The following is a 124,849-nucleotide window of genomic DNA, read 5'->3' on the forward strand; positions in this document are numbered from 1 at the left end:
CTTTAACCAGAATTCTTTCCTAAAGAGTAAGCAGAAACCAGGTCTGGAAAACAAGAAACCACTGATACATTCCATTATTTCCCTTAATCAGTCATCTGAGGCCACCACAGGACTCCTCCAGCTTTACAGTTTTGACATGATAGCTCTTGAGTTTTATAATGTACCCCTTCCCAAAAACCGACCACCATTTCTGTACTGCAACTCATGGGGGATGTGCAGTAAAGGTTTTCGTGTCCTCTGCTTCACTTTTTGACATCAGAAGGCCAAAGCCTCCACTCTCATCATAGCACTGACATTTTTTTTCTATTCAATTCATGAAGAGACAAGAAGCTCAATTGCTCATGGGCATGGTTTCCCCTTTCATAAATATTCATGACTCCTCCTTTAGTTTATAGAATATGTATACTTAGTCAACTGCTCAGCATAAACTCCTGTTCCTTTTGCCCCTGCCTCGAAGTGCTAGAACTTGGATTCTTCCAGAGGCTATGCTTTCCAGCCTGTGTAGTAGCCAGCCTAGAGGCTGCAACCTTTTACGAGAAATAAAGTTCCCCATTCCATGTTTATGAAGTTCATGATTCTTCCACTGGCATATAATAATTTTTGCAGTTGATACTATGGGTTGCCCTGCCAGATCCCCTCTATCTGTCTATCTATCTTCCCACTGTTCCAAGTGACTTCTCAGGGATGCTGGAAAGGTTACTCCTCACCCTCTTCCTTAGAGGTGATCTATAGCCAGTGACTGACAGATTATATTGATGGGGATTACGAGCTGAATTGTGTTCACCCAAAATTCATACATTAAAGTCCTAACCACAAGGACCTCGGAATGTGACTGTTTGGAATAGCACCTTTAAACAGGTACTTAAGATGAGGCTGTTGGGGGGCCCAAATCCAATCTGTCTTGTGTCCTTCCAAGAAGAGGAAATTTGCACACAAAAAGAGCAATAAAGAGCATACAGACACAGAGGAAAGACCATGTGAAGGGTCAGAAAGCAGGTTGTCACCTGCAAGCCAGGGAGAGAGGTCTGATATAGGTTTTTTTCCTTATCGCCCTCAGAAAAAAACAACTGTACTAGAACCTTGATCTTGGATGTCCAGCCTCTAGAACTATGAGACAATAAATCTTTGTTACTGAAGCCACCCAGTCTGGTAATTTTGCTAAAACAGCCTGTATTAGTCTGGCTGGGTGCAGTGGCTCATGCCTATAATCCCAGCACTTTGGGAGGCTGAGGCGGGCAGATCATGATGTCAAGTGTTTGAGATCAGCCTGGCCAACACTGTAAAACCTCGTCTCTACTAAAAATATAAAAAATTAGCCGGGTGTGGTGACAAGCACCTGTAATCCCAGCTACTCAGAAGGCTGAAGAATTGCTTGAACCTGGGAGGCAGAGGTTGCAATGAGCCGAGATTTTGCCACTGCACCCCAGCCTGGGTGACAGTGAGAAAGGGGGGAGAGAGAGAGAGAGAGAGAGAGAGAGAGATCTAATACACCAGTCACTGTGTCAGAGATATTTTGCTACAGTGAGTATCAAAGAATTTCTTAGACTCTCTAAGAAAAGGCTCCAGTAAGCAGTGCCCCCGTGGGGACTCTGTGTGGGGGCTCCAACCCTACATTTTCCCTTTGCGCTGCCTTATTAAAGGTTCTCCATGAAGGTTCCACCCATGCAGCAGGCTTCTGCCTGGACACTTAGGCCTTTCCATATGTTCTATGAAATCTAGGCAGAGGCTCCTGAGCCTGAACTCTTGTATTCTATGCACCCATGGGCTTAACACCATAGCAAGCTGCCAAGGTTTATGGCTTGTAGCCACTGAAGCAGTAGCCCAAGCTGTACTAGGGCCCCTTTGAGATATGGCTGGAGCTGGAGCAGCTGGGATGTAGAGAGCAGTGTCTTGAGACTGCGCAGGATGGCTGAGCCCTGGGCCTTTCTCAGGAAACCATTTCCCCCCCCAAGACCTCTGTGCCTGTGATTGGAGGGGCTGGCGCAAAGGTCTCTGAAATATCTTTGAAGTCTTTTTTCCTTGTCTTGGATATTAGCACTTGGCTTTTTTTTACTTATGCAAATTTCTGCAACCTGCTTGAATTTCTCCCTTAAAAAGGGGGCTTTTCTTTTCAATCACTTGGCAAGGCTGCACAATGCAGCCAACCTCTTTGCTAATCCATAACAAAAGTGACCTTTACTTCAGTTGCCATTAAGTTTCCCATTTCCAAAATCAATGTGCAAAAATCACAAGCATTCCTATACACCAATAACAGACTTAAAGAGAGCCAAATCAAGAATGAACTGCCATTCACAATTGCTACGAAGAGAATAAAATACCTAAGAATACAACTAACAAAGAACGTAAAGGACCTCTTCAAGGAGAACTGCAAACCACTGCTAAACAAAATAAGAGAGGACACAAACAGATGGAGAAACATTCCATGTTCATGGTTAGGAAAAATCAATATCAGGAAAATGGCTGTATTGCCCAAAGTAATTTACAGATTCAATGCTATCCCTGTCAAGCTACCAATGACCTTCTTCACAGAACTGGAAAAATCCACCTTAAACTTCATATGGAACCAGAAGAGAGCCTACATGGCCAAGTCAATTCTACCCAAAAAGAACAAAGAGGGAGGCATCACACTACCGAACTTCAAACTATACTACAAGGCTACAGTAATCAAAACAGCATGGTACTGGTACCAAAACAGAGATATAGACCAATGGGACAGAACAGAGGCCTCAGAGGCAGCACAACATACCTACAATCTTCTGATCTTTGACAAACCTGACAAAAACAAGCAAAGGGGAAAGAATTTCCTGTTTCATAAATGGTGTTGGGAAAACTGGTTAGCCATGTGCAGAAAGCTGAAACAGGACCCCTTCCTGACACCTTACACTAAAATTAACTCCAGATTGATTAAAGACTTAAACATAAGACCTAATACCATAAAAATCCTAGAAGAAAATCTAGACAAAACCATTCAGGACATAGGTGTAGGCAAGGACTTCATGACCAAAACACCAAAAGCATTGGCAACAAAAGCCAAATTAGACAAATGGGTCCTAATCAAACTCCACAGCTTCTGCACGGCAAAAGAAACAGTCATTAGAGTGAATTGGCAACCAACAGAATGGAAAAAATTTTTTGCAGTCTACCCATTTGACAAAGGACTGATATCCGGAATTTACAAAGAACTAAAACAGATTTGCCAGAAAAAAACAAACAACCCATTCAAAAGTGGGCAAAGGATATGAACAGAAACTTTAAAAAAGAAGACATACATGAGGCCAACAAACATATGAAAAAATGCTCATCATCACTGGTCATTAGAGAAATGCAGATCGAAACCACATTGAGATACCAACTCACGCCAGTTAGAATGGCAATCATTAAAAAAATCTGGAGACAGATGCTGGAGAGGATGCAGAGAAATAGGAACACTTTTACACAGTTGGTGGGAGTGTAAATTAGTTCAACCATTGTGGAAGACAGTGTGATGATTCCTCAAGGACCTAGAAATAGAAATTCCATTTGACTCAGCAATCCCATTACTGGGTATATATCCAAAGGATTACGAATCATTCTACTCTAAGGACACATGCACACAAATGTTGCACTGTAGCACAGTTTACAATAGCAGAGACCTGGAACCAACCCAAATGTCCATTGATAGACTAGACAGGGAAAATGTGGCACATATACACCATAGAATATGATGTGTATGCAGCCATCAAAAACAATGAGTTCGTGTCCTTTGTAGGGGCATGGATGAATCTGGAGACCATCATTCTCAGCAAACTGACACAAGAACAGAAAATCAAATACTGCATGTTCTCACTCATAGGTAGGTGCTGAACAATGGGAACACATGGACACAGGGAGGGATGCATCACACACTAGGGTCTGTTGGGGGGAATTAGGAGAGGAACAGCAGGGGGGGTGGGGATCTGGGGAGAGATAGCATGGGGAAAAATGCCAGATACAGGCGATGGGGTGGAAGGCAGCGGATCACACTGCCATGTGTTTACCTATGTATCAATCTTGCATGTTCTTCATATGTACCCCAAATCTAAAATGCAATTTAAAAAAAAAGTTCCCCATTTCCATCTGGCACCTCATCAGGTTAGACTTCATTGTCCGTATTGCTATCAGCATTTTGGTCACAATCATTCAACAAGCCTCTGGGAAGTTCCAACATTTTCCTTATTGTTCTATCTTCTTCTGAACCCTCCACGCCCTTCCAACCCCTGCTGGTTTCTCAATGGCAATGCTGCTTCCACATTTCAGGTATCCTTATAGCAGTGCTCTGCTTCTTGGTACCAATATTCTGTATTTGTTTGTTCTTACACTGTTCTAAAGAAGTAACTGAGATTGGGCAATTTATAAAGAAAAGAGATTTAATTGACTCACAGTTCTGCTAGCTATACAAGAAGCATGGCAGCATCAGTCTCTGGCGAGGCCTCGGGGAACTTAGAATCATGGCAGAAGTCGAAGGGTAAGCAGACATGTCTTACATGACAAGAAAGGGAACAAGGGGCTGGGGGAGGTGCTGCACATTTTAAAATAGCCAGATCTCATGAGAACCCTATCACAAGAACAGTACTTGCAGAATGGTGCTAAACTATTAATAAGAAATGGCCCCCTTGATCTAGTCACCTCCCACCAGGACCCAACCCCAGCATTGGGGATTACATATCAACCTGAGATTTGGCCAGGACACAGATCCAAGTCATATCACAACCACATATAGCTAATACATTGGCAGAATAAATGTTGACCCCCTTGCCTCAAAGTGGACCAACTCTTTCTGCTCCCCATCCCCTTCCTACCTTCTTCCTCACTCCTCATCTCTTCAGCACATTCCCTTAACACATCAAGTACATTCAAATCCCCATCTCAGTTTCTGCATCTAGAAAACCAGACTTAATGTCTAAACTTAAAAAATATTTATTGTTTCAGAGGCCTATCAATTTGAAAGGTAAATGCTGAAGATGTAAATCAGATTGGATTGTAATGGCTACTATTGTCAATATAAAATTGAAAGTGTCCAGGAAATGAATGATTTATTTCAGAATAATAGCATTCTCTAACAGCTGTGCTGATATTCTCAGCACACCGGCACCTTGCAGTGATGCTAAAATATCACACATGTATATACCACTGGGATAGAAAGCACATTCAAATCTAGTATTTGAGTTGGCAAAATGACTCAGGAAAAACCTGGCATCCTTAAGCACATGTGGGGAGCAGATTTTTAAATACGCACATCAATCTAATTATGAAAAAGCAAGGAAAAATATTAATATCCTAGGCATATGCAGGAATTTCAATTATCTTTTGCAATATGTTATGATTTTGCATGTTGCAAAACATTGTTATTTTTATTCATTAGATCATGATGCATCTTGAGAAGCTTTAATTTCTGTGGACTTTTCAAAAGTTTTTCCTTTATTAGAATGCTTTAACATAAATAGAAACTTAAAAAGTACGTGCAGGACATGGGCTCAAGTGTGTGTATGTGAAAGAGGGAGAGAGATGGAAAGGAGCAAAAGGAGAAGGGGGACAAGGGAGAGAATTCCATAGATAGGTATACACATACACCCACACCCATTCTCACAGACACACACACACACACACACACACACACACACACACGTTTGTGAAAAATTTTAGGCTGGCCCAGGTGGCTCACACCTATAATTCTAGCACTTGGGAGATGGAGGCAAGATCACTTGAGGCCAGGAGTTCAAGGCCCACCTGGGCAACATAGTGAGACCCTGACTCTACAAAAAAAAAATAGATATTCATTTATATATTTTTTATTTATGAGGTGCTACAGTCTGCGATAAAATGGTACAGTATTAGAAGAGAGCAGGGTGTGACCTCTTAGGATCACTCAATCAGGAAATAAATTCTAGTTCAATCTTCACAGTATTATAAAATAGAAACTTAAAGCAATTATCAAGTAAGTCGATGAATTTCCAAGTAATTGCCCCAGTTCTCTACCTCCTCTGAGACTTAACTTATGTGTATCTAAGGCAAGGAACCATTGTAACTCTGTAATGTAAATTTCAGAGAAACAAGAAAGACCTATGACCCTAGATGAATATTATGCTCTCCTTTCTCTTTCTTTCTTATTCTCCTCAATTAATGTATCTCTATTTTTTATTCTCTTCCAAAGTTCATCTCCATAATCATAAAAACTCACATGCAAAACGATTGCAAAGCACTAAAGCAGTCCATTGCCAACAAGAATTGGATTATTTCCTACACTGCCCCCTACTGCCTGCCACATACAAGCACACCCTCACTCATTGCTTACCCCTTAGCTCTGAACTGAAAAATATGTTTGAAAATGCTCAAGGGATTGAATTCCTCATTATCCGTAATGTGATTATTACACATTGCATGCTTGCGTTAAAACATCTCATGTACCCCATAAATATATAAAACTTCCATGTATCCACAAAACTTTTTAAAAAATTAAAAAATAAGCTTGATATAAATCTGATCCCTAACACAATGGCTCTTAAACTTAGCTCTTGTTAGAATCACTTGGGGAAATTTTTGAAAGCTCTCATTCCCAAACCTCAGCCCTAGAAGCTCTAATTCCAAAAGTGTGGGAAAAATTTCCTAAAGTATAATAGATAAATAATAGAAAACTTTAATCAGGGATATGGCTTGGCTCTGTATCCCCACTCAAATTTCATGTTGAATTGTAATTCCAAATGTTGGTCGAGGTGGGGACCTGGTGAGAGGTGATTAAATCATGGGGGCAGATTTTCCCCTTGCTATTCTTGTGACAGTGAGTGTGTTCTCAAGAGATGTCGTTGTTTAAAAGTGTGTAACACTTCCCCCTTCACTCTCTTCCTTCTGCTCTAGCCAAGCAAAACATTCCTGTTTCCCCTTCGCCTTCTGCCATGATTGTAAGTTTCCTGAGGCCTCCCAGCCAAGCCTCCCTTCCTGTACAGCATATGGAACTGAGAGCCAATTAAACCCCTTTTCTCCATAAATTTCCCAGTCTCAGGTATGTCTTTATGCAGTATGAGAATGGACTTATACCATCAGTCTTGCTCTTTGACTTCACACAGGGATGCAAAATATTTTACTTGTATCTACTACAGCTTTCCCTTGACAAATACATAACAGACATCATTAATTGATCATGGTAATCTTTCACAATGATTTCACATAGTCTCACAGTCCTCATTACAGCACCATTGGTGTCTACCAGAAAGTGAAGTTTGCCTTAAATAAATAAATAAAACCTATTTGCTTTTTTAAAAAAAGAAACAGGCTGGATTAATTCAACTGCTGTAAGGATAGACAAAATTTATGAAGTGACAACATACCACACCATAGTTATTCCATCAGTGACTTGTAAATTTATTTTTTCTTACTATTATATGATACTTTAAATATGAAGAATGCCTTTTTCCCTCTAAAGAGGCCTATTGTATGTGTTGTCCAACAGATACCACATAGATTTCACCTTTGATAGACAACTATCTCATTAAATTTCATATAACTTTTAATCTTCATTAGAAGAAGCAAAGGAAGAGTTACTAAAACATGCAAACCTCCCCCCCATTTTTTCCTCATTCTGAAAACACATTAAACCATTGATGTTAAGAAGATTGTAATTTACAAAGCTTGAGTAAAGAATATTTCACTTTTACAAACAGTTTGGGAATGTTACAGTCTCAGGAACGGATAAGGTTTTTATTAAGAGCTTGTTCACACAGACTGTATAGAATGTGGAGTGAGGGCAAGTGTGATGATGGAAATACAGAGCCAGCAAGGTTAGTGCACCACAAATTGCATTTCTAAAAATTGGGTAGTAGAATATTAATAATCAGAGGGAGGTCTGATATTAAAATCTAATTGAAATTGAATTCAGACAGAAAACTTCATCTCCTATGCTTCTAACATGAGCTCCCAAAGGCAACATAGTTTTATGAGGCCAGAAATCTTCACTATGGGTTTTCTTTGATATTTGCCTTCACAGATAATTGAATCAAAATACTTTTGACACAAAGTAAGCATCTGGACCATGAATCCAGGGAGAGCTGTTATAAGGAAAAAAATAGGTGGGCATATGAAGAATATATTGCATAATTGTTTATGATTTTTTGAGGTATAGCGTGGATCTTAGCATTTATTTATGGCCTAATAGAGTAAGATAAGACTTCTCCAGGAAAAAAAGATGGAGGCTTCAGTCCCTGCATTTCAGTATGGGAGTGATTATTGGGCAGGAAATGGAAAAAATGAAAATAGACTTTACGTTATATTAAAACATGTGAGCTTGTTAAAATTGTGTGATTGCCTATTTTTTTTAGTCAGACTTGCCCTGACCATAGCTTAATTTCCATAGGTTGGAGGATCTCACATGGCTAATGAAATATCTGAAGGCTGTGCAAACCAGATTGGTTTTGTCTTCTTTTAAATTACCCTGAAGCCAAGGAACCATTGATATATTGAGGATATATTGATAATTGCAGATTTTGGGTTTTTGGCCTAAGCTTATATCTGGGTATTTGTCTTAGCTTCAATTTCAGTTGGTCTTTATGAATGTTGCCTGAAATAAGGGCTACATCAGAAGTAAATTGGTTGCTACTAATACTTTGCAATTATTCTTCTTATACGTAAATTTATATTTTAAAAATAAAGGAATCACATCCTCTAATTATTTTTTCACAAAGTAAATTTGTTATTGTTTTCCACTCTTTGATAAAAAACCGAAACCCAGCCTTCAGGCAGCACTTAAGTAACATGTGTAGTATCTATTTAAATTTCTTTTAAAAATCAGCCCAAGTTGTCATTTTTTTTGCTGTCAACCAGTTTTAACTGATAATTTTCATAATTATAGAACTCAGTCTTTCAGTTGTTGGAGGAGTATGCAAATAGTAGACCTCCCACTTCATCTCCCTAAATGCACTCTTATGGAACTGACATGTATAAATATTTGGGGAGAGAGTTATCCTTTTAAAACTCAAATCCAAATGTTATATTAACTAGAAAGACAACAGTAATATAGAATGGTCTTCCTCAAAATGAGATAAGCTCTTTATTTGAGACATGGGCTCTTCTCTTTCAACACAAGGTGAAATAAGCCTCTGACCTGCTTAATGATAAAATATCTTCCTTTGATTTTTAACATCAAGCTAGCTTTAAAAAGCCTTTTATATTTAATATGTTAATGGAAATTTATTCATGCAGAAATATGTTTGGTATTAGTGTGGTGCCAGTTACTTCTAGAAGCAATGAATTAGAGTTAAAATCGAATATACTAAAGAAGGTAATAGCATAGCAATTGCAGGTTTGGGGATTCCAAGCTCAGTTCTAGCATTTGTTTGTGTAGGAAACTGAGGTCTAGAAACCTCATATCCGACGTCTGTAAGCTGATGATAACAACAATACCCATCTCCAGGAATAATGATCAAAGTATTTGACAACCGATTGGGTATAAGCATAGAAAAATCGGAACAAACACTAATTTGATCAAAATAAATGTCAGCCAACAGTTGTCCCACTGAGAATCAACGGAGTATCGGCCATTTTATCTCCTCAGGTTGTTGGAACATGTAATGAGACCATAGTCTTAACTATATATGCTCACCATCCTCTAAGAAGGCTCCCAATGGTTTGTACATTGTACCAGTGTTGTTCTATGGGATCAATAAAATACCATGGAAAAAGGCCCAGCACAGTGGCTTACACCTGTAATCGCAGCACTTTGGTAGGCATGAAGTCAGGAGTTTGAGACCAGCCTGGTCAATATGGTGAAACCTGGTCTCTACTAAAAATGCAAAGAAATTGCCGGACATGGTGGTGCACGCCTGTTGTCTCAGCTACTCGGGAGACTGCGGCAGGAGAATCATTTGAACCCAGGAGGTGGAGGTTGAAGTGAACCAAGATCAAGCCAGTGCACTCCAGCAGAAAGAGGATATAAAATGATGCTTCATTTCTGAGGTGAAGTTACAAAAGTCCCTTCAGTTTCCACTGTGATTGGTATTTTGTTTTTTCTCTTCAGTCACTATTTCTGGAGGATGTCACGTAATAAGCAGCTCTGTGGAAAGGCCAATGTGGTAAGCAACTGAGGCCTCCTTCCAATAGCCCTATGAGTGATCTTAAAGGAAGATCCCTCAAATGTGGAAAACTTCCAATGACTGACAGCTTGACTGCAATCTCGTGAAAGGTTCCAAATCAGAACCACCCAGCAAAGTGGCTTCTGGATTTCTGACTAAGAATCTATGTGAGATAATAAATATTTGCTCTTTTAGGCTGCTGAGGTTTAAGATAATTTGTTATGCAGCAAAAGAGCATGAATTTACTACATAATTGGCATTATTACATAACAGAGAAAGAAAAACAAAATATTTTAGGGCAGAAAGGCATGTAGTCCTCTTAATACTGACATCTGAAAGAAAGAGAGATCTAAAGAGAAACATTATTTTGATGCAGTGGTGTTGAAAAAAATTATGGTATTCTGTTGTATAGCTTGTGCTACTCACAAGGGTGCCCAATCAGGATGTGAAAAGCAGGTGACAACCAAATCCATACTCTGGTCTCCAAGCTATGCCTGACTCAGAGTTGCATCTGCCCAGAAGCAGAAGTGCCTTTTTCTAACACACAAGCATTTAACCTTCCTGCCAGGTTGGGTACCTGTGGGGTTTTGTCTGCCTTGAGAAAGCATTTTTATTTCTTAGTAAGAACAAAGACACCATATGGGCCAGCAGTGGTTTCAAAGTTGGTAGGGGCTGGAGGATTTAAATCTTTTTGAAGGAGGTAGTTCTAGCTTCACATCCTGCCCACTTCATTTATTTTATGTATATCTTCTGATACATTTTATAACTTCAGTTTTCTCGCTAGTAAAATGAGAAATGAGAACAAAAATATCTGTATAATTGGATTATGGCAAGAACCACATGAGATAATTTTTGAAAAGCACCAAGCTCAGTTGGCTAAGTACATGGTAGATGATCAATACATACAGCTTTTCTATCTCCTTTGCATCTGTTTGAGTTTAGGCAGAATAAAAAGGCTGTTTATGGAAGAAACGGCAAGCTTGCCAAATGAGTCAAAACTCATAATGTTTCCTATTATAGCAATCACTAGGAGCAGAACCTAAAGAAAAAGCTCAGCAGAAACTCCTGAACTATGTACATGTCAGCATCACAGAAATGGGACAAATTGATTACATAGGTACTAGATAGGTTAATAGATAGGTCAATAGATAATAGATGATAGAAAAAATACATACAAAGTTTGTATTGAATATATATTAAATATGTATCTATGAGGCACTAACCAACATTGCTATATTCACCCTTGGAGCAGCTGTGTTGCTGTTGTACAGTAGTCTCAGCCCCTGCAGAACCAAGTTCATAATGTCCCTCTTGGAAATAATAGCACCAGCTCTTTAGAATCCCCTCCTCAGAAGTCTATGTGCAGACCTTGGCAGGATCCTCCTGTGAGCTGAAACACTAGACCAGCTAAGCAGAGTCCTGGCTCAGAACTTTGTGTGTTTGTTCTACAAGGCTCCTTTCCAAAGCTTCAAGGTTCTAATAATTCCAACCTATTCCCTCTGTTTTCCTAGCCCTAGGAGTATATGTTGCTTCTCACGCTTGTCATCTCTCTATGGTACCTTAATTTCCCCTTTTGCCTTTCTGGTTATCAAGTTAACAACTTTACACATAGTTAACAATTCTTCATATGAAATTCTCTCTGTTAATATAACTGGGTGTAATTTCTGTCTTTTGCTTGGTTCCTGACTGATCTAATGACCTAAGGGGCAGCTGTAATATCACAAGGGGCAATGGAGGGGGAAGTATCAGATATTTCAAACCAGAATATTTGTAGTTGAGTTAAAAGTGTTTTTGTAAAAGGAGAGTATTATGTAGATGGTTATTCTGTATTATAATTTATTGTGGTTCTTTTTCAAGAGACTGATTTAAAATAGTTAGACAAATACACACACCATTACTTGAGGCTTAAATTTTTTGTGACTTATTCATGCATCTCTTCATTTATTTCTGCTGCAATATCTCTACCAATTATACCACTTTCAGTTTCACATAGGGAAAATCTTCTATAGGCTACAAGGAAAATAGAAAAAGAGATATTATCGTTAACTTTTACTCCTCTAGCCAAAACACTGAATTTTTCTCTTTTTTTCCCAAGAAAATTCAGTTCCATCCTCTGAACAGTATGTAGCCTCATTCTATTTCATTTGTACTGACAAGTAGAATGTATACTAACTCCTGCCATCTTATTTCCTTTGGAGGTTCAACAAGTACCTAAAGGGCTTCATTTGAGAAGAGATGTACAGTAGAGAAAGGGAAGAAAAAAACTTATTAAAATATTTTTTAAAAACTATTCTTGCATGAGGCCACTGTTCGAATGGAGTTTCATTCAAATTTGAGGTTAATGATACCTTGACTGTCAATGTGAATAAATCAGATGATCTAGTGTCAATAATGTTTTGTTAACACATCTGAAAGTAGATTGAACACTGCACATTCTTTGGACACGTATGGTAATTAACCTAGTAGGAAAAATGTATTTCCCTGTCAAGAAACATAGACTTGTAAGAGTTTTGATTAGAAGCTAGTACAGTAGGCAGGAAACAAGTTTTAAAACTGGCATCATTATGCTCAAGGACTTAAACAGTGGTATTTTAAAACATTCTTTTAACAGAAAGAGACTTTCTTCCAATGAAAACTTATGTGATATCAAAATATCTGTGTTAAAAATAAAGATGGTGCTGTAGTAGATGTTTAGGCTAGTCCTGACACCTTGCTAAATGGCACTATTCTTCTTTACATTTCCTACTATTATTTACTCTCAATCTTGTATTAAGCAGGATCCCAGCAAAAAAAAAATATGGCATATTTATATTTGGTAATTTGAGTATAATGTAATACAGAAATTATTTGCAGAAGTATAGACAGTACATAAGGAAACCCAAAGATAGTACAGTACTCTCTCGCTAATAAGTCAGAAACCATCAGATAAACTGCCTTATTTCTAATATTTCTCTTCCCACATGCTCTTTTAAGTTTCATTTGATATTCTTCCATTGAAAGGTGATGTCTCTATTTCATTTCTTTGAATCCATGAGCATTTGTGATAACAGTAGAAAATGATGCTAAATAATCCATGGCTGTATCCTAAAAGTGAGGCAGATTTGATGCCTGGTTTTCTTTTGGAAGATTGTTGTTGGAACCCAGGCACTGTACTGTGAGGAAGTCCAAGCAGCCGTGGAGAAGCTCATGTGAAGAAAAACCTAGGCCCCCTGGCCCTCAGTCCAAATTGAACTCCAAACCGACAGTCAGCACTAACTCACCAGCCACATGAGGGAACCCTCCTGGAAATATATCCTTTAGCCTCAAGTTAATCTACTCCAGCTGAAGTGGTGAAAGGCAAACATAAGCCTTCTTGACCAAGCAAAAATTGCCAATTCTGTGGCACATAAATAATTGTAGTTCTAAGTTACTAAGTTTTGGGATAGTTTGCTTTGCAGCAATAACTAAAATGTTACTACCCTTGGCCTGAAAGAGAAAAGGGAGGGATTGGTTACTAAAACTCAGCAGGAAAAAGAGTTGTGTGCTATTAACTCCCTTTCCCAAGAAAGGAAACTGGGTGAATAAATACCCTAATCTCACTCTCCCTTCCTGATGGGCTCCTGCTGATTCTCTTATTGACTGAACCCAATGAGGGGCCAGAGGGTAAGAAAGTCCGTAGATATAATCCATTCAAGTTAGCCTCACAAAGCACAGAGTAGTATTTAAAAGGTGATCATAGATCTACAGGGCAAAAAGAAAAATATCTAACCCAAATTCCTTCCACTAATCCAGAGGACTCTGTGAAAAAAGTTTAAAACCCGACAACCTAGATAGAGCAAACCCAAGGAATAGATACTCTGCTGGAATTCAGCTGCTATTTAAAATTCTGCTGTAGATTATCCCATTTTTGTAAAGTTACATACAAGGATATATGCATCTATAGACATGTAGGTGGATCCACATATAAATATAAACATAAATATAAATTAATATGCAACAATGTCAACATGTTATTGTTTTTTTCTTTTGCTTTGACTGTTTTGTTTTCTACAACAAGCACATTATTTTTGTCATTTGCAAAGTTATTAAGCAAAGAATAAGCTTCAGTAGAACCAATAGATTATTTTAAATTTATGACTTTCTTCTTGACATCAGATACAATCCCTCCTAGGAGAGTGAAAGTGAGTAAAAATTTAGGCCATCAGTCCTTTACTGGGTAATGTAAATATATTTTAAAGACTTCGTTAAAGGCAAGCATTGAAGAGAGTACAAAAAAACGCTTTGAGGAAAATGGAAGGGGAGGTAAAGGTGAGTAGATACAATAAAATTACTGAAACAGGGACTAAAAGAGATAAGATACTGAGTCTACAGAAGATATTTGAATTTTCCAGTTCAGCTGATTAGCAGGACCACTGTTCGAAGAACATCACTGAGTAATAGCGGACGATCACGCAGCTTGACGTACATAGAGTTTGTTTGCCCACGTCTAACTCAATACTTCTCTTAGCTGCTTGTCTGCCTGATTCTCCAAGGTCCTCTGATGTTATCTTAAAAAAAAAATCCAAAACCTAAAGATCTAACAAAAAAGTAATTGTGCCAGTATACTGAACTCAAGGCCCATGCTTAAGCATCCTGTCTCTGAGAAACAGTAACCCTAATCTAAAATATTAACCTTCACTATTAGGTTACAGTTCAGCTCAATGCAGGTTGAATGGCCCCAAGTGTGTTTGAACTTTCAGCACATTAATTCTTCTATTGGACTGAGGCTTTCAAAGAGATAGAACTCATAGAACTCTGAGCTATATTTTGGATTGTTTGGAAGAATCCTATTAAACATTTCCTCCAAAGCCGTAATCCAGGCTTTCAAGAGTCAGCATGACATATAAATGAATTATTCATGCAAGACTCTGCAAGATGGGCAACTTTCCTGCCAAGAGATGCACAGCAAGGGGTGTTATAAAACCAAAATTGGTACGCGTAGAGGGGAACGGATGGAGATGATTTCAAAAGATGATCTCTTTGCTGCGGGGGGAATCCTCTAGACCTTTAAACCTTGCTTTCACAGCAGAGAGCTTTCTACGTCCTTTGATTCTTTCCTGCCATTCCTTGTTGTCATTCAGATGCCCAAGATGTTAAAACACAGTTCTCTCCTGAGCTGGTTTAATTAGAATAAGAAAGGAGTTATGAAATAGACCAATCAGTTCTTAAAGGACACATTCACATTTCATTGTAGGACTCTGGTTACTTCATTCTGTGCAGATAAAAGGGATTTGAATGGCAAAGTTATTGGAGTGGCGCGGAAGACTCTATCTTAAACAAGCAGGCAGCGCATGGCCACATGCCTTCCTTACAGCGCACAAACATGAAACTTAACTTCAGTGCTGACACATGGCAGCAGTACAATGACAATTGCCAGTCCGATGATTAAAGCCTTTGAGTTTTCCCCACATTTGCAGGATTTAATACTTTGTTGCAGCGCTGTGGATCTGTAAATGAATAAAGCCTATGTCACTGATGGTACATCCCGCTGAGCAGCAGTAAGTAAGCTCACCACAGAGATAAAAGAAGCCATACCCAAGTAAGCAGTCACAAGAATAAATACAAACTACAGATATTACTTATCTGGTCAGGTTGTACAATTTCCAGGCAAACAAATCATTCAGCACTGAATAGTCCCGATAATGACACTATGAATAATGCAGACTGTCAGCAGTGCAAGGGAGGCCATCATTAATGCAAAGCTGCTCCATGCCTCTGCAAATGTTCTTTTTATTTTAATTTATATCTTAGAGAATGTCAAATACACACCATTCACAATTAGACTGGAGAGCTTAACAGCCGTTTATTTTAATTCGGTCTCAATTAGGGATTATGGTGGCAACCCAATCTTCCCTTGTAGTAAAACACAAAGTGATAGTCTGCAGGTTATTAGCCCAAATTCTGACAATCTAAGAACTAGCAGCTGGAAAGTAATGAAAAATACATGTGAGTTTGAGGTCCCTGCTCTTTCCAAAATGCTCTTAAAGATTGTGTACATGATCTTTAGAGGGATACAAAAATGTTCTGCTACAGCGAGCTACTAAATATGTAAATACCTCTTTGGACTCTAAAAAATTCTCACACCCAAATCCTGTAACTTTGGTAGGATGCAGACTGCAAATGGACAATGAGAAGTGAAATGTTCTGGGCGATGGTTTCACTTTCTAGATGTGAAACCAGAATTATTTATTTGTGACTAGGGAGTCACTGATTTAGCATATACTGCTACTGAATTTCTCTCTGGGCATTGTTTACAGTTCTAAAGGAGTGGGATAACTTTTTCACAAAGAGAAACATCACTGGGACTAATCAACGGCTGGGGTATTCTTTTCAGGAAAAAGAATAATATTTTCATTCCACAAACCTATGTTCATGGAGATGTTTGGAAAACCCTCAAAACTTACTTCCATGCTTCTAAATTTAATTCCTGATCTCCCAGACTAGTAAAATAATTATGATTATGATACATTAAGAAGCACAAATCCCCTTATTCCAAATTTGATATTCTGCTTTTGAGTCGCCTTATGAGCATATGTGGTCCATAATATGTGTGTGTGATGTGTGTATGTGTGTGTGTGTGTGTGTGTATGTATACGTGTGTGTGTATGTATATGTGTGTGTATATGTGTGTGTGTGTGTGTGTGTGTGTGTGTGTGCATGTGTATGGTTTTACACTGTCTCCTAGGCTGAAGTGCGGTGGCACAGTCGTACCTCACTGCAGCCTTGAACTCCTGGGCTCAAACATTCCTCCAACCTCAGCTTTCCTAGTAGCTGGGACTACTGAACTACTGATGTGCCACTATGCTCAGTTAATTTAAAATTTTTTTTTCATAGAAATGAAGTCTCACTTTGTTGCCCAGGTTGGTCTCAAACTCCTGGTCTCAAACGATCCTCCCACCTCCCCTTTCCAAACTGCTGGGATTACAGGCATGAGCCACTGTGCCTGTTTTTAACATTTGTAAAATGTTATAAACAATAAAAAATTGATAATAAGGGCTTGACCACTTCCTAATTTCAAATACACAGATTTTTAAAATACAATGCATAATCTTTATTTAGGATCACTAAGATAAATACTTAATGTAAGCAGAAAAAATTTATTCCTCAGTTTAACTCAGTGAGTAGATATGACAATCCAGAAGTGACCTCCACATATTCTCAGGTAGGTTGTAAGTATCAGATATTAAAAATTTAGGTCAGATGACTTCTGAATGTCATTGGTAAAATATTAGATAATATGAGAAATAAGTAAAAACCACAATTAGATGCAGATACTTACATATTATTCAGTAAACTAAACTTTCTCGTTATGCTCTAAAATTTTTATTTTTCAAATCTTTATAAATTAGGCATAATCATTTATGAGACATTTGGTCTCTGATGTCTCAGGTGATTCATATTATAAATGCATGCCCAGAGTACATCAAGAAAAAAGATGCTGTCCTTAGCTCTTTTTGTATTTTGGTAAACTCTCTCTCATATTTGATCATGAAGTATTCATCTTTAATAACCTTAAAATTAAATATAGCCACAATTTTAGCATTTTAATATCTGATTTTTGCATAGGTCATGTCTGCAAATATAACACATTAGATTAAAAATAAATATGCGGCTGCTCCAGCCAGCTTGTTAATGTCTAACATATTTTTCATTGAACATAAAAGCAGGATTTCCAAGAAATATAGCCTTTGTGTTTCCAATTTGTTTTAGGCAAAATAATCTATATATAAGAAAAGTTGGTAAAAGAGACTCCAGAAAAATATTTGTGCATCACAAACTCTGAAATTGAATGTTATCATTTCGCTTTTATAGAGGTCCTCAACACAGATGAAAAATTTCAGTAAAAACAGTTATTGGTTGAAATAAGAATGTGTATCAAACCCGTTCACATGCTACCTGTCATTGTAACAATCAATATATAATACTACTGAACACATTTGCTTGAATATGAATTCTTCAGAGCAAGTATCAATAAATGCCTAGATAGATTTTGTCTTCTGCTTATTTTTAACAATATAAAATAATTGATAATATTATATAATTTCCTTCAAACTCATCCCCATAGTTGCTGTTAGTGTTAATAATAGAGTTAAGTTGGGTTCTCCTAGTGTCTAGAAGGCTTCCACTGGCAACTCTAGGTCTTATGTTCATTCTCTCAGGCAATCAGTGTCCCACTTGTTAAACAGAGCCACCAAGTGATAAATGCTTATGTTTATGTCTTCCAAAATTATTTATTTTAAAGAAGAGAGTAGCCAGCTGGTTGTGAAAATTAAGCTCTATATTAAGAAAAAACAATTTTTCTTAATTATATTAAGAAAAATAATAATGAATTTTTTAATTCATTCAAAGTATATTTAATACCTAAGATTATCTAAACATTGGTTTAGACTTAAGAGATACAAAATTAAGTAAAACAGTGCAGTGGTTCAAAGAGTTCACAGTCTATTTGTAAGATTAAATTAGTGCAAAGTAAAACTTAGAAAGGACAGGCATATTTGTTACATGGTAAGAGGTTCTGAAATGTCTTTCCAAAAAATGTGTTCTTGTATTCAATCTTGAAAAGAAAGACAGAGTCAAATAAAAAGTGAGAGCTGCAGTAGTCAAGCCAAAGAAAACACCTTTCCAGAGGAAACAGGACACATAATTGTACCATAACCTAGGAAATTTCCATCTTGACACAACCCTGTTTGGGGACCAAGGTTCATCAGTAGCCAGACAGTAGTACACAAAAAGTTAAATGTACTTTCTGAAACTTGAAAGGCTAGCTTTGAACTGAAGTCCTTCTTATCTAGCAAGTCATACACCTGAGGATGTTTTAGTTAACCTCAAATGTATCGTATTTCTAAGTTATAGTTTTATAATATAGTCTCAAAGAAATTTTAGTTAAATTAATATCAGGAAGATAAACACTATGAGTAAAATAATAACAAATAAAAACAGCAATGTTGTATATTTATAACATAGCCAATACACGCTTCATGCATTAATAGATTAAATCCTCACAGTACTCTTTTGATATATCATTGCCAATTTACAAATGAGAAAATCAAGCTTAGAAATTTAACTGAGGTATACTAGACTTCAGAAGGATGTATTTCTGACCCTTTAAGGGTGATGTCAGAGATTGTCAGCTAAGCCTTCCCACAGGACTTTTGCAATTAATAGAGAGTAGAGTTTTTCATAGGTTCTGACTTACTGCAGTAACTTTAACTCTTATTATTTCAAGTGATGGCTATTCAATGATTTCTAGGATTACAATATTTCTTTCTAAGATTGTGGTTTTTGCCATCTGGAATTCAGTATACTTATTTTGGATTTGAATGACCTTGTGGATACAAGAATTCACAAAGTAAGCTCAGAAACATGCATTGTATTTCTAGCACATTTCCATCATTTCTTCCAAAGCGTAACTTCAGGCAATGCTATCCAAAACTACTGCAAACTCACACACCATTGCACTGGTTATGTCAATAAAATAATTAGCCATACTACTCAGTTGTAATGGACTTAAAAAATACCTTTTTTTTTTTCTAGGCTCTAGTTGATTTTGTCTGTGTATACCATGTGTTTAGTTCTCTAATCTAGGAAGGTTATAAAATTAAAAATAAAACAATCTCATAGAGAAAGTTGAATTATTGAGCCATACTTTCGAATTGAGTTTTTGGTGAACACACAAAGCATTTGAGCTTTGCACTCATGTTTTCTATTGTTATTAGTGGCTCTCTAAGGAATTACAGCATCTCATAATTCAGACTTGTTTATTCCAATGTTAACAGCACAGAAAGCAAACATCTTTTTTATACTTAAAATATGTGTTTGCATATTAACAGTGTGGGAGATGATGTTTGTTCTTGTAGCTGGGGTAAAAATAGAAATGATTATTAGATGGATTTTGCTCATTCTAAAATAGTTATTGTGCGACAACTGTGCATACAATACAACTAGATACCATGGGAGCAGAAAGCTTGTACAACAGAAGTACTACATAACTGGAAGATAAGTACAATTGGCCAGGCGTGGTGTCTCATGCCTGTAGTCCCAACACTCTGAGAGGCTGAGGCTGGCAGATCACTTGAGGTCAGGAGTTTGAGATCAACCTGGCCAATGTGGTGAAACCCCGTCTCTACTGAAAGTACAAAAATTAGGCAGGCGTGTTAGTACACACCTGTAATCTCAGCTGCTTAAGAGCCTGAAGCTAGAGAACTGCTTGAAGCTGGGAGACAACCATTACAGTGAGCTGAGATTGTACCACTGCACTCCAGTCTGGGCAACAGAGTGGGGCTCTGTTTCATTAAAAAAAAAAAAAAAGCAGAAAAGAAAAGTACAATTGTCTCTTGCTGTCACCCAAGGGATTGATTGAAGGACTCTGCCATACCAAAATGCATAGATGCTCAAAACCCTTATATAAAATAGTCTACTGTTTGCATGTAACCTACAAACATTCTCTTTTATACTTTAAATCCTCTCTAGAATACTTATAATACCTAACACGATGTAAATGTAAAAATGGTTGTTATACTGTATTGTTTAAAAAAATCATGAAGAGGGAAAAGTTTATACATATTCAATACAATTGCAGCTATAATTTTTTAAAAAATATTTTCAATCTGTGATTGGTTGAATCTGTAGATATGAAAGCCACAAATATGGAGGATCAACTGTATATATATGCACATATGTCACTATTTTTTAAAAGAATAACAAAAGATGTCAAATAGCCTATAGACAAAATTATCAACATTTAATACAAATGGCATGATTGTTGAGATGATAAAAACTAGTACAGCTGTCAAATTAAGAAAGTAACATGGGTAATATCAGGGTGAACTTTTTGAATAATCAGCCTTGATTCAGGATTGTTTTTGTATTGAAGATCTATTGAGGACCAGCAGAAATTTACTTGTGCTAGCACAAGTTAATAATGAGAATTTTTCAAAGGATACGGGAGGAATCTCATGACCCGAGGGTGGAAATGCAGATGGCATCACATAGCATCAAACTAGGAACCAGAATGTCCAAGGAAAACACTCGTTCCCCATCCTCTATCTCTTGCTCTGCACTGCATGTGGTCTCTTTCCTACTTCCTACTTCCTGCTAAACACAGGCAACTTGGTGTAGCAGCCTAGGAGATGGACTCTCGAGTCAGCTCAACTGAGTCTAAAGCTCAGCTTCATCCCTTACTTGGTATCTTGTCCCTGGTAAATTATTTAATCACTATTCCTTCATCTTTCTCATTCCTTAATGAGGGTCATCATAAAGGCATCTACTTCACATGGTTGCTGTGAGCATATTCTCTGGAATTTTCCATACCAGGACTTTTCTGGAACACAAGTGTTGAGATATTAAGCAAAATGTGTTAGTATATAAGCAAATTAAGTGTGATATACAGTGGATTAACTAAGTATCTCAACTCCAAGCCTGCTTGGAACCTAATTTGGGACCAAGGTGGGTTTATAAAGGCACTCACTTTAGTAGCAATATTTAAATAGGCACTACCAGACCCCATAATCAAGATAAATACATTCATATTATATATATATACATATATATGTGTATATATGTATATGTATGTATTTAGATCAAATGAGTAAACTATGGCCTGTAGATAGGCTGGCTGTCTACTTTTGTAAGCTTTTATTGGAACCAGGGCCACATTAGGCTGAGGATAGGGAAGAAGGACTGTGAAGTATTGAATACTGTCTTAATTTAAACATTTAATGTTATATTCATCATGGACTTTTTAAAATTAAATTTGATTTTAATTAATAGTTCATTACATCTTTTATCTTGATTACTGAACCTTTTTCCAAAGCAAAAGCAAAGGGTTTTTGACAAAATAAAACTTGGCCAATTAAGGATTTTAAACCTAGTACGTTACATCCTGAAATATATCCATAATTAGTTTGGTAGCCAGGGCAGAGCCAGTCACAATTGGATGGGCCACATATGGTGCAGATGGTCTTATTCTAAATTGGAACTCATTTCCAATCTCCTTTTAAGCAGAGTGCAAGGCTTGAGCCTGATTTATCATGTAAGTGAAAAGGGTGAAGCTGATTCTAACTGGATTAGGATAAAATGACTCTGTAGCCAACTTCTATGTCAGAACCTCAAATTGGTAAGGCTGACTAATTCAGCAAAATCTGTAGAAGCATCTAGGCAAAAATGGAAGCAATTGAACAGAATTTCAAACAGGCACCCTCTCCCCATCCCAGTTTCCATTAAGATGTTCCCCTTTCTTCATTTGAACCACAATAGAACTTACACTACCATCTTTTAAGACTTGTCATAGTTTTGTCTTATAACTATTCATTGGAAGACCTGAGTCTGAGTCCCGACTCTGCCTTCTGTAGCTATGTCTTCTTGAAAAAGTCTCTAGCTTTAATTTCTCAAAGACAAAACATTAAAATGGTATCTGAAAATTTCATTATGCTATATTTGAAACTGAATGTAATTGCTAGTCTTGGAAAGAAAAAAAATGAATGTCAAAATGTTATATTAAACTCTTAAGGTAGCCTCATAGGTAATGGAAAATTTAAATCTCAACTCTTTTGAATAATTCCATAGGTCACAAATTATATTACTCAATACCAATTATAATACTATTACTAAAAGCTGACATTTATTCAGAATTTTGGGGACTGGTATTACTCAGTTATTTCCTCCAACAACTGAGGAAGGGACACTTTTATTATCCCAGTTTTAAAGTTGCAAGAACTATATCAGATTGAAGAGGAAAATAGAAAGAGAATTTAGTTAACAACTTCAATGAAATGGTTGATTTTTATATTGTTTTCTTAACATAATAAAATATTTCCTATTATCATAACAGGCTTCAAGTCACAAGTCCCCCACCTTGTAGCTGAGCTTTGTTGGGGTTCATAAATAGTGCGGTAAAGCCTGAATCAAGTCTGTTTGTCTCATAAAAAATACAAGAGGCTTTATGTCCCAAATGTCATGTACTAGGAATCTCCCTAAATATACAGACTATACACTTTGCCTACATTTTCTCCCGTTGTTCTCCCTATATTACCAGAACACTCTATTCCATGAAAACACTGAGATTGATTCTTTTCCTGAGCTGAACCGATTGTTCACTCTTTAAGTTATAAAAATAGCAGATGTCTCAAACCCTCCAGGCTTTCAAGATACCACATAATATGGTGTTAGCCTTGCAAAGTCTGGAATTAACCCATTAATCCACCCTAAGTTAACATAGATTTTTAAAATGTATAGTATTTAAAGAGGAAAAATCTCCAGTCTCTAACTACCAGACTCACTTAGAGTAGATAGATGAGGCAAGAATGCAAGATGTGAGAGAATGTTTTCCATAATAAAAGACCATAATGAGGAGAGCTATGGGAATCTAGAAAGACCCTCTGGTATTAAAAATAATACTACATCATGCTGGCTCCTGGCTAAAAGAGGTAAAAAGAGAAAAGATGGATTTAGAAAATACTCTTCCCTCTGTGAAAGCTTTCCCAATTCTGCCTCACAATTAGAGAGGAACCACAGCAGACATAGATTAAAGCAATGGCTTCTAAATAGAATTATAAGTCTAAATCATGTGGAAGATTTTATAATAACATGCTTATTTGAGCCACATCCCATATGCCGGTTCAACGGGTGAGGTGAGAGCCTAGAGTACTAGAGCTATGTTTGGATTTTTATATGGGGGAGCACGCAGATGCATGTGTGTCTGTCTGCGTGTGTGTGTGCATGTACATGCAGGTATAGAAAAGAAGCGTGTTAGGGAACAGGAGTATGGTCTCTGGAGCCAGATTGCCAGTGCAAGTTGCATATCCCATCGTAATCCCTTCAGGTGGCAATTTTCCTCCTCTGCAACAAGGAAATAATTACACTAGAGCTTACTTCATAGGATTGTGGTGAAGATTAAATGATTTCATAGCTTAGAAGACTGTCTCACACATAGGGAGCACTATATGTTTATTTCAATTCTGATAATAATGTAACAACAGTAATAATTAATAAGGTTGAATATGTATGCACACATGAGAGTGTTTAGATGTGCCCAAAACTGTGATATAAGCATTTATCACTTGAGGCTATTCGGAAAACCAGAAATCACTTCCTGAGGCAGGTCAGAGAATTTCAGGCTGCCATGCCATCATCAGAGTCATAGTGAAGCTGTCTCTTCGGAGCTGGGACTGTGTGAAAACAGCTATTCAGGGGCAGCAGGAACTTAGGTGATTATGGCTAGATCTGCCGTAAGAAGAAGAGGGAGAGGGTAAGCAGGCATACCAGCTTTCTCCATTCCCCCTGTCCTCCATTATAAGGCATGGACATGAAAACAATGGGACATTTGACCAGAACAATAAATGGAAGGGTTCTTTGCTTGAAAGTGAATCTGTGTAAATGGGTGTGGAAAGATGAATGTTGCACCCACGCATATAGACAGATATGCATCATGTGGAATTTGAAACGGCTCTACAGGCAACTCTGGTTTGGACACACTGAGAACTGCTGAGAAGAAGAAACCCGTGCACCTGGCATCTGCCCTGCTTGTGCATGAGTGTGTCCAGCCTGTTTGCCCAGATTGTAGGCATGGGCTGTTGTTGGAAGACTGCTTGGTATGGTTTTCTATTGATGAAACACAGCCATGCTCTTCATAATGACATTTCAGTCAATGACAGATGGCATATACAACAGTGTCCCCCTAAGATTATAATATCATATTATATTTTGACTGTACCTTTTCTGTGTTTAGATATGTTTAGAATACCAAAAATCTTATCATAGTGTTACAGTTGTCTTCAGTATTCAAGAAAGTAACATGCTGTGTAGGTTTGTAGCTGAGGAGCCATAGGCTATACCAGGTAGCCTAGGTGTGTAGGCAGCTATAACATCAACATTTGTTTATGTATACGCTGATGTTCGCACAATGACAAAAATCACCTTTCTCACAGTGAATCCCTATTGTGAAGTAACATATGACTGTAAAGTTTTCATTTTTTATGTTTTTCATTTTTAATTAATTGTTATTCTTGGGGGTGCAGAGAGGGTCTTAGTCTATCTCTCAGGCTGGAGTACGGTGGTGTGAACATGACTTACTAAAGCCTCGACCTCCTTGGTTGAAGTAATCCTCCAACCTCAGCCTCCCAAGTAACTAAGACTACAGGCACATGTCACCACACTCAGCTAATTTTTAAAATTTGATTATATTTTTATTTTTTTAATCTTATTTTATGTTTTGTAGTGATCGGGTCTTATTATGTTGCCCAGGCTGGTCTTGAACTCTTGGCCTCAAGCAATCCTCCTGCCTCAGCTTCTCAAAGTGCTAGGATTACAGACTTATCTGCCTGCCAAAGCAGAGATTATTCTTACACCAAGACCTCTATATCTTTACTAAAGAAAAAACCTCAAAATAAAGACTTTATTTTCTTATACTCAAAATTTCCAGAATAATTTCTGTTAGGAATCACAATCAAAGTTATGTAGCAAGGTAAGTAAGCTTTAGTGAATCCTCATTAGGGCCTCACTCGAGAGAAATATATGGCACTTGCAGTTTGAAAGAGAAAGTTCAAAATAAACAAGAAATAGATGGACTTGGAAACTGCTGAACATGTTTTTGAAGGAGGAAACTCCAAGTGTTGTCAGCTAAATGTGTTTCGTGACCTCACTGACCTTTCCATAAAAATATTGTTAAGGAATTATGTTACTTGCAAATTACTAAAGAGGGAAAACAGTATACATTGTAGCAATAACATTTTAAGTGTCTCTTATAAAGAAAACAAAAGTTCACATTTTAATTAGGACAGGTTAATGCGAAGTATGTTGTAAAAAACAAAACAAAGCAATTTTTAAATTATTTTCAGTGAAGAAAGGATGTACAAAAATGTCAGAATTGAAGAATTTGTCAGAGAGAAGATATATGAATACTTAACCTTTATTGGCACTGTCTTTTCATTACTTTCACTCTATCCTAAATTGTCTTGACCCATGGTATTAGCCTTTCTCGTTTCCCTTAAAGTATGTCCATACCTTGTTTTGACTCAATTTTGCTGATTTCAGCCTCCAAACAAAGTTCTTCCCATCTCTGTCTTCCTTCTGTGACTTACTCATCCATACTTTTATGTCCTTCCTAGTTGGCTTGCTTCTCTTATCGATTTCATATGTTTTCCTTTGTAGTATTCTCCTTTAGGCTTCATTTTTTCCCAAATATGGCACCTATTAGGTAATTGTGGTTTCAAGAAACAAAGGCTTGCTCAAGGAACCTAAAGAAGAAAGGGAAGTTTTGAAGGGACATTCAAATACAGGAACTTAGTATCTGGGCAGCCATTCTTATGAAGGGCAGGAAGGCAGGCAGCTCTGAGAACCAGTCACGCCTTTGCCTCTGCCATGAGATAGTACATGTCTGCCCTTCAGACATTTTGTCAATTTTTCCCCTTTTTTTGTCTTCCTCTTTTTATGACTTCTTCCACCACCCATTATTCTCTAAAATGGCAGCCCCAACACCTGCTTTTATATGACCTTCTAAATTCATAGTCAACTTTGCTCCAGGATTCTTATTCAAATACTCTGGAGAAAGAGGTCAGATGACAACCACTGTTCCAATTATCTGTGCCATAGAAGCAGGTTGTGCAGACTGCTGCCTCCTCAGAAAGGTTATGGGTGAGCATGGACAAGAATACACTGGATCATTTGCCTAGTACCCAGGCAAGTTTCCAAATCCTTCCTAATCTCTTTGGAACTCCCTTATAATGCAAATAAAGCTAGAGATCTTTGGTTCATTGTCATAAACCGTCTCTCCAAGCCTTCTCACTTTTCCTCAGAAAAGTGTATTTGTCATTACAGTATGGGGGCGGGGTGATTTTACACAAGGTTCATGCTATATTCAGCAGGTTTCAGCTACAAATTAAGAGAGATGTATTTTTCGTGGCTTCAGGAGCACAGCAGAATAAAATGCCTTTGGTTTTGAGCAAAACAAAAAAAAATAAGACAGGTTAAGAGGAGGGGAAAGAATCAGTATCATAGGAAAAAAGATTCTCTTTGTGTACATAAAAGAGGGAAGATTGAAAAGATGTGTGTGAGACTGTCTCCTTCTTCTGTAACAGGGTACTAGTTTCCCCATTTTCCTTCTCTCTGAGGGGTGCTAGAGAAGAGACAGCTATGAAGTGTGGGAGCTGCATTTTAGGAAAAAAGAAGGACCCTCAAATGCAATCAAGCTCCATTTTACTCATATTTTATGGGTGTGAACTGAAACCCAGGAAAAGGAATGTGACGGGCTCAAGCACTAATAATGGCAGACAACAAGACACTGAGGAACCACCCATGAGATCCTTATCCTGAAGTGACCCCTTTCTCTCTTGGGAAGTATGTGCCTTGGGAGGAAAGAAGGTGATCTTGCCACAACCCCACATTCTCACACAGAGGCTACTGCAGTGCTTCAGAAAGTCTTTAGACGTCTTGCAGTTGTCCCAGTCCACACCTCTTGCACATCAGAAGATGCTTGAGGCAGAGCAGTGCTGTGGTAGACTCATTGGATGATATTTAATTTTGATTTTTGTCTCTTTTATCTTGTAAGAAAGAAAATGAACTTTTCAAAATCCTGAAATTGAAGGCTATGGATAATTATTAAAGAAGAAGATAGAGGACAGACAGAACTAAATGTATAAAATGAAGGATTCATGAGGAACACCTGGAAGAGCATGCAACACTTTGAGAAGAAAGGTGACTGATATCAAGCAGACACATATACCTGGGCAATATCACTGAATCTCAAGCTGAGAATTCAAGTGAAGTTAGAAATAATGATTTTAGCTAAAGTGTTAAAATACCATTATAGTCTTTAGAATTTCATTCATTCAGCATAAATTTTGAGGAATTGATCTAAAGGTGAAGGTGATAAGAAATGTTAATGTTAATTAAGTCTTCTTGAGAGTGGCAGCTGAGTATGTCTAGATGCTTGTTATTTAAAGGACTTGCTTGCTTGCTGTATTTATTTATTTATTTATTTAAGACAAGTTCTGGCTGTATCACCCAGGCTGGAGTACAGCCTCACTGCAAGCTCTGCCTCCTAGGTGGAAATCATCCTCCCATGTCAGCCTCCTGAATAGGTGGGACTATGGATGCCCACCATTACACCTGACTATTTTTGTATTTTTTGAAGAGACTGAGTTTCACCATGTTGCCCAGACTGGTCTTGAACTAGTGAGCTCAAATGATCCTCCCTCCTTGGCCTCCCAAAGTACTGGGATTACAGGTGTAAGCCACAGTGCTTTTAAGTGCCAGGACTTAAAAAACTTGCTTTAAACCTCTCCCCTGAGTGAAGTGTTTATGAAAGCCATTCTTATTATATCTATGAAAACATTCATTCAGCGGACTTTATTGTTTGAATCAAGTTACAATAACTCAAGAAGCACAAACATCAGATGACAGGAAAATAACAGAAAATGGAAAACATATTTTTATACAGATATCAAAAGCTTTAAGTCACTGAATGCTGACAAATATCCCATCTGACATTTCTAATACTTGGTTACATAACACCGTGATTACTTTTAATTTGTTTCACATGTATAAGCCTTAATGTACTTTTTACTTGTTTAATTAAGTCCTTTTTACTTAATGTACTTTTTACTTGTTTCACATGTATAAGCCTTAGTGTACCAATTAGATATGAGTGAACAATTTCAAAGATGGGTTTTGGCAAAGCCCTCCGTGATAATAAGCAGACATTGGACATGATAATGGGCAGAAATATTTTAGGCTGCATGCTTTGTTTATGTACAATTACTAATCCAGAACTTTCATCTTCTGGAAAGAAGTCAAGTTTACAGCGCTTACAGGTGGAAGATGCTTTAGGGTTATTGACGACTTAATGCAGAGAAAAGTGAAATTTTTTCATTTTGTCTTGCTTTGATACTTGACTAATTAATTTGTCTTGCCTTAGAGTCCAGGCCAGAAAGGTGCTTTAAAGGAAGTTGAGACAGTGTGGCTTTAGTAACAGAATAGAAAAGTGATATACTGACTGTCAACTTGATTGGATAGAAGGATGCAAAGTATTGGTCCTGCCTGTCTGTGAGTGTGTTGCCAAAGGAAATTAACAGTTAAGTTAGTGAGTTGGGAAAGGGAAAGACCTGCCCTTAATCTGGGTGGACATAGTATAATCAGCTGCCAGTGCAGCTAGAATAAAAGTGGGCAGAAAAATGTGAAGAATGTGTGTGTATATATGTGTATATATGAATATATATGTATACATTCTTCACATACCTAATAAAGTGTATATATATATATATATATATATATATATATGTGAATGTGCGTGTGTGTGTGTGTGTATTTTATTAGGTGTGTTCCTCTAGAGAACTGTGTCTAATATAGATTTTGGTATCAGGAGTGGTTCTAGAGAAACAGAATATTAAGGATGGAGTTATTTTGTTGGTTTTGGGGTTTCTGGAGCTGGCAGAAGTTGACTGCTTAATATAATTAGACCCCAACATGCTAAGGAATCTACTTCTAATAATATGGAGAACACTGAGAGTTATGCAAAGTAAATGCACTTGACACTCCTGATTCATTGTTCATGAGAGGCAAGGAGTTTAGTAACTCTACACATAATACCTTTGACCATATGCGGAGAAACAAGGAACATAATGAAGCTGGTTGGTTGCTCCTAAGTTCAGTGGATAAAGTGGTGAAAGAAAATGATGAACTCAGGAATTCTATCTCCTGGCTTCAGAGGCAGATACTGAGCTTCAAATCTGCTATGATTGCCGTGAGTGAGAGTATTGCCTCCTGTAAAGAAAGAGCTGAAATTGTGGAAGAACAGACACAAGCTCTTATCATGCAAGTGGCTGACTTGCATCAAAAGGTGTATGCACAGCCTCACCAGGTGTCTACTGTTAAAGTGAGGGCACTGATTGCAAAAGAATGGGACCCTGCAACTTGGAATGGGGTTGCATGGGAGGACCCTGATGAAGCTGGGGACACTGCCAATTAACATTGATTTTGCCAGAAATAAAAAGTTTCCCCATCCCCAGTAGCAGCAGCATCCCCACTCATGGCCCATGCTGCCATGAACCTTTCTACCTTTGGCTGAGGAGATAAACCCTGTGCTGCCTGAGGCAACAGGGATGGCCTCCCCTGAGGCAGTTGCCAGGCAAAATAATGTTGGTTCTCCTCAGGATTCACCACCAACACCCCTGTTTGCTTCTAGACTTATAACTAGACTAAAGTCCCAGTAGACCCCTAGAGGTGGGGTTCATAGTGTGTTCCATGAAGAGGTACTTTACACTTAAAAAGAACTGCTTGAATTTACTAATTTATATAAAGAGAAGTCTGGAGAACGATCATGGAAATTGATATTAAGGATATGGGATAATGGTGGGAGAAACATAGAGTTGGATCAGGCTGAATTTATTGATTTGGGTTCACTAAATAGGGATTCTGAATTTCAGGTTTCAGCTCAGGGAGTTAAAAAAGGTTCTAATAGTTTATTTGCTTGGTTAGCTGAAATACAAATTAAAAGATGGCACACCATGAGTGAGTTGGAAATGCCCGATCTCCCTCGGTTTAATGCAGAGGAAGGGATCCAAAGGCTTAGGGAAATTGGGATGGTGAAGTGGATTAGTCCCTTTAGACCTAGTCATCCCACCTGTGAAGGTCCAGAGTTCAGATTTCTTTTGAAACATAAAAGATTGTGGCAGATCAGGCCACATTAATGGATCATTACAAGAGGTTATTTAAGAGAATGCCCTTGGGACAGAATAATTAACACTGGGCTTGAAATCAGGCTGAAAAATCTGCATTTCAGAGCAAATTTAAAATGTGAACAATGTGAGATGCCAGCTAAGCAGAAATGCCAACAATATCTGCAGCAATCATTCAGGTTCAAAGAGATCGTTCAAATGATCCAAGGTGAACAGGAGCTATAGGTAGCCAGTGAGCATATTTGTTTCACTTTGAGATGTTAATTTAATGACATCATTGACATTAAATTAAATTGTCATGAAACTTATCCAGGCATTAGGAGATTTACAAATGGGTAAGACATACTGTTCTCCTGCAAAGGGTTTGCATGCTGTACATTGTAGATGTTTCAATTATCTGTTGTATATCTAGCCATTCTAGAACTTAGTGGTTTTAAATCAACTGCCGTTTGTTACCTCACAGGTCCAAAATTTTGCCAGGCTTGATGGTGATGTATCATGTCTGCTGCACATGGATTTGATTTGAGTAATATATGCAGCTGAATTCAGCTGGAAGCTTGGCTGGGACTGGAACATCCAGGATGGTTCACTCACTCCCACGTGTGTCAGCTAGAGCAGCTGGAAGGCAGTGCTGGCTGTCCTCTCCCTCTTTCTTCTTTTTTCTCTCTCTCCCCATCTTTCTTTGTGTGTGTAATAATTCTCTAAGCCTTTACATGGCAGCTGGATCCCAAGAGGGTGCAAACTAAAACCTCTAGACCCCTTAAGACCTAGGCCAGGGAGTTTTAAAACACTACTAAGGGTACATTCTATGTGCCTAAGCAAGTTTGGGGATAAAGAGGAGAGTAAACAGACCTCACCACTTGATGGAAGGAGTATCTGGATATTCAGGGATAAGAAGACGTGTTGGTGGCCATTTTTGCAGGCAATCTACCATAACCTATAGATGTACTATGTAACAAAGGATGCATAATAGAAAACATAAGAGAAAAGATAAAATCAACCAAAAATAGCTAATATTTATTTAGCTGATAACTGTTTTGTTCCTAATGAAAAGTCTATATCAATGTGTGTCTTACTAAATCCTAGGTAATTAAAAATAATTCAGAAAAATAAATACAGGCTTTATAGATGAAGTTATGGTTGTTGTGGAAATAAAAAGGTAGAAATTAAAGGTAAGTAGACAGAGGAGAAGAAGGTAAGTTTATTACAAGCTGAGAGAAGAGCAGAACAGTGGCAAATTACAGTTAGTTCAGAAAGAAGCTTGGATGAAAGAGGTGTGTACGTATCTGTGTGGGTGTGTGTGTAAGGGATGAGGCATGAAGCCAAAAATATATCATGAAGTTGATCCTGCAAGGTGTGGCTGGGAAGACAGTATGGAAGCAGATGGCAAAATATATATATTACTGTTGAGAACATTCTGGCCAACAGGAATCTGAGATTTGGGCCGTCAGGATTATTCCTCAGATTTTCTAATTGTCTTGAAAGTTAAGCTCATGCTAGCATTCTCATCATTGTCTTGTCAACACCTAGGTTTAATTTAATTTACTAAATTAAAGAAGAAATATATCCAAATTTAACTCCATGTCCTTACAGGTATTCGTCAACACCACTGGTACCAGTGGCTGTGTGGAAGAGACCCCTGTCTTTCCCCATCAAAGCCTTTGCCCTTGATGGCCCACTCATCTTTGGCAGAAGTTCTGATCATAGAGACTAAGTCCTGGCATGCTTTGAGCACTGAGTGATTATTTGCTTATGAAACTATCTCCCTTCTGAGTCAGCACCATCTACAGCTGGTTGCGTCTCTCCTGCCAAATGAGATTACCTGAGGAGTGTATAATTAACCCTGTCATATCAAGGGAGAAACTTAGGTTGTCTAGATGCCTCATGTCAATGTTTGCCAGGGCAAAAACTACATGAACATCACTTTTCAGACAGTTAACCTTCAAATTCACAATTTAGAAACATTCCTGCAACACTCCGGGTGCCTGGTTGGTTAGACATCATTTGGGAAATCATTTATCCTTTGGAGATGTAAATAATTGGCAGGCCTCAGCTGTAGTGTTCTCATCAGGCATTAGAATGTTTGCCAGTAATCAAACGTATTGACTGTCAGCTGCTTTCCAGTATCATTCTTTTCTGTCTTACAGGATGACACTTTCTGGGTTGCAGTGAAATAAAGAAACAGCAACACGCATGCTTGCTTGAAGGAAGTGTGATGAGGCTTTCCTGATTTAGCAGGGACAATTCATGAACACGCTTTAGAAACAAGGGATTTTATTGGAATGCTATGAGGCAACAGTGCCTCCTAGTGGATATAGCTTTGCTCTAAAAATAATATGTTTTATTCCCCTATCTAGATGGCTCACCTCATGAGCAATTTTGAAAATCCCATTCTTAGTCTGTAGTTTCTGGTTTTGTGTGAAGCGATCAAATCCTCCTCTCAAAAATTAAAGCTATCATGTGAGATTCTCTTCTAGTAATTTGATTTTGTGGCACATAAGCCTCCGGTTTAAATAAATTCATTTTTTAAAAATCAGCTGGGTTTTTAGAATTGAAATATATGATAATACTTGGAAAAGTTGGAGAATATTATCTTGGTATGAAATAAAAGTGCTACTTTTCTTACTTAATATTTTTATAAAGCTCTGTGTAGGTTTGGAGAAGAGGAGGAGAGAAGAGAAAATTTGAAATGTGAAATTTATTAGTGGTTACACTTCATTCTTTCACATGAATATTTATGTATTCATTTCAAAAGTTTGTTGAAATTCTAAGAAGCTTAAATTTAACCACTATGTCTAAAATGATACCCTCAGCTACAAGTTATAGAAAACCCTAATTTATACCTCTCAAATAGTAGGCAATACATTATCCCACATAACAGAAGGTCTTGGGTAGGTGGTTCAAGGGTTGTTAAATTCTTTGGCTCAGTCATATCATGCATCCTCCTCAAATTCTTTGTGATTCTCACACCTTTCCCTTCATACCTTAAAGGTGGCTGCATCACATTGTCATAGAACAATGTCCGAAGACAGGGTGTGGCATGTCTCTGACTTGAGGGCAACTTGAGAAGCCCCTCCAGAATTTCCAGGTGACTCATTTGTCAGCATTATACCTGCTGCTTAGTCATTAGCAAAATAAATGACATTATGATGATTACCTTTATACTAATCAACATTTACCCAGCTGCAACTGGGGAAAGCTTCATGAAGCTATAGGTCCAATTACTCTAATGGTAATAAGAAAGAGAGAAGAAATAGCCACTGAAAAGGCAACCAAGAGCGACCACTACAAATATTTTTCTTTCTGCATCTATGATCACAGTTAAATTTTGCTGGATAACAAACCACTTCAAAACTTATAGCCTCAAAGGGCACCATTTGTTTATCCCCTAATTCTGTGTCCAGTCATTTGGTCTGGGCTCAGGTGGATTATTTTTCTGTGGATCTTGGCTATTCTGACACATGCATCTGTAATAATTTACCAGGTGATATGGGGGCTGTTTGATTTAGCAGAGGTCTTTAGAATCAATAATTTTGCTCTATTCCATAGGACCTTTTATTCTGAAGCGGGCTAGCTTGGACTTTTATACAAGGTGGTAGAAAGATCTACAGGACCACTTGAAAACAATCTCCAAATGTAAGTGCTTTTTAAAAACTTTGTTTGTATCATGTTTATCAGTGTCTCTTTGGCCAAATAAAGTCACATGTCCAATCCCGATTCCAAGGTTTTAAAATAAAATGGCATGCACTGTCACATTGCAAAGGGGTAAATGCAAGAGAGAAAGAATGAATGTCCAGTTTTAAAAATCCATCACATAGGGTTACCAGAAGTTGCTATGCTGAGCTGCTTTCTAAATTTTCTACAACATGTGAACAATGGCAAAAATTGAAAGAGTAATAATAGTTACATATTGCTTTTTATGTGCCATACATCATTCTAAATCCTGGCACATTAACTTAATGATTACATTCTCCTAAAATGTAAATATATAGTGGAAAGCATCATGATACAGTGGAAAGAATGTAAACTTTCATGTCAGAAAGACCTATGTTTAATTTTGGCACTTAGCATTTACTAACCATATATATATATATATATATATATATATATATATATATATATATGTATGTATATGTATAACCTTGGGAAAGCTATTTAGTTTCTCAACAAATAATAAAATAGGTATGTGTCAGTTTTGGTCTTCTAAGAAGCAGACACAAAAACAGAATTAAATATGCAAAATGTTTATGAAGAAAAACACCTGTTGGCCGGGAGTGGTGGCTCACTTCTGTAATCCCAGCACTTTGGAAGGCCGAGTCAGGCAGGTCATCTGAGGTCAGGACTGTTCGAGACTAGCCTGGCCAACATGCTGAAACCCTGCCTCTACCAAAAATACCAAAATCAGCTGGATATGGTGGCATGCACCCATAATACCAGCTACTAGGGAGGCTAAGGCAGGAGAATCACTTGAACCCAGGAGGCAGAGGTAGCAATGTGACAAGATCATACCACTGCATTCCAGCCTGGATGACAGAGCAAGATGAAAGGAAGAAGGGGAGGAAGGGAAGGGAAGGGGGAAGGGAAGGAGGAAGGGAAGGGAAGGGAGAAAGGAAGGAAGGAGAGAGGAAGGAAGAAAGGAGGGAAGGAGGAAGGGAGGGAAGGAAAGAAAAGCAAGAAAGCAAGAGAGAGGAAGGAAGGAAGGAGGGAGGGAGGGAAGGAAGGAAGGAGGGAAAAGAAAACGAAGAGAAAAAGAAAATAAAAGAAAGAAAAAGACACCTGTGAAAGATAAAGGGAGGTAGAACAAAAGTAAGTAGAAACTTCAGACTGCAATGGAGGTCTGGCATCTGTGAAAGAAGAAACAGAAGAATTATGTATGAAGAGCTTAGATCACAGTGCAATACTAAAAGAAAAAGTCTTACAGCTGATGGGGAATCCCTGAGCTAAACTTGTCCGTTGAAAGAACTCTGCAGAAGGCAGGAATCATCCAATTCCAGGGTCCCTGCTGGGCTTAGTCTGTGGCTGAGAGCCAGCAGCCATGTCTTGCAAGGAAAAGACGGGCTGATATGAACACAGGAGTGAATTCAAAGGGGGTAGCAACTAGAAGTTGTCAATCAGCAATGCTGCCTGCTGCTGGTTTTCTGGAAGGGCAATCTGAGCAGTGCATGTCCAGGGCTGCCACAGAGTATTACAATGCCACCCTTTGGTTTATCGTGTTTAATGAGGTAACATATAAAGAGTCAGCCATACTGCCTGATGTATAGCAGAAATTATATGATACTTTCATATTAACCGCTGGAAGTATCAATAGCCTCAAGTTCCAGTCCCCTCACTCAAAGATCAAGCTAAATGCTGAATGCAAAGTCCATGTTTAGTAAAATCTTATTATCCCACATTCACCAGCTATAAAGGAACATCTATTACACTGATCATCAAGCCCTACCTTATGTATGGGAACAATTCCCACTCTAGTCTGTGACTGGTATTCTTGATCCCATGTTGGTACATATGAAGCAGCCATGTCTATGTAAAACATCTCTATCATATTACAGTCTACTGACTGGGAGTGGGCAGCTAACCCAAGATGAGCTATTGAAATTTCTTCCCTGGAAACTGAAAGATGGAAAGTCAGTACAGTTGTTCTCCAGGTGGGTGGGCAAACAACAGAAAAACTCAGAAGCTACATTTCCAACATGTGGTCTTGCAAAAAGAATGTTCTTGTTACCAGGATTAAAAATGAGACAGATTCAAGGAAATAAACAGACATCAAAGGCAGAAAGAGTGTCCCTTTAGCATTTGATTCCTTCAGTTTAGGTTTCTAATGCATTCCTATCTTTTGTTTACATGATATATAATGAATATGTCATATTTCCCCCATTTTCTTTAAATTGGCTCAAGTGGGCTTGGTTATATAAAAGTGCCCTCACTGACATATCAATATATCTGGGATGTAGTCCAGTTGCAATTAAGCATCAAAATAGTTTCTTCTTTACTATGTTATTTGGAAATTACAACAAAAACAACTGAGAAATAATAAAAATGTAAAGAAGGTATCTCTGTAGAAATCCTATCTTTGAACAAATGAAAACTTCTAGACATGGTTTTGGTGACCTCACATTTAGAATAGGCATATTAAATATATAAATTTAAAGCACAATGAAAAAAATATTTAAACTCTAAGAAGAAAACAAATTGCTTGAAAGAGCTTACCAGCATGTGATTATAAATATGAATATAGGAATTTTAAATATTGAGGATTACTAAATAGAGAGAACTACTTTACAGGACTATTTGTTAGAGCTTAGAATTCTTGTATATTAAAAGACACTCACAGGGTATTAGTAAAAATTAGTTAGTTGAAAGTCTTTAAATAGATGGTGTATGATGGTTTCCCCATGGTTATGCAAAATTAATTTCATTCTGTACAAAACGCTCAGCCATATTACAATTTAAGTTTATAAATTCATAAATAACAGTACACGGGGCATCATAGGAACTGAGAAATTTCAGTAAACATATGAAAAGATGTTCAACTCATTAGAATAAGAGAAATGTATACTAAAGCATTAAATGAGAACATCAGGAAATTAAACAATCTCATAGTATTAAGTGTTGGCAAAAATACAGAGGAGGAGTAATCCATACTCTACCAGCGGAAATATAAATTCCTTCTATCTAATTTTCTTATATTAAGAAACATAGTTGTATATAGGAAAATTGGTCGTGTATTATATACCCTGATCCAATAATTCCAATTCTAGGTTTATAATTAGAATTACTCTTGTTCATGTGCACAATATGACATGCACAGTGTATTCATTGAAGCATCTTGTATAATAGCAAGAAAATCAAAACAAGATGAAAACCCATCAATAAGGGAATAGATGAGTCAGCTGTGATATATTGATAAAACTGGATCCTGTAGGTCAATTTTAAAAAATGAAGTACATCTATATAGAATTTACTAGATAGCAAAAAAATTAATATAATAACTCATTTGATTGGAGTAGGCTTCCCCTAGTATGAGACCAACTCTGTTAGTACTGGTTACGCAAGAAGCAGTCACCAAGAGAGAATAAAACATCCAAGGATTTTATAAGAGGAAATGTCCATACGAAGGGAAATTAAAAGGGAGTTGACAAAAACTGGGAAAGTCATCAGATTGTAATGCTAGTCTGACACTGTGCAGGAGGGAGAGAATTTTGAGTGGAAGATACTTATACTCCCTGCTTGTCTAAGGAAGATTCAAGAAAGTCAATGCGAAGTCCTTGAGACAAAATTCGCAGACATGTCTCAAGAGCAAGGCTGTTTTAGTGTCTTCTTAGCACTCATTAATTGGCAGGAAGCATCTGGTGACAGACTTGGCCTTGGCACAAACACCACAATGAATTTCAAAGTGCAGCACTTGAACCTCTTGGTCAATTACTCTCCTTGTAGGAGGAAATCTATGAGGCGCATTCTCATGACAGCTGCACTGTCATTAAAACAATCAACCAAACACAGACCATAATTTGTTCATTAAGAAATTTGTGTGAAATATTTTCAATTAAATATATTTTAAATGACCAGAAAGGATTCATACCAAAGTCTCACGAGTGATTTCTTCTAGAAATGGAGGCAAATGGGAATGGTAGAAAGACACAAAAGGAAGTCCAAATGTAGCTATAATGTTTCATTACTTTCAAGTCAAACAAGACAGAAATACAGCCAACTGTTACCGTGAGTCTATCCTGACTGGCACATATACTGATGTCTTATTATTTTTAAATAAATGATGATTGATGTATTATCATAAAAAGTTTAATCCATTTCAATTGGTATTTGTTGAATGAGAATAAATATCTACAACAAAAATGGGCCAAACATCTACCATTGTATAGTATCTCATAATGTGAACTAGGATAGTGGCATTTAATTCAGACCTGCATTATGAAATTTTGGCATTAGTGAATGCATGTAATTTTTTCTAATATGAATATAAATATATCACAAAATATAAACACTAAAACAGACAGGATTTGTCTCAGGGAACCTAGTTCCAAGCTATAACGTGTGATGTAATATTAATATGTAAACGTTCTTTACAAGACAGTTTAAATCCTTCCCAATTTTGTTGAACCACCCAGTACGTAATGCCTTCTCCGTTCCTCAGAAATCCCTACCACTAAAATCTATGCATCTTTGTTTGGTTTCTATTGATAAATTACTGAAGAGAGCCTTCAAACGTTAGAAATTGGTGATAACGTTTGAGAATGAAATCATTATCCTCAGAGCCAGTTAGTTAGGTCTTTAAGAGAGTAGTTCTGAAGAAATCCTGCAGATCATGAATAAGTTAGACTAATTTAGTGCATGCAGCTTCTCCTGTTTAGCAATAGAATTGTGAGAAACCAGTTCATTGCTTATACTGTAGTTCCTGTGAACTGGAGTCTATTCTAAGCCAATCATTTTAATTTTCTCTGATACTTAAAGAAGACTTCACACTAGAAAAGAAAGCTGGAAAGCCAACAATTAAATCGCTTGAAGAATACGTAAAACTTACAATAGGCCTTGTATATTCACTAGAGATTTGTTCTAGAATCCCTCATAAATACCAGCAATACATGGAAGCTCAAGTCACTTACATAAAATGGAATAAAAAAGTGGGCCCTCAGTTATCCACAGGTTCACATTATTTTCTGCATGTTCACCTGCTCCCTGCACATTGATCCCCCTCCATGTGAATATGGCAACATCTTTGGGTCACAGATCACTCCTGATTTATCTAATGCAACTTTTGGAACCCAATTTCTACTGTCAACAACTGATTAAAGAGTAAATATATGGTCTAATTCTGGCCAATGAAATAGAAAAAAAAGACTGTTGGAGGGCTTGTGTATAATGCTTTCTCACCCACATAAAGGAACACATGCAAAACCCCACATCTCTTCCTGCCTTTTAATGGTTTTCTCCTTGGAAGTAATGTCTGAAACTTCTGCAATCATCTTGCTACTTGCCTGAGGATGAACCCAAAATCGGAAAGAGGATAGATGCAAGGAATGACCACCTCTTAGGAGAAAAAAGTTGGTGCAACATACATGGAATATGCCCTTTATATTCACTTGGATAAGGGCATAATCTTATTATAATGTATCCATTTATTGCTCAAGACACTTGAAGGGTGGTTTTTCAACTACTTGAAAAATAATATCGTGAGATCTTTGAGTGTTGTTTTCATTCACTTTGTGTTTTGTTCTGTTTTGTTTTAACATGGGATATGGCTTATTTGCCAGGATAAAATATAAGGTTAATTATAGATTTTTCACTGCTTCATTGTAGAACATATTAAAAATCCAGATTTTAGCCTTTTGCACCTTCCTTGTTTTTGCTGTTCTTTGGTTATGTCACTCTCCACTGGTAATATTTTCTGACACTGACTTTAGCAAAGAGTTGAAATTTGACCCACCTAGTTTAGCAGTTTCTATGCCCCTCTAATGAGCTTTTATATAAAGGTAGAACTGTAGTATTGATGTTTACAATTTAGTAACTTGGCTAAAAAGCAGTCAAAATCATGTGTTCATCATAGATCTACAATATTATGACTTAGACAAATATTTGTAAATAGGCTTTGCAGTAAAGGCCAAGAAAACTAACTCTAAGATAATCCAATATTCATAATACCTCTTTGTGTTCATGGTCCAACCATGAGACATGTTTTGCAATCTGTGAAATGGGCATTTCAACAATATAACTTAAATGAAAATAACTGCCAAAAGATCGCTAAAATGTATCAATTAAAACTTCAAGAGCCTTAAAGATGCTCTATTTAAAACGTTAATCCAATTATGAACTGTTTTTTATTTTCTCAATTGTTCAGTGTCTAGTAATCACTGTAAAACTGAAGCTATCTCATTCTGGTTTGCCTAAAAAAGATTGGGGGTGCAGGAGAGAGGCACACATGGTTGACACAGGTAAAGTGTTTTCTACTCCCACAAACAGTTTCTAGTGGCAAGAGACTATTAAGACAAATTAATACAAACACATGTTGATGTCTCTTGAGGAAAGTGTGTCACAAGCCACAGGCCATTTCCTCTGGGTACTGTTGACTCATAAATCAAAATCGCAATTCCAACTTCAAGATGTTTATCAGTTTCATGACCCACAATGTTCAGTGTTTCTTCATTAAAGCATTTTATTTCATTTCTCTTTAATGCACAGTACGTCTCTTCTCTCATGTAGAAACTACTCTTCCTGGCTCTTTCATTGAAAAAGATGTATTCTTTGAAGATTCCCCAAGAGGAAAGATCCAAATGTAAGTGGTTTATTCTCTTGTGTGATATTGATTGGCTGAACGTAACTTAATAAGATCCATCAAATTGAGTAGCCAGTCAGCAGAGGAACAAGAGCATTTAAAAATTTTTCAATGTGTGGTTCTCCAATAAGGATTATTCACAGGACACAAAACTGTGCAATACTATAAGATTTCCAATGTATGATAGCTTTAAACACTAATATTTAATATTTGTATTCATTAGACTCATCCCCTCGGCCCCCAGACAAATGACTACTGTTGGCAATACGTAATGCTATGATTTACATAGAAAAGGGTAAGTTCTTATAACCCAGAACTTAAAGTTTAATTTTTTAAAAAAAGACAATCTTACTCAAACTCATGAAAAGAACAGAAAAAAGGGGAAAAAATAAAAAGAAAAATCCAAAACTCTGTTTCAAGTGATGCTGATGTCAATAGAAAGAAATGTGATCTCAAGGATGAGTCAAAAGTGGCCTGAGGTATGCCCTCTGCACCAACCTCCTTTAAGTCATGTTGCTGATAAGTTGCCATCTGTGCCATTTCTAAGAGTAAGTTGCATTTGTTTCCAAACCTATTTATTACAATTGAATGTTAAACTTTAAACTTTCTTCTATTCATTGAGAAACTGAAGTTATGTGTATATTCCAGGAAACAAGTCATAAAAGGCATTTGGCTTAAATTGTAGCTTTAGGTATATGAAAATTTTAAACAATTAGAGAAAACAATCATAAAAATGTAAAAAGGAGTTTACTTCAGTAAGGAAACAAAGACTTAAATGAATTTTGCTTCTGTAAGGAAATAAGAAATCTTAGATGATGCAACATGAGTACTTATTAATGATGAAAGAGCAATAAGAAACTTCAGTCTGTAGACCCACCTTTAATTAATCAAAAGTATTGGCTTTGCATTAAATGATTAAATAGTAAAAAGAACATTTCTATTCTATTTACAGTGTTGATGTGTATCTACTATATGCTACCACATGTTACATAACATTTTTACATGATTGGTCAAATACCAGTGGCGATTTTATCAGATTTGGTTTCTAACTTATATTTTACCAACCAGCTCTAAGGGACAAAAAAAATCTATATATTAAATTATACTTTATTAAGAATGAAAATATTCACAACATTCTCATAGCTTCCCTTCAAGGGATTGTTTTTAAATCTTTTTCCTTTATGTCTCCAAATTTCAATTTTCTTATCTGTGAAGTAGATATAACAATAACACCTATATCAGAAATTTAGTACAAGAATTAAATGAGATAATGTTATAAAATACCACTCTGTCTGGGACTTAAGTGCTCAATGCATTTCATAATATCTACCACACAGCACTTTTCAGAACTCATCAACAAGCCTCAAAATTTACAGTCCCCAGGTCACCACTGGAAACAGTAACTTTCAGACCAGAAATTAAATAGAGAAAAAAATGTAGCTGGGCCTGCAGCCAACCATCTGGTTGCAAGGCCTAGCCAGACCTTTTTCTGTGCAAGCTGACGTCATCTCTTGTTTGAGGTGCTCAGCATCCATAAGGACAGTGTTTGACGCTGCTGGCCCACAGCCATGGGGAACATGAGCAGCGGACAGCCACAGAGTGGCCATTGTCAAGTGGCCTGGCCCATCTGGGCCTGGAAGCACACATCCTCCTATTGGCAGTTGGCTCTAATGGTTATGGGGGTGTAGAGGTGAGGCTGCACTTGTCAACCTTTTAAGTTCATTTACAGTATTTTTAAAGCAGAATGCGTATCTTTTAACTTATGTCCTCTTCCACTTGGAGTCTTTATCTAACTCCTAGTCAAATCCTGAATAGCTGCTCAATAAATGGCTGCTGAATATTAACTTCAGTTGATTGTTATATGTCCCCTTTAGATCTAAAAGTCTATGACATTATGGTACCATAAATGAATTCTGTCCACAAAGACAGTCATCTGGCAGCAAGAGGAACTCAAAATTATTTGTCCCAAAACAAATGAAACTGGTAGTGCTACAGTATAAATAATGGAAAAAATACACAAGTGATAACAAACATTTATCAAGTCCTTTACTATGTACCAGGAACCTTGCATGCATTCTTATTTTTCTTCACAATAACTATGTGAGTTTAATATTAATATTATTTTCATCTAATTTAAGTGTTTAAGTCATGTGTCCAGCAGCCCTATTCATAAGGAAGCAGAAGAGAAGAGCTATTTGGTTACCACTAGCAGTTTTTGTCATAAGACAGCAACAAGCTATAAAGAAAGCAAATTGAGGTATTTGTTAGTGAGGCTGAAGCAGCAATTTTATGTTGAGTTGTAGAGGAGAGCATTTCTAATTATGTGATATTTAGGTAGATACCCGCATGAGAAGAAGCCAATGATATTAGTTATCTAATCTGAGTAATAAATCTGAGTTTGGCCTCAATAAGTTTAAGCTAAAACTTAGAAGGTTAAAACAACACATGTATATATTATCTCAATGTTTGTGTGGATCTGAAATCCAGGCATGATTTATCTGTGTTCTCTGTTTCATGGTCTATGACAGGCTAGAATCAAGACATTGGCAAGGCTGCAATCTCATCTCCAGGATCAACTGAGGAAGGATCTACTTCCAAGCTCACGTTCCATAGCTAGTATGGTATGCAGTTTTTAAAGCAGTCATGAAAATAACAGGATATGAAGCCTTCTTTAAAAACCACATACCGCACCAGCTATAGAAATAGATGCATTAAAATCATTCCAAGCAGAGGGACAAACTAGTACAAAGACTTTAATCTGGTTGCTATCTTGGCATATTTGAAAGAGAAGGAAGGTATGTGTGGCTGGAGTGTAGGGAGGGGAGTGGAATGAAATGAAGACATATTAGTGGGTGGATGCGAAATCATGCAGAAGTTTTAGGACAGAATAAAGAGCATAGAGAGCATAGGTGTTAATATGCTATAGATACTTTGGAAAACTTTGAATGGGAAAGCAATATGGTACAGTTAATATTTTTTAATGTTCACTTGGGGCTATTGTGTGAGATAAGCCTAGATGGTTCAAATGATATTGTTAGTGGATAAGAGGAAGACCATCAGCATGTGGTATTCTGGAAGGCAAGAAAAGAAAATAATTTTTACCATGGTGAATGCTCCTGAGAAGTCAAGCCAGAGACTGAGAACTAACCATTGAATTTAGAAACATGAATGGTATTAGCGCTATTAGAAGCAATTTTAGAGCAGTAGTGGGAATTGAAGAATAGCTGTCATGGGGAAAAGATAAAATTGAAAAAGTAAATACAGTATAGACAGTTAAATTAAGAAGTTTTCTTATGATAGTAAGTAAAGTTGGAAACCAAAGAATGTGTAGTGGCATCAGTGAAGCTTAACTAGGTTATGCTGAAATAACAAATAATCCTGACACTCAGTAGTTTAGAACAACAAACATTTATTTACCTACCAAGCTACAAATTTAATAAAGTTTTGCTAGTACTTTGTTTATCATTGTCACTTAGTGACCTAGGTTAATGAAGGCTCCATCTCAGCACATGCTTCTAGGATCATTTGGCACGAGGCAGAGAATGTGGAAGGTCACCATTGTCTTGTAAAGTGTTTGCCAGAAATGATTGGCCAAAGCAAGTTCTACAGCCATATCTCAGTTCAAAAAACCTGAAGAGTTCATTCCTACCATGTGTTTGCAAGAAGGAAACACTTGAAATCACAGAAGGAAGGATTTAGAAACATTAAGAACTTCTAGCATTAAATGTATACTTCAGAAACTCCAAGAGAAGACTACTGCACATAGAGAGAAAGATATTTCTGATACAGAGTTAAGGAGAATTTCAAAGACGATAGAGGATGGGTCTCCAACGTCAAATTAAGAAAATTTTCTTAATTTAATATGAGTAGAGATTGTTGGTCTATTGCAACTATTGTAACAGGCAAGAATGCAGAATGTTTCAAGAATTTAGTATATGACAGCACATCATGGTGCTGACCTTCAAAATGATTTAATTTTATCTATATCCACTGATAAAATATTTAAGCTATATTGTTACTTGAAAAAAAGCCACAAAAACACTTACAAAATAAAATACATAGAGAATATGGGGGTTATTTATGTAAATAGCCACTCAACACACACACACACACACACACACACACACACACACACACGCACACACACGCATGCCTATATACATTTTTCCTACTCAGTACACATGTAAACGTGTACCATCGTAGGAAAAAAAAATCTGATGCCTACTCATTAATATGGCAGTAAATATTGCTATTTTTGTAGAATAGATTGGAACTGAGAGTGGAAGGAAATGAGAAGGACTTTTTTTAAAATATAGAGACAGGTCTTGCCATGTTGCTTAGGCTGGTCTCAAACTCCAGGGTTCAGGTGATCTCGCCTCGGCCTCCCTAAGTCCTAGAATTACAGACATGAGACACTAAGCCTGGCCCAAGAATGTTTGTAGGTGTTTTTTTTTTGTCTTTTTTGTAATGAGATAATACTCGTGTTATTTACATAATTTTAAAGATTGTAATTAACTTAGTTTAATTCAGTTATCTTCTAAATGTAAACTCCTTAAAATTTAATTAATAGCAGGACTTACTAAAATCCCATGGAGGAAATTGAGGAATATGTCTGATTCTTCTCCAGGTCCTTACTCAGCCTTCCAGGGAAGACAAGGAGAAATTATGCATATTTTACAAACATATATTTTACATGATGCATCTCGTCTCTGGACCATCAAGAAAACTGGAAATGTTTATTTTTTCTTCATTTAAAAGTGAATAAATAAACATCTCATTTTAATTTTTTTCAATTTCTGTGATGTTCAATGTAGTTCATAAATGTTGCCAGTTAAAAAAGTATATTAACTTGCTTTTTATATTTAAAAGATTTTTTTTTTTGAGATGGGGTTTTACTCCTGTTACCCAAGCTGTGGTGCAATGGCATGATCTCAGCTCACTGCAACCTGCATCTCCTGGGCTCAAGCGATTCTCCTGCCTCAGCCTCCCAAGTAGCTGGGACCACAGGCACATGCCACTGTACCCGGCTATTTTTGTTTTTTGTTTTGTTTTGTTTTGTAGAGATGGGGTTTCACCATGTTGCCCAGGGCAATCTCAAACTCCTAAGCTCAAATGATCTTCTCACCTTGCCTCCCAAAGTGCTGGGATTATAGGTGTGAGCTACCACTCCCTGCCTAAAAACTGTTTTAGGAACATATGCAAATCAATTAAAGATTCCATTTGGATTTTTTTTTTTATAGTGCAAACAAGGACACCCAGGTGGACCCATGCTAACCTGGCGCATGAATATTTCTTGACCGGTAGAGCCAACCTCTGGATACGTGGATACTTGTTCCAAGACCCAACCTTGAGAAGGACAACAACTTTGCTTTGAAATATTTTGTTATCCAGTCACTGAAACACTTGAATTTCTTTTTTAAAAAAATCATATTCTGTGTTATTTTAAAGTGACACTTAGAAACCACTGCTGAAAATATTTATTATTAGATATATACTTCAGAAATGCCAACTCACATATTTATCATCCAGTGGTTGAATGTACCCTTGGAGAGATGTATGCATTCAAAAAGCAGATGTTGCTATGTAGAAGAGATGATTCTGTACAACAGGAATATTTTTATCTATCATGAAGAGAAAATTGTGACTAAAATTGACCTAAATTCCTAAACAAATAGGAAGTTACTTCCTTGCATGACAAGAAGTCTACAAGACAGTATTTGCTGGGTTGTTTCAGTTCCAAATGACAATAACTGGCATGTCTATGATTATTTTTTATTTTCCCTGTTTGTCACAAGATGGCTGCAGCAGCTTCAACCATCACAGTCTCCATTGCCTTCAAAGGCATCTGGCAGGAGAATGGTTCAGAGCAGAGGATTTCTTCTTAAGCTTCCTCTTCAATAAGTGAAGGGATCCCAGAAGCCAACCAATTTGTATCTCCTTACACACCAAAGGAAAGAACTGGGTAACGATCTTAGTATTAGAAAAGGGATTTGCCTTCCCATCCCACATCAGTACCCAACATGAGGGTCCCTCTCCCCAGTAGGGAAAAGAGGTCCCAATGACTTTGGGAGAAATAATGACCAGAGTGTGCATCCATGATCTTAACAGTAAGTCCTAGCGGTAATAAACACTTATACCTGACCAGACATTGCTCTAAGCCTTTTATATCTATTACCTTTTGTACTTCTCAAAATAGGTAAATGAGATAGGTACTGTTATTAGCCCCACTTTGCAGATGTGAATATTTAGGAAAGGGGAGAGTGAGGAACTTTGTGCAGCAAGTATAAGTGTCCTGAGCCTGGATTTGAATACTGTCCTCAGAGTTCCTAACCACTGTGCTGAACTGTCTTTTCAGATAAAAGCAAATTGATGGCGACAAAATAGTACACCTGACAAAGTCTCCTACACTTAAACAATCTGCTGTGGTAAAACTGGGAGGTATGTCTTGCACAAATCTTTCAGATCTCACTCAAAAATGCATCACTCAATTGTAAATGAAAGTTAAGATGCAAATAAATAAATAAATAAATATGGAGAATTGAGTAAGATTAGTTTTACTCATTTAAAAAAGCATTAAAATGAACTCAAAATGGCCAAAGAGGTAAGGAAGAAGGAAGAACTAACTTGAAAGAAATCTAAGTAGACTACAGGTAGTGAAGAACAGATATAATTTGGGGGCTTAGTAATTTTAGGTTAGAGTAGCTTTATTTTCCTTCTCATCGAACCAGAGACACAAAGATAAGTTTGAGATAGAGACTCATCAGAGTGAAGGATCAGGGAACCCGGAGGAAATGACTCACATTCTTCCTGCTTTAGTGTCTGACAAAGAAGGCATTGGGATTCTGTCCCTGGTGAGCTACAAGGAGAAATCAAACATAATATCCCAATCAAATTTCCCCCAACCCTAACTGAAGTTAACTAACACAAAGGGACATAAATGATATCTTAGCAGACATCCTATCATTTTAAAGACCGCCTCTAACCGTCTCATCCACATCACAAATAAGAACGACTGTTAAAAAGTCAAACAAACAAACAAAAAAACTTGACCTTTCCTAGCCAAATTGAAGCAAAGTAAATTGAACACATGTACTTCATAATATATACTGAAAACTAGTGTTTAAAATTTTATTGTAATGCAAATATGTTTTCACTTTTAAGTATCACTTTAAAGGGATGATTTTATTTTAGATAATATTTTTTAGATAATTTCTATTCCTTTCATGTACAGAAATAGATCAAAAAAGCAAATTTATTCCTTTCTCATCAACCCACAGCCAAGTATTTGAGAGCCCCAAAGCAGTAAACTCTTTATGCACGTCTAATATGCTCTATTCCCAATATTAAAATAAAAACATAGTTATGCTCTTGTTGGTTTTTAATAAACATCTTGCTTATTTACAATTTCCCTGCAATCAATGGCTTTAATTTCCATCAGTGCATTGATCTTGACTTACCAGTATGAGCATTTTTCTATCACTGTAGACTACCTTTTATTTCCCCTTAGAAGTCGTTCTAGCATTTCCAAACTACAAAAAGCTGATGTTGTTTTATTGAAATCGATAGTACTGAACTGGGGTCAACAAACTTTTCCTATAAAGGGCTAGATAATAAATATTTAGTGTTTTACAGGCCATACCCTCTGTCGCAAGTATGCAATAATGTAAGGGTAAAAACAGTCAAGACAATATGTAAACGATTATAGCTGTGCAACAATAAAACTCTAAAAAACAGAGGGGATGGACTTGGCCTGTGGCTGTAGTTTACAGGTCCCTGATAAAAATAAAAAATAAAAAATAAAAATAAAAAACAACTGTACCTCTGAAAACACTAGAAGACTTAAATATGCATGAATGCCTACTCTATTTTCATAGCAATTTAAACAGAATTATAAATTTATGGTCAGATATGTGACGGAAAGTGTCAGCTGATGTTATGCATGCATATCATTTTGTAAATTTAAATTAAATTCTTAGTTTGCTTTATTTTTAGGAAATTGTTGATGACTGGTGGGAAATATAGAGAAATTTATAATTGCTAGCTTTAGCTGGGAAATTATGTGTCAATGCACATAGAAACAATACTGGAATTCCAAAACCCTATAATAGCATTTTGAAATTCATATATCTTAGCACTCCTTCCTCTTCTCAGCTACTCCTCCCACTGTAATAGTTTCCTCACTTGTCTTTCTTCTTTTTTTAATGTTCCTGTCTCCCAAGCAGTGAACATAGTGCCTAATAGATAGTTTTTCAACCTTTGCTCACCCCTTCCCTCCCCACTTTTGGAGGTGTTCATTGTTCTCATCTTTGTGTTCCCAATATTTTGTGTACCCAATGTTTAGCTCTCATCTATAAGAGAGAATGTGCAGTATTTGGTTTTCTGTTTTTGCATTAATTTGCTTAGGATAATGGCCTCTAGCTGCACCCATGTTGCTGTAAAATACTTGGTTTTATTATATTTTATGTCTGAGTAGTACACTATAGTTTATGTGTACCACATTTTCTTTATCCAGTCTGCCATTGTTAAGCACCTGGGTTGATTCCATGTCTTTGCTATTATAAATAGAAATTCAATAAATATATGAGTTCAGGTGTCTTTTTGGTAGAACTATTTATTTATTTATTTATTTGTCATATACCCAATATGGGATTGCTTGGTCAAAAGGCAATTATATTTTTAGTTGTTTGAGAAATCTCCATACTGCTTTCCACAGGGGCTGAACTAATAATTTGTATTCTCACCAACAGTATGTAAGCATTCTCTTTTCTCCACAACCTCACCAACATCTGACAGTCCTGACTCTCTCCACTGCTGTTTCCACCTCATTGCTCTGCCCTGTCTTGGTAGAAAGAAATCTCTGCCATGGGTTCTAGAGAGTAAACTTTTAGCTTGTTAGAAGTTCCAGGAAAAGTACCCAGATTTGGGGAACTGAGGGAGGTGAGACTCTAGACATTCAGCCAATGGTGACCAGATATTTAGACAATGCTAATTAATATGCAGGTTCAAGTTGGTGGTCTGAGTCTTTAGCAGTGGCATTCGATGTCCTTGGTGGTTAACCATTAGAGGTTGATCTCCAAGTATTTGTCAATCACCCAGGACATTGACAAACATTCCTATATTTAGGCATTAGGTATCATCTGCCTACTTACCACCTAAGTCAAGGATACACAATATGTGGCATGAGGCATCAGTTCGAATTTCAACTCCGTGGTTTATATCTCTGAAATCCCCTGTCTATACCCTAGCAGACATCACTCAGCTGTCCTGGAATATTTGTAATCAATGCTGCCTTTGAATCTTCAAGACAATAATTTCCAAGATTCCATTTGCCAATCTGAATTTTCACAATATTTGAAATCTATTTGCTATCTTATCCCTAGATAACCACATTACTGGCTGTTGTTGTTCATGTCCAAGGCAGGCATTGGTTCCAGTCTTCCACAATGGTATATGAGCTTTATGAGAGCTTCAACTCTGGTTATACTATTAGTCATACAAACTAAAGCTACAGATGTTCCATCTGGTAATTTATTCAAAGGAATTCTCTGAATACAATTATTAGAGTTAGATCATTAGTGCACACATGAATCTAACTACACATGATAGTAGCTCTTGGGGTCTCAGTAAATGGCAGCTATTTAGGCAAATAGTTAGGTCTAGCATATTACATTGTGGCAGAGAAAGAGGAAGAAAAAAATAACCAAAGTAAAGTGAAGAAAAAAGAAGGGGAAAGGCAGACCAGCCATCATTCATGGTTGCAAATGGAAATGTCTGGAGAATAGTAGAAACAGAAAGAGATTTGTGTGCATGTGTGTGATTTCTACTCAAGCTGCTTGGACTCCTTCATGGAATAAAGGATGCTCCTCAGTTTGGCAAAAGAAAGGGGTCTTTTATTCTATCAATAATTGGCAGTGTTCAATAATTATTGCATAATTTATTCAACATCTTTCTCTTAAGCTTACTCATCTGTCTATGACTCTGTGGCTTACTGAAAACCTCTTATAACACAATTGTATAATTACTATGTTTATGTTTTATATAAATGTGATTTACCTATATTTGAAATAGTGTGACAGACCATAAAAACTCTTTGTGCAAAATGTTTTTCATCCCCGAAATTCAAATATTAATTTGATCCATAGCTAGTTGCGTAAATTGTAACTAGGTCATTTCAAGCGGAATTACTCTCTTTAGCTGGTAAATATAAAACGTAGTTTATCAGGATAAATCTTGAATTAGTTGAGTTTTGAATTATTTAAAGCCTTTAAAAATGCAACTCTAGCATAAAGTGGAGTACCCTGAAAATCAGTGTACTGTATGGAGTTTCAGCATGTGAGTAACTACAGACAGGTAACATATCTTGGTTGGGCACAGTGGCTAAAGCCTGTAATCCCAGCACTTTGGGAGGTCAGGAGATTGAGACCATCCTGGCCAACATGGTGAAACCCCATCCCTACTAAAAATTCAAAAAAATTAGCTGGGCGTGATGGTGCACACGTGTAGTCCTAGCTACTCAGGAGGCTGAAGCAGAAAATTGCTTGAACCCAGGAGGCGGAGACTGCAGTGAGCAGAGATCACGCCACTCCACTACAGCCTGGGCAACAGTGTGAGACTCTGTCTCAAAAAAAAAAAAAAAAAAAAAAAAAGAATAAAAAGACAGTAACATATCTTAAGAACTCTGAAAAACTATTAATAACTGTATAAAAACTTCTGAGCCCAAAGGGACTCAGACAGATAGTGATGAACATGGGCTCTATAACAATGAGCAATCTCATAGTATCTTCCCTAACTATGTAGAAAAACTAAAATATCACAGAAGAAAAGACACTATGTTTCATTGCTAATTGAACCAATAACCAAAGCTTTTGTCTGTAGTTCTAGGTCTTTGCAAAAACTTACTAAAATACATCTGGCAGTGGATAGAGGATAATTGTGGACAATTACATACTCTAAGACTTAATAATTATGGCAACACATAATCTATATTTTATACTGCAGAGAAAGTGATCAAATAATTTTTTCTACTACAGATAAAACAATCAAATAATTTATTGATGATTACTTGGATTATGACAACAAAAGAAATAGCTCTAGTCTTGTCAAACTGTCTGGAATGTAAACATAGAGATTGTGGAGAAAAGTTAGACACAGTGAACATCAGCTAATCCTTTGTCAGATTGAGGATTTTAAATTGTCTTCAATTTATATTTTATTCGGAATAAAGCTAACTTTCTCTGCCCTTATAATTTGGGATTCCCTTGACCAATTATTTATTTCTCAATTTCTTTCTTTCTTGAGGCAGACATTTATTTCCCCTTAGCCAAAGTGTGTACAATAAATGATTGTCTAATTGTGTGTGTGTGTTTTTGAATAAATTGCCTTTCTATTTGGGATTCTGCTGTCTAGCTTTTGGCATGAAGACCCATGTGTAGACAGTGTCTCTTAAATGATAGAGAGAAATAGGATATTTTAAATTAGAAAGCCAAAATAGTTGTTTCAGTCATATTCAGTTTTGATTCCTCCAGAAATTCTCATCCAATATAAATTACAAAATTTGTCTAGGAAGGTCTACAATGCATGATTGTTGGAAAAATTCAAAGATACATGAAATATGCTGGGACTGTGGGTTGTACTGTTGGGTTTGGGTGGGCTAAGTGTGTTAGTGATAGGAGACAAACTGTGAGATGGCATAATAGTATGTTCTATCTGGTAATTTATTCAAAGGAATGCTCTGAATACAATTATTAAAATTGTGTATACTAAATTTACTGTAAGAATCACTCTAAAGTTACTGCCTTTTCAATTACTCTAAGAAAAAATAAGTAAATAGTTATTGATCTTTTTAATTTCTGCAATTTATACCCTGTTATGGGTAGAAATTTAATCTTTCCTAAATTCATATTTTGAAAGCCCAACCCTCAGTGTGACTACATTTAGAGGCAGGTTGTCCGAGGAAGTAATTAGGCTAAATGAGATCTTAGAATCAGGCCCTGATCCTCTAGGATTAGTGTCCTTATAAGAAGAGATTCCGAGAGCTCTCTGTCTTTCCCTCCCCACCCCTGCCCTGGCTCCTTCTGTCATGTAAGAATACAGCAAGAAGGTCATCTGAAAGCTAGCAAGAGAACCCTCACCAGAAACAATTGAATTTGCCAGCACTATGATCTTGGACTTCCCAGACTCCAGAACTGTGAGTCATGTCTGTGGTTTAACTCATCCATTGCATGGTATTTTGTTACAGCAGCCCAAGCCAACAAAGATACACACATTAGAATTATGCTTAAATAAGTACTATTTTCTAGGATAGGGACCTCAGAGACAAAGGCCTCTCACTGTCTGTGGATTATGGGAAATGGCATGCTATAACAGTTAGGGGCTGGATGTTGCCCTCTAATATCCTAGGTTACAAAACTGACTGTGGGATCTTGGGCCTCTCCAGGTGTAATTTTCTATGTTGGAAAATCTTTGTAGTCACAGTAACTGAAGTTTAGTGAGGCTATGAAGATTAAAGAAGATAAAAGATATGATGCTCTGAACAGTGCTTTGCATAAAGAAATCAGTAAATGACAACTATTATTCGTATAGCATCTATTAGTATTCAGAAGAGATGAGTAAACCAATTAATGTGAGTGAGCCCCCACCTTAAGATTGCTGAATTGTAGCATCAAAGAAAACTGATGGCTTGATTTTTTTTTGTTTTGAAATTAGTTATGAATCTTTTGTAAAATGAAGTTGCTTTTCACTATATGATGTAGATTGGCATTTACCAACATATAGATCTTTAAGGCTCAATGTTGAGTATTACCTGAGCCCTGTGCTCCTGGAAAAACAAAAGCCAAGATCAAGAATACTCCCACCCTTTTATGTTCTGATGTTCTGGGAAATGGGGCCTAGCCTACTGAAAAAAAAAAACAAAACAAAACAAACAAACAACAACAACAACAACAACAAGACACATCTTCCCCTGTAGGACAGAGATAAGACTCATGAGATTCATGATACTCACTTGTTTATGATGCTAGTCAGAAGACCCCTCACATACACAAAATTCCCATTCTTTGTTCAGAGATGATTAGTTGAACTGTTTGTCCTCACTGATCAATGTAACAAAATGGTTGTTGACCAATTTTTGGCTAATCTTCTATCCTTCCCCAAACCCACCCTGAGCCTGAGCCAGCCCACAGTTTCTCTTTAAGGACCCCTTCACAGAATGGGCTGACCTCAGTGTAAAATGTTCTCTGATCTACTCTCTCTGTAGCCGCCCTTCTTGCTCATCACACTTCCCCGATACCTCTACTGCCTTGTTTTTTCCTCCTTACAAAATAAAACCTTTTTCTGCCTAACTTTTGAGACATTTGCTGATCTACTGATCAGAAAGTTTTCCTCCCCCTATTTCAATGTCCACTTACTGCTTTCATATAATTCTTTTGAATCATCACTTCTTGCCGAAGTCTAGATTTATTAATTTTTCTCATCGGACAAAGGAAACCTGAATGAAATTATAAATTGTCAAAAGCCTCTGATAAGTCTTAGATTAACTGACTCCTCAACTGTGTCCCTCCTCTTTCCCAGTGGCTACCACTGCTTTAGTTCCTGCTACTATAGTTGACAATTGATGGATAAAATAATATATAATCAAACTGGGAACCTTTATCTACCTTTTAGGAAGAATTTCTCAAAGATATTTTCTATCTAATTAGATTCTAGGTATTCTAATAACATTTCTTGTTATTGAGCATCTTTTGTAAAGCTGAAAACTAAGCTATTTTACCAAACGCATTTTGGGGTGATTTTGTAAGATACATTATAAAATGTAAACCATCTTTATTCCAGAGAGAAAAGAATATCATTACATCATCTTATAATATTCTGATCAAAAGATTTGCACATGAAAATAATTGATATTCTCTCTAGAGCTATATATTCTACTTAGAAGTAAGTTGGGCTTGGGTTTGTAATGTCTTGAAAAGAACTGTGGTTAAGAGTCTCATAGGTTTGGGGCCTGATTTCAGTTTGTTATTTACAGCAATTGAGTGACTTAGAGCATCAATTACCTCATCTGAAAATCAGCTAACATTTATCTCACATGGCTGTTAGGAGCATTGAATGTGAGCAAAGTGCATAGCATACTTCCTGGGACAGTTTTAATTAAATAAATACTAGTATTATTAATAAACTAACTTTATTCAGTCTTCTACTCTTTGAGATTTGAAATCAAAGTATTATACAAGCCTGGCACTCTCCTTCCACTAGTCTGTCCTCAATTATTTATCTCTTGTCTTCTGGATTTTAAAGATAAAAGTCAGACACCAGTCTGCTATGTCCCCTTAATCTCAGAGGACCCTTATCAAAGTCTCTTTATGATTGTGTTAAACTTATTTTCTCTAGGCACAAATGGGGAAGCCTCTTTACTTCTTTCCCTTAGGGAGGATTTGAGGAGGTAAGACTTAGAGACTCAATGGCAGAAGATATCTCCTTGCCTCTGGATGAAAATATATGCAGTTATAAGACTTTACTGGTGAATTTTAAGAATTACCAATGCTTTTTTATTCAGTCTCATTGAGTCATAGCTTGTATACAAACATGCACATAATTTCTGCAATTTGGTGAGTTTGCACATATGTATGCAGGCATGTTACAGTCTCTACAGCAATGTAATAACATATCCATTGCTTCCAAAAGTTTTCGGTGTGCCTTTATTTTTTGTTTATTTGTTTGTTTTGATTAGGTGTATATATGGATGTTATAACCACTTAACATGAGATCTACTCCCTCAACAGATTTTTAACAATATCTAATTGTTAACAATAAACACTATGCTGTACAGCAGATGTCTGGAGCTTATTTATCTTGTATAACTGCAATGTTATACACATTGAACAACAATGCAAAATCCAATGTTACTTTAAGTTACAAAACAAACCCTCCCTTTAGAAATTAGAAAATCTACATCCAGGTAATATTGATTTTAAAGTAATAAACTATGGTATCTGGGTGGAGCTTAGGGGAAGACTATCTGGTTTTCTTTTCCCTTTCTCAGACTCTAAGACTAGCAGGTGTTTATTGTTGATTCTTCCTCTCCTGGATGGTGGTGTTGGTTCTTGGGAGACCAATCCTCTCTGATTTGGGGGAAACTTCTCCTCCAGCTCCACTGACTGGGCACACAGATTTCCATCTCTGCTCATCATTTCCTCCTGTACCAGCTCCATTACACCCCAAAAATCTACCGCCAGCTCTTCTCTGCTGATGTTTGGCACTCCTCTAGGAGAATGTTATTGAACAAGATTTAACTACTACCTCTCAACCCACTACCCCATACTGGCTCTCACTCCCTCATTGCCCATATCAGGACCAGAGAAAACATTTGCCCATCCTTTGCCCCAACAGATTCTTTGATATGTGATTCAATGCCTTTTCTCTCCTTCCACTTGTCTGCTCTCAATTATCTATCTCTTGTCTTTGGATTTTACAGATAGAATGCAGATGCCAGTTTACTGTGTCCCTTTAAATTCAGGTGGTCTATTTCAAGGTCTCTTCGTGATTCTGCTGATATTATCTTCATTAGAAGCAAAGAAAGAAGCTCTCCAGCTCTTTCCCTTGGGAAGGAGTAGAGGAGAAGGTGATACTTGTAGGATTTAAGATGCCCAAATTTTACCCTCAATGTGGATAAACTGTTTCAAAGACATTTAACTGGCTATCTTCCTCAGACACCTGAAGTTTGCATGTTCTATCAGATAGATTTTTTTACATGACTATTAGATGTCTGCTATGTGATAACTGATAGCTTTCGATTTATTTTAACACCCTGTTCCATTACTGTTGATTTATTAAGGCTATTTAGCTCAATAAAAATAAGGGTTGCTTAATAATAATTCATAGATTATTTACATAATTAACATTAATACATCATCAGAAAGGACTATTTCAGGTGACCTAAGAAATTCCAAAAAGGTCTATGAGCGAATGCAAATAAAAAGAAAACATAAAGAATTTTAATACTTAGCATAAATTTCAGACCAACACCAGCATTCTAGGTATTAGTGGTACCAGCTTCAGTGGACATTTTAGCTTCCTTCTCAATTTATGTCCTTATTAGTAGAATAAAATAGTAGCTACCATTTTAATGTGCTTTATTATCAGGAATTGTGCTAAAGACTCTTATATTCATTATCTCACTTAATCTTCACATCATTCAGGATGCCATAAGAGTTGAATAATCTGGAGGGCTGGGCGCGGTGGCTCAAGCCTGTAATCCCAGCACTTTGGGAGGCCGAAGCGGGTGGATCACAAGGTCGAGAGATCGAGACCAACCTGGCCAACATGGTGAAACCCTGTCTCTACTAAAAATACAAAAAATTAGCTGGGCATGGTGGCGTGTGCCTATAATCCCAGCTACTCAGGAGGCTGAGGCAGGAGAATCGCCTGAACCCAGGAGGCGGAGGTTGCGGTGAGCCAAGATCGCACCATTGCACTCCAGCCTGGGTAACAAGAGCGAAACTCCGTCTCAAAAAAAAACAAAAAAAAAAAAACAAAAAAAAAAAAAAGAGTTGAATAATCTGTCCAAGATTACACAATTAGTAAATGTAAAGGTATAAAATTGATGCTAGATTTTCCAAATTCTTAACCTGATCTCTTAAGCATTGTTCTGATTGATGTGATTTCAGATCTTTTCCTAGTTTATTTAGAAAACTTGTCCAAGGTCTGTATTTCCTTTATGCAATGGACATATTCAGTCTATGAGAAGGAAGGTGCATCCTGAGAATTTATGCAATGTTTTTTGTTTAGTTTGGTTGATATATCATGCCAACAACTCTATCATTCATCAGGTTAGAGAAAAAAAAATTCTAAGTTTTCCCCATGTTCCACCAGAAAGTTAATTAGAATCAAATTAAATAATTTAGTGATAATGAATTCAAACATAAACAATAGAACATAATTTCCTACTTCTTCTTTGGGGAGAACTAGATTGCTTACTAACTACAGGTTTAGAGATTATAAAATAAATGGTTTTAAACACCAAAATAAATATAAGTAGATACAGTGAGTAAAGTTAAGAGTTGAAGAAAAAAAGTTTGATACCACTATTTGCCAAACTGTATTCTTGAAATGCCCCACATGATATTAATAAAGGTTCTGTGAAAAACAAAAAAGCATTCTAAGAACAAACAAGTCTGAAACTTGTCTAAACAAACTTCCATTCTATGTTCTCACTGTTTTTAACATGTATTTTGACTCTCTAAGAAGGGACTTAGTTTTATTGTACTTTCTCATTCCTTTGATCATAGAAAACTTTTGTTCCTCCACCTATCCCCCCACCCATCCCCAAAGGAACAAACTTAATAAAATAGGGTGCTAGGATCCAGGGAGGCTTCTTTGAGAAATAGTGACAGGAAGTCACAGGAATGAAGCTACTGCTCTAATACATTGATTTAAAGTGTGATTGTTGGAAAAGAAATAGAGTTAGCATTACAAAGGTTCTTTCCTTTTTTTTTTTTTTTTTTTTTTGAGACGGAGTTTCGCTCTTGTTACCCAGGCTGGAGTGCAATGGCTCGATCTCGGCTCACCGCAACCTCCGCCTCCTGGGTTCAGGCAATTCTCCTGCCTCAGCCTCCTGAGTAGCTAGGATTACAGGCACGTGCCACCATGCCCAGCTAATTTTTTGTATTTTTAGTTGAGACGGGGTTTCACTATGTTGACTGGGATGGTCTCGATCTCTTGACCTCGTGATCCACCCGCCTCGGCCTCCCAAAGTGCTGGGATTACAGGCTTGAGCCACCGCGCCCGGCTGGTTCTTTCCTTTTAAAGAAGAAAAGTCAAAAAAAGTTTTCTGGCAAGAGGGAAAGCATCCAAGTCAGATGTTTCATCAGAATGAACACTGAATAATGAGGTTGCACATTCAGCCTAGCAATCTCATATGCTTACCCCAAGTTTTGTGGCACTACTTTGGCTTCTCTTATAAAATTTGAAGTGATAAATGCTTACTTTTGGCACCAAAAGTCACGGTCTTTTTTTTTTCTTCCAATACTAATTTCCTACCTGAAATAACTCATCATAATGATATGCATAGACTCAAACATCCTTCTGCTATCTGCAAATAGAGGGGGAAAAAAAATAGGTAGAAGAACACGGCAGCTGCAATATGCAGCTTCATTTGACAAAAATCAGAGAAAAGCAGCTGTTAGCAAGAGGAATATTCCAGTCCTTTCTAATTGATGTATTACTTTACATGCCAAAGTGTTAAAGGAGTCATATAAATTTCCCTGTGCATTAGAGGAATTGGAGACTAGCTGTCCTGGTTAAAGAAAGTTAGTCATACTACTGTGAAAATACTGTATTGAAAATCTCTCTCTCTCTCTCTCTCTCTCTCTCTCTCTCTCTCTCTCTCTCTCTCTTTCTCTCTCTTCCTTCAGAAGGTGACTTCATTGGATTTCAAGACTGACTTTGCTCTTAGATCCCTCCTTCCATATGGCTAAGCCCAGCAAAATTGTTACCCATCTGGGGTTTAGGTCGACTACTCAGAGACTGAATGACTTTTTGCCATGAGACTTACAAGTTAGTTCTGAAGTCGTTTGGCCATTCCCAATCTACTTGAATGACCCCACAATTTCAGCAAACACTGCAATCACCAACTTTCAAATCTGTTCTTAATTCTAGATTTAAAATAGTTCCTGGAAATTCTTAAAAGCGTAAATTCTTCACCTTTGAAGCTAAGAGATTCCAACAGAAGGCATTACTTATTTAAGAACACACAGCAATCTCTTATCCATCCTCCACTTTAAATAAGTGATACTATAATGTGAAACAAATCTGATAAGTTATTGACATTGATCGTCTCAGGTAATAGGTAAATGATGTATGTTATTTTCTGAGCTTTCTGAATTTTTAATGGCATTGAAATGCCTATATTTCTTCATATGTATTGTACTTTGGAATTTATGAATTGCTTTTGTTTGCATAAATGTTATAACACTTTAGTGGAAAATGGGAAAATATTAGGTTGGTGCACAAGTAATTGCGGTTTTTATCATTAGAAGTAATAGCAAAAACCACAATTAATTGTGCACCAACTTAATATTTGAAGCCCAGCTGTGTGATACTGAGTTAAACAGTAGAGCCTAGGTTCCTCCTGACCCATAATGTTCCAAAGGCTGTCATACTGTTCACTATGCCACAGCTGACTCCTGCAAAGCTTCCATTTTAGGCACTTTGTTTTGGACTTGCTTGAAAAGAATGACTTCTGCAAGACTGGGAGGATAGATGAGAGACTGCTATGTGTTCTTAATGTCTCTGCTGACCAGTTACTTCTTCAGTGCATGATGAACCTGAAGAAATGTTATTTGTTAATGTAATTAGTAGCAGTAGTAATAGTACCATCTAACATTTTTAGATACTCAGCTTTATGTTAGGTGCCATTTACATACATTTAAAATCATAACCATTAAGAAAGAGAGCAAGCGAGGGAGAATACTACTTTCCTCAATTTGCAGTTGATGTTACTGGAACTGAATGCAGCTGAGACTCTGAGAGATTAAATAACTTACTCAAGGTCACTTAGCTATTTAGCTGATAAGTGGTGATGCCAAGAATCAATCCCAGGGATCTCTGACTCTTAAAATCTAAAACTCATAACTACAAACCCAGGAAATGCAGATACACCGTGCATGTGCTGCAACTCCCTATCCCTATGTCCAGGGCAAACTTCACTAATCCACTGTGGCTCTCCCTGTGGTCCTGCCTCTATGTGCCTTTCTTCTCAAGAACACTGCAGGCAGCCATTACCAAGTGATCAGAGTTGGCATATAAAGTGAATTGCCATTTTTCCATCAGCTTTACTGACTTTAAAATTCATCCTCTAAAGTTTGGAATTTAGAAGTGATTTAGAATCTAAACCACTAAGATACACTTTGAGAAAAAATAAGTTGATACATTTTATCATTGATTATTATCACCCTGTCACTATTAATCTCACACAGTGATGTTTATACACATATTTTAGTTGTTGACAAGCAGGAAATGAAGTGACTGTTATATTCTTTTTTTTTTTTTTTTTTTTTTTGAGACGGAGTTTCGCTCTTGTTACCCAGGCTGGAGTGCAATGGCGCGATCTCGGCTCACTGAAACCTCTGCGCCCTGGGTTCAGGCAATTCTCCTGCCTCAGCCTCCTGAGTAGCTGGGATTACAGGCTGCACCACCATGCCCAGCTAATTTTTTGTATTTTTAGTAGAGACGGGGTTTCACCATGTTGACCAGGATGGTCTTGATCTCTTGAGCTCGTGATCCACCCACCTCGGCCTCCCAAAGTACTGGGATTACAGGCGTGAGCCACCGCGACTGGCCGTGACTGTTAATTTCCTACTGCAGTGAATGTAGTGTGAGACCGATGATCATGGACTTTGATACAGAATATACAATTTTAATTATTTAGGCAAGGGCAATCTTGTAGTCATAGTGACTAGTTACAAAGTATAAATAACATTTTAGATACCATGTGTCCAACCATCTGCAGGATTCCAGTATAATGTGTTTTCCAATGAACTTAACTATACATTGGGGAGCTGTGCAGGCAATTAGCTGCTTTGTATGTGTCCTCTGATTTCACCAAGGATAGCAGAGAAAGTAAGAATTTTGTAAGGAAAAAGAATAATGACAAATATATGCTTTTAATGGGTAGGATCATGAACTCTATGGCCATCTGCCCAGAGTCCTGAAGAAAATAAAAGGGACCTGCAGTAAATTCTTAAAAGAGGTTAAGATTCTTGTATTAAAGATAGAGAATTACTCATCCAAGTGAAGCCCAGCATTACACTCAAAGTGAATCCACAGGATTCTCTGAAACTTGTTCAAATTATAATGACTCCAAGACTTTTTCTTCTGGAAAGGCTGCAAACAGTGATCATTTATAACACGATTATTTCAGTGACTATTTAAGAAATGGCGGTGGCTATTAGAGAAGCTTTATTTACAGTAGCAAAGTATTAGAAAGATGTGAGCCCTCTGGTGGAGTTAAAATCCATCAGCTCCTACTCAAAAACTGTTTTCCTTGCTGGGCACAGTGGCTCATGCCTGTAATCACAGAACTTTGGAAGACTGAGAAAAACACTTGAGCTCAAGAGTTCGAGGCCAGCCTGCGCAATATGATGAAACTCTATCTTTACCAAAAAAAAAAAAAAAAAAAAAAAAATTAGCCATGTGTGGTAGTACACACCTGTAGACCCAGCTATTTGAGAGGCTGAGGCAGGAGGATTGCTTGAGCCCTGGAGGAGTTTGCAGTGAGCCAAAAAAGTACCACTGCAGTCCAGCCTGGGTGACAAAGTAAAATTCTGTCTCAAAAAAATAAAAAAAAAAAGAAAAGGAAAACCTGTTTTCCTTTATATTTTCATTTTGATAGTCATATAAGTATCTTGCTTGTTTTCACATATAATAACTGTCATGGTTAACTTTATATGTCAACTCGACTGGGCCAGAGGATACCCAAATGTTTGGTTAAACAATATTTCTGGGTGTGTCTGTGAGGTGTTTCTGAATGATATTAGCATTTGAATCCATAGACTGGGTAGAGCAGATTCCTTCCCCTATGTGGGTGGGCCTCATCCAATCCATTAAAGACCTGAATAGAATAAAAGGCTGAGTAACAAAGAAGTCCCTTTCTCTGACTTCCAGCTAAGACATTGGTCTTTTCCTGTTTTCAGACTCATACACAGACTGAAACTTATATGATCGGCTCTCCTGATTCTCAGGGCTTTGGACTCGAAGTTGAACTATACATAGCATTGGGTTTCCAGGGTCTCCAGCTTGCTGACTGCAGATCTTCTCAGCCTCCATAACTGTGGCAGCCAATTATTTGTAGTAAATCTATAGATAGATAGATAGATAGATAGAGCATGCAAGTGTATGTGTATGTTATTGTTTCTGTTTCTCTGTAGAACCCAGATTGATCCAATAATAATTATATGGTACATGTGTTTATATTTGTTTCAACAACCTTTAGGTAAGAATATATTTCTGTTCTTGTTATTTTGGTTATGATTTTCTCATTCATTCCTTTCCACAGACCTAAAAGTTAGATACTGTTACAGACAGTAACTGAATTTTTAGGGGTATATCAGCTCATTCAGCCAGAATTTGATCTCTGAAATACCAATGGCAAACATCTATCTAAAACATCAAAGGCTACCTTTTGGCTTTCATCGATGTAGATAAGCAATATGGCCTTGTGCAAATCCCTTTCCCTGGACTCTTTTGATAAAATAACAGTACCAAACTTGATATCCTCTTATTCTACCAAGGCATTCTAATCCTTAGTGACAAATGTAAGAGTGCAAACATCAAAACGTATTATAGGGGTTTTATGTTTTAAAAATCTATGTATGTAAAGATAGAGATAAATATAGATAGGAGACTGGATTTGAAGTTAGAATGTACAGAACTAGGGCTAGTTTGTGTGGTACTAGCAAAGTATGTTTGGGAAACTGGCTTGTTTTAGATCTCAGTTTCCTCCTGAATTACATGTGGAGTTGACTAGACCAGTTGTTTCTGAGGGTGAAGAATAATCTGGGCTTCAGAGAATTCCTAAAACCCCTGTGCTAACTGCTAAACTGTGCATGTAGGCACCTTGAAGTATGACAAAGGGTGTAATAGATTTCTCACAGACAATACACACATGCACATAAATGCAAGGCTTATACATCAGTGTATTGACTCCTGGACTAGAAGAGCTCCATAGGTCTTTTTGTTCTGACATTCTATTATTATAAAATGCTATCTTCATAAGAGGCTTTATTCAAAAAATGGCCATGTAAAACACATGAACAATATGGATTATTTTCTCTACAATTTAATGTAAATTATAGGAAAATAAGAAATAGAGTTTTCTGAATTATTTTTCTAAAGTATCTTTTGGAACTTCCTATACATTTTGATGCATATGGTAGAATTGCTCTTCTTAATTATTTTACCAATTTGTATTACCATCAGGAGTTATAAACAAACAGGTTCATATTTCCCATGCCAACCTTATATATTAGCATCATTTTTCATTTTGACTAATTCTGTTGAGACTCACAGTGTGAGTGTTCTCTTTAGATTTTAATTTTACTGCTATGCTATGCCACTGGAATTACATGTCTCCGATTTGAACTTGCCACATCTACAGTCTAGGTTGAGAATTTTTCTAACGTCATGGCAAAACCTGGAAATGAAGAATATCATCCCTTAGATAAGTTATACTTTCAGAATGATGTACTAACATTAGTAATTTGGGTCGTGTAACTAACCTAGTTCTGTATTGGTACATTCTGTGCAGTAATTTGGGTGTTCATTTTACCAGAAACACTAGGTGTCGCCATTCACTCAAAAATGTCCTAAAGATTTGTAAAACAGAAAAGTGTGCAGCATCCTGGGAAGTAAGATAGTTTAGAAAGGGTTTATAGTAATCAGCTCTAGCTAAGCACTTCAAAGCTGCTGGAGAGATAAAGAAATAGCAGATAGAAGTAGGGTGGGAACTGAGTCATCTAAGGATTTTAGAAAGTCCTGTGTTGTTTATCCCATTGCAAAGGGACTGCCAGCCCAAACTTGGAAAGAATCATGAGCAAATGCAAGATTGCTTTCCGCAGAGACCAAATAGATCCCAAAGAAGTTTTTCAACCAGAATCTTTCAAAATTAGAGGTTTTTTTTGTTGTTGGCTCAGTTTATTAAAAAATTGAATACAGTAGAATGTTGAGCAAATTTTCCTAGACCAGCGTTACTTGGGATAAAAGATAGAATTGATCTGCCAGATATTAAAATTCATTAAAAATTTATATTACTGTGTTGTGGATTTTAGTTCATAAATCTTGAAGGAAATATGCCATAACTTTTTTATTCTGAAAGTTAATTTGCTAGTTCTTTAAAAAAAAGTAGTCAGATAATTAATGGAACATCCTTATATTTAAGAGTTATTTTCATTCTTTTTTTTTAATTTATTTTATTTTTTTATTTTTATTATTATTTTTTTAATTTATTTTTTTTAATTGCATTTTAGGTTTTGGGGTACATGTGATGAACATGCAAGATTGTTGCATAGGTACACACATGGCAGTGTGCTTTGCTGCCTTCCGTCCCCTCACCTGTATCTGTCATTTCTCCCCATGCTATCTCTTCCCACCTCCCCACCCTCCCGCCCCTCCCCCATTGCCCCCCAACGGACCCCAGTGTGTAGTGCTCCCCTCCCTGTGTCCATGTGTTCTCATTGTTCAACACCCGCCTATGAGCGAGAATATACGGTGTTTGATTTTCTGCTCTTGTGTCAGTTTGCTGAGAATGATGGTTTCCAGGTTCATCCATGTCCCTACAAAGGACGTGAACTCATCGTTTTTGATGGCTGCATAATATTCCATGGTGTATATGTACCACATTTTCCCTATCCAGTCTATCATCGTTGGGCATTTGGGTTGGTTCCAGGTCTTTGCTATTGTAAACAGTGCTGCAATGAACATTCGTGTGCACGTGTCCTTGTAGTAGAATGATTTATAATCCTTTGGATATATACCCAGTAATGGGATTGCTGGGTCAAATGGGATTTCTATTTTTAGGTCCTTGAGGAATCGCCACACTGTCTTCCACAATGGTTGAATTAATTTACATTCCCACCAACAGTGTAAAAGTGTTCCTATTTCTCCACATCCTCTCCAGCATCTGTCGTTTCCCGATTTTTTAATGATCGCCATTCTAACTGGTGTGAGATGGTATCTCAATGTGGTTTTGATTTGCATTTCTCTGATGACCAGTGATGATGAGCATTTTTTCATATGTTTGTTGGCCTCCTGTATGTCTTCTTTTGTAAAGTATCTGTTCATATCCTTCGCCCATTTTTGAATGGGCTTGTTTGTTTTTTTCTTGTAGATCTGCTTTAGTTCTTTGTAAATTCTGGATATCAGCCCCTTGTCAGATGGGTAGACTGCAAAAATTTTTTCCCATTCTGTTGGTTGCCGATTCACTCTACTGACTGTTTCTTTTGCCGTGCAGAAGCTGTGGAGTTTGATTAGGTCCCATTTGTCTATTTTGGCTTTTGTTGCCATTGCTTTTGGCGTTTTGGTCATGAAGTCCTTGCCTACACCTATGTCCTGAATGGTTTTGCCTAGATTTTCTTGTAAGGTTTTTATGGTATTAGGTCTGATGTTTAAGTCTTTAATCCATCTGGAGTTAATTTTGGTGTAAGGTGTCAGGAAGGGGTCCTGTTTCTGCTTTCTGCACATGGCTAGCCAGTTTTCCCAACACCATTTATTAAACAGGAAGTCCTTTCCCCATTGCTTGTTTTTGTCAGGTTTGTCGAAGATCAGATGGTTGTTGGTATGTTGTATTTCCTCTGAGGCCTCTGTTCTGTTCCATTGGTCTATATCTCTGTTTTGGTACCAGTACCATGCTGTTTTGATTACTGTAGCCTTGTAGTATAGTTTGAAGTCCGGTAGTGTGATGCCTCCTGCTTTGTTCTTTTTGCTTAGAATTGACTTGGCTATGCGGGCTCTCTTTTGGTTCCATATGAAGTTTAAGGTGTTTTTTTCCAGTTCTATGAAGAAGGTCATTGGTAGCTTGATGGGAATAGCGTTGAATCTGTAAACTACTTTGGGCAGTATGGCCATTTTCACGATGTTGATTCTTCCTAACCATGAACATGGAATATTTCTCCATCTGTTTGTATCCTTTCTTATTTCGTTGAGCAATGGCTTGTAGTTCTCCTTGAAGAGGTCCTTTACGTTCCTTGTTAGTTGTATTCCTAGGTACTTTATTCTCTTTGTAGCAATTGTGAATGGCAGTTCGTTCTTGATTTGGCTCTCTTGAAGTCTATTACTGGTGTATAGGAATGCTTGTGATTTTTGCACGTTGATTTTGTATCCTAAGACTTTGCTGAAGTTGTTTATCAGTTTCAGGAGATTTTGGGCTGAGATGATGGGGTCTTCCAGATATACAATCATGTCATCTGCAAATAGAGACAATTTGATTTCCTCCTTTCCGATTTGGATACCCTTTATTTCTTTTTCTTGCCTGATTGCTCTGGCTAGAACTTCCAGTACTATATTGAATAGGAGTGGTGAGAGAGGGCATCCTTGTCTAGTGCCAGATTTCAAAGGGAATGCTTCCAGTTTTTGCCCATTCAGTATGATATTGGCTGTTGGTTTGTCGTAAATAGCTTTTATTGTTTTGAGATACGTTCCGTCAATACCTAGTTTATTGAGGGTTTTTAGCATAAAGGGTTGTTGAATTTTGTCAAAAGCCTTCTCTGCGTCAATCGAGATAATCATGTGGTTTTTGTCTTTGGTTCTGTTTATGTGGTGAATTACGTTTATGGACTTGCGTATGTTGAACCAGCCTTGCATCCCCGGGATGAAACCTACTTGATCATGGTGGATGAGCTTTTTGATATGCTGTTGCAATCGGTTTGCCAGTATTTTATTGAAGATTTTTGCATCTATGTTCATCATGGATATTGGCCTGAAATTTTCTTTTCTTGTTGAGTCTCTGCCGGGTTTTGGTATCAGGATGATGTTTGTCTCGTAAAATGATTTGGGAAGGATTCCCTCTTTTTGGATTGTCTGGAATAGTTTCAGAAGGAATGGTATCAGCTCCTCCTTGTATGTCTGGTAGAATTCCGCTGTGAACCCATCTGGACCTGGGCTTTTTTTGGGTGGTAGGCTCTTTATTGCTGCCTCGACTTCAGACCATGTTATTGGTCTATTCAGGGTTTCAGCTTCTTCCAGGTTTAGGCTTGGGAGGTTGCAGGTGTCCAGGAATTTATCCATTTCTTCCAGGTTTACTAGTTTATGTGCATAGAGTTGTTTGTAATAATCTCTGATGATGGTTTGGATTTCTGTGGAATCTGTGGTGATATCCCCTTTATCGTTTTTTATTGCATCAATTTGGTTATTCTCTCTTTTCTTTTTTATTAATCTGGCTAGTGGTCTATTTTGTTGATCTTTTCAAAAAACCAGCTCCTGGATTTATTGATTTTTTGAAGAGTTTTCTGTGTCTCTATTTCCTTCAGTTCTGCTCTGATCTTAGTTATTTCCTGTCTTCTGCTAGGTTTTGAGTTTTTTTGATCTTGCTCCTCTAGCTCTTTCAATTTTGATGATAGGGTGTCAATTTTCGATCTCTCCTTTCTTCTCATGTGGGCACTCATTGCTATATATTTTCCTCTAGAGACTGCTTTAAATGTGTCCCAGAGGTTCTGGTATGTTGGGTCTTCGTTCTCATTGGTTTCGAAGAACATCTTTATTTCTGCCTTCATTTCATTGTTTATCCAGTCAACATTCAAGAGCAAGTTGTTCAGTTTCCATGAAGCTGTGCGGTTCTGAGTTAGTTTCTGCATTCTGAGTTCTAACTCGATTGCACTGTGGTCTGAGAGACTGTTTGTTATGATTTCTGTTCTTTTGCATTTGCTGAGGAGTGATTTATTGCCAATTATGTGGTCAATTTTAGAGTAGGTGTGATGTGGTGCTGAGAAGAATGTATATTCTGTGGATTTGGGGTGGAGAGTTCTGTAAGTGTCTATTAGGTTTGCTCGTTCCAGGTCTGTATTCAGGTCCTGGATATCCTTGTTGATTTTCTGTCTGGTTGATCTGTCTAATATTGACAATGGGGTGTTAAAGTCTCCCACTATTATTGTGTGGGAGTCTAAGTCTCTTTGTAAGTCACTAAGAACTTGCCTTATGTATCTGGGTGCTCCTGTATTGGGTGCATATATATTTAGGATCGTTAGCTCTTCTTGTTGCAGTGATCCTTTTACCATTATGTAATGTCCTTCTTTGTCTCTTTTGATCTTTGTTGCTTTAAAGTCTATTTTATCAGAGATGAGAATTGCAACTCCTGCCTTTTTTTGCTCTCCATTTGCTTGGTAGATCTTCCTCCATCCCTTTATTTTGAGCCTTTGTGTATCCTTGCATGTAAGATGGGTTTCCTGGATACAGCACACTGATGGGTTTTGGCTTTTTATCCAATTTGCCAGTCTGTGTCTTTTGATTGGGGCATTTAGTCCATTGACGTTTAGGGATAGTATTGTTATGTGTGAATTTGATGCTGTCATTTTGATGCTACCTGACTGTTTTGTTGGTTAGTTGATGCAGATTCTTGATTGTGATGCTGCTTTTTTACCATTTGGTGTGTTTTTGGAGTGGCTGGTACTGGTTGTTCCTTTATATGTGTAGAGCCTCTTTCAGGAGTTCTTGTAGAGCAGGTTTGGTGGTGATGAAATCTCTGAGTGCTTGCTTGTTCACAAAGGATTTTATTTTTCCTTCACTTATGAAGCTTAGTTTGGCTGGATAGGAGATTCTGGGTTGAAAGTTCTTTTCTTTAAGGATGTTGAATATTGGCCCCCAATCTCTTCTGGCTTGTAGGGTTTCTGCTGAGAGATCTGCTGTGAGTCTAATGGGCTTCCCTTTGTGGGTAACCCGACCTTTCTCTCTGGCTGCCCTTAGCATTTTCTCTTTCATTTCAACCCTGGTGAATCTGACGATTATGTGCCTTGGGGTTGCTCTTCTTGAGGAATATCTCTGTGGTGTTCTCTGTATTTCCTGGATTTGAATATTGGTCTGCCTTGCTAGGTTAGGGAAGTTTTCCTGGATAATATCCTGAAGAGTATTTTCCAGCTTGGATTCATTCTCTTCATCACATTCAGGTACACCTATCAGATGTAGATTAGGTCTTTTCACATAGTCCCACATTTCTTGAAGATTTTGTTCATTCCTTTTTGCACTTTTTTCTCTGTTCTTGCCTTCTCTTTTTATTTCATTGAGTTGATCTTCGACCTCTGATATCCTTTCTTCTGCTTGGTCAATTCGGCTGTTGAAGCTTGTGCATGCTTCACGAAGTTCTCGTGTTGCGTTTTTCAGCTCCATCAATTCACTTATACTCCTCTCTATGCTGTCCATTCTCGTCAGCAGTTCGTCCAATCTTTTTTCAAGGTTCCTATTTTCTTTGCGATGGGTTAGAACATTTCTTTTAGCTCATTGTAGTTTCTTACTACCCACCTTCTGAAGTCTGATTCTGTCATTTCATCACCCTCCTTCTCCATCCGGTCTGGTTCCCTTGCGGGTGAGGAGTTGTGATCACTTTTAGGAGGAGAAGTGTTCTGGTTTCGGGAGTTTTCATCCTTTTTGCGCTGATTTCTTCCCATTTTTGTGGGTTTATCCACCTGTTGTCTGTCTCTGTCCCAGGGAGTTGGAGCTTTATGAGTTTCCGTTGCACTACTGCCTTTTTTGATTTTTCTTTCAGGTCGGACCCGCCCAGCTAGTAGCATGCCTAGCCTCTGGCTGCCCGCAGGGGCTTTGCTGAGCTGCTGTGGGCTCCGCCCAGCTGCCCTGAGCTCTTCCCTGTAGTCCTTTTTATATGGGCGTAGTTAGAACTGTCTCGGCAATGGTGGCCCCGCCTCTGTTATGTTGGACTATCTCTGTTGTGGCAGAAGACGGAGTTTCGCTCTTGTTACCCAGGCTGGAGTGCAATGGCGCGATCTCGGCTCACCGCAACCTCCGCCTCCTGGGTTCAGGCAATTCTCCTGTCTCAGCCTCCTGAGTAGCTGGGATTACAGGCACGCGCCACCATGCCCAGCTAGTTTTTTGTATTTTTATTAGAGACGGGGTTTCACCATGTTGACCAGGATGGTCTCGATCTCTCGACCTCGTGATCCACCCGCCTCGGCCTCCCAAAGTGCTGGGATTACAGGCTTGAGCCACCGCGCCTGGCTATTTTCATTCTTTTTAAATTTTTCTTAGTTTAACCGATTATTTTCAAATCCACACACTGTAGTAGGTCAGTGTTTCTCAAGGTGTGATTCCTAGATCAGCAGCAATTTTTTTTCTTTCTTTTTTTTTTTTTTTTTTTTTTTTTTTTTGAGACGGAGTTTTGCTCTTGCTACCCAGGCTGGAGTGCAATGGCACAATCTCGGCTCACCGCAGCCTCTGCCTCCTGGGCTCAGGCAATTCTCCTGCCTCAGCCTCCTGAGTAGCTGGGATTACAGGCAGGCACTACCATGCCCAGCTAATTTTTTGTATTTTTAGTAGAGACGGGGTTTCACCATGTTGACCATATGGTCTCGATCTCTTCACCTCATGATCCACCTGCCTCGGCCTCCCAAAGTGCTGGGATTACAGGCTTGAGCCACCGTGCCCGGCCAATTTTTTTTTTTTTTTTTACTTGCAAAGCCTTGGGACCCACCTCAAACCTATGGAACTAACAGCTCTGGGGCTGGAGCCCCCCAATCTGTCTTAACAAGCCCCTCAGGTGACGTCGGTGCCCACTAGACATTGAGGGTATTATATGGGTGGTAGCCAATTACACAGAAGTACATTTTTATGTACTAAAGTTAAAGCTCAGCTCCATTTTGAAATTAAGGTTTTATTTACAATATATGTCAACTCAGATTTCATCTGGTGCCCTTTCTTGGCAAAATGAAGAGCTTGTTTCAGATAGAGCCTTATCCTTTACTGTAGGATTGCCAACATGACTATAACTACACTGACAGCTTTATAAAAATGTTTAAATAATATGCCATAACGTGTGATTAGCATTTTGCATACGACAAGTACTGTTCTAAAGTATTTACATATTTGAACTTATTTTTATCTTCATGGCTCTTCACAGGTATTAGTACTACTATTATATTTATGTATGTATGTCAGAAAATATTTTATTTTAGTAAATGAGGTATTCATATACATTACAGAAAAAGGTAAGAAATATCAATTTGTTTAGAAATAGGTAACATAAATAATTCAGACATTATCTCCATCTGTTTCTATCAGAATTTAAAATTTAAACTAGAAAATTGTTTTTAAGTCCTAAGTATTATAACAGGATCATTTTATAATACTTTGTTAACATTTGAAAAACACTGACCTCTCCTAAATTAGAAAAATTTAAAAAGCCTATATAATTTACAAAACATACATCAAAGAAAGTTAATAATAATTACAATAAGACCACTATCTAGATGTGAAAGAAAAAGTATAAACTAAGGAATACATACATAATACATGTTCAGGCCTGAAAACTTCCTTTAAGGAAAAAATTTCTTGACTGTAGGATGCTTTCCATAGGGCACAGTTTTTATTACTCTGAAACACTTCCATCTAGTGGTTGAGACTGTTAACTACATCTTTTATTAAAACAGTATCTGCTGTTTATATTAATCAAAGAAGAATGTGTTGGAAATTTTAAATTTTATTTTAAAACATAGTTGATTCTTATACTCTATGCAGGAATTTACATTTTTAATAATATGAACATTTTTCTAATGAAATTATAGACATACTTTATAAACATTTTAATTCATTGTAATTATTCAAATGCATATTGTACTGCAATTAACTTCATTGTAAGGTACTGACATTTAGCAAAGAATCTTTTTGTACTGATTCTTATAACTGGAATTACTGATTTACATGTAATGTAATTGTTTTACAAAACATCAATAACAACTTCCTTTCCCTAAAAGGACAACAGAAAGGGCTAGGCATCAGCTCAGAAAAATGTGAAAGAAAAATGTTTTTTTGGTTTTTTGGGGGTTTTTTTGGCATTTTGATCAGTCCAGCTGTGTGCAGCACTATATGTTTATGCACGACACAAGTGTTTTTGGTGGGAGCTGCTGTATATTCTAAATAAATGACTATTATTTAAAAACTCAAGCCAATAGGTTTTGATAAGAAGATTAATTTGGCTTTTTTCTTATTGTGATTTATTGCATTTTTCCATTTAGTGCTTTAGTTCATTGATTTACCTAACAAATTTGGCATCTGTTATATTCTAGAGCCAATTCTAGGCATTCAAGCACTGAACAAGACAAAGTTGTTCCCGTAGAGCTTAAATTGTAATGAGGACAGAGAAGAAAAAAAAAATAGGAATATAAGTTCATGTAGCAATGATTGCTATGAAGAAATTAAGAGGAAAAATATAATAGCCTGGCAATTTTAGAGTTGGTAATCAGAAATGCCTTCTCTGAAGAAGTGACCTTTAAACAGAGACATAAGTGATGATAAGTAAGTTCACACAAAATACATATGCTGCACATGTACCCTGGAATTTAAATTAAAAGTTGAAGGGAAAAAAACGTCAAAGGAAAAAAAATCAAATGAAATATGCATTCTACTTCTAGGAATTTGTCTTAATTAATTTAAAAAAATACAGGCCAGGTGCGGTGGCTCATGCTTCTAATCCCAGCAATTTGGGATGCTGAGGCAGGAGGATTACCTGAGGTCAGGAGTTCAAGAATACCCTGGCCAACATGGCGAAAACCTGTCTCCACCAACAATACAAAAATTAGCTGTGCGTGGTGGCTTGTGCCTGTAATCCCAGTTACTTGGGAGGGCTGAGGCAGGAAGAACTGCTTGAACCCAGGAGGCAGAGGTTGCAGTGAGCCAAGATCACACCAGTGCATTCCAGCCTGAGTGACAGAGTGAGACTGTCTCAAAAAAAAAAAAAAAAAGATATGAGTAACAATGAAAGCATAAGGGTGTTCATATAGCATTGTTTACTATATGTAATATGTGTGTGTGTGTGTGTGTGTGTGCGTATTGTGTGTGTGTGTGTGTGATAGAGTTTCACTCTTGTTGCCCAGGTGGGAGTGCAGTGGCATGATCTCATCTCACTTCAAACTCGGCCTCCTGGTTTCAAGCAAATTTCCTGCCTCAGCCTCCTGAGTAGCTGGTATTACAGGCATGTGCCAACACGCCTAGCTAATTTTTGTTTTTCTAGTAAAGACAAAGTTTTGCCATATTGGCCAGACTGGTCTCAAACTCCTGACCTCAGGTGATCCTCCCGCTTCAGCTTTCCAAAGTGCAGGGATTACAGGCATGAGCCAGCACACCTGGTTGTATTATATATTATTAATATGTGACATATACATATAATGTTTTAAGTTGGAAATAAAGAGTGCCCCAAGATCAGGTGCAGTGGCTCCCACCTGTAATCCCAGCTACTTGGAAGGCTGAGGCAGGAGGATCACTCAAGCCCAGGAGTTTGAGGAAGCCTGATGGGCTGGGTCCCTCTGAGAGAAGCACTGACCAGGATAAGTCTGGTGCTTTAATGACAGTTTACTGTATGCAGATGTCCCTAAAAACGGAGGCTACCATCTCCCTTCTTCACTTCAGCTTCCATTTCTTGACCCCAACTTGGATAAATGAATCCTGCTTTAACCTCCAACCTATATTCTATCCCTGCTTTAACCTCCAACCTATATTCTATCCCCGGTGGCTGAGGGCCATATGGTTTCACTTGGTAGGGACAAGAGAAACTACATACTTAAAATCCTGCCTTTTTATCAAGATGTCATTAGGGTCACTGAGCATTAATGAAGCAATGAGGGAGATATCCATGGCCACATCGTAAACTTTCTGTGACCTGGAGATGGAGCCCTGTGCTCAGTCTCTCTGAAGGTAAATGACCCTACTCAACCAGATGCCCTGGAACTTGAGCCACAGTGTTGGGATTCCATGGCAGCACTGGGAGATAGAAGAGTGCTACCAGGACTACACAACTCCCCTCTCCCTTCCCCTGTGTACCTTGTGCGAAATGCTAATATTTCATTTGAGGAAATCCCACTCTGGAAAAAATGAGGCGGGCCAGCCAAGAACTTCACTCATGATGGGAAGATTTACTAAGCATTTTGTTTTGCCTTGATCTCAGATGTTGTTCAGCTGCCCCAGTTTCTCCAGTTTAGCCAGCACGGTGTTTCTCTTTCAACAGGTAATTGGCTTTGCCAGCCATAACTCATAGACCAACCTCCCAGGAGATAATAAGGTCTCAAAACACATGTGATGCATAGGGATGAGACCTTGCCCTGGAGATTCTGATTCCCCAAGTAGGGGTGGGCCTAGAAATCTGCATTTTATTTTATTTTCTTCTTTCTCTTTTTCTTTCTTTCTCTCTCTTTCTTTCTTCCATTCTTTTCTGAGATGGAGTCACCCTCTGTTTCCCAGGCTGGAGCGCAGTGGCACGGACATCTGATTTTCAGTAAAAACACCAGGTGATTTTCATAAGTCAATTAGAAATAACTCTCTCTCTCTCTCTCCAAAGAGAATAGGGAGACACCTGAGCCAAGACATGTGTAATTCAGGAATGAAGAATGTGGGAAGGAGCATTACAGGCAGGGGGAAGAGCACAAGCAGAGGCACAGAGAGGAAAGAGAAGTGGCTTAGGGAAACGGAAGAGAGCTTCGGGCAGCGTGAGCAGGAAACACAACCACAAGGGGGCAAGCGCGTGCAAGGAGATGATGCTGCCGGGCCGGGCAGGACCCAGGTCTTTGGGGGCAAGTGCTGATCCCTGCTATCTGCTGTGAAGCACTGGATTTAGCAAGAAACTGGCACGTGGTATATTTGATAAGGGCGGTTTCAGTGGAGTGATGGGGCTAGAAGTCAGAAAAGGGGAAAGAACTTGGAGGACCTGTGACTGTGATGGATTGCTTTGTTTTGTTTTAAGAAGGCAGAACGGAATGTTTTGTATGCTAGGAAAGGCAGAGTGTATAGGTAGAGTCTAAAAAGAAAGAGAAGAAAGAAGCCTAGTTAGTGAAGAGGTGAAGAGGCAGGAAATGAACTTGGAGGACTCTTGGAAGGAGTGACTTTGAAGAAAGGTAAGGGACCCCTCTTCCCCTGAGCCTAGAGGTGAGGAGGTGACTGTAGGTAGAGAGAGATGGCATTGTGTACAGGTGGGGAACTTGGAGGCCTCTATTTTCCTAGTGAATTAGGAGGTAAGTTTATCTGGCGGTGAAGGCTTGAGAAGAGCCAGCAAAGTGTCAATGGGCAGTGTGAGGGCCTGTGGCCAGGTACATAGACAGTGGCTACTGAGGAAACTGAGAGTTTATCATGGGTTATAGTTCTAAATAGGTTTTGAGTGGTACTGACTCACATAATTAACATTTAGGTAGGCCAAGTGATAGAGAATAAAGCTTGTGGATGCTATTTCATTTTTTTCTTCTATTTCCATATTCCAGGTGCCAAAAGCTGCATTACCCACTCTTCATTTCACAGCCTGGTTGGCTCATCTCGTCCAGGGGTTCTCACCTGCCCTTGCAGTAGACGCATCTGAGAGTCGTTTTCAATACAGGTGTGTGTACCCCTGCCCCAGAGAGCTGATCTCAGGTGGGACTGGGCATTCATGATTTTTGAAGCAGTCCAGATGATTCTAATGAACTACCAGGATTAAGAAGCCCTCATCTTAGCTCTGTCCAGGGAAGAGTCCTTTCCAGCTCCCTGGTAAGAAATACCTGGAAATGTATAATATGACTACTGAAACTCCTGGATTTGGTTTTATGCACATATCTTTATAGTAAATGTATATAGCTTTCATTTCTAAGCGTCATTTCCAACAAAATCTTTCTAATTTCTACAAAGCTCTGAGTTAAAGGACTCTTAGATATTATTTTAGTTAGATGGGGAGGGCTGTCTGGACACATAGATTACCCAGACTCAGGACCACACTGAGCATCACAGTGAGGAGCCTTGCTAAGCTAAGCTGCATGCCCTTGTGGGGTGTAGGTGCTTCATCCTGACTGCTGTGTGTGCATCGCTCATTACACTAGCAGAGCCTCACCAGGAGAGAGGGAAGGAAACAGTATGAGAATTGAGCAGGCTGTGTACACAAACACTCAGAGCATTCCCAACTGGCAAAAAAGAGTGGGTGTTCCACGTAAGAGTAGTGGGAGAATGAAAGGCGTTGCCAGGTAGAATAGCAAGTGAGGTGTGTGACCAGGGAGAAAAGGTATTCTCAAATACTCGTGTCCTTCACAGTTTTAAATTGTCTCCTTGCCTCAGAGGAGGGATGCAGTCCAGGGCCTCCAAATAATCAGCTGCTTTTGACCTTGCCGGTTGTCTTCATGGCTGGTTGCCTAGCACAGGGTGTGGTTGAAACCTCTGGGATAATAACACCTGGGGCCTAACGCATCACCATTTACATTACCCTGGCGTGGTTCTTCCTGCCTTTGACCCTCACCAAAGCTAGCCCTTACCCTGGTTCAGGGATGGGGAAGCTGGCCCCAAGCCCTGCTCTGATCCTACCATGTTTTGCTGCCTGCTGCAGGCATTATTCACAAGTAGTTGCCTGGTTGCTGGAAGCTGTTGCACAATGAAGAAGTCATGGCAACCAGCTAACATGTTCCATCTCTGAGAGAAAACAGCTTCTCTCTTCAGGCAGAGCTACACAGAATGTGCCTTCCTCTAATAGTGACTCCCCGCAAGCTGCACAGCCAAACGCCTGAGCCAGCACTGCCCCACATCCACCGTCTGTCTGGCTCTCTCCCCTCCCCCTCATCTCGACAGTGACTTGCTCTCTCACTTCACACAGGACTCTGCTTAAAGGTTACCTCCTTAGAAACCACTTCCTTGGCTACACCACCAAAAACTACACCCCATTCATCTGTATCCCTTTACCTTGCTTCCTTTTCTTTTCTTGTACTTAAACACTATCTAACTTTCTGTCAGATCCTCCTGCTATATAAAAATCTGTTTGGATCTCCTCTAAGAATACAAAGAACGTAAATCCCACAGAACAACCCACATGTTCTCTTTGTGTAAGGGAGAAAACACCTTTTCTGTCCTCTCTCGGTAGAAGGATCACACACAGATTACTTAGCTGTCGTGATTTCTCTTCATGAAATAGAAGTCCTCCTGGAAGCCTAAATCCTCAACCCAGAGACAGCTTGAAATTACATACAAATGATTTCAGAAGCAACTTTTGCAATAAAACAGAATTCTAAAAACCCAAAAGGATTTCAAAAGGATAATTACAGACTCAAAATATGGTATTAAAAATTAGTTATAAAATGAGCACATACACGTTCAAAACAGCAGTTTTTCTCCATGAGGAACTAAGACATTGATCTAGAATATAAGAGCAAGGAACATAGTCATTGCGGAGCTTCAGCCATTCTCAGGGCAGTTGAGCCTGAATGGATCTATCTAGCATTGGGCCCGGGAATATAAAGAAAGGGGGAATTGGGAAGCAAGGCAAGCCTGCCCTTCAGAAGCTTCCACCACCTTCCTCCATCTAGGGGGACCCCTCTCACTGGCCCCAGCTGCCCAACACCAACAATGTTCCTTTCTCACCACTATTCATCAGAACCTGCTCATCAGGAAAGGAAACTTCACCCAAATGGTTGGAAAATAACGAATCCAACTTAACAGTAAGTCTCCCAGGAGTTGTGTTATTTTAAACAGGAGATGTGTAATTCATTCTTAGAAAAGAAGCTCAAGGCCAGGTGTGGTAGCTCTTGCCTGTAATCCCAGGACTCTGGGAGTCCAAGGTGGGCAAATCACCTGAGGCCAGGAATTCCAGGCCAGCCTAGCCAACGTGATGAAACCCTGTTTCTACTAAAAATACAAAAAATTAGTTGGGCCTCATGGTGTATGCTTGTAATCCCAACTACTCAGGAGACTGAGGCACTAGAGTCGCTTGAACTTGTGAGTCAGAGGTTGCAATGAGCCAAGATAGCATCACTGTACTCCAGCCTAGGTGACAGAGGAAAACTCTGTCTCAAAACAAAACAAAACACATGTATCACTTTATTTAGGAAGCTCTCCCTAACCCCTAAGACTATGTTAATTGCTACTAGTTGGGGGTCCCATAATAAATAGTCTGTACGTGTCTCTGTCTTGCATTTGCCACATTTTATGACAGCCTGTATGTCTGTAAGCTCTATGGGGGTGAGGGATATACCAAGCTATTGACATAGAGGAGGTGCTTAATGAACATTGCAGCAAGAAAGGAAGGAACAAATGAATAAATGACTGATTGCCCTACTGGACCAGGGCACTTCAAGGGCAGAAGTGGTACCTTATTTACATTCCATCTAAAAGGCAGTATAGCATAGTCAAGGTAGGACTCTGCAGCCAGGATGCCTGGGTAAAAATCCAGAGTTCATCACTTAGTGGTGCTAACTGTGCCTCTGTTTTCTTCTCTGTTAACAGAAGATAATAGTACCTACCTCTTAGGATGTAATGATTATTAGAAGTATTAATATACTGAAAGTACTTAGACTGGTACCTACCACATAGTATCATGTAAGTGTTAGCTATTATTGTTGTTATTGGTTGAATCTCAATGCCTATCTAGCAGTGATTTGGTAAACGGACATGTTGTGTACCAGTCACAGATGGGCAAATTCTCCTTTCCCTGAAATTCTGCCTATTTCATGGACACTGCTGGCCCTGGGCACATAGGATGAGAAAGATAAGAAGAAGACAAACTTTACCAACCAGTAACTTCACTGTCCAGTATAGAATTATACTTTATTATATCACGTCCTGAAGCAGTACTCATTTCAGTGGAATTTTACCACATTTCTTTAGATGACTACCTCAAGTTTCTGATTCCCTCTAACCAAGAAGGCTTAGTTCTTGAGTAGACAGAGTAGACAGTTGAATGCATTTCTGTTTACCACTCTTTTATTTGTTGTTCTTAGTCCATTTGGGTGGCTATAATGAAATGCCATAAATTATGTGGCTTGTAAACGAAGGAAATTTACTTCTCACAGTTATGGAGGTAAAAAGCCAGGGTCAAGACACATTCAGTGTGTGTTGAGAGCCCACATTCTATTTAGTGGAAGGAGCTAGGCAGCTCTCAGGGACCTCTTTGACAAGGGCACAAATTCCATTCATGAGAGCCTCACCCTCCAGACTTAATCATCTCCCAGAGGCCTAACCTCCTAATATCATTACCTTAGGGGTAAGAATTTCAGCATAGCAATTTTAGGGGCACAGAAATTTTCAGTCTCTCCAGAAATAAGAAAAACATTGCTTTGCTGCTTCTTAATTGCAGCAGCTTTTCTATTTTTGCATTAGTAGTCATTATGTACCCTTGATGTTTCTGTGCTCAGAGTGCAGCAACTTGCCTGACAGTCATGGCTTGCTTCTCCTTGGGCATAACTACTGAGTAAGTAGCAGGCAGGCCAGACTGACCTGTGCCACACAGAGCCAGAGCCCACCACCAACGCTTCAGGCCCAAGGGCTATGATCTTGGGTGCATAGCACAGGGAAGACTGCCAGGCTATGTCAGTCTTTTTAATCACACTTACACATATAGGTTAACTACAGTTATGTAAGCAGGTCCTGAGAAAAGATGTGGAAGCGAATGGAGAGTTTTGCTGCAACAGAGGCAGAATTCTGAATTTATTTTCAGCTGCCCTTCTTTTTTTTTTTTTTTTTTTTGAGATGGAGTTTGCTCTTGTTACCCAGGCTGGAGTGCAGTGGCGAGATCTCGGCTCACTGCAACTTCCGTCTCCTGGGTTCAGGCAATTCTCCTGCCTCAGCCTCCTGAGTAGTTGGGATTACAGGCATGTGCCACCATGCCCAGCTAATTTTTGTATTTTTAGTAGAGACGGGGTTTCACCATGTTGACCAGGATGGTCTCGATCTCTTGACCTCGTGATCCACCCGCCTCGGCCTCCCAAAGTGCTGGGATTACGGGCTTGAGCCACCACGCCCAGCCAGCTGCCCTTCTTATCCCTCATGGAGACCTAATCCTTCCAGCACCTACATACACAGCCTCTTTGAGAGCAAGTATCCTGCCACTGGCTCAGAAAGGCTGAATCCTAAGAATTCTATCTTGCTCCTAAGAAATCTCAAACTTCTTTGGGGGTAAGTGGCTTAATGAGACAAGATGAGTGATAAGCAAGAAGAATCATTTTTATCATATTGTCATTGCACTGGCTAAGTTCTTCTTTAATGTTAAAATACTAACAAAAATTGAGGCTGTGATAAAGGGCTTTCATTATGAATAGACAAGACATATAATGGAAAGAAATGCTTCCAGAATGGATTTCCGTAAAAATGTGACAAGACTTTCTCAGTGCCATTCTTTAAAATCTCTGCTATTTTTCAACAAATGCCTGATGTTAAAGCATTTGTATAGTATTTGTTATATGTAAATTTTCAGTGCTGCAGAGAAGTCAGTACTGGGACAAAGGATCTCTCAGCAAAGCAATTTTTTTTACTTCCTACAGAAAGGGTACCCGTTAGCAATCTTGCCATGAAAGTACAACAAACAAAGGAGAAGCAGGCATATTTATCCCTTATGCATTTGGGGTTGTCCTTACTGCTGTGATCTCCACTGGTTGGAGCCACACCTCACAATCTAAACTAAAACCCAATTGGCTAACAACTTAAAATTTTTCTAAACAGGTAAAAGCAAAGGAGAACAAAAAGGAAGTCCAAATAAAGAAGGGGGATAGGCTGCACACTGGGACATGCCTGTGAGCATGCACAGCACAGATACCTTGGTTAAAGTACAGGGACATAGAATGTACTAGATGCCTGTAAGCATGTCTAGCAGCCACATAGGATAGAACTTAACAAAGAGCTACTAACAAAAAGCAAGAAGGCTTTAAAGAAAGTGTTTAAAACAAAGTATTATTTTTAACACTTAAGATTTTTCTTAAGAAAGTAAACTTTGAAGAGGAACTTTTCTACTTCCCACAGTATCCCTTGGAGGGTTGGGTGTAAAGACATGCATTAATATCAGGTTAACAGAAAATATCTGCTATAACATATCTACACACAGATGCTCAATAAATGCCCATAGCATTTGTTATGACTAATTATTATGAAGTATATAGACCCCTCTTTATATCAAATAATTTAATAGACCCTCACTTACAGATTTTGAACTCCTACTTGTTTGAGAATGTATTTTAAAAAATGAGCAGAAATATCACTGTGAATTTCATTAAATCTTATATAAAGATCAAAATATAGGCCTCCAGCTGTGAGATTTAGGATCTCATCTTTCACCAGCCTTAAGCAGCTGTGAGTGAAATGACAGATCAAAGTTTACTTTTCATAAATATTTAAGTAATATCATAATAAGCATTGCTATCCTAGACAATTATTTAACTTCACTACATATTATAAACTGAAAATCTATGAAAAAATATTATGTACCAATTTAATTGCCTGGGAAACATAATAGAAATGGACCATAGTTTGACATGAGATGTTTTGGTATTAGGTTAGCACAGAAATAATTGCTTTTAAATGGCAAAACCACAATTACTTTTGCACCAACCTAATAGTTGGTATGAAATCACCAACAATCAGCCGGAAAGCTTTGTATTCATCTTAAGTGACTTGTTGCCATTAACAAAGCTTTCTTCTCTGAGATTCAGCTGGAGAAGTTCATTTTGGAAAATATTTAAAACCATTATGCACATGAATCTCTGAAAATATATGAAGCTCTGGCAATAAAACAGCAAAAAAGAAATGAAGGCTAAAAACAGGAAAACAATTAGCCAGTGCAAAAAGTTTTCTGTTATTTTAATTATCATTTCTTAGATGTTTTGGCTGAAGATAGAAAAACAAATATATATGTTTTCCTAAAACATCATCACTTTATTTTTGTGCCACAGTTTTTATTTGTTTAATATAACAGAGAAGAAAATTATAGAGATAAAATGAATTGTAGTAACCAAAAAAAAAAAAAAATCGGTTATAGTAACCAAAGGAAATCAGTCTGTCTCTCCAAAATCTTTGTGTGAGAGCCCATCAGTGTGTTTGGCAGATGTTTACAAACACTCAAGTAATCTGTCATGAACTTTAAACAAAAGACCAAGGGAGCTTTTTCTATTTGCCAAGTAATTTAGGAAAACAAAAGGAAATTAAACCCATTAGCCTAGTTCAACATCATATGCTTCCCTCACTCACCCCTCCCCCATTGACAGGGCTTACACTCATACACTGAATGGTACTTAGGTTTCTTAGGTAATATGAATGGTACTTACGTTCCTTAGGTAATATCAGTTGGCCCCATTTCAACGCTTTAAAAAGTCTCATCACTATGTACCCAACATTAACACTCAAAGCCCTGCAGGGCTGTACCTTGGACAGCTGTTTCTACTGAGTATGATACTCAGCAGATGAAATGGTAGCAGCAGCAGCATCTATGAACTGCCTTATAATAGACTGCAGCTTGGCTGCACTTAGTCATCACCAGGGCCACTTGCTGATGTGTGGACTCCACCCTCAGAGACTCTGATTTCATTGGTCTGGGAGTGGCCTGGACATCAGGATCTTTTCGTTTAAAAAAAATAATAAAAATCCACAGGAAGTTGCAAAGTTTTCCCTAATGGCTACATCTCACACTAGGAAACTGACCTCAATACAATATGTGTGTATAGTTCTCTGCCACTTTATCACATGTGTAGATTCATATAACCAGCATTGCAATTATGATACAGAACTATTTCATCATCACGAAGACATGCCTTTATGGTATCACCCACCTTCTCTCTACTATCCCTAACTCCTGACTAACATTGATCTTGATAATTTTGTCATTTCAGGAATGTTAAATAAATGGAGTCAGCCAGGTGCGATGGCTCACGTATGTAATTCTAGTACTTTGGGAGGCCAAGATGGGTAGATTATTTGAGGTCAGGAGTTTGAGACCAGCCTGGCCAACATGTCAAAATGCTATGTCTACTAAAAATACCCCAAAATTAGTGAGGTGTGGTGTCATGCGCCTGTAGTTCCAACTACTTAGGGGGCTGAAGCATGAAAATCACTTGAACCCAGGAGGTGGAGGTTACAGTGAGCTAAGATTGCACCACTGCACTCCAGCCTGAGCAACAGAGTGAGGCTTTGTCTCTAAAAAAGTAAATGGAGTCGTACAGTGTGTACCCTTTTGAGATTGCCTTTTTTCACTCAGCATGATGCACCTAAGATCCATCTAAGTTGTATAAATCAATAGTTAATTCTTTTTTATTGCTGGTACAAATGTACTATACCTTGGGGCTATTACAAATTTTTAAAAAAGTATAAACGTTTTTGTGTGACCAGTCTAGGCAACATAGCAAACCCTATCTCTACAAAAAAAAAAAAAAAAATTAGCCAGGCATGGTGGAATACATCTGTGGTTCTAGCTACTCAGGAGACTGAGGTGGGAGGATCGCTTGAGCCCAGGAGGTCAAGGCTAGAGTGAGCCGCAATCACATTACTGTACTGTAGCCTGGATGACAGAGCAAGACTCTGTCTCAAAAATTTATAAAAAGTTTTTGTAGCCGGGCGCAGTGGCTGAAGCCTGTAATCCCAGCACTTTGGGAGGCCGAGGCAGGTGGATCACGAGGTCAAGAGATCGAGACCATCCCGGTCAACATAGTGAAACCCCGTCTCTACTAAAAATACAAAAAATTAGCTGTGCATGGTAGCGCGTGCCTGTAATCCCAACTACTCAGGAGGCTGAGGCAGGAGAATTGCCTAAACCCAGGAGGCGGAGGTTGTGGTGAGCTGAGATCATGCCATTGCACTCCAGCCTGGGTAACAAGAGCAAAACTCCGTCTCAAAAAAAAAAAAAAAAAAAAAAGTTTCTGTGTGGGAATATTAATGTTTTTATTTCTCTGGCACAAATGCCAGAAGTGCAGTTGTTGGATCATATGTTAATTATATGTTTAGTTTATAAAGAAACCATCAAACTTTTTTCCAGAGTGGCTGTACCATTTTTCATCTCCACCAGCAATGAGAGATCCAATTTCTCTACATTCTTGCAAACATTTGGTATTGTCACTATGTTTTATTTTAGCCACTCTGTAGGTATGTGGTGAAACTTCATTGTGGTTTAGTTTACGTTTCCATCAAAATGAATGATATTGAACATCTGTTCATGTGTTTATTTGCCATCTGTATGTCCTCTTCAGTAAAATGTCTCTTTGTATCTTTTTCCCATTTCTAATTGGATTTGGGCATGGGCCAGAGAGATGGAAGAGTGACAGTGCATCAGAAAGTTACCTAAGTGTATCTACTATGCAGCCGACTTTGGGAAGCACTGCCTCGTTATAACTTCTTTATATAGGTACACTCTAAATGTAAGCCATTACACCTATGCTAATATTAAAATAAGATCAGTGTGGCCACTGGCTAATTAAATATGCCTGCAGTCCAGAGGAAAAGAACTGTAGATGCTTTTCATGACCTCAGTTTGTTTGCATATACTTACCATAAGGCTGGATGAGTGAGACCTGCAGGGAATATTTCTGAAAATGTGGCCCAAATTATCTCCTGCTTCAGAATCATGGCATGTGTATGTCCATGTGTGTACCTGTGTACATGTGAGAAAAACAGTGATATCCCAGTCCCAAACTCCAGACCTACTAAATCAGGACTTTTGAGGGTGAGGCCTAGAAATTTGCATACATAGTCCAGGAGATTTCCATGCTCTCAAAAATTTGAAACCTACCTTGCTCAAGGAAAACTTAGGGACCCAATCTCCACTTCAGGGCATAGGAGGATGTCTTCCTATTAAGAAATTGGGGCCGGGCACGGTGGCTCAAGCCTGTAATCCCAGCACTTTGGGAGGCCGAGGCGGGTGGATCACAAGGTCGAGAGATCGAGACCATCCTGGTCAACAAGGTGAAATCCCGTCTCTACTAAAAATACAAAAAAATTAGCTGGGCATGGTGGTGTGTGCCTGTAATCCCAGCTACTCAGGAGGCTGAGGCAGGAGAATTGCTTGAACCCAGGAGGCGGAGGTTGCGGTGAGCCGAGATCGCGCCATTGTACTCCAGCCTGGGTAACAAGAGCGAAACTCCGTCTCCCAAAAAAAAAAAAAAGAAAAAGAAATAGGTTGGCCAGGCATGGTGGCTCACACCTACAATCCCAGCACTTTGGGAGGCTGAAGCAGGCAGATCATGAGGTCAAAAGATCAAGGCCATCCTGGCTAAAACAATGAAAACTCGTCTCTACTAAAAATGCAAAAAATTATCTGGGAATGGTGGTACATGCCTGTAGTCCCAGCTACTTGGGAGGCAGAGGCAGGAGAATTGCTTGAACCCAGGAGGCAGAGGTTGCAGCGAGCTGAGATCATGCTACTGCACTCTAGCCTGGGCAACAGAGAGAGACTCTCTCTAAAAAAAAAAAAAAGAAAGAAAAAAAAAAGAAAAAGAAAAAAGAAAACAAAAGAAAAGAAAAAAGAAATTGGTTTAGGCAAGGCACAGTGGCTCCTATCTGTAATCTCAGTGCTTTGAGAGGTCAAGGCAGGAAGATTGCTTGAGGCCAGGAGTTTGAAACCAGCCTAGGCAACATGGCCAGACCCTGTCTCTAAAAATAAAGAGGCCAGGTGCAGTGGCTCACATCTGTAATCCCAGCACTTTGGGAGGCTGAGGTGGAGGCAGGTTGATCACCTGAGGTCAGGAGTTTGAGACCAGCATGGCCAACATGGAAAAATCCTGTCTCTACCAAAAATATGAAAATTAGCCAGGTATAATGGTGGGCACCTGTAATCCTGGCTACTCAGGAGGCTGAGACAGGGAGAATTGCTTGAACTCAGGAGATGGAGATTGCAGTGAGCTGAGTGCCACTGTACTCTAGCCTGGGCAACAGAGCAAGATTCCATCTCCAAAAACAAAAATAAAAATAAATGAAACCAAAACAGGCATAATGGCATGTGCTTATAGTTTCAGCTACTCAGGAGACGATGTAGGAGGATTGCTTGAGAGTAGGAGTTTAAGGCTGTATCATGAGCTGTGATTGTGCCACTACATTCCAACCTGGATGACAGAGTGAGACTCTGTCTCCAAAAAAAAAAAAAAAAAAAAAAGAGAGAGAGAGAGAGAAAGAAAGAAAAAAAGGAATAGAGAGGAGTTGGCTTGAGCCAATTTGGGGCATAGAATCTTGTGTTCTCCTTCAGAAATGTGAGGAACAGAGACAGGCAGGATAGTGTGTTTTTGTGTACTGCCAAGCTGTTCTTCAGAAGCAATAATTTGTAGTGATCAATAAAGATAATATAACTAACATGTATGAGCACTAATCAGTGCTAGGCTTTCCCCACACGCTAGCTCCCCTAATTCGTAGAACAAGTTAGAGGTTATTATATTTTCTACTTTGTAGATGAGGAAACTGAGGTCCAGAGAGTCCTCGTTATTTGCCCAAGATCATTTGCCCGAGGACTAGCAGATGTTAGTTAGACTGTTTTTCCTTCTGGAATCTCCCATATTGTTGTCCTTAGTTATCCCAAACTCCAGTTTTTTCTTTATTAAATATTTTTAGAAAACCGGTCAAACCTCATTTTAAAAAGAAACTAGGCTGGGTACAGTGGCTCATGCCTGTAATTCCAGTGCTTTGGGAGGCTGAGGCATTTGAATTGTTTGAGGTCAGCCTGGCCAGCATGTTGAGATCCCCATCTCTCTAAGAATACAAAAATTAGCCGGGCATGATGGTGCACTCCTATAATCCCAGGTAATTGAGAGACTAAGGCAGGAGAATTGCTTGAACCCAGGAGGTGGAAATTGCAGTTAGCTGAGAATATACCACTGCACTCCAGCCCGGGTGACAGCGTGAGACTCTGTCTCAAAAATATAATAATAATACAAATTAGAAAAATTATTTTTAAAAAAGAAACTATAAGAATTTATAAATATATTATCATATCCCTGAATACCCTAACTGATCATCATTTGTGGGCTGAAATAAATGCTGCATGGAAGTGGTATATCTAATTATTTCTTTGGTGTAGTACTACAGTCTGAACTGTAGGCATCAAGCTCATTTTAAATAGAGACAGTGGAGCTCTCTGGAGCACTCAAGTAGTAAGTGACTGTACAGTGGTAAAACTTCTTTTTGTCCTGCTGCTCAGGAACCTATCATTATGGGGAGAGTAAGCCATTCCCTCTAAATAGACACATGTGGCCCTGGTGTCCATTTACACAGCTGCCATTAAATGGCTCATCCAGCTGAAAGCCCTTTCGTTTTCCAGCTTCTGTTCTGACTCATCTTTGATGACTGCCTCAGGTATCTGTTTGGCTCTGATATAATTGACATTTTCATAACATACCCAGCTTTGTTGTTCACTTTTCCTGGTCTGTGCCAATTTATGTGTTTGAACATTAAGGAAGTTGAGCTCTGTGGACATGTGGGTATGATGAAATGGTTTCCTCTCTTCCCTTCCCACATTCAAAACCTAAGCCTTCCTATAAGGCTCTTAACCTTCAGAGTTCCCATAGAAATAAGAGCCTGCAGCCAAGTTAAAGGTGTCAGACTGTATCCCAGAGTTGGAAGGGTGAAGGGAAGGGGAGTCAATGTGGGATGATATGAACCAAACTGGCCAGGGTGCCACAGAAACCACACCTGTCACAGCCACGCAGGACTCTCTGGACAGGCCAAGTGGTGCCACTGCGTTTTGAAATTGTCATGGGAGGAAGAGAGAGGAGCTTATCTCCTGACTCTCCCTGGTCAAAGTGGGTTCTCTGTGGATTCAACTCTCCCTCAATGTGGGCTATTTACCTGGCCCTTTAAACAGTGGCAATGCAGCCATCTTCTAGGCCCCCAGCCAGGGGGCAAGAAGGTTCATCTGAGACTGCAATCACTGGGAAGGGTTGGTGCCCTGTACCAGGGCCTGGGCCACAAACTCCTGCAGCTCCCATAAGGTGGGCATTGTAGCAGACATGCCTAAGCCCAGCTCTCAGCCCTCACCCTGTAGAGAAGCAGCATCTTCAGATAGTGGCAGAGAGAAGGTGAGACTGGGAAGCTGGGGCTCCCCACTGAGCAAGCAGCCAGGGCCCAGCAGGCAGATGGGGTCAAGCAAATGTGGAAAGGCACAAAACTTAGGTTCAAGTAGTTCCCATCCTGATTCTAATGTCATATCTGAGTATCAGTCAGGGTTCTTACATGCAAGCCACAAGAACGTACTTAGCTTCCTTAAACCAAAAAAAAAATATATTATTGGTTATATATGGAAGAGCTTTCAGAAACTGAAGAGTGGGCTTATAGTGCAAGCAATGAGAGCTGCCAGCTAGGCAGCAGAAACCGGGGCCCAAACACCACTACCAGAGGGCCAGGACCCTTTCTCTACTACAGCCTAACATCAGCATCTCCTCATGAGATCTCACACCATCAGCATGCCTCCAAAGAGCACAGGGGCTCTGATGTGTTTTATGAGTTTAACTGTTCCCCCTACCTCCAAAACCTTATGTTGAAGTCCTAACCCCAGCACTTCAGAAAGTACCCTTATAGGGAGATAGAGTCTTACAGACGTAATCAAATTAAAACAAGGTCATTAGCATGGGCCCTACTCCAGTATGGCTGCAGTCCTTATTACAAGGAGAAATTGGACACATAGACTTGTATAGAGGCAAGACAAGGTAAAGAGACATAGAGAGAAGATGGCTACCTAGCAGCCAAGGAGAGAGTCCTGGAATAGATCCTTCCCTTGCAGCCCTCTCGAACTAACCCTGCTGACACCTTGATTTTGGACTTTAGTCCTCCAGAACTGTGAAAGAATAATTTCTGATACTTAAGCCATCCAGTTTGCAGTGCCTTTTTTTTTTTTTTTTTTTTTTTTTTTTGAGATGGAGTCTTGTTCTGTCGCCCAGGCTGTAGTACAGTGGCATGATCTTGGCTCACGACATCCTCTGCCGCCTGGGTTCAAGTGATTCCCCTGCCGCAGCCTCCTGCGTAGCTGGGACTACAGGTGCACACCACCGCACCTGGTTAATTTTTTTGTATTTTTAGTACAGATGATGTTTCACCGTGTTGGCCAGAATGGTCTCGATCTCCTGACCTTGTGATCTGCCCACCTTGGCCTCCCAAGGTGTTGGAATTACAGGCATGAGCCACCAGGCCCTTTATAGACAAATGCCTTTTTAAATGGCTTGGATTATTTAGTTGAACAGAGGAAAGCAAATGAAAAATGAATGCTTTTTTTTTTCCTCTAAAGAAATAAGGTCTCACTCCATCACCCAGATTGGAGCACAGTGGTGCAATCATATCTTTTTACAGCTTCAAACTTGTGGGCTTGAGTGATCCTTCTGCCTTAGCTTCCCAAATAACTGGGACAACAGGCATATACCACCACAGCTGGCTAGGGAAAATTTTGTGAAGGTGCAATTTCACTGTGTTGCCCAGACTAGTCTCCAACTTCTGGCTTCAAGCAGTCCTCCCTGCCTTGACCTCTGGGAGCACCAGGATTACAGGGGTGAGCCCTTTTTATTTACACAAGGCCATTTTTTAATTTACGGAAGGCAAGCACAGTGCAGAGGAAAACACCATGCCAGAGGCAGAGGCGGGAGACCAGGCTACCAGGCTTTCCTCTCTGGAGCAGTGAGAGAAATAAGATTGCTCCGAACCCAGCCAGCTATTGTTCTTTGGCCTGGATTTGGGAAGGAAGAAACGAGTCCCTGTGGCATCTGAGCATCCAGTTCCCTATTTACTGGTATAGACAGCATTCTCATTTTCTCTTTATCATCTCACAGTATATCCTTGTTTTTTCTGTTTTTGTTTCAGAGGAGGTGGTAGGGTGAAGAGAGTGAGAAGTGAAAAAAATATGTATTTTTAGCCATGACACAGCCAAATGTTCTGAGTCTTCTTTTATAACCACATTTAAAAGTAAATGTCAAGAGTTAGTAATGAACTAGTTTCTTAGTGTCTTCACTATCCTTCCGTACTTATGTTGGTATGTCTTCTTCTGACCTGGTTACCCTTATGTGGTGTTTCTTTCAACTCCAGATGTATATATCAGTAGCTGCATGGAATTTTTAAAAATATCACATGGAATATTCTTGTTAAGGTTAAAATATGCACCTTTATTCTGAGTTTAATATAATAATACAACTGTCTCTATGTAAGGATGTGAGCCTGATTGACCATGAAAATCACGCACTTCGCTGTGCTTTCACTATTTTCATGCAATATTTCTCAAACATCTACTAAGAGTAAGAAATCAGGCAATGCACACAAAAATGAATAGCCACCCTGCTTTCTGGGAGTTACCATCTAGACAACCCTTTCTCATAAGGGGCTCTGAAATGTGCTGACATTAGAATCCTGAGGTTATGGCTAAAATGCCAGATGCCTGGGCTGCAACCTAATTTTGCTGAATTTGATCATATATGAGATAATATATTTTCATGTCCTCAAAATGACTTCTAACTAAGGAATAGTATGACTTTCATGAAGAACTAATGCCATGAAATTCATAAGAGTATGTGTGAATGCCCTCAGTCAGGTTTCCGGAAGGTACTAGGTTTCAAGTTAACAACTAAGACTGAACCATTGTGGGCAATGCGACCAGTATTTAAAGCTTGCTGTAACCATTATCAGCTGCATGGCCTTGGGAAAGTTATCAAACTTGTCTTTTTTTCTCACATCTTTAAGCTTGGGATAAAGCCCACCTTACAGAGTTACTTTGAAAATTAAAGTAACTGAGTCTTAACCCAGCTCCTGGTATGTAGTGATGCTAGCCAGCAGCCATTCGATTTATGGACACTCTTCAAATATAAGACTTCTTTGCATAATAAAATTTTTTTTTCTGCCCCAGGTATATGAAAGCACAGGACTCAAGCCATTAACTCCCATCTCCCTCTGCTCTGCACCCTGTGGTTTAAAATGATTAATTTTTTTTTCAATTAACAGCTTTATTGAGATGTAATTTATATACAGTAAAAGTAACCATTTAAAGTATACAATCTGGTCATGCAAGGTGGATCATGTTCTAACCCAATAATTCGGGATGCTGAAGTGGGCCAAGCGTTTCAGACCAGCCTGGGCAACAAATTGAGATCCTGTCTCTCAAAATAAATAAATAAATAAATGAAAAATTAGCCACAATGATGTGTGCCCGTAGTCGGGAGGCTAAGGTTGGAGGATGGCTTGAGTCTAGGAGTTTGAAGCTGCAATAAACTATGAATGCACCACTGTGCTCCAGCATGGCTGACAGAGTGAGACCCTGTATCTAAAATAAAATAAATACAAATCAGTGGTTTTCAGTGTGTTTACAGTATTGTGCAACCAATCACCACTATCCAATTTAGAACATTTTCAAGATTAGTTTTTAGAATGTGTGTGTGTGCCTTCCTTAGGGTAAGTGAGCTTATCCTACAGAATTTTTTTTTTTTTTTTTTGAGACAGGGTCTTGCTCTGTCACCCAGGCTGGGTGGCATGATTGTGGCTCACTGCAGCCTCAACCTCCTAGGCTCAAGCCATCCTCCCATCTCAGTCTCCCAAGGAGCTGGGAGTACAGGTGCATGCTATCACATCTAGCTAATTTTTGTATTTTTTGTAGAGTTGAAGTTTTGCTATGTTGCTCAGGCTGGTTTCAAACTCCTGAGCTCACCTTATCCACCCACCTTGGCCTCCCAAAGTGTTGGGATTACAGGCATTAGCCATCATGCTCAGTCCAAATTCTTAAAATCAAATTGACAATATTATACACTAACAGTTGTTCTCTCCTTTGCATACCTTGGGAGATTACACATGCCTTCTTTAAGGTATATTTTCATCTTTCTAATTTACCTCCTGGAATCATGTTCCAAAATTTGTTCACATCGTTTTAAGTATCTTCAGTTGTGGTAGATCATACTTTGAAGATGTATGTGAAAGTGATCAAAAACAGTGATTATCTGTCTTTAATGACCGGTGGAGCAATACAAACTGGTTAATGTTATCTGGGGCTGTTGGGGGGTGGGGGTGGTCAGAAAATCAAGGATTGACTATAAATTAGTGAGACAGATAATCTACTGTGGCCCATATATGAATTCTACAGGTATAAACAATGAACAAATGAATATAAACATCAGTAAGTATCAGTGCATAAGGTATAAGTTTGTTATAATCATTTAGGGAGATCATGTTAAGTCAATCCAAAAATAAATGGATTTTGGCAAACTTGGCACCGAGGTCGGCTATGATACTTACTATATTGTGCTATGAATGTGTATCTGGCTACATGTCTCATAAGGATAGGCTTCTCTAGGGCAGGGGCCTTGTCATAGGTGTCTAAATATTGCCAGCACTTACCCCTGTCCCTGACACATTCGGAGAACCCAGTGAGTATCCTATGAAAAACCAGAGTATAAGGCTCATGAGCTATAGGCTGTGCATAAAGGTGATACCTGTATGAATTACTTGCAGATGGAAAACTTTTTCTTCAACTAGCTCCTTAAGTTACATCAGGGCAATTCTGTGTCACAGAGTTGTGGGTTGAGACACATGGATTGTTAAGTAACTCCAGAGAAAAACACAAGTGACTTATCCACAAATTATTATTTTATATTAGCAAAGCATATCTCCTTGTAAGAAAGAGCTGACTGCAAATATATATATATTTATATATATAAATATATAAACATGTATTATATATATATAATATATATTTATATTTATATTTTATATATATTTATATATTTCATATCTATAAGACATGTCTTATATATTTCATATCTATACGACATGTCTTTTTTTTTATTTTTTTATTGCATTTTAGGTTTGGGGGTACATGTGATGAACATGCAAGATTGCTGCATAGGTACACACATGGCAGTGTGCTTTGCTGCCTTCTGTCCCCTCACCTGTATCTGTCATTTCTCCCCATGCTATCTCTTCCCACCTCCCCACCTCCCCGCCCCTCCCCCATTTCCCCCCAACGGACCCCAGTGTGTAGTGCTCCCCTCCCTGTGTCCATGTGTTCTCATTGTTCAACACCCGCCTATGAGCGAGAATATACGGTGTTTGATTTTCTGCTCTTGTGTCAGTTTGCTGAGAATGATGGTTTCCAGGTTCATCCATGTCCCTACAAAGGACGTGAACTCATCGTTTTTGATGGCTGCATAATATTCCATGGTGTATATGAACCACATTTTCCCTATCCAGTCTATCATTGTTGGGCATTTGGGTTGGTTCCAGGTCTTTGCTATTGTAAACAGTGCTGCAATGAACATTCGTGTGCACGTGTCCTTGTAGTAGAATGATTTATAATCCTTTGGATATATACCCAGTAATGGGATTGCTGGGTCAAATGGGATTTCTATTTTTAGGTCCTTGAGGAATCGCCACACTGTCTTCCACAATGGTTGAATTAATTTACATTCCCACCAACAGTGTAAAAGTGTTCCTATTTCTCCACATCCTCTCCAGCATCTGTCGTTTCCCGATTTTTTAATGATCGCCATTCTAACTGGTGTGAGATGGTATCTCAATGTGGTTTTGATTTGCATTTCTCTGATGACCAGTGATGATGAGCATTTTTTCATATGTTTGTTGGCCTCCTGTATGTCTTCTTTTGTAAAGTATCTGTTCATATCCTTCGCCCATTTTTGAATGGGCTTGTTTGTTTTTTTCTTGTAGATCTGCTTTAGTTCTTTGTAAATTCTGGATATCAGCCCCTTGTCAGATGGGTAGACTGCAAAAATTTTTTCCCATTCTGTTGGTTGCCGATTCACTCTACTGACTGTTTCTTTTGCCATGCAGAAGCTGTGGAGTTTGATTAGGTCCCATTTGTCTATTTTGGCTTTTGTTGCCATTGCTTTTGGCGTTTTGGTCATGAAGTCCTTGCCTACACCTATGTCCTGAATGGTTTTGCCTAGATTTTCTTGTAAGGTTTTTATGGTATTAGGTCTGATGTTTAAGTCTTTAATCCATCTGGAGTTAATTTTGGTGTAAGGTGTCAGGAAGGGGTCCTGTTTCTGCTTTCTGCACATGGCTAGCCAGTTTTCCCAACACCATTTATTAAACAGGAAGTCCTTTCCCCATTGCTTGTTTTTGTCAGGTTTGTCGAAGATCAGATGGTTGTTGGTATGTTGTATTTCCTCTGAGGCCTCTGTTCTGTTCCATTGGTCTATATCTCTGTTTTGGTACCAGTACCATGCTGTTTTGATTACTGTAGCCTTGTAGTATAGTTTGAAGTCCGGTAGTGTGATGCCTCCTGCTTTGTTCTTTTTGCTTAGAATTGACTTGGCTATGCGGGCTCTCTTTTGGTTCCATATGAAGTTTAAGGTGTTTTTTTCCAGTTCTATGAAGAAGGTCATTGGTAGCTTGATGGGAATAGCGTTGAATCTGTAAATTACTTTGGGCAGTATGGCCATTTTCACGATGTTGATTCTTCCTAACCATGAACATGGAATATTTCTCCATCTGTTTGTATCCTTTCTTATTTCGTTGAGCAATGGCTTGTAGTTCTCCTTGAAGAGGTCCTTTACGTTCCTTGTTAGTTGTATTCCTAGGTACTTTATTCTCTTTGTAGCAATTGTGAATGGCAGTTCGTTCTTGATTTGGCTCTCTTGAAGTCTATTACTGGTGTATAGGAATGCTTGTGATTTTTGCACGTTGATTTTGTATCCTAAGACTTTGCTGAAGTTGTTTATCAGTTTCAGGAGATTTTGGGCTGAGGTGATGGGGTCTTCCAGATATACAATCATGTCATCTGCAAATAGAGACAATTTGATTTCCTCCTTTCCGATTTGGATACCCTTTATTTCTTTTTCTTGCCTGATTGCTCTGGCTAGAATTTCCAGTACTATATTGAATAGGAGTGGTGAGAGAGGGCATCCTTGTCTAGTGCCAGATTTCAAAGGGAATGCTTCCAGTTTTTGCCCATTCAGTATGATATTGGCTGTTGGTTTGTCATAAATAGCTTTTATTGTTTTGAGATACGTTCCGTCAATACCTAGTTTATTGAGGGTTTTTAGCATAAAGGGTTGTTGAATTTTGTCAAAAGCCTTCTCTGCATCAATCGAGATAATCATGTGGTTTTTGTCTTTGGTTCTGTTTATGTGGTGAATTACATTTATGGACTTGCGTATGTTGAACCAGCCTTGCATCCCCGGGATGAATCCCACTTGATCATGGTGGATGAGCTTTTTGATATGCTGTTGCCATCGGTTTGCCAGTATTTTATTGAAGATTTTTGCATCTATGTTCATCATGGATATTGGCCTGAAATTTTCTTTTCTTGTTGAGTCTCTGCCGGGTTTTGGTATCAGGATGATGTTTGTCTCGTAAAATGATTTGGGAAGGATTCCCTCTTTTTGGATTGTCTGGAATAGTTTCAGAAGGAATGGTATCAGCTCCTCCTTGTATGTCTGGTAGAATTCAGCTGTGAACCCATCTGGACCTGGGCTTTTTTTGGGTGGTAGGCTCTTTATTGCTGCCTCGACTTCAGACCATGTTATTGGTCTATTCAGGGTTTCAGCTTCTTCCAGGTTTAGGCTTGGGAGGTTGCAGGTGTCCAGGAATTTATCCATTTCTTCCAGGTTTACTAGTTTATGTGCATAGAGTTGTTTGTAATAATCTCTGATGATGGTTTGGATTTCTGTGGAATCTGTGGTGATATCCCCTTTATCGTTTTTTATTGCATCAATTTGGTTATTCTCTCTTTTCTTTTTTATTAATCTGGCTAGTGGTCTGTCTATTTTGTTGATCTTTTCAAAAATCCAGCTCCTGGATTTATTGATTTTTTGAAGAGTTTTTTGTGTCTCTATTTCCTTCAGTTCTGCTCTGATCTTAGTTATTTCCTGTCTTCTGCTAGGTTTTGAGTTTTTTTGATCTTGCTCCTCTAGCTCTTTCAATTTTGATGATAGGGTGTCAATTTTCGATCTCTCCTTTCTTCTCATGTGGGCACTCATTGCTATATATTTTCCTCTAGAGACTGCTTTAAATGTGTCCCAGAGGTTCTGGTATGTTGGGTCTTCGTTCTCATTGGTTTCGAAGAACATCTTTATTTCTGCCTTCATTTCATTGTTTATCCAGTCAACATTCAAGAGCAAGTTGTTCAGTTTCCATGAAGCTGTGCGGTTCTGAGTTAGTTTCTGCATTCTGAGTTCTAACTCGATTGCACTGTGGTCTGAGAGACTGTTTGTTATGATTTCTGTTCTTTTGCATTTGCTGAGGAGTGATTTATTGCCAATTATGTGGTCAATTTTAGAGTAGGTGTGATGTGGTGCTGAGAAGAATGTATATTCTGTGGATTTGGGGTGGAGAGTTCTGTAAATGTCTATTAGGTTTGCTTGTTCCAGGTCTGTATTCAGGTCCTGGATATCCTTGTTGATTTTCTGTCTGGTTGATCTGTCTAATATTGACAATGGGGTGTTAAAGTCTCCCACTATTATTGTGTGGGAGTCTAAGTCTCTTTGTAAGTCACTAAGAACTTGCCTTATGTATCTGGGTGCTCCTGTATTGGGTGCATATATATTTAGGATCGTTAGCTCTTCTTGTTGCAGTGATCCTTTTACCATTATGTAATGTCCTTCTTTGTCTCTTTTGATCTTTGTTGCTTTAAAGTCTATTTTATCAGAGATGAGAATTGCAACTCCTGCCTTTTTTTGCTCTCCATTTGCTTGGTAGATCTTCCTCCATCCCTTTATTTTGAGCCTTTGTGTATCCTTGCATGTAAGATGGGTTTCCTGGATACAGCACACTGATGGGTTTTGGCTTTTTATCCAATTTGCCAGTCTGTGTCTTTTGATTGGGGCATTTAGTCCATTGACATTTAGGGATAGTATTGTTATGTGTGAATTTGATGCTGTCATTTTGATGCTACCTGGCTGTTTTGTTGGTTAGTTGATGCAGATTCTTGATTGTGATGCTGCTTTTTTACCATTTGGTGTGTTTTTGGAGTGGCTGGTACTGGTTGTTCCTTTATATGTGTAGAGCCTCTTTCAGGAGTTCTTGTAGAGCAGGTTTGGTGGTGATGAAATCTCTGAGTGCATCTAGTATATGTGTACAGCGTACAGAGATGTACATCTAGTATAGATATACAGCGTACATCTAGTATAGATGTACAGCGTACAGAGATGTACATCTAGTATAGATGTACAGTGTACATAGATGTACATCTAGTACAGATGTACAGCATACATCTAGTACAGATGTACAGCGTACAGAGATGTACATCTCGTATAGATGTACAGCATACATCTCATATAGATGTACAGCGTACAGAGATGTACATCTAGGATAGATGTACAGCGTACAGAGACGTACATCTAGTATTGATGTACAGCGTACAGAGACGTACATCTAGTAGAGATGTACAGCGTACGGAGACGTACATCTAGTAGAGATGTACAGCGTACAGAGACGTACATCTAGTAGAGATGTGCAGCGTACATCTAGTATAGATGTGCAGCATACAGAGACGTACATCTAGTATAGATGTACAGCGTACAGAGACGTAAATCTAGTATAGATGTAAAGCGTACATCTAGTATAGATGTACAGCATACAGAGAGGTACACCTAGTATAGATGTACAGCGTACAGAGACGTACATCTAGTATAGATGTACAGCATACATCTAGTATAGATGTACAGCGTACAGAGACGTACATCTAGTATAGATGTACAGCGTACAGAGACGTACATCTAATATAGATGTACAGCGTACAGAGACGTACATCTAGTAGAGATGTACAGCGTACAGAGACGTACATCTAGTAGAGATGTACAGCGTACAGAGACGTACATCTAGTATAGATGTACAGCGTACAGAGATGAACATCTAGTACAGATGTACACCGTACATCTAGTATAGATGTACAGCGTACAGAGATGTACATCTAGTATAGATGTTCAGCGTGCAGCGATGTACATCTGGTATAGATGTACAGCGTGCAGAGATGTACATCTAGTATAGATGTACAGCGTACATCTAGTATAGATGTACAGCGTACAGAGATGTACATCTAGTATAGATGTACAGCGTACATCTAGTATAGATGTAAGTGCTTTAGCTGTGTATTTTGAAAATGTTGTGTGCTCTTGAATGAGAAAGCTACTTTTGCTGTGACTTTGGGTTCGAGGGTACATGGGAGTCCTCTTCAGTCAGCAGGGACGACACCTGAGTCCTTTGCAGTCCTCTTGTCTGTCTCTGAGGGTGAAATGAGAGTGGTCCCTGTCATCAAGAGCCATGTCTGAAAAAATTATTCACATTTCCTAGGAGAATAGACTGGTGAAATAGCAAAAGGTGTGTCTTCCTTTGGAGCATGGACGGGTTCAAAGCCCACCTCATACTACTAAGTATTTTGCTGAACATGAGCAGTTGTGTGTGCGGCCTGTGTTTGGGTGTTTTCTGTGTCACTGTGTGTGTGTGTGTGTGTGTGTGTGTGTGTTTGTGTGTCTTTGTCTGTGTTTCTGTCTCCATTCCTGAGCAGCAAATCTTTTTTCTTCTTTTAGCATGTTACTCAGAACCGTGGATGAAACCCAGCACTCCTGAAAACACAATCAATGTATGGTTGAAGGAATTTTTCCTGATGATGAGTGAGAGGGTGGTGACTGAAACCAGCTCATTTCCCATTGACCACTGAGGCCACATCTCTCAGGTGAGAAACAAAGTGAGAATCTGAACCAGGCACATTCTCCTTAGAGACAATGGGCCAAAGACAGGTCCAATGGAATCTAATGTCTTTTCATGTTGACATCAAATCCGGTCAAGCTCTCGTTAAGCCATTGAAGTGTCACATTGAGCCTGGGGGAGGCGGTGCACCCTGTGGAATTACACATCCGAAGATTTGGATTTGATTTCCAGCCCTCTGCCAGTCAGTCTGCCAGGCACTTTCAAGTGACAAGCCTTAGGCGAGTCCCTTTCTGTCTCTGTTTCCCGATTCCTTCACAGGGATTTATGTGGGCCTTAAGGCCCACTGGGAAAAGATCCCTCTTCCAGCTCAGTGCCTGCTTTCTTGATTTGACTTGTCAATCTGGACTTGAATACACCTTTGGTTTTGGATTGACTCTATTACCTCTCCTAGAAATTAACACACAAAACTGACAGTTGATTGACAAGATGAGAAACAGTTTTCCAGAATTCATATAGAACTTAATCCTTTCTTACTAAAGGAATGCTCAACTCAAGGGGACACAGATCACTCGTTTTTACTTCACGAGCTATGGCAGGTAGAGACAACTTTTTGAAAATACACAGCTAAAACTCTCCGTGCTTTGAAAGCTAGACAAGTTTTTCAGAATACACAGCTAAAACGGTCCCCGCTTTAAGTGCTTTACCTGTGTATTTTGAAAAAGTTGTGTGCTCTTCAATGAGAAAGCTACTTTTGCTGTGAATTTGGGTTCGAGGGGAAATGGGAGTCCTCTTCAGTCAGCAGGGACGACACCTGAGTCCTTTGCAGTCCTCTTGTCTGCCTCTGAGGCTGAAATGAGAGTGGTCCCTGTCATCATGAGCCATGTCTGAAAGAATTATTCACATTTCCTACGAGAATAGACGGGTGAAATAGCAAAAGGTATGTCTTCCTTTGGAGCATGGACAGGTTCAAAGCCCACCTCATACCACTAGGTATTTTGCTGAACATGAGCAGTTGTGTGTGCAGCCTGTGTTTGGGTGTTTTTTGTGTCGCTGTGTGTGTGTGTGTGTGTGTGTGTCTGTGTGTCTGTGTGTCTGTGTTTCTGTCTCCATTCCTGAGCAGCAAATCTTTTTTCCTCTTTTAACATGTTACTGAGAACGGTGGATGAAGCCCAGCACTCCTGAAAACACAATCCACGTATGGTTGAAGTAATTTTTCCTGATGATGAGTGAGAGGGTGGTGACTGAAACCAGCTCATTTCCCATTGACCACTGAGGCCACATCTCTCAGGTGAGAAGCAAAGTGAGAATTTGAACCAGGCACATTCTCCTTAGAGACAATGGGCCAAAGACAGGTCCGATGGAATCTAATGTCTTTTCATGTTGACATCAATCCGGTTAATCTCTCGTTAAGCCATTGAAGTGTCACATTGATCCTGGGGGAGGCGGTGCAGCCTGTGGAATTACACGTCCGAAGATTTGGATTTGATTTCCAGCCCTCTGCCAGTCAGTCTGCCAGGCACTTTCAAGTGACAAGACGTAGGCGAGTCCCTTTCTGTCTCTGTTTCCCGATTCCTTCACAGGGATTTATGTGGGCCTTAAGGCCCACTGGGAAAAGATCCCTCTTCCAGCTCAGTGCCTGCTTTCTTGATTTGACTTGTCAATCTGGACTTGAATACACCTTTGGTTTTGGATTGACTCTATTACCTCTCCTAGAAATTAACACAAAAAACTGACAGTTGATTGACAAGATGAGAAGCAGTTTTCCAGAATTCAAATAGAATTTAATACTTTCTTACTAAAATTATGCTCAGCTCAAGGGGACACAGATCACTCGTTTTGACTTCATGAGCTATGGCAGGTAGAGATAACTTTTTGAAAATACACAGCTAAAACTGTCCGTGTTTTGAATGCTAGACAAGTTTTTCAGAGTACACAGATAAAACGGTCCCCACTTTAAGTGCTTTAGCTGTGTATTTTGAAAAAGTTGTGGGCTCTTCAATGAGAAAGCTACTTTTGCTGTGAATTTGGGTTCGAGGGGAAATGGGAGTCCTCTTCAGTCAGCAGGGACGACACCTGAGTCCTTTGCAGTCCTCTTGTCTGCCTCTGAGGCTGAAATGAGAGTGGTCCCTGTCATCAAAGCCATGTCTGAAAGAATTATTCACATTTCCTACGAGAATAGACAGGTGAAATAGCAAAAGGTGTGTCTTCCTTTGGAGCATGGACGGGTTCAAAGCCCACCTCATACCGCTAAGTATTTTGCTGAACATGAGCAGTTGTGTGTGCGGCCTGTGTTTGGGTGTTTCTTGTGTCACCGTGTGTGTGTGTGTGTGTGTGTGTGTGTGTGTGTGTCTGTGTTTCTGTCTCCATTCCTGAGCAGCAAATCTTTTTTCCTCTTTTAGCGTGTTACTGAGAATGGTGGATGAAGCCCAGCACTCCTGAAAACACAATCCATGTATGGTTGAAGTAATTTTTCCTGATGATGAGTGAGAGGGTGGTGACTGAAACCAGCTCATTTCCCATTGACCACTGAGGCCACATCTCTCAGGTGAGAAGCAAAGTGAGAATTTGAACCAGGCACATTCTCCTTAGAGACAATGGGCCAAAGACAGGTCCGATGGAATCTAATGTCTTTTCATGTTGACATCAATCCGGTTAATCTCTCGTTAAGCCATTGAAGTGTCACATTGATCCTGGGGGAGGCGGTGCAGCCTGTGGAATTACACATCCGAAGATTTGGATTTGATTTCCAGCCCTCTGCCAGTCTGCCAGGCACTTTCAAGTGACAAGACGTAGGCGAGTCCCTTTCTGTCTCTGTTTCCCGATTCCTTCACAGGGATTTATGTGGGCCTTAAGGCCCACTGGGAAAAGATCCCTCTTCCAGCTCAGTGCCTGCTTTCTTGATTTGACTTGTCAATCTGGACTTGAATACACCTTTGGTTTTGGATTGACTCTATTACCTCTCCTAGAAATTAACACACAAAACTGACAGTTGATTGACAAGATGAGAAGCAGTTTTCCAGAATTCAAATAGAACTTAATCCTTTCTTACTAAAAGAATGCTCAGCTCAAGGGGACACAGATCACTTGTTTTGACTTCATGAGCTATGGCAGGTAGAGATAACTTTTTGAAAATACACAGCTAAAACTGTCCGTGTTTTGAATGCTAGACAAGTTTTTCAGAATACACAGATAAAACGGTCCCCACTTTAAGTGCTTTAGCTGTGTATTTTGAAAAAGTTGTGGGCTCTTCAATGAGAAAGCTACTTTTGCTGTGAATTTGGGTTCGAGGGGAAATGGGAGTCCTCTTCAGTCAGCAGGGACGACACCTGAGTCCTTTGCAGTCCTCTTGTCTGCCTCTGAGGCTGAAATAAGAGTGGTCCCTGTCATCATGAGCCATGTCTGAAAGAATTATTCACATTTCCTACGAGAATAGACGGGTGAAATAGCGAAAGGTGTGTCTTCCTTTGGAGCATGGACGGGTTCAAAGCCCACCTCATACCACTAGGTATTTTGCTGAACACGAGCAGTTGTGTGTGCGGCCTGTGTTTGGGTGTTTTTTGTGTCACTGTGTCTGTGTGTCTGTGTGTGTGTGTGTGTGTGTGTGTGTGTGTGTGTGTGTGTGTCTGTGTGTCTGTGTTTCTGTCTCCATTCCTGAGCAGCAAATCTTTTTTCCTCTTTTAGCATGTTATTCAAAACGGTGGATGAAGCCCAGCACTCCTGAAAACACAATCAATGTATGGTTGAAGGAATTTTTCTTGATGATGAGTGAGAGGGTGGTGACTGAAACCAGCTCATTTCCCATTGACCACTGAGACCACGGGGCAGGGATAGGGGCTGTGTTGTCTGGAAATTCCTCAGCTCTTTAAGCTGGTAAGGGAAGAAGAAAGAGGGAGCTCTCGGGGGACATGCGGTGAGGTTTGGTGGGGACATGGCTCACCAGATTGTACTTGATGTTCCCATGTAACTTGTAACTGCTCTCATGGAAGGTGGCCTAGAACCTCAGGGAGTGGGGGTTGCTCATCATCACCTAGGGGTCAGGGGAAGAGAAGCTGAGGCTGTACAGAGCCAGCAGGGAGGACAGGGAAACCAGGGCCAGGTGCAGTGGCTCACGCCTGTAATTCCAGCAGTTTGGGAGGCGGAGGCAGTTGGACCATTCGAGGTCAGGAATTTGAGACCAGCTGGCCAACACGGTGAAACCCCATCTCTACTAAAAATACAAAATCATCCAGGCGTGTTAGTGCATGCCTGTAATCCTGGCTACTCAGGAGGGTGATGGGGGAGAATCCCTTGAATATGGGACGCTGAAGTTGCGGTGAGCCGAGGTCATGCCATTGCAATCCGGCCTTGGCAACAAGAGCGAAACTCCATTTCAAAAAAAAAAGAAAAACAAAAACGAACTTGCTCTGCCAATGTGACTGCAGGTGCAACCCCTGATGTGTCCCCCCTGCCCTGCTCCTGCTCCAACATCACCCACAACCCCCAGCTGTGGATTTGCAGTCCTGCAGTGCAGACAGAGTGGATTTGCAGAGCTGCGAGCCTGGGGTCTGTCCTGCAGCAGGAGACACAGAGAAAGGAGCCCTGGGTTTGAGCCAGAGGCAGCCTGTGGTGTCCCCCTGCAGGCCCTGGTCCCCTTTTGTGATACTCCCCCATATCATCACACAAGCTACCCCCATTTTCAGCATGATTACAGATGCTCCTTGACTCATGATGGGGTCATGTACCCATAAATATATTATAAATGGGTAATAGCAGCCAAGTGCAGTAGCTCACGTCTGTAATCCCAGCACTTTGGGAGGTCAATGTGGGAAGATTGCTTGATCCCAGGAGTTCAAGATCAGTCTGGGCAACACAGAGATCCTGTCTCTGGTTGGGGGTGGGGGAAGTGAAAATATACTAAGTTGAAAATGCATTTATTTATTTTTTGAGACAGAGTCTCACACTGTCATCCAGGCTGGAGTGCAGTGATGCAGTCTTGGCTCACTGCAAACTCTGCCTATCAGGTTCCAGTGATTCTCCTGCCTCAGCCTCCCGAGTGGCTGGTATTACAGGCATGAGCACTGGGTAAATTTTGTATTTTTAGTAGAGATTGGGTTTCACCATGTTGGCCAGGCTGATCACGACCTTTTGACCTCAGGTAGTCTGCCTATATCAGTCTCCGAAAGTGCTGGGATTACAGGTGTGAGCCACCGTACTTGTCCTATTTATTTTTATTTTTATTTTTATTTTTGGAGGTGGAGTCTGGCTCTGTTGCCCGGGCTGCAGTGCAGTAATACAATCTTGGCTCACTGCCTGCAACCTCTGCCTCCCGAGTTCAAGCGATTCTCCTGCCTCAGCCTACCGGGTAGCTGGGACTACAGGCACCCTGCCACACCTAGCTAATTTTTGTATTTTTAGTAGAGACAGGGTTTCACCATGTTGCCCAGGCTGGTCTTGAGCTCCTGAGCTTAGGCAATCTCCCCACCTCAGCCTCCCAAAGTGCAGGAATTACATGTGTGAGCCACCATACCTGGCCCGCAGATGCATGTAATACACCTACCCTACCAAGCATTGGATGTTAGCCCGGCCGACTTTAGGTTGAGAACAAACCGAGCAGTACTAAAAGGAGAACAAAACCCACTCACCCTTCCCCACCTTGGATCATGACTTTGACATTTCAGGAGTCCAGCCTTTGTGAATGTTTGTAGAAATAGATAATAAACTTGGATAAAGGTACCACCTTTAAGTGTACAATTCAATGGCGTTTGGTAGATTCACAATATTGTGCAACCAACACCACCATCTGTTTCTAAACTTTCTCATCATCCCAAACAGAAATGCTGTCCTCATGAAGCAATAGTTTACCTACCTTTAAATTTTTATTTAATTATTTATTATGAGACCGAGTCTTTCTCTGTCTCCCAGGCTAGAGTACAATGGTGCAATCTCGGCTCACCGCTACTTCTACCTCCCAGGTTCTAAGCAATTCTCCTGCCTCAGCCTCCAGAGTTGGGATTACAGGTGCATGCCACCACACCCAGCTAATTTTTGTATTTTTAGTAGAGATGGGGTTTCACCGTGTTGGTCATGCTGGTCTTGAACTCCTGACCTTGTCGTGATCCATCCACCTCAGCCTCCCAAAGTGCTGCGATTACAGGCATAAGCCACCATGCCTAGCCTAAATTTTTTATGTTTTTTATTTTCTTTTTCTTTTTTTATTTTTTTGAGACGGAGTTTCGCTCTTGTTACCCAGGCTGGAGTGCAATGGCGCCATCTCGGCTCACCGCAACCTCCGCCTCCTGGGCTCAGGCAATTCTCCTGCCTCAGCCTCCTAAGTAGCTGGGATTACAGGCACGTGCCACCATGCCCAGCTAGTTGTTTTGTATTTTTTAGTAGAGACGGGGTTTCACCATGTTGACCAGGATGGTCTCAATCCCTTGACCTCGTGGTCCACCCGCCTCGCCCTCCCAAAGTGCTGGGATTACAGGCTTGAGCCACCGCGCCCGGCCTAAATTTTTTTATTTTTATTTATTTATTTTTTTTTTTAATTTTTTTTTTTATTGCATTTTAGGTTTTGGGGTACATGTGATGAACTTGCAAGATTGTTGCATAGGTACACACATGGCAGTGTGCTTTGCTGCCTTCCGTCCCCTCACCTGTATCTGTCATTTCTCCCCATGCTATCTCTTCCCACCTCCCCACCCCCCGCCCCTCCCCCATTTCCCCCCAACAGACCCCAGTGTGTAGTGCTCCCCTCCCTGTGTCCATGTGTTCTCATTGTTCAACACCCGCCTATGAGCGAGAATATACGGTGTTTGATTTTCTGCTCTTGTGTCAGTTTGCTGAGAATGATGGTTTCCAGGTTCATCCATGTCCCTATAAAGGACGTGAACTCATCGTTTTTGATGGCTGCATAATATTCCATGGTGTATATGTACCACATTTTCCCTATCCAGTCTATCATCGTTGGGCATTTGGGTTGGTTCCAGGTCTTTGCTATTGTAAACAGTGCTGCAATGAACATTCGTGTGCACGTGTCCTTGTAGTAGAATGATTTATAATCCTTTGGATATATACCCAGTAATGGGATTGCTGGGTCAAATGGGATTTCTATTTTTAGGTCCTTGAGGAATCGCCACACTGTCTTCCACAATGGTTGAATTAATTTACATTCCCACCAACAGTGTAAAAGTGTTCCTATTTCTCCACATCCTCTCCAGCATCTGTTGTTTCCCGATTTTTTAATGATCGCCATTCTAACTGGTGTGAGATGGTATCTCAATGTGGTTTTGATTTGCATTTCTCTGATGACCAGTGATGATGAGCATTTTTTCATATGTTTGTTGGCCTCCTGTATGTCTTCTTTTGTAAAGTATCTGTTCATATCCTTTGCCCATTTTTGAATGGGCTTGTTTGTTTTTTTCTTGTAGATCTGCTTTAGTTCTTTGTAAATTCTGGATATCAGCCCCTTGTCAGATGGGTAGACTGCAAAAATTTTTTCCCATTCTGTTGGTTGCCGATTCACTCTACTGACTGTTTCTTTTGCCGTGCAGAAGCTGTGGAGTTTGATTAGGTCCCATTTGTCTATTTTGGCTTTTGTTGCCATTGCTTTTGGCATTTTGGTCATGAAGTCCTTGCCTACACCTATGTCCTGAATGGTTTTGCCTAGATTTTCTTCTAAGGTTTTTATGGTATTAGGTCTGATGTTTAAGTCTTTAATCCATCTGGAGTTAATTTTGGTGTAAGGTGTCAGGAAGGGGTCCTGTTTCTGCTTTCTGCACATGGCTAGCCAGTTTTCCCAACACCATTTATTAAACAGGGAGTCCTTTCCCCATTGCTTGTTTTTGTCAGGTTTGTCGAAGATCAGATGGTTGTGGGTGTGTTGTGTTTCCTGTGAGGCCTCTGTTCTGTTCCATTGGTCTATATCTCTGTTTTGGTACCAGTACCATGCTGTTTTGATTACTGTAGCCTTGTAGTATAGTTTGAAGTCCGGTAGTGTGATGCCTCCTGCTTTGTTCTTTTTGCTTAGAATTGACTTGGCTATGCGGGCTCTCTTTTGGTTCCATATGAAGTTTAAGGTGTTTTTTTCCAGTTCTGAATTTTTTTATTTTTTAAGAGATGAGGTCCTGCTTTGTTACCTAGGCTGGAGTGCAGCGGCATGATTATAGCTCACTGCAGCCTCAATCTCCTGGACTCAAGTGATCCCTCCTGCCTCGGCCTCCCAAGTAGATGGGACTCCAGGTGCACACAATTGCACGTGGCTAATTTTTATCTTTTTTATAGAGACCGGGTGTCACTATGTTCCCAGGCTGCTCTCAAACTCCTGGGTTCCAGCGATCCTCCCACGTCAGGCTTCTGAAGTACTGGGATTAAGGGCATGAGCCACCGCACCTGGCCCTCATGCAATTTATTGAACACTATGCTAACAGTGAAAGACAGATTGTATCGGTACTGGAAGCATAGTTTCTACTGAATGTGATCATTTTTGTGCCATTGTAAAGTCAAAAAGTTGTGTGACCATCTGCACTTGCAACTACTGGTAGGCTTAGACACTTGAATTTTAGATCCAGAAACATCCAAACAGTTCCTGCTGGGTGGGAGAAGGCCATAGGAGTCAGAGCTCTTAGCTGCTAGTGAGAGGAGCCCACTCAGGCTGAGTTTAAAAACTGAGGCCGCGCACTGTGGCTTATGCCTGTAATCCCAGCACTTTGGGAGGTTGAGGTGGGTAGATCACCGAGGTCAGGAGTTTGAGACCAGCCTGACCAACATGATGAAACCCTATCTTAATAAAAATACAAAAATTAGCCCAGCTTGGTGGCACGTGTCTGTAGTCCCAGCTACTTGGGTGGCTGAGGCAGGAAAATTGCTTGAACATGGGAGGCGGAGGTTGCAATGAGCCGAGATCATGCCATTGCATTCCAGTCTGGGTGACAGAGCAAAACTTCATCTCAAGGGAAAAAGGAAAAAAAAAGGAAATGAATGTATGGGCAGCTGAGAAGGATCGAGGAGACACAGAGACTAAAGATGACAGGCAGCCAGCTGGACAGCCGCAGCCTCATCAAGCCCAAACATGCAGAGGCTGGCCTAGGGGGTGACACAGAAATAGCCAGGTGTGGTGGCTCATGCCTGTAATGCCAGCATTTTAGGAGCCAAGGTGAGCAGATCACTTGAGACCAGGAGTTCAAGACCAGTCTGACCAATACGGTGAAATCCTGTCTCCACTAAAAATACAAAATTAGCCAGGCATGGTTGCAGGTGCCTGTAACTCCAGCTACTTGGGAGGCTGAGGCAGGAGCTCTGCATAGAGACAATATCAGTGCACAATTGTGAATGAGTGTCTCTCCTTTTGGGGGCAATGTCAGGGGATTCTAGAATCTAGGAGCGGGCACCGAGCATGTGGCTGAGAATCCTGGACAGCAGCAACATCCAGATGTACTTACCAGAGGAATCGGGGATGTGCCTGGCTGGGGTATCAACAAAGCCATCAATTCTAGCTTGCTGTTGGTGTTGATGCTATACATCCTGTATATGAATTCTCCCATCAGAAACTCGATCTAGTTAGAAAGGCAAAGAAGAACGACAATCATGCTCCCATTCCCCAAAGGAAAGGGCAAGGAGGTGGGAAGGTGGAAGGGAACTTCCTGGTGCTGCGGCCTGAATCTCCACTTGTGCTGCTGTCTTCCCCACTAGACTCTGGACTTCCAGAAGGGACTGGAGATGGGCACAATGTGAGCCCCTCCCTTCTCTCCAGAAGTGTTCCGCAACCCTGACGTTCACAGTAATTGCTGCTTTCTGTTCGTCTTTTTTTTTGAGGCAGGTTCTTGCTCAGTCACCCAGGCTGGAGTGCAGTGGTGTGATCATGGCTCACTGCAGCCTTGACCTCTTGGGCTCAAGTGATCATTTCCCCTCAGCCTCCTGAGTAGCTGGGACTATAGGTGTGCACCACCATTCTGGGTTAATTTTTAAAAAGTTTGTTTTTTCCTGTAGAGACAGGGTCTTACTATGTTGCCATACTGCTCCCAAACTCCTGGGCACAAGCGATCCTCCCTTCTCGGCCTCCCAAAGTGTTTGATGTTACAGGTGTGAGCCACCACACCTGGCCTCTTTGTTTTTCTTTAGAGTAGAGCCATCCTAGTATGCATCTCTAGCCCATAACTGTTCCCCAGCATTGTTATGTCTTTTAAACCTCTTTCATTCTCCAAGTTTGTTGGCTGGGTGAGTGCTCACATGTGTAATCCTGATGTGATAGGATCATTTAAGTTCAGAGGTTTGAGACCAACCTGGACAACACTGGGAGACTCCTGTCTCTACAAAACCTAATTTTCTTCTTTTTTTTAAACTCTACCCAGGCTGCAGTGCAGTGGTGTGATCTCACCTCACTGCAACCTTCGCCTCCTGGGTTCAAGCCATTCTTCTGTCTCATTCTCCCAAGTAGCTGACATTAAGGCCCATGGGACAATTCCCAGCTAATTTTTGTACTTTTAATAGAGCTGGGGTTTCACCATGTTGGCCTGGCTGTCCTCAAACTCCTGACCTCAGGTGATCTGCCCATCTCAGTCTCTCAAAGTGCAAAGATTGTAATCACAGGTGTGAACAACCATGCCCTGCCAAAAACTGAAATTTAAAAAAAGACACAATTTATAAGTTTCTCCTGTATTCCTTTTTCTTTTTCTTTCTTTCTTTCTTTCTTTCTTTTTTTTTTTTTTTTTTTTTTGTGAAACGGAGTTTTGCCCTTGTTACCTAGGCTGGAGTGCAATGGCGCCATCTCGGCTCACCACAACCTCCGCCCCCTGGGTTCAGGCAATTCTCCTGCCTCAGCCTCCTGAGTATCTGGGATTACAGGCATGTGCCACCATGCCCAGCTAATTTTTTGTATTTTTAGTAGAGATGGGGTTTCACCATGTTGACCGGGATGGTCTCGATCTCTTGACCTTGTGATCCACCCGCCTCGGCCTCCCAAAGTGCTGAGATTACATGCTTCAGCCACCGCGCCCGGCCCTTTTCCCTTTTTTTTTTTTTTTTTTTTTTTTTGTTGTTGTTGTTGTTGTTGAGACAAGAGTCTTGCTCTGTCACCCAGGCCAGAGTACAATGGCACAATCTCAGTCCACTGCAACCTCGGACTCCCAGGTTCAAGCGATTATCTTGCTTCAGCCTCCTGAATAGCTTGAATTACAGACATGTGCTACAACACCTGGCTAATTTTGGTATTCTTGGTAGAGATGGGGTTTCTCCATGTTGCTCAGGCTGGTCTCAAAATCCTGACCTTGTGATCTGCCCACCTTGGCCTCCCAATGTGCTGGGATTACAGGCCTGAAGCACCTTGCCTGGCCTCTCCCTTTTCCTTTCGATGGATTTTGGAAGGCTCCACACTGTTGGGCCTGTAGCATTTCTCAAAGTCTGGATTTCCCTGGTGCAGGTGAACCCATTCTCTGTCTTTTGTATTTGTGGCATATTTGCAGCTGGATTTATGCTCACCCCATTAGAGTTTGATGATGTTGGCAAGATTCAGTGGGTGATGTGATTGATTTCTTATTGGTGATGAATACTATCATATTGTCTCTCTTATTTTGTTAACTTTTTAAATTAGTATTTTAGAAATAGGGGTCTCATTTGGTTACCCAGGCTGGAGTGCAGTGACTCCACCATAGCTCCCTAAAGCCTCAAACTCCTGGGCTCAAGTGATCTGCACACCTCAGCCTCCTGAGTAGCTGAGACTACACACACCACACTCAACTTTTTTTCTTTTTTGAGATGAAGTCTGTCTCTGTCGCCCAGGCTGGAGTACAGTGGCGTGATCTCAGCTCATTGCAAACTCCGCTTCCCAAGTTAATGCAATTCTCCTGCCTCAGCACACTGAGTAGGTGGAATTATAGGCACCCGCCACCACACCCAGCTAATATTCATATTTTTAGTAGAGATGGGCTTTCACCATGTAGGTCAGGCTGGTCAGGAACTCCTAAACTCAAGTGATCTGCCTGCCACAGCCTCCCCAAGTGCTGAGATTACAGATGTGCCATTGCACCGCACCTGGCCAATGTCCAGCATTTTCTTTTTATAGACTGAGTGTTTTTTTGTCGCCCAGGCTGGAGTGCAGTGGTGCAATCTCGGCTCGGTGCAATCTCCGCCTCCTGGGTTCTAGCGATTCTGTTGCCTCTGCCTCCTGAGTAGCTGGAATTACAGGCACCCGCCACCACGACCAGCTAATTTTTGTGTTTTTAGTACAGACGGGGTTTTGTCATGTTGGCCAGGCTGGTCTTGAACTGACCTAGTGATCCACCCACCTCAGCCTCCCAAAGTGCTGGGATTCCAGGCTTGAGCCACCACGCCTGGTACCTAATTCCTATTCAGTGGTCATGGATGGGAGCTATGGAACCTTTCCCCAGAGTACATGCTGACCCCATCAGAACTTCAGGGTTCAGTCTCCTAAGAGATGTTCCTCTGTGCTACACACCCAAATAATCCATCTCAGTCCACTGTCAGACAACTTCCAGGAATGACAGTGGCTGTAGTCTAGCTGGAAAAACACTGAAGTAGGAGTCAGCAGACCCCGGAACTCTCTTGACTCAGCCACTAACAACTTAATGTGGCCTTGGGGAAAAAAAAGCTGGAACAACCATGCCTGTAATCCCAGCACCTTGGGAGGTCGATGTGGGAGGATTGCTTGAGCCCAGGAGTTTGAGAGCAGCCTGGGCAACATAGCAAGACCCCATTTCTACAAGAAATTTCAACAAATTTTCCAGGTGTGGCAGTGTCCCCCTGTAGTCCCAGCTACTCGGGAGGCTAAAGTGGGAGGATCACTTGAGTCTCGGAGGTCAAGACTGCAGTGAGCCAAGGTCATGCCACTGCACTCAAGCTTGGGCTTCAAAGTGAGACACTGTCTCAGAAAAAAAAAGCTGGAGCTTTTGTTTCGCCTTTGTAAAAGGTAAATGACATTATCTCCTTTATGGAGTTACTGTGAGGATGGAAATGCAATTATTTCTTTTCCCTCCCCTTTTAGAAATACAATGAGATAGGCATAGTGGACAGGTGAGGTGGCTCATGCCTGTAATGCCAGCACTTTGGGAGGCTGAGGCGGGTGGATCACCTGAGGTCAGGAGTTCAAGACCAGCCTGGCCAACATAGTGAAACCTTGACTCCACTAAAACTACAAAAATTAGCCCAGCGTGGTGGCATGTGCCTACAATCTCAGCTACTTGGGAAGCTGAGGCAGGAGAATTGCTTGAACCCGGGAGGTGGAGGTTGTAGTGAGCCGAGATCATCCCACTGCACTCCAGCCTGGGAGACAGAGCAAGACTCCATCTCAAAAAAACAAACAAAAACCAAAACCCGGTGTGGTGGCTCATCCCTGTAATCTCAGCACTTTGGGAGGCCGAGTTGAATGGATCACCTGAGGTCAGGACTTCAAGACCAGCCTGACCAACATGCAGAAACCCCACCTCTACTAAAAAGACAAAATTAGGCAAGCATGGTGGCATGTGCCTGTAATCGCAGCTATTTGGGAGGCTGAGGCAGAAGAATTGCTTCAACCTGGGAAGCAGAGGTTGCAGTGAGCTGAGATTGCACTCCAGCATGGACAACGAGAAGTAAACTCTGTCTCAAAAAAATAATAATAATAATCAGATAGGCATAGGCTCTGCGTGTCGGTGGGATTTGAACCCCTGTGCCTTGGGCGGGGGAGACACTTGGAGAAAAAAGCTGAGTCCCAGGCTTTGGGACCTCGGGAGACCGAAACCTGTCCCGCGGGTTATTGGGTCAGGTCGGGGAAGCAGCGCGGGTTATTGGGTCAGGTCGGGGAGGCCTCCCGCCACGGTCCTGGAAACAAAGGCCAAGTGTTTGCTCTGTGGCTGAAGGGACAATGGCCCCGAGGATCTCTCACCGCGGGGTGGGGGTGCCCGGGGGGGCGCTCCTCCTCGGTGCGTTTCCTGGTTCTCTGGCTAAGCCCTCTGAACTCCGAAGTAGACCCTAGTTAGGGGGAGCAAGGAAACAGCACGAGGTCCCCGTGGGGTGTCTGCCAGCCCTGGGTGCCATGTCCCATGGGGTGTCTGCCAGCCCTGGGTGCCATGTCCCAAGCAGCTGTGCTGTCAGTTACTTAAACCTGTGTGTGTGCACTTTCTGGCAGCCAGGCCCTCAGCAGGATGCAGATAAGGGAACCGGTTCCCTAAATGGCCTGTGAGGGAGGGGCAGCCGGGTGGAGTCGCCTGCTGGAGGCCGCACAGCCAGGAGGTGCTGCGGGGGTGGGGTTGGGTGTGGCTGCTGCGTGCCAGGGGTGGCGGCCAGGCCAAGGGCACCTCCATTCTGGAAGCTGCGGCCCGTCACAGTGCAGTCCACAGGTTCCAGATGGGGCTGTGGGGGCAGCGTGAGGGCGGGAAGGCTCCCGGGGGTCAAAGGAAGAGAAGGTGCCTGTTCCGGGGACCCCAGGGTGAGCTTTCCAGGCAGAGGGAAGCCCGGGGCCGGTTGTCATGGGGATGTCTGAGTCTCTAGCTGGAGTTACTGGGGCAGGGAGGTCGGAAACGGAGGCCAACCGGTGTGAGCCTCCGCCTACTGAGAACCACGGGGAGAGGCTGCAGTCCTGTGACCCTGACCTTCCACTGCGGGGCAATTGCAGGAGCCTCCTCCCTGGTCTCTGCCGTCACTCACAGCCGCGCCAGCCGCCCCTGTGCCCCAGCAGAAGCCGGGCTCTTACAGTGCATCCCGCTCTGCCCCAGCGCTCGCCTCTCCAGGCACCGTCTAGGCTCTGGGCCCCTGCACTGCCGGTTCTGTTCTGCATTCCCTCCGCCTTTTCTGCCCTGTGAGGCAGACCTCTGCTGTCTTCACTGCTTTATTTCCCCAGACTCAGCCAGCATCGAAGGCGTGCCGTGTCCTAGGACCCTTGCAGCTGGCATGCAGGGAGGAGTGTGAGGCTCCCTGTCCCTCCTCAGACTCTCAGAATTCAGAAAAGCCACGCTTTTTTGTCGTTGCCCTGCTGGGCCAAAGATGCCCTGCCTTCGTTATTCTCTGGGGTAGACACCCTGCACTTTTGTTGTGCACCTGCTGAGTGGAACAGGGAGCTGCCCCGGGTCCTGCCCTCTGTAGCTGACTCTGGCTTCCCTGGCCACCCTCAGCTCAGCAGGGCCCCGGGAGCACCAGTGCTGTGTGACACCGTCCGCAAGTGTGGAATTGACAAGAATGAGCTTTTCGTCCCTGAGTCACCATGTGGCTGGCATGTGCCCTGGCACAAGGGTCAGTGGCGGGCAGGGGCGAGCAGGAAGGCACCTTCGCTGTGCCCCTGCTTTTGCCTTTTCCTGACTTCTCTGGCCAGCTCTTAGGTTGAAATAAGTCCTGCCTGTTTTAACAGATGTTTATTAAACATCTGCGCTGCCCAGGCTCTGAGCAGCCTCCAGGGTCTCTGTCCTGAACACTATAGACTGCTGGTGCTGGCGGGTGGAGGCGGGGAGATTAAGTCCAGTGTCCCACAGGTGACTGCGTAATTCCAAATGGGGCAATAGGGAGAAAGAGCAGACCTTCCCTCTTATTTTTATTTATTTATGTATATTCTTTTAATAAATTGAGACAGAGTCTCGCCCTGTTGCCAGGCTGGAGTGTAGTGGCACGACCGGCTCACTGCAACTTCCATTTTCCGGTTTCAAGCAATTTTTCTGCCTCAGCCTCCCGAGTAGCTGGATTACAGGCACACGCCACCACGCACGGCTAAACAGACCTTTCCTTTTGTGAGAGGGATGCCGGTGGGGACAGCCGGGAGGGGAGATGAAACTGAGCGGAAGTGAGAGTCACTTTGTTGCCCAGCACGTTGTCTCACACCTGTAATCTCGGCACTTTGGGAGGCTGAGGCTGGGGGGTCGCTCTAGCCTGGGAGTTTGTGACGGGCCTGGTCAGCATCAGACCGCAGTCTCTACTTTTAAAAATAAAAATAAGATATTCGGGGCAGAGAGAACTCCCTGTGCAAAGGCCCAGAGATGAGTGTTTGCCCATTTTTTTTTTTTTTTTTTTTTTTTAGACGGAGTTTTGCTCTTGTTACTCAGGCTGGAGTGCAATGGTAGGGTCTCCGCTCACTGTAACCTCAACCTCCTGGGTTCAGGCAATTCTTCTGCCTCAGCCTGCTGAGTAGCTGGGATTACAGTCACGCACCACTATGCCCAGCTGATTTTTTTTGTGTTTTTAGTAGAGATGGGGTTTCACCATGTTGACCAGGATGGTCTCGATCTCTTGACCTCGTGATCCACCCGCCTCGGCCTCCCAAAGTACTGGGATTACACGCTTGGGCCGCCGTGCCCGGTCTTGCCCGGTTTTTCAAGGAGCAGAGGGAGGGTGTGAGGGGGAGAGGGCCTGGAGAGTTCCCGCTCATCTGAGGGTGATGGGAAAGGAGTGTCGCTTGGGCCTCCCAGGTGCTGTGAGAAAAGCTCTTCCTTGTTGGTGGGAGCAGGCCTCGAGGCCAAGGCAGGTGTGGGGGCCCCATGGCCCAGCTGGTTTGAGAATCTCACAGCTCCCAGGCCCTTCTCCCCCTCCAGCCTCCCTGTCCTTTGCTGTCCTGTCGCTGGTGAACACCCTGTATAACCGAGGATTTGACTGTGGGGATGACTCCATCCGGTACCCCTATCGACCAGACACCATCACCCTTGGGCTCATGGCCGGGGTCACCATCATGGCCACCGTCATCCTTGTAAGGCAGGAGGGGTTCAGAGGGACAGGGAGGGGGACAGGATGGGGTACAGCCTAACCCTGGGTTCCTGATGGGGGTGGCCTGGAGGTGTGTGAGGGGCTGGGGGACACAGCCTTGCCCCGAGTGGTAATTGTGGGTAATAGGAACCCCGTTTTGTGTTTTGAGATGGAGTTTTGCTCTTGTTGCCCAGGCTGGAGTGCAATGGCAGGATCTCCGTTCACTGTAACCTCCGCCTCCTGGGTTCAAGTGATTCTCTTGCCTCAGTCTCCCCAGTAGCTGGGACTACAGGCGTGCTAATTTTTGTATTTTTAGTAGAGACAGGTTTCACCATGTTGCTCAGGCTGGTCTTGAACGCCCGACCTCAGGTGATACTCCCGCCTCAGCCTCCCACAGTGCTGGGCTGGCAGGCGTGAGCCACCGAGCCCAGCTAGGACACCTTTAGAGTCCTCAGCTCTGCAGCAGCCTTGGGAGGCCCGTGGGGAGGACTGAGGCACACTAAGGGCCCATGGGATGACCAGGACCCCCTCTGGTCACCGCGGCTGCCCCACACGCAGGTCTCGGTGGGAGAAGCCTACCTGGTGCCCACAGACCGGATCTATTCCTGCTCTGACTTCAATAATTACGTGGCTGCCGTGTACAAGGTGCTGGGGACCTTCCTCTTCAGGGCGGCTGTGAGCCAGTCTCTTACGGACCTGGCCAAGTACACGATCGGCCACCTGCACCCCAACTTCCTGGCCATCTGTGACCCCGAGTGGAGCTGGGCAACTGCTCGGTCTACGTGCAGCTGGAGAGCGTGTGCAGGGGAAACGCGGCTGGCGTCACCGAGGCCAAGTGAGTTTGGACGAGCAGCCTTCACTCTGGGGGCAGTGGGAAGTGAAGAAGCCGCAGAAGCCAGATGATTAGGAGCCAGCAGGCAGGGGGTCAGGCAGGAGTGGGGCCTCAGGGCTCCAGGTGCCCCGCAGACAGCAGGAGGCCGCGGGGAGCATGCTGTCTCCGTTGAGTCTCAGCCCTGCCCTCTTCTGCGCTGTCTTCTTCTTCTTCTTTTTTTTTTTTTTTTTTTTTAATAAAGATGGGGTTTCACCATGGTGGCCAGGCTGGTCTTGAATTCCTGACCGCAGGTGATCCACCCACCTTGGCCTCCCAAAGTGCTAGGATTACAGGCGTAGGCCACCGCGCCCAGCCATGCGCTGTCTTCTTACCATTTCTACTGATAGGTCCTTAAATGTTTCAACTCATCGTTGTCCTTTTTAAAAAAATCAAAATTTTGACTGACAAGCCTAGGGTAATGTCAGACCTAAATAAATAAATAAATAAATAAATAAATAAATCAAAATACAATTTGTATAAGTCACTATTTCTTCCATTTTAACATGTACAGTTCATTTTTAGTACATTCACAATGCTGTACAGCAATCTCCTCTACCTAATTCCAGAATCTTCTCATCTCATCAGAAGGAAACCCCGCAACATAGGTAACATGGCAAAACCCCGTCTCTATGACAAATCAAAAAATTAGGCCGAGCTAGGTGGCTCATGCCTATAATGCCCGCACTTTGGGAGGCTGAGGCGGGCAGATTACCTGAGGTTGGGAGTTCGAGACCAGCCTGGCCAACATGGAGAAATCCTGTCTCTACTAAAAATACAAAATTAGCCAGGCATGGTGGCACACGCTTGTAATCCCAGCGAATACCACACCATGAGCAAGAGAACCCTGCAGTGCTCTAGTTGCCATCACGGGAGTGTTGCCAGGACGCTATGGGCAAGAGGGTCTTGCAGTGCCCCAGCGGCCAGCAGGGGGCGTGACCCCACCACACCGAGAGTAAGAGTGCCCAGCAGCACAGGCACCACACTGTGAGCAAGAGGAGGTAGCACTGCCCTGTTTGCCAGCAGCGGGCATATTGCCACTACACTGAGCAAGAGGGCTCTGCAGTGCTCCAGCTGCCAGCAGGTGATGCCGGTCACCACAATGTCAGAGGGCCCTGCAGTGGACCTAGCCAGAAGTGGGCGTGGGCACAGCATCGTGAGCAAGAGGGCCCTGCAGTGCAGGTCCCCAGTAGGGGCCCCCACACCCACCTTTCAGATTCTTGAGGCTCCTCCACCGGCGTGCATCCTGTCACACCACCAGCGTGCATTGAGTCACAGCGGTCTGCAGAGTTGCGTTCTCCTCCTTACAGAACTGGGGAGCATTGTGAGGGTGGAACTGCATCCTCCTCAGCACACACCTTGGGGCGGGGTTCTTACTGCAAGAGGGGTTTGCGGTGGCCCCGCCTACCAAAGACAGGTCCGATGGAATCTAATGTCTTCTCATATTGACATCAATTCAGTCAAGCTCACGTTAAGCCATTGAAGTGTCACATTGGGCCTGGGGGAGGCGGTGCACCTGTGCACCCTGTGCAATTACAGGTCCGAAGATTTGGATTTCATTTCCAGCCCTCTGCCAGTCGGTCTGCCAGGCACTTTCAAGCGACAACCCTTAGGCGAGTCCCTTTCTGTCTCTGTTTCCCGATTTCTTCACAGGGATTTATGTGGGCCATAAGGCCCACTGGGAAAAGATCCCTCTTCCAGCTCAGTGCCTGCTTTCTTGATTTGACTTGTCAATCTGGACTTGAATGCACCTTTGGTTTTGGATTGACTCTATTACCTCTCCTAGAAATTAACACACAAAAGTGACAGTTGATTGACAAGATGAGAAGCAGTTTTCCAGAATTCAAATAGAATTTAATCCTTTCTTACTAAAAGAATGTTCAACTTAAGGGGACAGAGATCACTCGTTTTGACTTCATGAGCTATGGCACGTAGAGACAACTTTTTGAAAACACACAGCTAAAACTGTGCGTGCTTTGAATGCTAGACAAGTTTTTCAGAATACACAGCTAAAACGGTCCCCACTTTAAGTGCTGAACCGGGGACCGTTTTAGCTGTGTATTTTGAAAAAGTTGTGTGCTCTTCAAAGAGAAAGCTACTTTTGCTGTGACTTTGGGTTCGAGGGGAAATGGGAGTCCTTTTAAGTCAGCAGGAACGACACCTGAGTCCTTTGCAGTCCTCTTGTCTGCCTCTGAGGCTGAAATCAGAGTGGTCCCTGTCATCATGAGCCATGTCTGAAAGAATTATTCACATTTCCCACGAGAATAGACGGGTGAAATAGCGAAAGGTGTGTCTTCCTTTGGAGCATGGATGGGACAAAATCCCACCTCATACCACTAAGTATGTGGCTGAACACTAACAGTTGTGTGTGAGGCCTGTGTTTGTGTGTTTTTTGTGTCACAGTGTGTGTGTGTGTGTGTGTGTGTTTCTGTCTCCATTCCTGAGCAGCAAATATTTTTTCCTCTTTTAGCATGTTACTCAGGACCGTGGATGAAGCCTGGCACTCCTGAAAACACAATCCATGTATGGTTGAAGTAATTTTTCCTGATGATGAGTGAGAGGGTGGTGACTGAAACCAGCTCATTTCCCATTGACCACTGAGGCCACATCTCTCAGGTGAGAAGCAAAGTGAGAATTTGAACCAGGCACATTCTCCTTAGAGACAATGGGCCAAAGACAGGTCCGATGGAATCTGTCTTTTCATGTTGACATCAATCCCGTCAAGCACTCGTTAAGCCATTAAAGTGTCACATTGGGACTGGGGGAGGCGGTGCACCCTGTGGAATTACACATCCAAAGATTTGGATTTGATTTCCAGCCCTCTGCCAGTCAGTCTGCCAGGCACTTTCAAGTGACAAGACTTAGGCGAGTCCCTTTCTGTCTCTGTTTCCCGATTCCTTCACAGGGATTTATGTGGGCCTTAAGGCCCACTGGGAAAAGATCCCTCTTCCAGCTCAGTGCCTGCTTTCTTGATTTGACTTGTCAATCTGGACTAGAATACACCTTTGATTTGGATTGACTCTATTACCTCTCCTAGAAATTAACACACAAAACTGACAGTTAATTGACAAGATGAGAAGCAGTTTTCTAGAATTCAAATAGAACTTAATACTTTCTTACTAAAAGAATGCTCAGCTCAAGGGGACACAGATCACTCGTTTTGACTTCATGAGCTATGGCAGGTAGAGACAACTTTTTGAAAATACACAGCTAAAACTGTCCATGTTTTGAATGCTAGACAAGTTTTTCAGAATACACAGATAAAACGGTCCCCGCTTTAAGTGCTTTAGCTGTGTATTTTGAAAAAGTTGTGTGCTCTTCAATGAGAAAGCTACTTTTGCTGTGACTTTGGGTTCGAGGGGAAATGGGAGTCCTCTTCAGTCAGCAGGGACGACACCTGAGTCCTTTGCAGTCCTCTTGTCTGTCTCTGAGGGTGAAATGAGAGTGGTCCCTGTCATCATGAGCCATGTCTGAAAGAATTATTCACATTTCCTACGAGAATAGACAGGTGAAATAGCAAAAGGTGTGTCTTCCTTTGGAGCATGGACGGGTTCAAAGCCCACCTCATACCACTAAGTATTTTGCTGAACATGAGCAGTTGTGTGTGCAGCCTGTGTTTGGGTGTTTTTTGTGTCACTGTGTGTGTGTGTGTGTGTGTGTGTGTGTGTGTGTGTGTCTGTGTTTCTGTCTCCATTCCTGAGCAGCAAATATTTTCTCCTCTTTTAGCATGTTACTCAGAACCGTGGATGAAGCCCAGCACTCCTGAAAACACAATCCATGTATGGTTGAAGGAATTTTCCTGATGATGAGTGAGAGGGTGGTGACTGAAACCAGCTCATTTCCCATTGACTACTGAGGCCACATCTCTCAGGTGAGAAGCAAAGTGAGAATTTGAACCAGGCACATTCTCCTTAGAGACAATGGGCCAAAGACAGGTCCGATGGAATCTAATGTCTTTTCATGTTGACATCAATCCCGTCAAGCTCTCGTTAAGCCATTGAAGTGTCACATTGGGCCTGGGGGAGGCGGTGCACCCTGTGCCATTACACGTCCGAAGATTTGCATTTGATTTCCAGCCCTCTGCCAGTCAGTCTGCCAGGCACTTTCAAGTGACAAGCCTTAGGTGAGTCCCTTTCTGTCTCTGTTTCCCGATTCCTTCACAGGGATTTATGTGGGCCTTAAGGCACACTGGGAAAAGATCCCCCTTCCAGCTCAGTGCCTGCTTTCTTGATTTGACTTGTCAACATGGACCAAAATACACCTTTCGTTTTGGATTGACTCTATTACCTCTCCTAGAAATTAACACACAAAACTGACAGTTGATTGACAAGATGAGAAGCGGTATTGCAGAATTCAAAAAGAACTTAATCCTTTCTTATTAAAAGAATTCTCAACTCAAGGGGACACAGATCACTCATTTTGACTTCATGAGCTATGGCAGGTAGAGACAACTTTTTGAAAATACACAGCTAAAACTGTCTGTGCTTTGAATGCTAGACAAGTTTTTCAGAATACACAGCTAAAACAGCCCCCTCTTTAAGTGCGTTATCTGTGTATTTTGAAAAAGTTGTGTGCTCTTCAAAGAGAAAGCTACTTTTGCTGTGACTTTGGGTTCGAGGGGAAATGGGAGTCCTCTTCAGTCAGCAGGGACGACACCTGAGTCCTTGCAGTCCTCTTGTCTGCCTCTGAGGGTGAAATGAGAGTGGTCCCTGTCATCATGAGCCATGCCTGAAAGAATTATTCACATTTCCTATGAGAATAGACGGGTGAAATAGCGAAATGGTGTCTTCCTTTGGAGCATGGACGGGTTCAAAGCCCACCTCATACCACTAAGTATTATGCTGAACACGAGCAGTTGTGTGTGCGGCCTGTGTTTGGGTGTTTTTTCTGTCACTGTGTGTATGTGTCTGAGTGTTTGTGTGTGTGTGTGTGTCTGTGTTTCTGTCTCCATTCCTGAGCAGCAAATCTTTTTTCCTCTTTTAGCATGTTACTCAGAACCATGGATGAAGCCCAGCACTCCTGAAAACACAATCCATGTATGGTAGAAGGAATTTTTCTTGATGATGAGTGAGAGGGTGGTGACTGAAACCAGCTCATTTCCCATTGACCACTGAGGCCACATCTCTCAGGTGAGAAGCAAAGTGATAATTTGAACCAGGCACATTCTTTTTAGAAACAATGGGCCAAAGACAGTTCCAATGGAATCTAAAGTATTTTCATGTTGACATCAATCCGGTCAAGCTCTCGTTAAGCCATTGAAGTGTCACATTGGGCCTGGGGGAGGCGGTGCACCCTGTGGAATTACACGTCCGAAAATTTGGAATTGATTTCAAGCCCTCTGCCAGTCAATCTGCCAGGCACTTTCAAGTGACAAGGCTTAGGCGAATCCCTTTCTGTCTCTGTTTCCCGATTCCTTCACAGGGATTTATGTGGGCCTTAAGGCCCACTGGGAAAAGATCCCTCTTCCAGCTCAGTGCCTGCTTTCTTGATTTGACTTGTCAATCTGGACTTGAATACACCTTTGGTTTTGGATTGACTCTATTACCTCTCCTAGAAATTAACACACGAAACTGACAGTTGATTGACAAGATGAGAAGCAGTTTTCTAGAATTCAAATAGAACTTAATCCTTTCTTACTAAAAGAACGCTCAACTCAAGGGGACACAGATCACTCGTTTTGACTTCATGAGCTATGGCAGGTAGAGATAACTTTTTGAAAATACACAGCTAAAACTGTCTGTGCTTTGAATGCTAGACAAGTTTTTCAGAATACACAGCTAAAACTGTCCCCGCTTTAAGTGCTTTAAGCGAGGGGAAATGGGAGTCTTTTTCAGTCAGCAGGGATGACACCTGAGTCCTTTGCAGTTTAGGGTCGGTGTTGGGGTTTTGGGGTTGGGGTCAAGTGTTGAGGGTCAGGGCTGAAGAGTAGGATGAGGGATTGGGGTAGTGTTAGTGTTTAGGGTTAGAGTTTAAGGGGGTGAGGGTGAGGATAATAAGCAGATTACTAAAAGCAATTCTGCTTCACTTCAATAACAACCTTCTCCATCTCATTTTGTCTCGACAAACTTATTTTTCCAAGAATTCCAGGCTTCTTAAAGCACCCAGGGACTTTTCACACCTCAAATCTGTGAAATTCTGTCTTCTTCCGCCATATGCATAGTTCAAACATACAAGGAGATGCAAAGCCAGACGCCTTCCTGAAGGGACCCGAGGAATTTTTCCTTTCTCTCTCTCTGCAACGAAATGAATTCTCTGGACCATCAGTGCTAACCTTCAAGAGCCAAACCCGGTCTCGGCATGGTGGCTCAAGCCTGTAATCCCAGCACTTTGGGAGGCCAAGTTGGGTGGATCACGAGGTCAAGAGATCGAGACCATCCTGGTCAACATGGTGAAACCCCGTATCCACTAAAAATACAAAAGATTTGCTGGGCATGGTTGCGCACGCCTGTAGTCCCAGCTACTAGGGAGGCGGAGGCAGAATTCTTGAACCCAGGAGGCGGAGGTTGCGGTGAGCCGAGATCGCGCCATTGCTCTCCAGCCTGGGTAACAAGATTGAAACTCCGTCTCAAAAAAAACAAAAACAAAAACAAAAAAAAAACCGCCAAACCCATTTGTGAGATCTCCTTTAAAACTACTGTAGACCCAAGTGTTTATATTTATATGACGTTAATTTAGTATTTATTTTAATATAAGGGAAAACACTTAAATCTGTCTATGCCACATGTGCCTCTGGCTCATTGCCCAGTTAATTGTCGCTTCAGGCTAAACTTTGGTTTCTGTCTCTAATTTTTGTCCAAAAGAATATAACTGATCTCAAAACATCTGCTATTATTTTAGGGACTCGTGCTGCCACCTCCATTCCTTCCTCTTTTCTTGCAGTCTGTGTGGAAGTTCTTTAATGTGAACATTTTGACCACCTTCACGCTCCCATGTCCACTGTGAGCACATTCAGACTTACCCAGCCAAGGCTGTCATCTTAGGCCAGGGATTTTTTAGGGATCTTTATTTTGCTGTGATACGGTTGGCACTCCTTGGACTCATTGTATTAGCCTAGAGGTCTTTTCATTTTAGGAGCCCAAGAGGGCAGAAAAAGAAGCAGGTGAGCAATTAAACCTTCTGAGTTGCGAGAGAGTCCCATTGTGTTAAGCAACATTGCAGAACATCGTATGTAGTAATCTAGCAGATGAGCCACGTGGCTGCTGAGCACACATGCCCACTTGCTGCTGTGAGCTCAGACTCCCTCATCATTAGTCTTTTCTATCTCTGGAGGGAATTATAAGGGCCACTTACAACCTGTAAGTCAGAGAGAGTTAAAGGTGTTTCCCCAAAACACTGAGGACAGAACGAAAGGTGAGGAGTGTTAGCCACCGCTCAGACGTGCACGAAAGTCTCTCAGTGTGGGTTGTTGGAGAAATGCAGGTCTTTTTTCTTTTGGAAGTCTCCCTAGAATGGGGTCAAGGACTCTGCCCATTCTAGGATGAATAATTGGTATATTAGACACCCTCGGATATTCATCCCAAGCCTTCATTTAGGGATCTTAATGAGTTTGTTCAGCCATCACAGTCTCAAATGCTAAGTAGGACATTGGAATCTCTCCACAGTTCAAACTGGCACTGTCTTTTAACGTTGAGTCTCTCATTATTCTCACCTGACATACCTTATGTATCCCACACTCATGCTAATAACACATCGTGCTCACTGTTACCTTTGCAACAAGGCTTGAACTTTACTTAGCCTGGAGGAGTGCACTTCACATGTCCAGACCCAGTTCTGACTCATTCTTCAGCCCTGCATCAGTCAGTGGGGGCTAGGTTAAACCATGGTGACAAACAACCTCCAAGTTTCAGTGGCTCAAAAATCTTCTTCCTCATTTATTTGCATCTCATCATGGGTCAGGTGAGTGGTCGCTCTGTGCTGTGTCGTCCTAACACAGGAATCGAGGCTGAAGGAGGTACCATCAGTAAGATCCCCATTGCTCTAGAAAAGACAAAAAGCATTCTGGATAGAACTGTTTCTGGGAGATTTCTCCTGAAGAAGTCACATATTATGTCTTCTAACCTCCAATGGCAAAAAAAAAAAAAAAAAAAAAAAAGTCACGTGGCCATGCAAACATTTAAGTAGGTGGGATGGAACAGTCAGAATGCGTTGATAAAAAATGAACTGAAAATATGTGGAGAACATTGCCAATGACTATCGTGAATGCCAGCATGACAGCATGCATTCCTGACAACCCAGTGCTGCTACCCTTCACACTTCTTCTGTCTTGCAAAGTGTTAGAACTCCTTATCTGAAGCCATACCACTCAGAGGGA

At 40.4% G+C, this 124,849-nt stretch overlaps 4 long non-coding RNA genes across 4 annotated transcripts; all 4 read left to right on the top strand.

The window, feature by feature from the left end:
• Nucleotides 1–33,483: 33,483 nt before the first annotated feature.
• On the top strand, nt 33,484–41,340 carry LOC141585275 (uncharacterized). The gene is made up of 4 exons (XR_012518675.1): nt 33,484–33,851; nt 34,313–34,399; nt 40,976–41,048; nt 41,272–41,340. It is a non-coding gene; the product is annotated as an uncharacterized LOC141585275 (long non-coding RNA).
• Nucleotides 41,341–74,957: 33,617 nt separating this feature from the next.
• Nucleotides 74,958–99,089, top strand: LOC141585276 (uncharacterized). The gene is made up of 3 exons (XR_012518676.1): nt 74,958–75,031; nt 75,995–76,107; nt 98,921–99,089. It is a non-coding gene; the product is annotated as an uncharacterized LOC141585276 (long non-coding RNA).
• A 1,094-nt stretch (nt 99,090–100,183) lies between these two features.
• Nucleotides 100,184–102,867, top strand: LOC141585277 (uncharacterized). Its single transcript, XR_012518677.1, has 3 exons — nt 100,184–100,329; nt 101,441–101,586; nt 102,723–102,867. It is a non-coding gene; the product is annotated as an uncharacterized LOC141585277 (long non-coding RNA).
• A 16,145-nt stretch (nt 102,868–119,012) lies between these two features.
• LOC141585278 (uncharacterized) lies at nt 119,013–121,669 on the top strand. Its single transcript, XR_012518678.1, has 3 exons — nt 119,013–119,154; nt 120,265–120,409; nt 121,522–121,669. It is a non-coding gene; the product is annotated as an uncharacterized LOC141585278 (long non-coding RNA).
• Nucleotides 121,670–124,849: the final 3,180 nt, after the last annotated feature.

Source organism: Saimiri boliviensis, chromosome 8 (assembly GCF_048565385.1).
Source record: "Saimiri boliviensis isolate mSaiBol1 chromosome 8, mSaiBol1.pri, whole genome shotgun sequence".
In the NCBI taxonomy this organism is placed as follows: Eukaryota; Metazoa; Chordata; class Mammalia; order Primates; family Cebidae; genus Saimiri; species Saimiri boliviensis.